General features: G+C 41.4%; 5 protein-coding genes and 1 long non-coding RNA gene across 14 annotated transcripts; 2 read left to right on the top strand and 4 right to left on the bottom strand.

Annotated features, from left to right (window-relative positions):
* Positions 1-5,614: 5,614 nt before the first annotated feature.
* LOC143013488 (uncharacterized) lies at positions 5,615-13,779 on the bottom strand. 2 transcript variants are annotated; one of them, XR_012965142.1, is made up of 3 exons: positions 13,466-13,779; positions 7,296-7,357; positions 5,615-7,192 (listed from the first exon to the last, which is right to left on the bottom strand). It is a non-coding gene; the product is annotated as an uncharacterized LOC143013488 (long non-coding RNA). The 2 variants fall into 2 exon arrangements; XR_012965143.1 differs by having other exon boundaries at positions 5,615-7,185.
* A 19,641-nt stretch (positions 13,780-33,420) lies between these two features.
* On the bottom strand, positions 33,421-72,121 carry mib2 (MIB E3 ubiquitin protein ligase 2). Of its 2 annotated transcripts, none has more exons than XM_076166857.1 (19): positions 71,975-72,121; positions 60,491-60,880; positions 59,949-60,120; positions 53,767-53,873; positions 52,319-52,513; positions 51,473-51,615; positions 51,014-51,121; positions 50,763-50,867; positions 49,913-50,075; positions 49,149-49,282; positions 48,155-48,303; positions 47,059-47,215; positions 45,435-45,589; positions 40,926-41,052; positions 40,325-40,585; positions 38,223-38,401; positions 36,697-36,890; positions 36,526-36,591; positions 33,421-36,070 (listed from the first exon to the last, which is right to left on the bottom strand). In XM_076166857.1, the coding sequence occupies exons 2-19, from the start codon at positions 60,711-60,713 to the stop codon at positions 35,829-35,831; spliced, it is 2,880 nt and encodes a 959-aa protein (XP_076022972.1). In that variant the 5' UTR covers positions 60,714-60,880; positions 71,975-72,121; the 3' UTR covers positions 33,421-35,828. The 2 variants fall into 2 exon arrangements, with proteins under 2 accessions (XP_076022972.1, XP_076022971.1); XM_076166856.1 differs by lacking the exon at positions 71,975-72,121 and adding an exon at positions 67,249-67,528.
* A 1,659-nt stretch (positions 72,122-73,780) lies between these two features.
* ubiad1 (UbiA prenyltransferase domain containing 1) lies at positions 73,781-76,941 on the bottom strand. 2 transcript variants are annotated; one of them, XM_076166859.1, is made up of 3 exons: positions 76,754-76,941; positions 75,486-76,105; positions 73,781-74,697 (listed from the first exon to the last, which is right to left on the bottom strand). In XM_076166859.1, exons 2-3 carry the CDS (start codon positions 76,048-76,050, stop codon positions 74,210-74,212), a joined length of 1,053 nt encoding a protein of 350 aa, XP_076022974.1. In that variant the 5' UTR covers positions 76,051-76,105; positions 76,754-76,941; the 3' UTR covers positions 73,781-74,209. The 2 variants fall into 2 exon arrangements, with proteins under 2 accessions (XP_076022974.1, XP_076022973.1); XM_076166858.1 differs by having other exon boundaries at positions 76,769-76,941.
* A 1,369-nt stretch (positions 76,942-78,310) lies between these two features.
* mmp23ba (matrix metallopeptidase 23ba) lies at positions 78,311-88,660 on the top strand. The gene is made up of 8 exons (XM_076166314.1): positions 78,311-78,819; positions 81,858-81,994; positions 82,825-82,964; positions 84,492-84,659; positions 84,933-85,097; positions 85,696-85,806; positions 87,052-87,178; positions 87,253-88,660. The coding sequence occupies exons 1-8, from the start codon at positions 78,682-78,684 to the stop codon at positions 87,425-87,427; spliced, it is 1,161 nt and encodes a 386-aa protein (XP_076022429.1). The 5' UTR covers positions 78,311-78,681; the 3' UTR covers positions 87,428-88,660.
* cdk11b (cyclin dependent kinase 11B) lies at positions 88,646-100,759 on the bottom strand. 6 transcript variants are annotated; one of them, XM_076166308.1, is made up of 21 exons: positions 100,711-100,741; positions 99,992-100,111; positions 99,335-99,465; positions 98,631-98,770; positions 98,344-98,471; positions 98,090-98,234; positions 97,755-97,918; positions 96,306-96,431; positions 96,085-96,183; positions 95,707-95,868; positions 95,534-95,608; positions 95,184-95,392; positions 94,734-94,824; positions 94,527-94,648; positions 94,253-94,358; positions 93,567-93,688; positions 92,956-93,063; positions 92,483-92,599; positions 91,909-92,057; positions 89,727-89,916; positions 88,646-89,260 (listed from the first exon to the last, which is right to left on the bottom strand). In XM_076166308.1, the coding sequence occupies exons 3-21, from the start codon at positions 99,449-99,451 to the stop codon at positions 89,168-89,170; spliced, it is 2,463 nt and encodes an 820-aa protein (XP_076022423.1). In that variant the 5' UTR covers positions 99,452-99,465; positions 99,992-100,111; positions 100,711-100,741; the 3' UTR covers positions 88,646-89,167. The 6 variants fall into 6 exon arrangements, with proteins under 6 accessions (XP_076022423.1, XP_076022424.1, XP_076022426.1 ...); XM_076166309.1 differs by lacking the exon at positions 100,711-100,741 and adding an exon at positions 100,593-100,702; XM_076166311.1 differs by lacking the exon at positions 100,711-100,741 and adding an exon at positions 100,593-100,700 and having other exon boundaries at positions 99,992-100,034.
* Positions 100,760-101,633: 874 nt separating this feature from the next.
* smim1 (small integral membrane protein 1) lies at positions 101,634-103,777 on the top strand. Its single transcript, XM_076166902.1, has 3 exons — positions 101,634-101,839; positions 102,239-102,390; positions 103,354-103,777. Exons 2-3 carry the CDS (start codon positions 102,296-102,298, stop codon positions 103,475-103,477), a joined length of 219 nt encoding a protein of 72 aa, XP_076023017.1. The 5' UTR covers positions 101,634-101,839; positions 102,239-102,295; the 3' UTR covers positions 103,478-103,777.
* Positions 103,778-104,253: the final 476 nt, after the last annotated feature.

Below are 104,253 nucleotides of genomic sequence, written 5' to 3'. Positions count from 1 at the left end.
AGGAGAAATTTAGATTGAGGAGTTCTACTTGGAGTGGAGTAATTTCTAACAAGAGTATCTGTACTTTCACTCAAGTACAGGATTTGGGTCCTGCATCCAGCTTTACTTTGTTGTTGTTTTTTCTCCACATGTGTATCAGAGGTCAGTGAGGACAGACTTGGGTTGGACACAATTCTTATTTCAACAGATTATATTTATCTGGAGAGTGATAAACAAAAAAGATGCATTTACTACTACAACTCTTGCATTAAATAAAAAAAATAAAAAAAATGTAGAGACTGCATGTGACTTAACTTGGTTGTGTTAATGGGGGAAACTTCAAACATTAAAAAAATTCGAGGAGTTCTAAGACAGCTAAATCAGTCTGCAGTTTGTAAAACTAAATTAAGTAGACTTAAACTGTCAGTTCACTTAAAATTTTCACATCAGCCAAGTCACTTTCCATTATGAAAATTATTCTAGAAATCATTGAAGTTTATCACCAATTCATCTAAAAGAAATTGTATCATACACAAAGATCATTATCTTGTGACTCTGACTATCATTATTCATGAAGCTGCCAAATCCAGTTGCAGGTATGCAGTTGAGCAACATAGCATTTGTCTGCTCACGTGGCAAATCCACAAACCTTCCGTCTCAGAGAGAGGAAACACCCAGATTCAGCCACAATTGGCATTTACCCATAATCTCCTTTCTTCCTCCCAACAGCCTGATAATTGACAGGGATGGTGCCTTTTAGACCAAACATTCATGCAACCATGTCATTATACACACGGTAACCAAGGATGCATCAGCAACACCAGGGTACTACGACAGCACATTCACACCATAGATAGGTAAAGCACATCTAAAGTGGATGGATCAAAACCAATAAGAAAGAACTTGCTGCAAGGAAAACGTATTGCAAGAACAATGCTGTTTCAGAAAACGCTTTTGGAATCAATTGAAGCAAAAATACATCTAGTATATCGCTGGATAAATGTGAGATGTGTTCATTGATTCATTGAGATGTGTATTGTGTGTATTGATGTGCACATTGGGAAAAATATAGGAAAGCGCTCCGTCTCTCATTATTAGAAACAAAATGGTGTTTGCCTCTGGATTCAGATTGGCGGCAACATTGATTGGGTTCTTCCTTGGGCTGTGTCCCACATTTCACAAATTGGGCCAAAAATAAACTAATCAACCAGCATGACCTTCTGAATTACCAGGAGAGAGCAAAGGGGAGGACTCAAGCACAGGCCAAATAGGAAGGAAGTTAAGGGAAAGCTGTCCTTAATTAAATCCAAATCGTTCAGAGCAAATAATCATCCATCAAACAGAATAGGGAAAGTAATCCAAATAGTACAAAAATGAACTCTGGAAGAAATGGACACAGCTTGGCAAAAATCAACTACATAGAATGAAAAACGAGCAATGACGCAGAAACATGACGGTGATGACGAACATGACGAAGACGCAGTAGCAAGGAATCACATAAAGCAGGGAGAATAAGTATACTTGTAATAATGAGGGAATTAGGAAGAGAGATCGACATGTGACAGGAGTGAGGGGAACATGAACAGGTCAACCCAATGAGCCACACGAAAGACACAATGGCAGGAAGTAAAGTGACAGGAAACATAAGAGGGGACAATTACAAAATAAAACAGGAAATGAACACAAAGAAACACAGACAGTTCTGGCTCTGGTTTGCTTTACACTGGATAATATGAACTTCTGCACCACAGCATGTGTCAGATCATTGCTTTCCGACACAGATGTGACTATATATACACAAGGGATGAAATAGTAACCGGACAAACTCTTTGTTAAACTGATATGGCTCTGTACATCAGAGACAATATCCTATTTAGGCCTCTAAGAGCCAAAATGCAGCGATAAGAGAGAAATCCTCTGAAATGGTGTGTGTGCCAAGAAATCCCTGTTATTAGAAGCAAACCCTCCATATTCCAGCCGAAAGGTGCTTTGTCTATCCCTGGTGTGGAGCTGGTGTCAGCCGCACCTTGATAAGGAGCCGCCATCTGATAGACACACTATGCAAAGAGCTGTGTGTGTGGACAAAGAGAACAGGGTTGTTTTACAGCGCTGTCGATCTCCTGCTTCACCATCTGCCAAGAGCTGGTGTGTGTGTGTGTGTGTGTGTGTGTGTGTGTGTGTGTGAGAACACATGTGTAATCAGTAAATCAGTATCCTTGTGTCTTGGCTGGTTTGTGTGTCACGTTTTATTTTTTTGGGTGATTAAAATGGAGCATTTATAGTGTTGTTGATCAGGAGCCATTAAACAATGTGGACGTGGATGTTTTCCCCTTTATTTCCTCTCTTTTCCCCCACTCACATTTCATACTTCAGTTCCGGTGCACCAGGAGGGAAGGCACTGTTTTCTGTCATATCAAAGGTGCAGAATACATACATTACACTCCTAGGAAAATGGAATAGATAGTCATTAAGTACATGCGTGTCATTGTCTGTCTGTGTCTTTCTTGGGGCGGAGACAGGATAAGGTGTGTGTCTTTGGAAACCTGCCCATTCCCATGTCATTTCAACTGCCTCTCGCACCAGGAAGTGCTCAGCAATTACAGTGATGCAGCCTGCAGCAATGGTGTCCCTACACAACCCATTATTTGGAGAGATTCTCCTTGTCAAGGTGTTATAGTGCAAAGGATGGAGTTACGTTACAATGTAAAGAAAGGCTGGTTTCAATGGGGTCTCTCTGTGTCCCACTATTCATGATTTCCTTACAGAGTTACACTGGTAAAGCAGAGGGGGCTGCTTGGGTGGGGGAGGGGGGGGGGGGGGGAGACACTGTGTTCCCAGGGTCTGTCTCTGCTCTTTCTGCCATACACGCCAGGTAAAAGTTGTTTTGTTGTTTTAGGTCAGAAATATGAAATGTCTACGTTTTAAACACAACTTTTAAATCTTTAAACAAAGTGTCACTGTCATAAGTTATTAAACCACATTACTGTTATGCTTCGAACAACATCAATCAGGCATTGTTGCTATTTTCAGTCCTGAATATACAAATGACTATATATTCAAAAGCATCCTCCATTTCTTCCTGATTAAATTCATCACCTCTGCTTATTTAATTGTGTGTCTTTGTTTCTTTGTTTGCTTGATTTTAGTTTTTTTTTCTAATTATTTACATAATTATGATTATTATTTCTTTTTTTGTGTAGATTTCCCTACAAAACCAATCCAGTGTGTGTGCGTGTTGAATAGCTTCTCCTACAAGTTAGAATGGCACTGCATTGGACACTAGAGAATGGGTTCAGTTTGAAAAAGTAGTACAGTATTAGAACTTGACTCCAGTAGTAATCTATTGCTCCCGACTCTCTAAACATGGGGACATCTTCTGCTATTTGTTCTTTACCTCATTGTTACTGTAAACTGTATGACACGTGCTGCAGCGGTTATAGGCTCGCTTATACTCTCGACTCGGGGTCTGTGTGGAGGGTGTGTTCATTTGAGCAGAAGTACTTAGAAGTATGACCAGCACAGTCACTACTCAAGAATTGACAGTACGTGTGTGAGTCAGGAAATAGTAGAAAAAGAGATATAAATGAAATCGAGCTGCTGAATGACCAGGAGGAATGAACTTGTTGAGGGTGAAGATATGTGCTATTGCTACTTTTGCATAATGGCATAATCGCTTTGCATAATCGCTTCGCTGATGTGCTGTAGAACATTCAGTTATTCAGGAAAGATTGGCCATGATAGAGATCTGGGAGGAGCACAACCAGGCAACAAGCTGTTCACACACTTTGAACTGGTGACTGCTATGTCAAACATAAACTGGGCTTAATGAAAGCAGATTAAGCTTTGTGTCAAGTGATGTAGCACCTGCAATGACCACTCAGTGTACACAGGGATCAGAGAGAGTCGAGTGATACAGATGATGATTAGTGCACACATTTAGGTTCAAAAATGATCCCTACATACACATACAGTATATGTCCCCTGTTAAAAATATATAAGTTGATATAGAGAATGTTTAAGAGTCATGTAAACTGAAATAAGTAGAAGCTAAAAAAATTGTAGTGACATTTGACTTTAAGCCTGAGGCCAAGCAGCAAACATCAAAAAAGTAGCCACCAACTAGTGCTAATTTCGGAAAACACATGACCTGCGTAGTATGAGAGGTGTGAAAGTGCTGCTGGCTCTTGAATAAAAGCTTTATGTGCACCACACTGTGATCATGTTTCATGTTTCAATATTAACTCTCTTTCTGATGAGCAACTGCAAATGGTTAGCAGCATTCACCAATGATCACTTCCAATTTTATTTTGAAGTGAGATATGTTGGTGTAGTGTGCAGGACCCCCAGACTCAGAGTTGGAATAGGAAGCATTGCAGTAGGTTGTATGAATGTGTCTGAATCAATAGAGCTTCATTCATCTGTTACTGGGAGAAAATCCTGAATAAATCATCGGCCAGTGGTTCTTAAATTGGTAGAAAAAACACATTTTCGTGCTTCTGTCTTTTGTATCATGTCTCTGTAGTGCCTCTTTCTGAGGGAAGATGGTTTGGGGAAAAACATCAATACCATATCTTACCACAAGGGGGAGTTCTACCTCAAATGTCAATCATGTCTCACAATCTCATGTGGGAGGAAACTGGGATCCAGCCGGTAGGGAGTTGGAGGAGGTAGTCTTTTTAAATTATTAAGAAAAAACATTTGTATTATTCTCATAAAAAATATATGATCTAACCTAACCTATCGTTATTTGACCTAAAATAACTTAAGGTCTGATGCACTCCTCTCTAACTCACTGGGAGGAGAGTTCCCTACTTGCATGCATGCGTGATAGCTCCTCCGCCTACGTCAGCACACCTGCAGGTAGACACAGCCATTAAGTCGGTGTTGTGCTGCTGTTCCACTCCAGTGGCAAACCACAGCTAAGTGAACCTTAGCCGCCTCCTCTTCCTCCTCCTCCTCCTCCTTATGCAGCGGTGGAGTAGGAATCTGGTCTGACTGCACCAAGCATGCACAGACCAGCGCAAGAATTTTTCAGTGGCTCTCTGCCGCTCAGGAATGTGCTTCAGTGGTGCGACATCAGCAAAGGAGGAAGTAATGCAATACAGTAACAGTAACTGTGGTTTCAGTACATCTACTTTTCTATCTTTTCTTTGAATTAAGTGTCATTGTTTACATCACAAAAATTTGGTTTGTTTGACACATTTCTTACTTTAAAATAGGTTAAGTAGCTGCCTATATATTTTTATTTAATTTTATGAAAGCTTTCCATTTTCCTTCAAAGTGGTCCATAAAATGCTGCAATAGGTTTAAAAGACACTGAAATAACAAGCTATAACTGACTGATGTAGCTTCAAAGGTCCAAATCAAGCACAATATGTTCAGAATATAGATCTGTTTTTAGATGACACACTGTAATATGTGTCACAAGATATTCGGGGAAATAAGAAGATATGGCCCAGAACAGCTCTGAGCATATCTGATTCCCTGTGGAATTGGGTCACTGTAAATAATACAGAACACAATAATACTGCCTTACAGTTTGTAATCGCACAGACTAATAGAATAGAATATAAGAATCGAATTAAAAACATTTTTTTACTTTTATTCATTTAAAACAATTGTGAATTTAGCCAAATGAAACAATTGACTGAGAATTTGGGCCATTTTGAAAAATAAGATAAAATAAAAAAGTAGGCCTGGTAACACACATCCCCTTCTGCTTTAGCTCTGAACACAGACTGAAAATGTAATGCAGAAACTAACTCAAACATTAATAAATATATAAAATGTATAAATTCAGCATGGATACGTAACCAGATAAGAATCAATGTTCAGAGGGACAACAATACACTAATACACACATGCACTGTAATACAGGAAGTACATACAAACACGCATGAGAGTAGGTTATAAATGATCTACTGCCAGCATGACTAAGCATCTTTGCCTTTTCCTCATTAGACTCTCTTAAAGGGCGACTGCACCCAAATGCAGTTCACCGAGGCAGGTGAAGCTCTATTCAGTGTCTAAAAACAGCTGTGTACTGCCTCTGACTGTAGGGCCAGAGGTGCAGTCAGAGACATGGTCCTCTGTGACTCCACAATGGCAACTCCCGTTTGTGCTTTCAACAACAAGTGCACCTCAGCATTGAAAACTGAAGCCTCTCAACCTTTTTAATGCATCCAAGGTGTTGGCGCGGGTTTAGTTGTCTTCCTTACAGGTCTAACAAAAACAGATAACCTTTGTAATATTATCTCACAAAAGGCTTTGCTCAGCTGTTTTTAAAGACTGAATTGTGCTCCTCGTGAATATGAAGTGTGAAATAGTTGGAGTTGTCCCTTCAGCCGTGTAATGGATGCCACTTGGTCTTTTGATCACAGCCCTGTGAAGTGCCACTATTGTGAATGGAGGACAAAGTTTAATGATTAAGTCTTTTGACATTTTTTCTAAGGCTTATGGCTGTATTTGTTTTTCTGTTACATGATGTTAGTCACCAATGAAACAGCTTACATAATATGTTATTAAAAAAAGCAATTCAATTTACATTTAATTTAACAGACATTCAGTACAGTTCAGAGTAAGACTGTATTGTAACACTGTGATAGGCAAGTTTCAATTTGCCAATTTGTAATCAATTTGTGCTTCTGAAGGCAAGAAACCAATAAAAAGACAGTAAATATAAATTTGTATTTACAAGATTGTTTTGTTCATCTGGTTGCTTTGCTAAAATGCTAGTTTTGAGATAATTGATAATAATAAGGGTAAATCGACAGAACATTTACATAACATTCTTATTATCGTAAAAGAATGAATTAATATGAACAACATCAGGCATAATTGTGTAAGTGTGTGGTGCTTCACAGATTGAATATGAGAGTATGAGCCTCCTCTGGCTGGGAGATCAATGAGGCCCAAGGCCTGTTATGCTAAACGGCTAAACGGTTTTTGTGTTTGCGTTCCAACTGATAAAATCAGGGCTGAGTTTAACCAGCTAACTGAACCCCCTGAGCTTAACAGCCCTCATTCGACAGCAATAGTCATGCTGGTGACTGTGTGTGGAAGTTTCTTTCTCTCTTTAAATTCAGCCATTGAGCATACAGACTGAGCGTATGGATTTCAGCCCTCTGTGTGCAGTGATAGCCTGGGTTCTCTGGGTTCTGGCAGTGAAAACAGGCCTTGTGGTTCTGGGTTCATCAAGTTAGCCTGCTGTGTACTGCAGAGAGTGGGACACAATGAGGGCTTAGCTGATGGGGGACCTCATGGGTAAATTGAGGCATTTAAAAAGGAGCTCTGTTCAGTGGTAACCTGATCCACACCTGACTGGGGCTTGGCATTCCGGTCTGGCTGAGGGAAGAGTTCACAATGACCAGAGAAACTGCTGCAGAGAGCCAACACACAAAAACCTTCATAAGGCTGAAAACCTGTTTATGAGATCAGACAGTAAATGAAGAAGAGAGACGTATCAAATTCGAACCCACTTTATTTTATCTTTCATTTACATTACACAACATCACAAAACAGTAAATGCACTTAATGTTATGTACATTGTGAGTCATGCAGATAACAAAATCACATTATTCCACCGTATTTGGAGAAAAGCCAATTCTCAGAAGGAATTCTGTTATTATGGAGGAGGAAAAGTTAGATTACAGTATTTTCTATAATATATTTCTTGTGTTACCATTCCTGTTTGGTGCGGAATTTACAGTGTCCATTCCTTCATCAGGAAATGAGTTCAGCACATTTGATCCTGCACAGCTGCTCAATGGAGAAACTCTGACACAAGACACATGGAAGAAACCCCAAGAAAATAATCAATCTTCCAGTGCAAGGATCATAGTTCCTTAGTCATGAAGGGCATTACTACTCAGCCCCTTCTGCCGCTACTATACATATGTGTATGCGCTTTCCTGTGTCAACACACTGCATGTCACACACAACAGAGTGAGAGAGGGAAGTAAGAGAGCAGAAGGTAACGCCATTCAATGGACGGCATTACCAGACAGTATTAGACACTAATAATTACATCTAACCTTGTCTGGTAAGACGCCTATCAACAGGCTAAAAGGATGACCTCTGACCTTTCACCTGTGCAAAGAGGAAGAAGAGCACTGGTAGAAACAGTACAGTGTGAGATGAAGCAGAAACAGGTTGAAATAAGATGTTTGTCCTGAGTCTGGATCAGATTGCATACAAGCGTAAACTGTACATTCACAGATATGTAGTGGCCATGCAGAGAGAGAACAAACCCATGGGTCAATAGATCAAAGAAAGAAGCAAAGTCAGCTTGGTAAACGCTTTCTGATCCAACCTTTCCACATCAGTACGCAAACATACAAAATGTGATGCCAGGACAAAGAAATTAGGCAAACTGAAAAGAAAACGGCTATATTGTGTTATTGTGGCTTGGATAATGGAACTGGGTGGGCAAATAAAGGTGTGACTCAATATTTGCGGGGTAATTCTCCCTCCTTAAACAAACACCAGCTCTCTGCCTGCTCCATGTCTACTATTTTTCTTTTGTTTCTCATGTTTCTTTGAATATTTACCCATTAAACTTTTCTCTACACACAGATTAACATATTAAAATGTTGTTGATGGTTGTGGTATAATTAAATCACCAACTTTTCAAATCAACTAACTAGATTTAGATTTAGTTTTAGTTTTTAATGTACCAAATGCTCCTTGTAGAGGTAAAAAACACAATTTAACATCCACTTTAGTAGAGTAAAAGCTGAGTGAAGTCAAACTTAGGAGGAGTCCACAGCATGTAGATGTGTTATTATCTGCAGAGTGTTCTCAGGTCAGCTCATGTGTCAGTTTCAGGATGTGCCACGCAGATAAGGCTAGTCGGACCAATCAGTGCCACCCAACACAAAGACCAATGCTGTGCAGGGGAGGGAACAAGGAAATAAGGCCCTGCAAGACCGGTGGAACCATCAACCGACTGCCATTCTTTAACTTGGGTGGGGCCGGGTTGCCATAAAAGTTTTTTTATAAAAAGACAAGGAAGTAAAGAACTTTAAAAAAAAAAAAAGCTAGAGCTGACCTTTAGAATTTATAGTGCAAACAAGCACGACCCCTTTCTAATGACTGCTAACACTGGAATCACTGTCAGAGGGACCTCAGCTCTTTTTTATTTTTGTGTAATCTAATTATTGGGGCATATTAAACACATGGATATGGGATATGGTTAAAAAAAAGACAAGAAAATAAGGAGTAGTCAGTCAAAACCAATATGAGATCACATTATACAGTCATTTATCTATTTGGATTAGTTTTAAGGCAAAATGACGTATGGTAAAAATTATACTAATGCGCTTGATTTGTAATGGCAATGGAGAACTCGGGGTCACCCAGGAAACATCGTTACCAGACAGTGTTAGAACCACAGTTGTACAATCCAGCACTGTCAGGTAAGATGGATCCTGAGAGCCATTTCTGTCGCCTCTCATCATATGATCTGAATCCAATGCCAGGGACTGAAAACATTGCACTGCTAACATTGCTTAAGTGGTTCATTTGCTTGCAGTTAGAAGATGGCCATCATCATCATTACCAGGCAGTATTAGAGAAAGAGATGATATCCAATGCTGCCTCGTAAGATGGGGATAAACACCCAAACACCCTTCCTAAAAGTCTATAATGCAGCACTTACTAAAACACGGCTGGGATAGCTTTGGGTTTAACATATCGCAGGATGTACGTCATAGCTATTAAAGTTGTAGCAGATGAATGTGACATCTATTGATGTTGCAGGTGTGGGCGTGAACTGTATGACAAACCTGTCACGCCTTTGTCAGACAGAAAGAAAAGGAGAGCTTGAATCATCAGTGAATGTCTATCTAAGCATGACGTGAGCAAGAGAACCTAAAATATTCAACAGCTCTCCATTCTATCCATCCATCTATTTAGGATTTTACTGGTTACTGATAAAGCTAGAGCAAGAACAGTTTTATGGTGGGAAACGTAACTGAAACTAAGACATTTAATGCCCAAAAATAGCAGTGTAAATAGAGGTGGGGAGGTCCATATTTGGACTCAGCCTTTCCATAGTATAATTGCTGAGCCTTTGTTCTGGTTGGGCTTTTCGGCTTACACTTCTGTCACAGAAGACTGGGCCAGAGTGGTTGTTAATGATTGCCTAAACCTGTTCCGACTGGTCTAAATCTATGGCACGGCAAGGTTGGGAGGGCTGCTTTTCACACAATGAATGGCAGTTACTAATTTCAAACACCGTTTTTCTTGCTCACATCAACTAAATCAAATAGTTAAGGAGCCGCTTCTGTGCCATCATATCCTATCAGACGGGTATTATGGGTTAATCTGTTGCGGCATGCTAGGTTAAAGCAGCGTTTCAAAATTGGTTTCAGAGGATGTTTTTTGAAATGGATGAAAGAAAAAGCCAATTTTGTGTTTTCTGTTGGAGGAGCTCCGAGTCTGTTGTCTTTGTGTTTGCTGAGTGATGAAAGGCTGATGGAATGCTGCTCAGACCGACCTGAGCCTATTCTGTGTGTGCAGAAGGTCATTGAGACAGCCCTCCTTTACTGAATAACGTGGACCATTCATAGGTACACTGAGTGAAAACATCACACCTTATACTGAATTCAAAGGAATGTATCACTTGCTATCATTCCCTGCATCTAACAATGATGGAAACTAATTACAGAGTCGTTATCATGACATATTCCCCTTTTCTTTCAACAATCATTTTCATTATAGGCCGTAGCAAATACATTCCAATGTCTTTTTCTGATATGTTTTACAATGTGACTAAATTTCTCCCCCCAAAAAACTCCCAAAATAAAAGATGAGACATTCTTGTGTCGGGTAAGAAAGAACAGGTTACCAGTCATCCTGCAAGCAAGGGCGAAAGTAGAGCACAAGAGAGAGAGGAAGGGGGGGCGGGGGAGAAAAGAGAGGGAAAAGTTCAGGGAAAGAAGGTGTAGAAGGAAAATGGAGAATGCACCTGTAACCTTACCGTCATGAAAGGTACCCCAAGGAAAGAATGTAACAAAACCAAAGTGAGAGAGTAGGTTTGGAGGGAGGGGGGGCTGAGGAAGAAAGAGAAGAAAGATCTTGAATTTCCAGCCAGCTGCCTGAGAGCGCTGCGTCCTCCTCCCGGTCACTCAGGCCCCATGAAATGAGAAAGCCAAGCAGACCTGCTCTCCCAGACTCTATTTAGTTAATCATCAGCATTATAAACCAGTGCTGCAGGCCCTCTGAGGAAGAGAAGAGGGGGAGAGAGAGAGAGAGAGAGAGATAGGGAGAGAGAGAGAGAGAGAGAGAGAGAGAGAGAGAAAAAGAAAGAAAGAGTGAAAAAAAAGATTAGCCCAGAAAATTCAAGCTGGTAGAATCAAGCTGTGACAAAGGAAATATCAGAGTCCTCAGTTTTTTCAAAATGGAACCAACCCTACCTCCAACAAACTTCTTCTCAATGTGTCCAGTATCTATCCCAATAGTTCCTCTTACGGTTATCTGCTGCCGCTTTCCTATTGTTTTACGTGGTGTGTGCAGTGGGAGTCTGCCCACGCTTTGCCTGTTGGAAGTGAGGCGTGATCAGGTAACCCTGCCCTCTATGCTGGAATGTGACTCCGCTGTGAAGTGAACAACCCGATAGGTAAACTAGCCTGGCCCTTAATCAATAGTTGCTGTCATTGTGGGAAAACAATGGCAAGGAAACCCAAAACCTTATTTAAGTGCGGACCTTATCTCAGTGCCGCCTAATTGGGCCTTTAGACGCCGGGGACTGGCTTTGGTGACCACAACACCCTTTATCATCCATACATGTACAACCTGGTTTGTAAATGTATGCTAAAGGTTGGATTATAATCACATCTTTAACCAGTCAGTAGCTCCTCCCCCTCACTCACGGCGTCCCCTCACCTTCCTGTTATGACTGAACCACTAAAATATTCATGAAAATTTGATTATCAAATGATTTGTACTTTTCCTGCCCTACAACTTTCTCCTTTTCGCCGTTGATGGAATATTCCCATGTTTTGCTTTTAGGCTGTCAAAGCTTCCTCCTTGTTAAAAGCTTTAAATCATTTGCCTTTATGTCGGGTTATTTCAAATAAATTGGAAAATTAAAGATTTCCATTTGCCATATTTCACCTTAAATGACAGATGCTGATAAGATGATATTGTTTTTAAATTAAAGCTCAAAGGAGATGCATCTTCTTCTATCACACAATCTGCATGAAAAGAAAGAATAAAACTACCTTCTTTAAACATTAGCATTAGCACTACATGTATTAAACAGGCCCATAATGCTGTGTCACTGAGCCAGGCTGTCCAATCCAAAGCAGCTATCTTAGCCTCTGACTCAACCTGCTGAAGAGAGACACACTTCCCTTTCATTTCTAATGGAAAAAGCAACCCATTCAAAACTACATCCATCCACCATTTTGTCCTACTTCTCATTTGTGCAATTGGACTTGGTTTTAAAGTCTTCTCTGTTCTTCCCGCCCTGTTGCGCTATACTAACATAGCCACTGGCGCTCATGTGACTTCCAGCTATTCAGGTTTATGAAAGAAATGAACAAATGTTTCCTATCCACCAATCACAATCCTCCACCTCGCTCCGCTTTCACTGCAGTACAGTATGCCGTCGACATTTTCCCTCCGTTTTCTCTTCACTTTTTCAGCCTTCCACGGTACTAAACTGCTGAAAAATACCTCAAAACTGGCTGAAAAAACTTTTAAATATGTAGCTTTTAGGGGAAATAATCTCCTTTGATAAACTGAACTCTGCTGTCTGTCTAAACATGCCAGCAAACGTCAGAGGCACATAAAGGGAACCAGCAGACATTTTATGTTCGGCACACATCCACTTAACAACAGCTTTATTCTACCATCTCAACCTTTAAAAGTATTATCAGGATTAACCTTATAGTGTCTAGATCACATCGTAACAAAAGACTGCTAAAACCTTTGTAATTCAACAGGTCGGATAGAAAAGCATAAATTAACATTAAATGACAACCTCTTCAGTTAAACCAGCTATGTCTATCTGATAATCAGTTTGTAAAGTCGTTTCATACCATCGAGGCCCGGACGTCTCCATGCGCCGAACCTTTTAATGCTCTAACAGACGGGATCGGCGGCTGTCTTCATATCCTTTGACAAGTCTGGCAGTTTGCCTTTACCTGCCCCAACTGGTCTATCCAGTTTAGGAATGAGCGTTGGCTTCTATTGTTTCCTCTGCTTTCTCTCTCTTTAAATGGAGCTGGAATTCGATACACATTATATTCGCTTCCCATCGAAACTACCTAGACCCTCCTATATCAGCACACAATCGCTGAGGGCTTCGTGCAATGACCTAATTTGTTTGCCACACGTTTCCCGATCAGTATATACAGTAAACTGATTTAAAGAGTCCTTTAGCTTTACCTATGCTGTCGCTGAGCAACAGGTTGTGACGAAAGCTTGAGTCTTAAAGGCAGAGAACAAAGACAAAGAGGGATCACGTTGGTGAATTTACCCAGTCTTCCCCAGGTGTGGTCATCGAGCCAGAAACCCAAGACAAGAGGCATCATTGTATGAGGGCTCAGACGCCTCGTTGGCTGGTCTTCCTCTTTCCTGCTCTTGCTGAAGGACGGTCGACCTCTGGAATTGTCGGTTGGAAAGAAAAAAAGCTGTCCTGTTCAGGTAGACGCAGCTGTAGACGAAGAGGAACAGTCATACCGGAGAACAAACCCGACCAGTTTGAGCCACATCGTCGATCTTCCTGCTGTCGGCGCCAAACTTGTTTTTTCCAGGAGCTCTTGTCGCCGGTGTTTGGCGGTTAAGCTCCTCGACAAGACAGAGGCTGAATTTGTAAAGGGCTTGGTTTACATGTAGTCTGACCCCCCCTTCCCCCACAGGTGTAATTTTCAGGTCGCAGCCAATCTCCTTAGCCCCTGGCACTTACAGGTGTGTCCCCCGCGCCGCCTTTAGCCAATGGCGAACAGGACGAAAGCTCCCCCAACCCTCTCAACTCCCACCTCGCCGGCTCACCCACACCCCCACCCTCTCCTCCTCCCATCAGCCCCCAGGTACCTTGTTGTGTGTTTTTATGATGTCAGCTCAGGCTTCTGTGGGAACGGACTCCTCTGTTCCTATTACAACACAGACAACAGCAGCAGCACCATCATCCCCAACTGCTGTCCACACCCATCCTGTCCAACCAGAGGAGAAGCAGAAAAATAAATCTGGAGGCCTAACACACTCGAACACGCGTATCTGTAAGATGTTATCACACACATAAACCTTCGCCTACTTCTCAGGTGGAAAAGCCCGCCGTAACCTGAAATACCTGCCCTTTGCCCTCTACCTCTCTCTGTGTTCACACACCTCTTTTACCCTAACAATAACCTGGCTGGGTTACAGAAAGAATGACAGGTGAACAAAGTGCAGGTGAGTAAAACTTGAGAAAGACACACCAGCAGTTTGAGGGCAGCTAGCTTGCTACAGGGAGGGGGGGATGGGGCAGTGAGCAGGGCTGGCGGAGGTCGAGGCCGAAGCCTGGGGCCGCCAGAGGCAATAGGGTCTAATCTAAAGGCTGGTCCGGCCCGGGCTATGTGCAGGGCAAGGCGGCCACTTTCGGTCTCGAGGTGTAATTGTCGGGATTAGTCTCTCAACAATGAGCACAAAGCCAGAGTCGTATCCTGTTTCAGCAGGGGCGTGGCACAGGTCGCAGCAGAACTACACTGGCAAAGAGGAAAGGAGGTGATTGTTAGAATCTGGAAGCTTTAAAACAACAATCTGTGAACTACTGACCCACAGCACTAAAATAATGATAATATTCCTGATAATAATAATTTCGAAAATTACCATAGTTAATGTTTACAGCGGAATGAATGGCCGGTGCCTGGAGGGATAACTTTCTGTTGGGAACGTACTGTGAAAAATGAGTTGTACCTGTTCTCTTCAGAAACCCCCAACAGGCTGTAAAATATGCTATTGTTAAAAAGCAGAGCGAAACACGATAGAGAGCAATATTTAAGCCCCAGGATATCATACTGTGTCTCCGTAAAGGATACAGCGCTTAAGACACATTTAATAAACATGGTTAAGTGTTCTTTATTAGCTTACCAGACCACTTGGTAAAAATTGCTTAATGGTGCAATGAATTGTATGCTTTACCATGATTTCACAAGTAACTTATTAGCTCTTGCATCTTTTACTGAGTGGCCCCTGAGTACAGCTGAGCCTCTTCAAAGTGTCCGTTTGGTCTGAATGGTTTGCTTTGTTTAGGTTTCTCATTTGCATACCAAATGAGGTTTGGAGCAAAGCACGGGGGCATGACCCAGCCCTATTTGGCTACTGATGGCTATCTGGCCAGCCAGTCACGCAAGGCAGGATGCAGGGACATCCATCAGCAGCACTGCCCCAACAGCTAAAAACACACATTGCATGCACAAGTCAATGTGTCTGCTTCCTTACACACACTGAGGCTCCACAGTGCTGCACCATCACAATTCCTACATGTATGCAGACATTATTGATGTGTTGAGATACAAACTCTTTCCAACCCAACAGTTAGGAGTTTACATAGCGCAACATAACTTTATGAGCAGCATACCGATGGGAGGCTGAGGATGCGGATGTGATAGTTGTGGATTTGTTCTGACGTCAGCTCGGCTCAAACATTTCGTGTATCTTGAACGTGGTCCAAGATCCCGAAACTGGAAATGGGTCATGGTCTACCGAGCTCCAACCAACTGAAAGTGAGCTCTGTCACCCTCAGCAAGCCAATGATGTCGTGAGCATGCTTCATCCAACACACTGGCAGTAGAGCCAGAAGGCCTAGCTTTCGGTGGAGTCTACAAGCATTGTGACTACACATTACGAGTGTGACCTGTCCACCACCCTCCTGAATACTGAAGAGTGTGTTACAGCAGGTAATACCCTTGTTTATGATGGAGTAGAGAGAACAAAAAGATAACACAGAATACACATAGGAACTATTACCAGCCTCTTCCCTGTCCCTAAACTGAGAGTTTGTGCTGTTAATCCTTCATTCAACTGATTAATCAAATGAAAGATTACCAAAACAAAGACACACACACATACACGGGCTGCGTCAGATGAAACATACGGAACCTGACACAGCCACAGCCAACATGGACTTGAAGAATTGGTATTCGTTAAAAGAACAAATGAAAGCTTTTTGTTATCAGAGTGGCTCAAAGACAAAAACCTTGACTTTACTGAAATGTGGGTCCATGTGCAGTATCTGTACCTGCAGGGATTACAAAATGTTCAGATGTACCAGACGCAGATCCAGTTAAGTCTTATATTACCAGTGTTAAACATCTAACACCTTTCTGACTGTGCATCACTCCAGTCTGGATTGATGCCACAGCTCGTCAACTGAGAAAAGGAAAATAGTGTCTAATGTTTGTTTTATCCCTGCCCGTGTGCTGCTGCAGAACATTACAGTTGAGCTCGTCATTAACCTGCATTCCGTATCCACGGCAACTCATAACGCTGGATGGGTGTATCTGCCCTCGGGCCCTCAACTGACGTTATGATGTCTTTTTTTACACGCTTAACCAACAGAGAATCACAAAACACAAAAGAGGTGACTTTGAAGACAAACTTCAGTCGTCGGAAAAACACAAAAGAGAGTCTATAAGTTCATAAAACACATAAGATATCTAGGAAGTCATTCAACATGGATATAATACTGGATGTGTGACCTCACGTGACTCAATCATTACTGCTGGTCATAAACAGTCAGTCTGGCAGTGTTTCAGTTAATTATTAAGTTTACTATCTCCAGTAAAGACTAATAACTGTTAAGTTAAAGTGTTAACTTGTTTTTATTGAATTTGGCTAGCGTGTACTACAGAAAAAGTACACTGTAAAAAATACTTTACTAGGAAAGATTTTGGTTTCACTACTATTTTTTTTTATTTTTTATGGATTTAGGATTTTGAAGATTTGTTTTTATTAATCACAAAATATTTGAGTGATTTATTTGCTGATTTTTATATATATATTATTAGTTATAATATACTTTGAAGATACCGTAAGAGGAACAATGATCACAGAATCACTCTGAGCTCCATTGTTTTGTTTTCATGCAGTCACTGCTGCTTACTGTTGTCTCACTGGGACTAAGATAAGCCCAGCTCTCTACATAATGATTTACATGTTCTCTAGAAAATAGGTTCATTATTAAAAATCGAAAAACAATACAGCAAAATTGAACATTTTACACATATAATCAGATGTAGTGAAAAGGCAACTCTTTCATTTCTTCCACATGATTACTAAAGATGTAATCAATTAATAGGTTAACTAATGACCTATAATTTCAAAGTCATATTAACGAAACCAATAAATGAATAAACATCTTCAAAACATTGCTGATTATCACTGACCTTCAATACAAAATGTATGTCAACAGTGCTCAGAATGTTTATACGGCACATGTACACTATTTTATGATGTCAGATAACATATTTGTCAGTGATGAATAATTTGTGATAATATTTCCATAGTTAGTTAGTTAGTATAAACTCATAGTCGTTAAAATAGCTGCTGTGCTGGGAGTTCTCCCCCAAATCAAAGGTCTTATTCAATCTGTAGCATCTGTCTGTTTAGTCTTTTCTGTTGTTTTATCCACCTGTCTCCTTGTCCTGTCCTTCTGCTCAGGTGACTGTGGGATAATTACAGAGATTTACATTGTCTTAGAGGAAATTGGAGGACTTAGCCCAGGTGTGATGTTTAAAGGCCCCTCATTACACTGATCAGCACTCCACCACTGATTTCTCCCTGTCTCTCGCCAATTAGCTCCCTGTCTGCTCAGCTACCGGGACACCGTAGTTCACCGGACACGTTAGCGAAGAGCGATACGGCAAAATATTTCATACATGTGTTACTTGCAAGTTTTCTAGTGTTAAAGTCTAAAGTCATATCTCTCTCCCTGGTAACGGATCATGAGGAGATGCAAGCCTAATTTTTTTTAGACTAAGCCCGGGAATCACCAAGGGAGCAGCATGCATGCAAGCAGTCTAGCAGCCACAGCCTTGCTCTGACTTGCCGCCTGCCACCAGCAGCAGGTAATTGGCCCCAAAGGATTTAGGGCGGGATGGTGTATGTGGATGGTGCGGTTGTATCCCATAATCTCCAATGGGGGCAGTTACCATAGAGAGAGGGGGGGGGTGGGGGTTTGGCATACCAATTATTACTGCATCTTATTCCACAACACACCTGTTTGGCTCGTCTGCCGGTTTGGACCAAACTGCTGCCATAATAAATCACACAAGCTAAGAGGTAATCCATACACAACTGAACAAAACCTACATATGTATACTCCTCATCTGCCTTAACAATGTGTGTAGATTCACACTCCTGTCAATCACAAAGACAATCACTCAGAATACCTTTGGACAGATCTCTGTAAGGGGACAAGAGGACCCCATTCAAGTCGGTACCATTCTCTTAGTGTACAATATACTCACCCACCTGTTGACAATATTGTGAAAAACTACTGTTTCAGGTGGATCTTCAATCCATACATACCACCAATTTGCAGACACATTCTAATTCACGTTAAATATCTGTTATCCCATCTATTGTCACTAATTGGAGGTCATAGGTCACACATTACCGCACCTGTAGTCCATTATGGGTGTGATCCGTCTCTTATCGCTCGCTAAATTCAGTATTCTCTATTCTCTAAATCAAAAAACGATTCAGGTCACGTGCAAAGCATGATGGTAATCGTTTAGTTCAGTGAGTGCAAGCAATGGGGCTGATTAGGCGTCTTCTAAAGCTTTTGTTCAAACTGAAGCTGTGTATATTGCTGGATAAGTACAATGCCTGTGAATAGAGGCATGGCTTTCTCAAACGTACATGTCCGTGCAGTCAAACAGACGCTCTCTAAAGTTTGACTGCTGTTGCCAGTCAAACACACCTGCAGAGCTGCAGGCTGGGTCAAGTTTCAGTCATTCACGGTTGGGACGTTGCAGTTTGTTTAGGAAATGAGCGTAAATTCTGACCTCCAGGTCTTCTTTCATTGTGCCCTATGTTAAATAGTGTGCCTGCCTTACTGCCTTTGGCCATATCTGGCATTGTCAGGCTTTGAAGAGAGTGTGTGTTCAGACGATGGCATTATGAGGTGCTAAGATAACGTGCCATCTCCAAACACACCTGCCTGTTTCCACCAGAGGACTTTGTATTTGGTCCCATGTAATTAGCTTGTGTGTGTAATGTGTTTACAGAGGCATTATCATGAGGGCAGTGACAATGATCTTCAGTCACAGAGGAAGAGCTGGGTATGACTCAGTTTATGTGCGTAAATTGAATTCAGAGAGGCATGAAAAAAAATCACAGAATTCCACTGACAAAAGGTGCAGTGTGAGTGCCTGTTACACAAGCCTCAGAGCTCAGAGTATTCAACCAGGAAACACAATGCTACAAACATCCACCTGCACATATACTCACTTTGGTCAATAGTCTATAGATTGGGTGAAATTCTACTGAAATTAATTATATTTTGTTACATTTCCTACATTTAGGAAGAATTATTCTATAATAATAGTCAGTGACCTTGTGGTTTCCAGTTGAAATGTGCACTCTGACCATCAAAGCTGGTTAGCGTCATTCACATCTTTTGGTTCTATCAGCCGGTAGTCATTCATTCCTATAGAGTCTCCAAATAAAGTTTTGATGGAGAGTGAACTCTAAAGTTTCAAACCGAGCATGTTCAGGCGACGCTCAGGTGACAGGGACTGCCCCATATTCCAACATCCCTCTATGAACCTAAACTGAATATTATAAGCTCATCAAGTAACAAAAGCACCTCTCCTTCATACACTGGCTTCGTGGAGTTTAGACTGGAATTTGTTGTTTTTTAGGGAAACAACACAGAGATCCCCTGAACTCCAGTCTGCTCCTCCTAATCAGACGGAATCAAACTGAATCCTAGCTCCTTTTCTTTATAAATGTGCTTTTGATGTGTGCTCTTAATTATTCTTGTTTGCACATTGTCTTTAATTTGATTTTGTTACATTTTGTTAAGGACAATGTGACCTGTTTTGGAAAAGAACTTTCAAATTTATTTTACTACTATATTGCTCTTAATGATTCTTATCTTGTTTGGTGTGTTAGGTGCAGGCATATCTCTGATCTCTCCCATGGAGTGTATCATGGGGTGTAGCGGCAGGGTAACAGCAGGTCCTGCTAATGATGCAAGATGTGTTTGTGATGAGGAGCCTATCCCCGGAGAGGCAGGGTTCAGGTGAAGATGCAGCCTGGAGGCGGCCCACTGGGACCAGTTACCAAGGCAGAAACACAGCCATCCTCCACCCAACATCCACAGCTACACCTCCTTATTACTTCCACTTCCACTGAGTTTCATGGCGAAGTTAAAGAAGATAACAAAATGACATCACACATGACTCAGGGAAATCACTATTCTGTCATTACATTATAAGGTTAACCATATTATAATAAAGTCTTCACTATTGTCAAATTGCTTTCCCATACATATTCAGAGTCCCTGTTTTTAATGTTAAAAACTGACCAAAAAGATATTCCACAATACTAATGTGCACCGACGTACTGTAGAGATCTATGTCCTATCTACAATTTCTCTCCTATATGCATTATTTCCTCTAGACTGTCTACAAATCTACAGTAACAGAATGGAGGAAAGAGAGGTTCACCATGAAGCAGATCAGGAATGAAGTTTCAAAGCAGTATCTCTTTTAATTTTGATTTTGTCAATTCAAAACCCAATATTTGAATACAAAGAAGCCCTGTAGAAAGTGATCACGCTTTACTGAAAAATAACCAAAAGAAACATTCTAAAGTGTGAAAATGTTCTTACATATATTCATAAAGTGTCATTTCCCCTGACTGTGGGGATTCATGCAGTTCATGTGGTGATCTTGCTCATCAGTCATGTTTCCTCCTCAGCGTTGTCATGCTGTTGCCCCTGTAGTTTCCATCCACGCTGTTGTTGTCATTATTGTTGAGACTCCACAACTGTGAGAGGAGCCACTTGAGATGAGCTTTCTTTGCCGAAGCATTGCAATATTTTCTACTCAGAAAGCTTAATTTGCTTTAATAAAGTTCTATCTAATCTATTATTCTAACTCAATCTTTTAGTTTTTGTTCCCAAAAACTATTGTAACAAAGCAGTTGTATGATTTGTGTCTGCAATACTTCAGCATATAAAACTCTCATAGCCTTATTGTTTTGGCTTGACTGTCGGCAGCTGTAATTTAGCAGAGAGCAACGTGAAAGGCTCCAATTAAATGAGATTCATAGCTGATAGAAATGTACAGGTCTTGGTAATAGTGACAGCCTCCGCCAAAGTACAAATCTGACCTAAGCAGGGAGGAGGCAGGGAGATACGGAGATATTCACCTTACACACCGGAAGGCCAGAGTTACTTTGAGGAAGACGCTCGCTAAAAATGCTTCACTTGACAGGAAGATAGTTTTTTTGTTTATTGGCCCATGAAATGAAACATTGATATGAAACATTTCTGACTAAGTCTGATGGTGAAACATTTTATCCAGCAAATAAAAAAATCAAGTAAAAGGGACATTTTTTAGAATCAATAGTTTCTGGTATTTTTCTTTTTTAAACTTTGTTTTCCAGAAAATTTACTCAGAATTTTCTACAGCTGTTTCGATTTTTTATAATTATTTTATAAAACTATTATTTGTAGTTATTATTGTTATTATAGCTACACCTCCACCAGGTTTTGTAGAGATCTTGATTTTCACCTCCAAAGCTGCTCTGTCATAAATCTTCAGTAGACAGCAGGGACAGTTTTGTACGTGTAGGAAATTATAGAAAATAAAATAAAATTTCAAAGAAGCAACAAAATACTTCAAAAATTATAAAATGTATGTAATTACCATAAATTATATTTAATTGTTTCAGGAAAAGGTCTAGAATAAATTAGAATTAGAGATATCTCATTGACTGGCTCATAGAGAGTTATACGCACACACACACACATAGGTATACCTTATGTGCACAACAGTAATTACTAGTGTTAAACTTGTAGTGTTTGTTTCCAACAGAACGGTTCTTCATTATCAATTATGAAAAACGCAGTTCAGGAAGCTGTCATCCAGACAGGAAGAACTCTCCTGTGTAATTACGTCACTATACACACACGCACCCACACAAAACTAAGATGTTAGAACAAACTTTATAGGGAATCATGTCACCCTTTTCACATTTAGCTTTCCATTTGTGAAATTTTACTTTTCATTGACTTTGACTTAGACCCTTAGACCCGTGTCGTCCTCTCCTACGGCACATTGAGCCTTTTGAAATGCTGTTTTTCAGAAAAGTCAAGCTGATTCTTCTTACATTGCAAGTGTGAGGGAATCCATACAGATGATAAAATGAGAAAAAAATAGATTAAGATTCATTTTTAAACTGACCATGATCACAAACACAAGTTATTCAATTTCAATGAGAGTTATAATGTCATATTTTCATTGTACTTTTCCGAGCAGGGTCAGAAGGTAAAATAGACTTTACACTGCAGTGGGTTTGAGGATAAATATGTGCAGTAGTGTTGTAGATAGTGAGCTCAGTGTTTGTATCATCAGATCCTTTGTAGTTTGACTGCATCTCCTAAACATCCACAGCAGAAAATTAATGGTTTAATCTTGAGGATTGGAGCCTGTAATCATAAAACTGCAGGTACAATACTGTGCTTATGTAAAGGGGAAGTCCACAGTGGACAAGTGCAAGCAGGTTCAAAAGAACAGCGTGGGGGTTATAGTATGAATTGTATTGCATGTGAAGGACACCATAAATAATCCTAATAAAGGGATCAGTGCAGCCTGATAAGAGGTCGTCTTCATTATATATGAATGAGCATCAGCAGATCCTACAGGCAAGCAAATGATCAGCACATTTAATTATATTGAATGAATAATGAAGAATGAGTGTCAAAGTCCACAGGCCTAAACATTACCCGGGCCTCTGACACACACACACGCACACGCACACACACACACACACACACACACACACACACACACACACACACACACACACACACACACACACACACACACACACACACACACACACACTGTGAGAGAGCTACACATTAACACATTCTACAGGCTTTTACAACTTCCAAACACACCCTTTCTGGGTTCGGGCGCCACTCTGTCAACATCTCAGTCCCCCGGCATAAATCTATAGCTTGTTCGTCTTATCCTGTCAGCCAATCAAAAAGAAGTCATGAGGGCCTCTGGGGGCAAAGGAGCCATGGAGACCAGCTGTTCCATAGTCGATGGATGAGGAAGTGTTACGGGTGCAGGTAAAGCTGGCATTTCGGCAGGGACGGTGTGCGCGCTGACCCTCTGTGATGTCAGTGTTTTACGGGCAGTGTACACACTGCCTTGTTTTTACAGCATCTAATCTCTGAGTATTCAGGAAGAAGCCTGTGTTAAAAGGGTCTGGATCAACATCCTGGTATCACCTTGGATTTAGCCTCACCACAGACTACTGTTCTTTGCTGAATCACCCCAAACGCTCCATGTTACAGCTTCAATTTAACAAACGCACTTGACTGGTCTACCAGATAAATCTGATAAACAGGACAAAATATGAGCGCTTAACAAACTTCCTGCTCCTGTTTCCCATAAAGCCTGTTTCCCACTAGACTGGAGGATACAGACACTCAATAGATGTGGGAACACCCTCAGCTTTAACCCCAGCTGACCTACCTCTTGATGAACATGACCTCTGACCTCGTAGAACACCCAATCTCTCTGTCACAGTCTCCTCCAGACAAAGCAAGCGGAGATGGTGCACCTTCAAAAGAGACACCTTCGCTCCTATCTCCTTTAGCATCTGAAATCTGGACTCTCTGGCTCAGTCGGCGCTGCAGAACGGAGCTGATTGAAACGTTTGCTGGGAGAAACCAAGAAAGAACGATGTTGGCAGCTGTGATGTGTGTTGAGAGGAATGCGCTTGTGTTATCACTCACTGAGTTATGCAAGAACAGTTTGGTGGAAACCTTTGCCTGGTACAGTGTTGGGCCCCTGACTCCTTCACACAACACACACACACACACACACACACACACACACACACACACACACACACACACACAGACACACACACACACACACACACACACACACACGCACAAAGAGGCATGCTGGTATACACACTCACACACAAACGTACAGCCAAGCAGTTTCTGCCCTGAGGATCTTCTAATTACCCTCAGTGAATGGGAGGTAGTTGGACACACAGAGATTCGACCTTGTGGGTTATCACACACACACCACCGACACTCCCGTTCTTCTTCAGAACTGCCTATTTTTAGCTTTCATCTGTGACTTTTCTCCTCAGAGAGCAGGAGGTGTATGGGAGGCCCAGAGAGCAGAGGACCCTACTCAAGTCTCTTGAGTAGAAGCTGTGCCAAACAGAAAAATGAATTGGAGGCGTGACATGTTAAAATTTTACACAGCCAGATAAACTTTTCAAATCTGTCCGTGCATAATCCAGCCGACACACACACTCTCTCCAGTCAGTTCACCATAAATGAGCACGGGACATTGCGTAGTCAAGCATATATTCTGTCTCTCTGTCTCTGAATCATCTCAATCATTGTCAGATACCTCCACATTTATTTCCTTGATGATGCAGCCTTGCAAAGGGATTTAGTGAGTTGTAATTTAACCAGTTGGTGTGCGTGCCAGACTGCACAAGAATCAAGTTCGATTGACATCAGAGTGTGAGCTGATCGCCTGGTGAGCTGTAACACTGACATAAACCAATCATCAACTTGTCCTCCTGTAATGATTTGTAGAACTGGGTCGAAGGAACAATCAAATTTCATATTAAATCTCTGACACTGCTGGAATTTTGTGGTTGGCTGATGGGTCACAAGGTCCATTTGTCATTAGTGGAAATGAATCACACCATTCATTCATGACTGATTCTCATATTGAGGTATTCCAGGATACCACAACCATAATCCTTAATTGTCTTGGAAAAGCGTTTGCTTTGATTAAGAACTTTTACACAAGTTTGTAATATAGCAGAAGAAGCAAATCATTTTTGAAATCTCAAATTGAATATCACCAACCAGAACATATTTGGTAGTGTTGCCTGTTTTCCTCTTTTTTAGTCCAGAAAGCAAGAATACTTGAATGAAATCAGCATTCAGGCAGTCCAAGAAGTATTGTTCAAGTCCGACACAGCTGCATTTTTTTCTTTGGATGGGGAAGCTTTATTCTCTGAAACATTGGGAGGGGAAGAAGGGAGCTTGGACTCCAGAAGTTGGATGCAGTTTGGTAATAAGCTTCACCCTGAGGCCGGTGAGCTGAATGGAGCGACAGTATGGGTGAGGAAGAGCGGTATCAAATGAACACATGAAAGAGGGAGGTCGCTGGATTTAAGGCTTTTTGTCTTTGGGCGTTCAAAGGAGACAGCTGTCGACTGCACAGGGCCTGGCTCTATTCATGTGGGGGGGACCGCAGACAGAGACCACACCAACATACACACACACTTCAAAGGTAGGTGTGTGCATGCGTGTGAGTGTGTGCATGCTTTTATGCATGCAAATAACTCGGCGCTTCTCCAAACACACTATTAGTACTATCATAGAGTGTTACCTTATTCACAGGAGGTCCATATCTCTCATACACTGAACCACTGAATACCTCAACCAGCCATGACTCATACTGCTGCTGTGCAATACATGCCTGGACGTTTTTGACAAACTCTAGAAGTTTCCTTCATTCCATGTCAGAATTACGTGTTACTCTCCAATCTCATGAGAAGGAGAAATGGCAGAAAAATCAAAGATAACAACAATTCAAACAGCTCCAATAAATGTAAACATCACTACTTCATCTGATTTCCATAATCACCATGATAGTGGAATACCCTGTTCGGGATCATTCCAGGTAAAGTAGTTATTTATTTTCCATCTCTTCAGTCCGGTACACACACACAGGCCATGAAGTAAAAGCAAGGCAAGTTTATTTGTATAGCACTTTTCAAACACAAGACCATTCAAAGTGCTTTACATAAAGCCTAGAAACATTACAACAGGACACAAGGTACTCAAATGCATTAAGTTAGGGCCTAAAACAAAGACAGTAAAATAGGAGTCTCTGTGTGTGAGGGGAAAGATGCAATAATTATTAAACGTGTTAGTTGTGATCTCATTTTGACTCATTCAGTCCTCCATCTTTAATGAAATGCAAATCACATGAGATCCAACTTGAATTGCTGCTAGGTTTCCTGCTTTTTGTGCAATGATAAGTTAACACATTGTGGATTTATAATGATAATAATCCATCCCTCCATTTTCTGTAGCTGCTCATCCTGTGCAGTCACGTAGCTTTCAGTGGCTAAAGTAAACACTATTCAGGTGGGTAGACTTTACAATGAAACATGTGTCATGATATAATACCTTTAGAAAAGAGAAGTAGAAGAAAGCATTTAACACTGAAAGAGTAACATGTAGCATTAATAGTTACATAAAAGCAGGTTTAAAGTATGTTAGCGTTGTTTGAATTTTTAAAAGATGAAACTGATTCACTCAACCAGTCTCCCATGTCAAGTGTTCCCTAGACTGGATGCTCCGGTAATTAAACTATATAGCAAATGCATATCCATCCATCTTGTATACCTGCTGTTTCTAGGCATCAGTGACGGTTCACAAGCAGCAGGTACCTGTCCAGCATTCATTGGGTGAGAGGCAGGAAGCATCTGGACACGTCACCAGGATGTTACTGGACCGTCACATAGAGACAGAAAGACTTGTGAACCTTCACATAGCCAAATGTATGTCCTTTTGTCCTTATGTCCTTGAACACTGGAAGGAAACTCACTGATCACATTTCAGCAAAGTGCAGAGTAACAAACAACAGAGTAACACTGTGCCAGAGTCCCAGATCATTTAAAAAAAAACATAAAATATCTAGAGTTTGGAAGGAAAAATGTTGAACAATAATTCATTTCCTGATTGGCTTTGATCATTTCCATTTTCCAGCAGCTTAGATATTGTGATTATAATTGTGAAATTGCTTTGACTTGAATTCAAATAACTCAAATGTTTCAATCAGAGCAGATGATAGAAATCCACAAATATGCGCACAACACTCTTGTCTTTTCCTGTCAATTTTTAAGAATGTGTACAGAAAATCCCAGTCTGTTGCTGAAAGTCAAATCCTGGGGTGGGGGGCATCATCACTGCAGCTCCTTCAGTTTATATTTGCATCGGAGGCAAATTGTGTCTGTCAGAGAGACGGAGAGAGAGGGAGACAGAGCGAATGAGATACAGAGAGACAGAGAGAGAGAGACAGAGAGACGGAGAGACAGAGAGACAGAGAGACAGAGAAAAAGAGACAAAGAAAGAGAGAAACAGAGAAACAGAGAAACAGAGACAGAGAGAGACAGAGAGAGACAGAGAGACAGAGAAACACAGAGACAGAGAGACAGAGAGACAGAGACAGAGACAGAGACAGAGACAGAGACAGAGATTGTGTGTGTACAGGCAGAGCTGCAGCTACACAGCAGAGGGTCCTGCATTTGTTTGAGTTACTTAATAACATGATTTCAGCTTTAACAATATAATTCAACATTCATATTTATAACATATGAATGAATGAGATACAGAGAGACAGAGAGAGAGAGAGACAGAGAGAGACAGAGAGACGGAGAGACAGAGAGACAGAGAGACAGAGAAAAAGAGACAAAGAAACAGAGAAACAGAGAAACAGAGAAACAGAGAAACAGAGAAACAGAGAAACAGAGAAACAGAGAAACAGAGAAACAGAGACAGAGAGAGACACATAGAGACATAGAGACAGAGAAACACAGAGACAGAGAGAGACAGAGAGACGGAGAGACAGAGAGACAGAGAGACAGAGAAAAAGAGACAAAGAAACAGAGAAACAGAGAAACAGAGAAACAGAGAAACAGAGACAGAGAGAGACACATAGAGACAGAGAGACAGAGAGACAGAGAGACAGAGAGACAGAGAGACAGAGAGACAGAGAGACAGAGACAGAGATTGTGTCTGTACAGGCAGAGCTGCAGCTACACAGCAGAGGGTCCTGCATTTGTTTGAGTTACTTAATAACATGATTTCAGCTTTGACATTATAATTCAACATATTCATATTTATAACATATGATCAATATCCAATATAAATATTTTATAACAAATATGGCAAGGTTCATGAAACTGCTGTCAACGTGTAGCCACAGTGATGATAAGGTTATTGTATACAGTCATTAAGGTATACATAGGTATAATAACAATTATGGATATAGATCTTGGAGGCTATTACTGATAATATATATAATAAATCATTGTTCATATGTAGGGATTTATTTTATAAAACAAATAAGGACCTCTAGGTATAAATGTTACCAGATGCAGTGATGCAGTGATGAAATGAGGATTGCGTAAAATTTCATTACATTTCAAAATCATTTTCTTTTGTAAACACTGTACAAAGACATCATTGATTGTTGGTCAACTGCTCCAAGCTGTAAGTGTGTGAGTAATGGATCTCAGTCATCTCCCTGACTTCATTTCCCTATGCAAATAACTTTGCATTGACTGAGCGGATGCAGTCCCGGCTGCAGGGGCGCAGCCTGCTCCGATGTGCTCGTGTCTCTACATGACTTGTTTAAACCAAGATGCAAAACTGGCCTTAGGAACAGACGTCGTTAAGACAACAAATTTGTTCATCGCTGTTTGTTTAAGGAACCGACAACAGCAACAGAGGCTGCTGCAGAAAGAATATCCTTTTCCTAGACTGAATGTTTGAAATAATGGCATGACAGAGAGACAGAATGTGACAGAGAGACATCCAAACACTCAAAACATTCTTTTATAAAATTCATTTTGCACAGCGGCTTTCTTTTCATTCAGATCAGTGTATTGGTTTGAGTAAATTGACAAAAATATGGAAAATTCGCTTTCTTTCAGCGTTTAGGAATAAGACATAAATCATAGATCTTCCTCTGGTTCCACCATCAAAATGAGTTCACCTTTTGGAGTCAGGCAGAGGATGTTGGATGTTTTCTGCACTCTATATCACATTATCATACGACTTGACTTCTATCCAAAACCATTTTTCTTTAGTAGATTACAGCAAAAGTGTGGTTGCTATGGTTATCTGCAGTGTATATAGTGTATATTCCTTGGGCTCTCAGGTAGAATAGTGATTAAAGTGTAGTCTGCTGTTATGGTTGATGTGTCTGATATAGGTTAACCAATCAGAAATGCCCCTCAGTTTAATTACAGTCGTCCATGTCTCCTGGTTCCCTCTGTTTACCCATCTGCTGTGTTAACTCCCTCTACATATGTGCTGTGTTCTCCTATAGGAAATGTAATGAGCACCTTCTTGACAGAGGCAGACTGGGCCAGGGGTGACAGCAGGCTGAGTACAATGAAGGCCGGGCTGAGGGGGCGTGCACAGGTCCTGGCGAGGCGGGTTATTCAAGTGTTTAACAGGCACGAGAAGGTGGGTCTGGACTGTGTGGAGGTACAGAAAGCTTTACACTCTTTACACACAGTGTTTAGAGTGAGTGTCTACATCTCACCACCATTTCTTTTGTTCAAAATAGAAAAACTTTATGACTCTACACATCACAAATCCATTACAAGTGACTGAACTTTGGAAGATTCTTGTAGGATTTAAATATATGTTTACATCCATTCTGGCACTTCAGTTGTATTCATATTAAGGCAACAGTTTAATGTTAAGTAAACACACTAAAATCACCATAAATGAATACTGGTGTACTACCTACCTTGATTATGCAACTGTATAACTTTGGCTCAAGCAAGTAATGACGTAATCAAGTAAATTTGACCTTAAGTGTGCTGAATGAAGCCAACAGTGAAAGAAATAGTATGGAAGTATTTGTGCCATTGTGTTAAAAACATCCCTGTAGGTGTTAGACAAGCTAAACCGGAGTGTGGTGCTCGTGTGCCCGCAGAGATGGAGCTGAGATTGGCTGGTGTTGCATCATGGGATGCCCATCATAGTAACCTGGTGCCTCCAGTGAGACAGAGAGAGACAGAGAGAGAGAGAGAGAGAGAGAGAGAGAGAGAACCACCCTCATTTACAGGCCGACGGTACACAAGCTTCTGTTTTAGGAGATTTTCATTTTGTGCTGTTTGCGTTGATTTCTCTGTAACATAAACTCATAGTCATAGTCAACATACTATGAAAAAGTGTCATTTCAAAATGTAATTCCAACCAAAAACACGTACCCCCAGCGCACACACTGATGTAGCTTTTTGTCAGGTAGCTTTGGTGTGGATCACACACACCATTCACACACAAACACACACACACACACACACACACACACACACACACACACACAGAGGCCCTGATGCTCCATGTGGTCATACAGTCACATTCTTTATAATTAATGATCAACAGTGATACCAGGTCAAATGCAGTCACTAATTTAATAATAATATCATCCCTATAAAAGTTTTGTTACCATGTGGTAACAAAACTGATTTTTTGAGAGAGTGTCATGCATCCATGACTCATGGAAGAAGCTCATCCCAGTGGTCATTTGGTGGGGGGGCAGGGAAACACTGCACACATCACAATGCTGACACTCACTCACACGCACGCACGCACGCACACACGCACGCACGCACACACAGACACACACACACACACACACACACACACACACACACACACACACACACACACATGCGCGCACACACGCACACACACCCCTACTGGCAGTTTAGAAGTTGCAATGTCTATGTCGGTGGGAGAAATCTGGAAAGGGTCCAGTGGGATTTGATCCAAGCTACAGTTGTTTTGACAAAAATGGATCACAAAATGGATCACAAAGGGAAATAATGTTTCCCCACATGTCTTCCTTTCAATCGCTTTTCTGTCTCCTTGTTCCCTTGCCTCATTCATCTGTTCTTATCTGCCCCTTTTCTTCATCCATTTTAGTAAATATGCTGTAAGATTAAATAGTTTTTTTGATTGCAGCAGTGCCACAGACGGTACAAAACCTCTTACAAAAATTCATCCACTTCCTCTCTCTTCCTGCTGCTTCTTCATGCTCCGTCTGAGTGCAGCAACCACATCAGCACCCATCAGACTGTTGCAGAGAGCTACTACTCATTTTTCGTTTATATGGCAGGAAAAGCAACTGACACAGTGCAAGTTGTTGATGGAACAACAGCTGTTTGGTGACAGTGTAAACAAAGCCACCTCAGCCTGAATTGCCGGTTTCACGGTTCTTCCCCCTGCAGGACTCCAAACACTAAACTTTCAAAATGTCCTGACAGCCTGTTGTATTTGCCACAAAAACCTGATGATACTGAGTCATTTCCAGAGGACAAAGCAGAGCTGAGACTGATTAGATACGATTCTGTTAGCACCATTAATAATTAATCATTACTTTAAAAAGGGAATCCTGGTCCAGAATGCCATTCAGCCACTTCTTTAAAAGATCTGAAAGGTCAGAGTGAATATAATATAAAAATGTTATTAGTGCCACTGAGATTTATTGAATCCAACTTGGTTGCCTTAACCTGGTTATTCAACACAATAAATGTATGAGCCTTAAAACATTTCAACACCTAAATAGTGTTACCTGAGGCAAAGCAGCATGGGACATTACCAGTAATGCTCCCAGCTTCATGGAAAATTCCCCTTATTGTATTACAAAGCCATACAGTTCTATTTCTCATGAAGAGAACAGGAAGTAGTAACAAATGTGCCAGTGTTTATCCATGACAGGCTGCACACAGAGAGAAGTTGTCTCTTCCCTGTCGGGGCCATTTAATGAGTTTAGACGAAGCGAACACGCATACCTTTTTTTCCCCTTTCATATAATGATCTGAATTTATTTTCATGTATCAAAAACTAAATTATGAATCTCAGGTCGTGATGAATAATTTATACTTCAAGTTTTTATCTCGATGCATCATCACAAATGCCTGCCTAATGTGGAGGGGATGGTGCTGGACACTGGTTTCACTGGGAGTCAACCTGACAGCGTTTCAGTGTGCAAGCGCGCCCCCTGTAGGACATGAGAGAGAATGAACCACTGACATGCCTCTCCTCACCTGGATCTTTTAGATAAAATATTTCAAATGCATGATCTGTGTTATTTTCACTGCAGCCATGACTGCAGGATGTGATGCACTGTGTTTGCCTTCAGTGTGTTATGGCAACTAGAATAGAAAGTCATTTGTTGGAATAAGGATTCATGGTTTTTTGTATTGTTTGGTAAGATTATAATCAGTAAAGTAACTAATCAGCCAGCATGATTCCTGGGTTGGATTATCTTTATACCACTAGATGGTGCTTTCGCCTCATGTTCAACATACGAGCTCTGAAAATACGCCCAACCAGAAAACTTAACCTTTGAGAGACTGACTGAAAAAGTAAAAAAAATATATATACAAGAAAACCAACAAACCTGTAAAATGTTATGGCGAAGGAAGCAGATTGGTCATCATAAGATTACTGGTTCAATAGATTATCCATGTGAGGTGATGTGGGGGTATTTTATTCTATTCTATTTTATTTTCCTCCACATTTGACCAATCCTAACTATTAGGAGCGGTGAGAAGCTAAAATATAGCAACCAGGGACCAACTCCAGGTCCAGCCTGGTGCAGGAGAATAATCTCCACTGGTGAGATACTGTAGTGACGTCATCAACCTCAAAACTGACAAAACATATCTATATATAAAAGTCCATGGGTCTCAGTTCTCCTCCGATTCAGGTCTCGTTTCTGGTGCATGGAGATGTGTAAGAAGCAAGGAACAAGATCAACTACATTTTAGAATGGCTTGCAGTTGTTGATAGTTCAATGAAAAATAGTTCAATGAAATAGAAAATCAAGTTTTTAAATTGTTATTTTTGCATGAATGAGCTTTGTAAATGTAAACCAAAAACACACTCCTTGCAGAGGTTGGTGGTTCTTTCCCAAGTCCCAAGTGTCTGTCTGTCCTTATGTCACTGCTGAAGCGCTGAGTCATATGCCAGAGCCATCAGAGCCATAAAACCATTGGGATTCCGCACATACACACACAGTAGCCACAGTCTAACTCTGTTACACGCAAATCAAACTCAAGCCTAGATGCTCACATTAAATGGTCATCGAACAACATATTTTCATAAACTCATACAAGAGTTCATATTAACGTCTCCACTTTGTTTTACAGTGTGACTGTTTAGACTCTGTGCTCAGAACCTGCCATCAGTCCCTGACGTCACAGGTACTACCTCTAGACTAACAGCTTATTGGGGCCACAACAACCAAGCAGCAGTACAGCCTTGCTAAGAATAATCACCGACACCTCATCAGTCTAAACATCCCTTATCAGCAGCTGGACCAAAAAGCTGATCTAAAGAAAGTGTAAAAAAAAAAAGTAAACATGACCATGAACACGACTACACTCAATGCCAAGTCCTTAGAAAATGGTTCCATATTTATTGCAAAATATTTTTGTACAGAATACAACTGAAAAATGTCAACAGAGGAGGAATGGACAATAAGGCCAACATCAGAACTCCAAGAGTTGATCTGTACAAACACCAATAGTAACATCTGCTTGTTGCTTTAATAGTGTTTTTATACATATTCTTCCCACCCACAGTGACCTCCTCAGGGGGGAAACACTAAACTTCATCCCAATATTCTGAAAACATTATTGCCTTTTCCTGAAAACCCATCAACTTGGAACATCAATGCACACTCTTAAAATCATGTAATTTCTGTAAGAAACGTATCCCTTTAATTGATAGTGTCTCACAAAATATAAATATATATACTTGTAAAAAGCTCCAAACAATATGGGGTTGATATTTTGGAAGTGACTGTAGTGTCACTTGTCATTGAGGAAGGGTATTATTATTGAGAGCACTACAGCTACAGGACAGTCAGAGGGTCCTCCAAGCTCAAATTCTATCATTACTCCATATATTATGACTAAAATATTATTTATGCTTTAAGTTTGATTTGCACAGATAATTGAACCCTCTGTGAGCTTGGTGCGATTTAGCTTAGTGCGTCTAGATGAAGTGGGGCGTGCATGCCCATGCACATCCTCATGCGATTTGGCACTGATGTAGTACTTTCCTCAAAGTAAACCTCATGGTAAACACTTCTCACTCTCTCCTCATCCCTCTTCGCTTTCTTTACCACCTTTCCACATAAAAAGGCAGAGTGAGACAGAATACATTTTTGCGACATTCACATGTACATCTTTAACATTGGCTCTCCCAAAATCTGGGACCTAACGACAACAAAATAAAACCTCCTGCCCCTGGAAGTTTATTATAGAAAATAAAAGTTAAATAAAGATTAAAAGAGATACAATTTTTTTCTCATATGCATAAGCCCTTCAAGAAAACACACTGAAACGTTACAGTAGGATGAAGACAATGTACAATCCCAAAATAAAGGGGGGCCGGGGTCGCTTCTAAAATGACTGGACTGGGATGGTTGATGAGTAATTACAAATGCACCATGACAACATTTATGCCCTTCGATTCAATATCTTACAATACATCTGTTGGATAAGTAACAGAACCATTGTATCGTTCTTCAACTCGATGAACACACGTACAAATTAAACGGATCAAATAGAAACTGGGAAGGTAAAAGGACTTAAGAAGAAAAAAAATAATCTTAAGAGGAAAACATGTTTGTTGGAGGAAACCACTGTGGGATTATTCCTTTGTTGAAACATTCATTTGACTGATAAAACTCAAATTTAGGGGATTAAAGTGGATAGAGCATTTCTGCTTGGAGTTGGGGGGGGGGGGGGTTTATGGGCGAGGGGGCTTCTTAACCTTTAATGGATATCACAAATGCCATTAATGATTTGATACCCTGAGTAGAGGACGTAGGCTTGGGGTGAATCTCAGTAGAAACAAACATTTCGCCAAGCAAACACCAAATCAAAAAAAACAAAACAGACATTACTAAGAAATACCACCTTTCACACATAAATAAAAATCTGTACTATTTGGTACATTATAAACCACAAATGTAACCGGAAAGAACCAAAACAAAAACAACAACGACTACAAATCACCCATGACAACAGTCATTTTCAGCTTTACAATATGCATATATTCATGCATATATATTGTGTATTTCCCTTGCATACAGGCGAGTGGTTGGGGACTATATAGAGAGCCTTTAGTTATACCAACTCCCTCTGCAGAGACTAACACTGATTACAAAGAGATTGATACAAATGAGAGAGCGACTAGAATTCACAGGGCAAGCCGAGGGGTTGAGGAGACAGGGACGCCGACTGTTAAGTCTGCAGCCTCGTAAACAGGAGGCGTGACAGCCGGGAGAGGACAGAGAGGGTAACAGACATCCACTTAAAGCAGCAAAAGACAGGACAGATTATAGAATGGTTGGGAGGAGAAGAAGAGATGAGGGGAATAGACCGTATTTGGACGGTTCTTGTTTGGAGACGCTTCCTCCTGGCTCACCGGTTAAGAGTATTCAAAGTAACAGCATCAGTGTTCGCCTTTTACGCCTCAGCGGCTTCCCGCCGGGCTGGCAAGAGCATCAACACTGTTCCCACATGGAACTCAGTAAGAAAATGTTCACATGATCGACAACCGCAGCGTAATAAGTGGAGCCACAGTGACTAGACTCTCGGCGATGTAACACAACATCTGGTAGCAGAGCAACACACAGGGCGAGCGCACAGTCCATCACAAGGGCAAATAAGCAGGAGGGTGCAACAGGCAGATACTGGTTGTTGGTCTTCTACGGTAACAGACGGCCCCTCCCACCACTCTGCCCCTCCGAGATCTTTTTTGTGGTCACATGATCTGCGAGGGCTGCAGCTCAGACGAATAACTGGATCCGCTCCCGGATGGTCTGCCGGCAGATGGGGCAGGTCTTGAGCGCGGCGCTGCAGTCGATGCAGGAGGCGTGTCCGCACTGGAAGACCAGCTTGATGTGGTTGTCGATGCATATGGGGCAGGTGATTCGCTCCTCCATCTGGCGGTACCGAGACTGCAGCTGCTCCAGCAGGTTGTGCTGCTCCGAGTTCTCTGTACCGGGGCTACAGTCCACCTCTGTTTGGTCTGCAGAGGGAATCAGCAACAGGAATGTCATTAATCAAAGCAATGAAACCCCTTGCAGGTCTGTGGACATGCACTTTCATCTGTTTCTGATATAAGTCAAGTTATGCAAGACGCTCAGTTTTGAGCCAGTTAAAGCTGCACTGCTGTTAGAACTGCACTTCCTATTGGTATAGAGAAGACCTCAAGTTGGAAAATGAATGAAATGAACATTTGCTTTTAGGTTCACTGGCTTAAAACGCATTACAATGACAATGGTGGCTCAGCCGTGTGTCACTAAAGACTCACAACTAGTGGTTACGCACAAAAGACTAAAATGTGTGTGGCTTTAAAATAAGAGTTTGAGTAAGGATCCCTTAAATGTGGTTATCAAAGAGTTGGTTAAAAATTGTTTTAACAGTAGAAACAATGTCTTCTCATTGATCACTGACAATGAATCACGAGAGTTGTGTTCTCACCTTGTCTGATTTTCTTTGTGATTGTGACTTGGCATTTGATGCATTTCTTCATTCGATGGGCACATTCTGTAAAAAACACAAATCCATCCAGAGTTTATTCGGACAAATTAAATGGGGGAGAAAAAAAAGCCAAGTTCTGTGAAATGAGAGTAATCGATCCTCTCCACCCACCTTCACAGGCCACGCTGTGCTGGCATGGACAAAAGAGCACGAGCAGAGCCAGCTCGGAGCAGATGAGGCATTCGCTGGGCCCCGGGGGTGTGGGGAGAACCAGGTTGGTCATGGTGTTGGGCGTAGTGTGGACTCGTCTCAGGCTGGCACTGCTGAGGCCCTGTCCGCATGTGATGGCCTGCAGACGCTGCAACCTGAGGGACAACGATCACAAGGGAGATCGTCATTTGGACGGCGGGATCTGCACGTGCAGCTTCTAAACCTTGAACAACGCTCACTATCCTGTTTTGGGATATTGGAGAAAGCGTTGCCTCACTTAAATGTTGTCATTCTAAAATATGCAGGCTGCCCATCATGTAGTTTCAAATACACAAAGTCTACTGAATACACTCAAGCTCTCAAACAAGTAGCTGAATTCCAACAGTGTGGTCACCATAACAACCAGCACGAGCTCCTGCATTCTTTATATCTTGTTCTCTTCAAGGACTGTGTCTGATTTCAGAGCTGGATCCTCTATAGCTCACATCTGGAGACCAAAGATGTGGTAACAGGCCAAAGCCAATTCATTGTTGTGACGGCTGCACCTCCAGCCACACAGCAGCCAACCTCATTGTCTTGTTTCATTAATTGATGTTGATTTCAGCATGTTCTACACTTGTATAATAAATAAATGATATCAGACCTGTGTGTAGTCTTGGTAAGGTCAGTTTGTTTCTCAGTTTGTGTTTGTTATTTGCGTCAGTTAAGTCCTTTTGTCCTCTTTTATGGGCCCTGAACTTTGGTTAAACACTTTTCATTAGTTTGTAAATCAAATTAGATATTTGGAAGAAAAGATGTCGGCCTCCTTTTGCCTACCAGCTCGTTCCCTCACTATTGTCTTGGAGATACGCAGCCTGCCTTTGCTCAAATCCAGAGGACACAAGCTGCCCTGTGTATCTCTCATATGACCTGTTGTTGTGAATCAGGTGTTTGCCTTCTGACGATCAACAGTCATTGGTAAACACATTATAGAAGTGTTACGGTAACAATGTTGTTGACGCATTACTCTCAGGGAATTACAGATGGATATATAAATACATCTCATTATATATACATTTTTAATGGAGATTCAAACGTATTACATAGTTTAGCTTTCTACTCATTTTTATACTGGGAGGCAGTAGTCGAGTGGGTAGAGCTTCCGCTTAATCATTGCATGCCGGTTCGAGTCCCTGCCGAGGTGCCCCTGAGCAAGGCACCGAACCCTCAATTGCTCCCCCCTCTGCGAAGGGTGGTAATGTAATGTAAGTCGCTTTGGATAAAAGCGTCTGCCAAATGATCGTAATGTAATGTAATGTAATGCTGTATATTGTCTTAATCGTCTGTTGAACTCTCTCGCATTTAAATCCTCGGTTGAAGCCACCAGTGCAGCATAAAAGGTGAATCATTACTTTTTAAATGATCAATTACACATTTTACAAGGTAATCAAAATTCCTCCCTAAAGTCTGAGCAGAATGAACCCTCTTTAGGATGTTCTTTTACACACCTGTGCCTCTCAGAGAAGCTCTTGATCAGCAGCACCATAGCGCTGTCTGCCACCAGGTCCAGGGGACTCTTGCCCTTGTGATTGGCGTAATTGATGTCAGCTCCTTCCTGTGCCAAAAAACAGGCGATGGCTGCGCCAACACTCAACTCGGTATTCCCAAGCAGACCTGAAGTACTCAGCTGTGTATGCAGGGGATGATGAGAGGATGGGGACAATGGAAAAAAGGGAGAGGAGGTTGGCGGTTAGAACAAACAGCATTATACTATCAAGAAAGCCCAGTAGGAAAAGAACATGCGGGGCAAACATTTACACCAGATTCATCTAACCACAAGTTAATCAGTATTGTCATAATCAAATCCAGTAACAATTGATTCTGTTTTGACTCCTTGAGCAAAACTTTGATTGACATTGCCACAAATCGACAATTGCTTACGCTGCGTAACTTAGTAACCAAAATAGATTATGTGATAGTAAATGGATTCATTCAAGCGTCTTCATCAAACTAAGACACCTCTATATGTATTTCTTAATGATTACCTCATACTGCGATTACTCAACACTTCATCTGTACTCAGCAGAACCCTATTGATTCGGTGTAATGAAGATACTGAGCAGACGTACTGAGTGTGTGAGAACAGAACGGTGAAGGACGGTGTTGATGCTCAAAGCAAACACATCTCATTGAAGTAAACTCAGCCTAATACATTAACCTAAATCTAATCAGCTCCTAACATCTCTCATCTGCTGACAGCAGCCAAAACAGCCTCGTGGCACTTCAGACTGGCCACCTTCATGGGTGTATCAGTGTGTGTGTGTGTGTATCTGTCGGACTTGGCAGGTGCCCAGACTATTGAGCAGCGCTGCAGTGTTTGCGGTCATGTCCACAGGAAAGGACATTCTTTGGCATTTCCATAACATCAGCACCAATTCTAAACGGATCAAATCTAGCAGTGGTTAAAAGTGCGCGTAAAAAAGGTGACTTTCAAAGGTCAGACAGAGTAGAGGGAGGCTGCAGGCTTCAACTCCTTGCTCTGTACCGTCTGCGTGTTTGAGGATGACTCTCTCAATGTGCTTGGATTAACGGGACTGAGTTCCTATCCTAATGTGTAACACCTTGTTGTGTTTAACCAACTAAATGTATCACAGACATCCTAACGGAACCGGGACTTCCCTCTTTGTCATATCTACAGTATATTGCTACACCAAGTGTTTGCTCATCATTTCTCAACCCTTCCGCACTTCCTCTTTAAGGGCCATAATGAGAGTAAAGGTAAAGCCCAGCGTCTTTATTTCAAAGCACATAAATGCACTCATTTAACGGCTCAACTAGAATCTAGTCCATTAAAATAGTGCGCAAGATATAAAGTATAATGCTTATTTACAAGTTGTATGGTTTTGTCTAAAAAGCTGTAACATTCTGTTTATTATACAGTATGTTATACAATCGCCGCTTTCTATTCCCTGCTGCACACCGTCCTGATTCCTTTCTCCTCATTTAACCCGTTAGTAAATGTGTCCTGGTTATCTCTACACTATAAAGTGATGTTCAATCTCCCCGCTTAACCATCTCCTAACTCCTGCTTCTTTCCCCTCATCTGATCCGCTTCTCCTAAATGATCCCAGCAGATAAAACACTTGTTACCCCTCTGACCTCATTTTTAATCTTCTCTTTTCTATTTACCTTTTTTCCTGCTTGCGTCAACATTTAGATTGTTCTGTGCCTCATCCCTCATACAATACCTATCCCCCACTGCCAGTCTTTATTTACCCTAACAGGCAGTATTAACCAGTATTAGCCTAAGCCGTTATTAATCGGTCATCTTAGCTTTGTTCTCAGTGTACTTTCCTTGTCTTTGTTTACCCTTGTCTGTTGGCCGTCCTTTCACAGCTAATTGACCCACTCTTCAGTATTGTTTCTTTGTTGTTTGCTGTTTCTGTTTTCTTTTAGTAACTTATTAGTAACTTCCGTCACTTGCAGAGTCCTCTTCCATTGTATCTGCTAAGTCATTCAGTCTCAACAAAACCTCAACTTACTCCCCTCAACTAAGTCATAACCATGACATTACCCCAGCGTCCTTCGTTCCCCCAATTTCAACCCTCACCCTGCAGTAGAGTGTCGAAGAGGAGCAACCCTCGCCGCTCTCCTCTGTGCTGCTGGTTCCCACGACGGGGCTGAGCATGACGTTGGCCAGTTGAGGGCGGCTGAGGGAAACGTGCATGGCGGTGTCTCCGTCTTCGTCCTCCATGTTGACGTCGGCGCCCTCGGCCACCACCAGCTGCACCAGGTCGCTGTGGCCCTGTGTCACTGCCAGCTGCAGCGGGGTCTGGTTGCGGTTGTTGCGGATGTTGATGTCGCAGCGTCCCTGTTTGTGTGTGTGTGTGTGTGTGTGTGTGGAGATAACATAGTTATTGCGGATGTCTGGAATCACATAACAGCAATTTATGTAATAATCTGGTAATCTTCTGCTCTAAGCAAATGCAGGAATACATTTGATAGGGTGCTCCTCTGGAAAATGTCTGATGGATCATACTTCTATTCTTGGCAGCTGTAATTAAGTAAGAGGAAACTACAGAAAACATTTAAATAAACAAGCATGTTTGAGAAAATGGCCTGCTACAGGAGATGAAGTCCAACTGTGTTTTAGCAAAAATCGAACTCCAAATCTAGGAAAGGAATCTAATAAGCTCCTGTCTTCATCTCACCTCTTTGATAAGCATCTCTGCAACGTCACAGTGATTGTTGAGGGCGGCCAAGTGCAGCGCAGAGAATCCATCGTCCTTCTTAACGTCCACCAGCTGCCGGGCTCGACCCAGAATCTTCTCTGTGGCGCTGCCGTCAGGAAATGAAACCAAACACACATTTAGTCATTTGTCCATGTTTGTAATATCCCTTCTTAGATAAAGAGCGATGATCTTGTGCTTATTGCTCTCTGAAACACTGAAACAACCTGATATCGCTACAGGTTTTCAGGGTAATAATAATATCACATTATGTTCAAAGTTCAATTCACACATTTTCTGAAAATGAAATAACAACACGCAACTTTCCAAATATTTGTATGTATAAATGCATAAATATAACAAAAATGACATGTGAAAAGCTGTTTTGTTTGTACATCTGCTGAAATACACATGATTTAAGGCCAGCATTTCATGTGATGAGACATAAGGATTCTTGAGCTCTTGCTATGTTTACTGGGTCGGATTCACTCATAATGAAAAGTAGCACCAATACACAAACACAAATCATAATAATCAAACCAACGCTGCCTTCAAAGCTCTGGAAAAACATCCTAATAACATGCCAAATAACACCAAAGGTCAGGAACACAAGCTTGCAAAACAATTACAGCTAAAGGAGCGAAACAAAACTGTGAAGGAAGAGTGCAGTGTGCTCGACAGCTCTAACACCAGACCCAGCTGTTTCAGAGCTGCTAGCAAGCTGAGGTAACCGAGGACCCTGACTGAGGTACCGCACGGCAGCTCAGCAGGCAACTGACACATACTAAACACACAGTTGACCGCCTGCTGCGTAACTAGCCGACATTCACCGGACTGGTCCTGCGTGTGAAACTCACCCACTCAGAGTAACACACCACTGCTTCAAGGACTCAATGACGGCAAATCACTATAATCCACGTATCATGCCACAACAATGTAAATGCATTTGAGCAGTGTACCATAACAGCAGGGGGGTGGAGACATTATCATAAACGCATGTATAATTGAATGGAATCCAAACCAGCAACATGACTACAGAGCTGATTTAACATCTCACACATCACCAAGGCTCAGAGCATTATTAATTAAACAAAGATTACATTTGTTGCTGGGCTACTGTATTCTATTGCTAAGGTGTGTGTGAGTGTGTGTTAGAGGGTGCTACGTTTGTTTTATAGGGTGTAACAGGACATAACATACCTTAATACTATTTGTATTACAGGTTGAAGTCTTTAACACGGACTTGTGCGTGTATCTACTTCTGTCACAGGTCATCTTCATGTAGGGGTTCAGAGAGGAGATGTGAAATAAGACTACTTTTTCTGCGAGCTTTATGATGTGTAAAATTGAAGCTGGGGGCCACGGTGAGCACACAGGATGCTGGCACGGAAGCCATGACATGACCCATCCATTCTGTGGATGTTAATCAGACTCATGTTAATGTTAACTCTGTTAGATTTCACTGTTTGGAAATATCAGAGGTGCTCATTGTGATCGATGCTGCTGTCATGATATCAGCAAGCTAACAATGTGAAGCAGTGAGATCGATGGCATGGTATATTTTCCAGCAGCTTCATAGTACTATATTAATGTTAGCTTATACACAGACAGATTTCGGCCCTCAAGAGAAAGATTCAAGAAAACAAATCTTGCTCAAGAATCAGCTGAGTCTAGGAAATCAAAAATCCAGCATTACAAATTTTAATAAATAAGCGGAACAAGCTCTTCTTGTTTTTCTTCCCCTTATCAAAAATAGAAAATCTTGTGAGAAACGTTTGTGACATCCAAAGGCCACACCACTGACTCATGAACAAAGCCCTGCTTCCTATTCCGGAGATTGCAAATATGACCACATCCTGGTGGCTGAATTTGCACATTTTACACTATTCATACCTCAACTTCTTGTTTTAGCAGGAAACATCATTAAATTTCCATTGACTTGTCACCTAAAGGATCTGTTTTAAAGCCCAAGGTTAGGCATCGTAGAAGTTCACTGGATATTTTGGGGCATTTACATCATGTTGGTTCGTATGTCATGGCTGAAGTCTCAACGACAAAATTAAATGAAAGTGCTGGAAATGTAATGTCTACTCTAGACAAAGAAATACATCCAGAATAACCCAAAGAAAGACACGAGATAATTGGAAGAGGCAGGTAATTAGAATGGAGAGAAACTGAGCAACAGATGGGATGTGTACATAGTGAAGAGAAAAAGCTGCAATGAGGAAATTGTCTTTTCTTCTTACAGTAAACAGACAAATCATCTTGCCTTTATGTATCTGTTACAGAGCTGGAAGATGGACGAAATCTGGCTGCCTGCCTCGCTTCAATTTCTTCCCAGGATGGTTGGTGAACTTGGCCTTAAGCCCTCTTTTTCCATTTCCTCACAATAAATAAATACTCCGATAAACAAAATATTCTCATCTTTCTATCATAAAATTGAGAACAAGACCACAGCTGCACTGGAATTCTAAACAGACCCCCAAACTAAACGTCAACCTAAGTAGATGCTTGTTACTTTTGATGCAGGACTGTAAAGCAATTCTTTTTTTAAAAAAACAGTAAGTTTTAAAAGAATGAATATTTGAGTTTGAAACGATCTACCTTACTTTTTACCCTCCAATTTTGTGTATATTTGTCCTATGGGATCTTTATTTAAAACAACAATGAACACACCAGTGCCCAATAAACTAAATTCAAATCAGCAGAAGGACTTGTATGAATGTAGCGAGGATTGCTGATGATATATGAATGAACTGGTGAACCGAGCTAATCCTGAACACTGTAAATCCGGTCTGTGTCTTTGGTGCAGCAGCTGATGTCAGGCTGAATGAATGCTGGGAGAGGAGCCTTAACTCAAGAACTGCACATAAGACACTTGCCAGAGCAGATCAGACATTTATTAAATAATTGTCTACTTCAGCTTCCACTTCTGTTCTTTTTCCTTTCACTCTTGCTGTTATTGCTTGCCATCCTCTCTCAATATTCTGTTGAGACTCAAACATATGGCATGCAAGCAGGGGGACGACCGTGCTATGAAGTTGGGAGGTTGGAATCTTTAAAAGGCTCAACATAACGAGATGAAAGACAGAAAGAAGGTAAATAACTGCATAAAAAGGTTCCTAGAATCCTTAACATCAGGCTGTGCTTTAGGAACTAAGAAAGAAATAAGATTGCAAAAACAGGACTCTTTGGAATACGAGTTTCCAGGACAGTATCCATCTAATGATGATACTGACCTTAAAAAGGTTCTCATTGAGACCTGAATGAAGTGGAATCATCTCAAAAAATTATGGTGATCCTGGTGTTTTCCATTTTCTTCATGTCTCTCTTTCAAATAGAAACCAGGGACCATTTTCCAAGACACGATTGTTATATTTTGGGAAGGATATGAGGATGTAAAAGGTTTATAGAATAAGGAAGCAGGAATATCGTGGTCAGAGTTAGTGTGCAGTAAAAGAAAACAGCCCTGAAAAGCCACAACACATCATGTAGGGACTTTTACAATCTTATCTAACTTATAACAGGTAGATGAGAGTTCAGTGGAGATATTTTATTGACCACAGCAAGTGATGACAAAAATGTCAATCATGAACAGCCTGCGTCTTTTTTTCCTGCATGTTGGAGGGCTACAATTTGCCAACCATTTATCTCATGACACGAGATCACTTTAATATGCACTATGGGAATGATGGGTTGATTCCCTAATGGGTTAAAAAGATGGGCACAAAAGCAGTACTCAAAGTGGTAATGTGACATTGTAACATTCCTTAACTGTGTTCTTATCTTAACACAACAAAAAAGAATCCAGACATTTCAATTGTGTGTGGGGGATGAGAGCATTTCATTGTGAGAACATTCTGTCACATCCTGCTTTACTTTTCTGCATGATCACTACTAAGGCTGAGGTTGTGATTGATTACCCCCCAGTGTCAACTGGCCTACACCTAAAGCAATCAGAACAAAGTGCAGCCTTTGTCACAAATGTCAGTGAGGCATCCTTGATGTTTGACCGCGAGTAAACAGCAATGTAGAATCTTTAACCAGCTGTTGGTGTTGACTCTGAATACATGAAGCCCTTTTTGTGGATGTTGATAAGCAGTGACTCAACCTGATCTACAGCCAAGTCCCGAATGATTTTCAGAGAGTCAAAGACGAAATAGATCACTACTTGTTCCTATCATTCTGAACAGTATCATTTAGCGCAGTATAAAAGCGACATCATTGGTGTAAATGTTGGTTAGATGATAGACATTAGTTCCACGACTTAGGACCTCAATAGTTCATTTAATTTCTGATATATGTGATGATGATTTAAATGCTGTCTAATCAAGATGTTACAGATTCACATTTGTTAATTTATTTTCTTGTATTTTCTTTTTTCATGTATTTTCTCATGTCTTGCTCAATGGTTACTGCCCGTCTCCACAGTGCACCGGGTTGAACCTGTCACAGTTGGTAGCACGTAACCCAAGTGTGCTCTCTACTCACAGTTTGTTTCCTTTGAGGGCGGCGTGATGCAATAAGTTGAAGCCACGGTTGTTCTGCTGGGTGAAGTCAATGTTGGGAACCACAACCAGGATCTCAATGATATTACGGAAATCTTTGGCAATGGCATCATGGAGAGGTGTGTCACCATACGAGTCCTGATTGGGATAAAAATCAAAGATTAGCAAAATTGCTGGAGTTGTAAGGTTTTTTCTTGAGGGGTGATGAACAAAAAGTAGAATACCATTAGCAATTTTAATGATTATAACTGTGTGACCTTATAAAGAGCAGGTAATGGGGGAAATTAAATAAGTCAGTGCCATCAATAATCTTGAATGTCTCCAAAACAAACAGTATATATATCATGTTAGATTTACTGTATATAGATATGTATACTATTTACTAAAATTACTGAGAAACCTAGATTACTAAGATCTTTCGGGGGTAACTGCAGTAGTCTGTTGGATGCCATCTGGTTTGTGGCTATGATCAGCATACGTGTATTTATATGTACAATCCCAGTCCAGTCCCTAGTGTAAATCAAAACTTAGTTCTTCATTGATGTGCATGGTTACTCTAAAATAAGAAAAAGGACGCTCAATCAAATCACTTGCACATGTATGAAAACAAACTCTAGGCTATTCCGTTTCAGCTGAGTACCCACACTGGTCAAGCAGAACAAAAAGGATGTAAGTGAATTCAAGGCTGCGTTGCAGGCATGTTCAACAGTCTGGAAAATACCCCCAAAAGAGCTACTAACGTGTCTTAATAAGGCCAAGGGCCAGGCAGGGTCACAAAATATATAAAGAAATAGCTATATTTGTGTTTGCGTGACTTGCATTACTGCCTAACAGGACAGTGCGTGAATTGCTTATGGCCTCACAGATGGTCACTTATTTGCTTCCCAGATGCCCAGTCAGTGGATGCCACTCATTGACCACCTAATTAGTAATTAACAGAGCCTCTGGTCAATGAGCGAGCCAGAGAGGGACATGAATGGAAATTGTAGGACATACACAACCTCGTAGGTTGTGTCTGAGCGCATGTACACGTAACACTATATTGGTGCGCTTCATTTTTAGATGTAACCTGATGCAGTACAGATACTAGAATAGATTTATCAAATGTTAAATAGTTTTGTCCAGTGTCTTGACATCTCTTTAAAAAAGTAAAAAGAAAACTGGGATTCAGATCAAACATTCCCTGGTGAACGATCAAGTGTTTCCTAGGCAATAAGCTTTAATAAATAAACCTATCATTACATTACATTACATTACGATCATTTGGCAGACGCTTTTATCCAAAGCGACTTACATTACATTACCACCCTTCGCAGAGGGGGGAGCAATTGAGGGTTCGGTGCCTTGCTCAGGGGCACCTCGGCAGGGGCTCGAACCGGCGACCCTCCGGTTCCAAAGCGGAAGCACTACCCACTGAGCCACTGCCTCCCACAAACATGAACACTTGACAATTACCGCTGTCAAGTGACACAAAATGTATAAACAAGCATTAAGAATCTTAAAATGAATGTTTTTCAAGCAACAATGCGCTGTCCAATCGTATCTTTTAATATAAGGCTAAGCCCCATGTGTCAGTTTTTAAGTCATAACATGCCAGACACCCTCACCTGGAGATTGACGTCAGCCGAATGTTCAGACAGCACCCGCACGACATCAGTGAAGCCCTTGTTGACGGCGATGTGAAGCGCCGTACACATGGAGTTGTTCAGAAGATTAACGTTGGCCCCTTTGCTCAACAACAGCCGAGTAATCTCTGCCTGATTACTAATAGAAAACATCACAAAAAAGGAAAAGCCACCCACACAGATTAAGCATCCTCCTCACCGTCCTTCATTTTCTGTTGTTTGTTTAAAATGAGGTGAATTTTAAAGGTTATCTGCTGTGGTGTATGACACCGCTGACAAAAATGACTGGGAACTGCAAAAAGCCTGAGGGATACACGTTGACTTGCACATAAACATACTTTATTGTCTGATCCCTACAACCTTGTTTGCATAATGTACTGTACCATTGCAGCAAGCCACTAACACGTGCTCATACAGTCAGAGGTGATGTCATAATAGCAGGCAACACTTCCTCATTTTTGTGAAAGAGAGGTTCTACTTTATTGTCACTAATGGGGCTTTTCTGAGAGCATGCAGAGCAGAATTAATTAATTAATTGAATTACAGTTCAATTAATTACAGAATTACAGAATTACAGTTCTGCCCTCAGAAAAGTCCCATTCAACTTATCTGCTACAAAAGAAAAGTGTGTATCTGCTGTTGTAATGACCCTCAGTCGTAAGGTTGTGTTCTTGTCTATGTGTATATGTCTTCACATTGTTTGATGATTGATTTCCTTGGTGGCTGACTTAAGAAGCGGGTAAGGACATTCTTTTTCTTTTCACATTATATTACATCCCGATTTCACTAGATCAGGTCGTAACATCTATAAAGGAGGAGGCAGAGATATAACTATTACGTTTAACATTAATTTCTTTTCATAGCTATATTTGTGACAGTGATGGTTTACTCATCATCAATAAGTGAAATGTACACATCACTTAGTAAATCCAAATCCAATTATCTGAGCTAATACATACTGTACATTAGCTACAATACAGCAGGGCAACAAATCCTGTCTAGTACATTTTAATTTGATTTGAAGTTCCAACACTCAAGTACTATGTGCATATTTGTGAGTATGTGTGTGTGTTCTCACCCAAAGGCGGTGTAGTGTAATGCTGTGTCTCCATCTTCATCCTTGACCTCAATCGAGCTATTGGCCTGCAGCAGGGCTTTCACCACCTCCATGTGACCTTGATGAGCGGCAACCTGCAGCCCAGTCTTGCCCTGGTTCTTGATATCCACCTGCCAATAATGCATACATGATTCAAGATTCATTAGGGATGGGTGGAGGCCTTAACCCTAAACTCTGACTGGCTAGCACTGATCTAAGCGAGCATAGCAACCACTCCTGTCTGGTTCTTGTTCATGCACAAAATCATACAGGTTTTCTTTTTTGGTAACAGGAACTATGATGTTTTACCAGCTTTAAGTAGTCTCCACTCAGTAAACATGTTGATGTAACTATCACAAAGGGTTAAACGAGAGGTTCATTCATTGACAAGCCAGCCATCAAATGACTTCAGAGTCTTTGGAAAAAAACTCCCTGCATTCTCCAGTCAGAATAATAAAAGCCTTGATGCAAATACCTGTACTCTAAACCCTAACATTGGAAGGTCATCCATAATCCAAGACAAGAGCTCATTCTTATGGCCTCCTTGGCTGAGGATAAATTGATGCCAATCACAAACAATGATATAATGTCTATATTATGATTAATGAACTTCTTTAGAACAAGGATGATCCTGGATGTCAGGGCTAATGAGTTTTCCTCCTGATCAAGTTGGAACAGTCATAAATATTTCATGACTCTGTAAGTGGGAGTTGGCCAAGCTTTCAAATCTAGATGGAGAGAGACAACCACCACTGGAAAAGTGGAAAAGTCATTAGATGTGTGACCTTAATTTAAACAATGTAAGGATGCAACGTCCAGTTTAACCACAGTGTAATATAGTGTGTTCCCTGCTTTAAGGGGCTCAGTGAGTCATCCTGCCCCTTGAAATCCCCACCCCCCAGGCTTGGTTTTCTAGTGGATAGAGCTCTTGGAACACACAGTGGACTGCAGCAAAGGGAAGGAGTGCCGCACTAACCTTGTCAGGATACTTCTGCACCAACTCCCGCACTTTGTTGGCACTGCCGTGCGCTGCCTCAATGACCAGCCGGCTGGGATTGTCCTGCTCTGTGGACTGAGACAGCAGTTTCTCTAAGACTGAGATGACAGTACCTGCACAAAGAGACACAGAGCGGGAGATAGAAAAAGGGAGATAAAAGAGGAGAAGAGAGAGGAACAGTTGTGAAAGGGAGAAAGAGAGAAACAAATGTCAGTTTAGCTCAGTCACTTGGATGAAAGTAATACATTTAGAAAGTTTGCAAAGCCTTCCAGAGGGACAAAACAGTAGCATGAAGAACCACTGCTTAATAGGTTTGTGAAAGCTGTGCTGGGAAACAAAACAGAATGAGTCAAAATGTCTCCATGCAGCGCAATTTTACCACACACGTAGAAAGACATACAGACACATGCGCAAAGTCAACACTTTGCTTTCCCCATCTATTGAGGCGTATACAACATATGAACTGAATAGATTGAGAGACTGTTGAGAACTTCAGCACGATGACAACTTGCTGACAGCAGGCAGGATAATGGCACTATGGAAAAGAACATTTCAAGAAGCTGAAACCCAGTCCACACGTTGCTGAAAGGAGCAGAAAGGGGAATGGCCATTCCAGACAGTAAGTATGCACATGCATGGTAGAGGTAGGAATGATGGGAAGAATAGACAGAATGGAGGGTAAAAGTAGAGCTGGCTGTGGCGAGGGTTGGAGATGAGCCCCCTTGTCCCGGTAGAGGCCTTACTTCCAGATTCGTTGGGGTTCTCGGCTGTCATGAGGTTGGCATCGACCTCTGCAGGCTGGGCCGAAAGGCAAGCCGGATTGAACGTCCAAGTCTGGCCTCCAAATGCCACTCGTAGGTCACCATCTGCATACACTTTCAACACCTTTCCAACCTGCCCAAGGACCTAGAGAGGAAAAATATTAAATACGTGGTATTGATAGTTACGAGGATAATGACAAAGGACCTGCAAAACACCTTTTCTTCTACCTAGCAACAATAGGCAAAAGTCGATTCTAGGATTGGGCACTATGAAATGATATTGATATTAACGCACAGCAGTTAGGCTACCGGGTACATTGCCTTGTATCATTTGTTTATTTGGAAAGTGAATGTATTAACCGGAATAAAGGAATATAAAAACAGATGCTGCCATTAGGTCATTCCAAGGAGGAGGGATGAAACTTTGGTTTACTACATGGATGATGCTAATTGCTACAAGAAACAACATCTAGAGTCCCTATGGAGCTAGTGAGAACGAGTCTCTTGTAAAGACAAACAAAACCTTTTAGTCTTAGGTATTTAGGGACTGTTATTGTGGCCAAATTATGTGGCCACATTTGTCAAAACAGCTCGAAATTTGATTACTACCTGCAGTACACTCAAATTACCTGCTGCTCAATCTTAATTCAGTGGGAAGCCTGCCAAATTAAGGCACTCGATTTGCAAGTGACACACTTACAGACAAACGGAAAGTAACGTGAAGCAGCCAACGGGTGCCATGGATTAGGATACCACTAATTCCAAACTGCACAGTTACAATAGAGACATTATTATCAGGCTACCATCAAAACATCAGGCTAAATGATCATACAGGAGCCATGCTGTCTGTCCACTCTCCATGGCCAGCTTGTAGTCTCTTGACGCTCTCCATGTCCTCCAATACTCGTACTAGTTCACCTACTCCAAAAGTGTTGACCTGGGGGAAAAGATAAAATGGTTACAACTGTGTTACTTCTAACTGGAAAGCAATACAAATCAGATACACAACCAGATATCTGAGTTTGTGGACTCATGTAAGAGCCGATTAATTTTTATGGCACAAAGTTAATGGTAGCTCAGTACCTTGGTGAGGGCCCCAGGATGGAAAGTCCAGCGGATGTTGTTGCTATACTGGACTCTGACATCTCCTCGGTCAGTAATTCGGTGAACAGTCCCGATCCTGCAAATGTACTTCAAACAAAAACAACTTTTTTCAGCCAGCGTCACCCTCTCCACGGCTGTGACACTAATGTTCCCATTTGCAGCTGTGACTTGATAGTATCATGCTCTGTTTCCTTTTGCTGTGTTCCATGTCCATCTGAGCCAGTTACATAAATATACTGGATGCAACGTTCAAGAGGGACGCGTATACTAAGTGCAAAACCACATTTGTCCAATGTAAGACTAGTACATGATACCAGGCCAATACAAAAGAATGAACAGACCCTTAAACTTAGCAGGTAGTGAATGAGTAAACCTGTTTGTTTCTTACATGGTTAGTAATTCATGTTTTTGGAGAAAAAGTGGAGTTTAATAAAATACCTCTGCCATTTTGGGGTTCCAACCTCCATGGCCCTCCTGCATCTGTCGCAATATGTCCACCTCCAGAAGACATTTGACCTTGTCACCCTGCTGGAAGGAGTGACCATCAGCACTCTCCTGCCGCTGCAGCTCTGCGTGTTCTCCTGGATGGACAGGTATCAGCATCAACATACAAGACCTGTATGTTGACTTTTTACACTTTGTTTTAAGACAATACGATAATAATTGTGGGTTATAGCTGTGAATTTACATGCAGTGCCTGGTGATGTCATGCACAAATGATTTTTACCGACATTATATGAACACAGTATTCCCCTTTGAAGGGTGGACAAGTGTACAAAGTAAACATGCTAAATGCTGTTACAAAGTTACAAAGTAACAACATTTAGATTTGACTCCCACTGACAGCTGTACTTTATGTAGCATCTTCAAAGGGAAATGTTCAGAATTCAAAGTTCTTATCTTTAAGGCCCCACTTAAGTGCCTGGTCTGTTCTGACTGGCTGCAACAAGGCAGATGCGGGATAAACACTTTCTGACTTACTTTATTACATTATTAAAATTAGCGAAATATCCAGAAATGCCACCTTTGAGAATACACCTCAAATATCTGTGAAGATACTTTAAAACATACTGTATATAATACAGCTAAACAAGGTTGGCAAGTGGAGGGCTGATATCCAGCATATCAATGTGGAATGACCTAACCTGCCAAAGCCAATAGCTGCCTGATCCTGTATTGCAATTTCTTTCTCCTACATTTAGTTTGATTAGTGATTGATCAGTTAAATCTGTCAAAGTTATGTCAAAAATGTGTGTTGGGAGAGAAATATTTTCCTGATCTTACCAAGCTTTGGTAGATGGTCTTTGTAATAGAAGCCTCCTTGGCCATCAGACACGTATTTGAGGTCTACCTTGCCTTTGTGGCCCATCCGGTAGACATTGGTGGTGCCATTGGACCAGGTGACACTGGCCACGCTGCGACCAGACTCTGTGTCCCAGCCACGAATGTCCACTACCTTCCCAACCTTACCCTCCCCGCCTACACACACAAATATGCAAGAGACAATAATGCATCAGTGCTTGGGAGAAGGGGCAGAAACACGGCTAAGGAAAAATCACTTCAGGGGAGAAATTGGGTGATATAAGTATGTGTCAAGACCTGTAACTGAATACAAAATGGGTGAACAACAATCAATACATGTCATCATCCACAGTCAGGTTTGACAAGCACATCATATACAAATATGAGAAAAATCAGTCAAAAGTCAGTGGAGTAAAGAGTCGAGTGAGATGAGAGGCAGAGGTGAGTGAGATTTCCCTGTAGGGACACAAGTCGAATTCCATTTTGCACAAGTATAGACCCATGAAAGATACGACTCCAAATAGAGAATGAACAACAAAAACAGAATGTTCAAAATAAGAATCACAAAACACATTACACAAAACACATTATAAGCCACCTCATTACTGTGCATATTCCAAGATGGTTTCCCATCCACACATTAACTTTATGACCTAAGAAAACCTTTGTCAGGCCAATTAACTCATCAAGTTGCCCCAGCGCCCCACCACACCAGATAAAGCAGTGACCCGAAAGAGTGTGTGGTGGGCTGGGGGTTGGTGAGCATGTGCAGAACAGCCTGAATGCTTACCACATACACCATTTACCGCCTGATGAGCGATTTACTCAAACCTCAGGGCGATGATTTCAACAACACCAAAGGGACATTTTGACTCATTGACTCCATCCCAGAAAGTAATAATAAATAGATTAGATTAGATAGGGCTTTAGTCCACTAAGGTGGATGACTGGGCAAAATGAGTATACTATAATAATATTCAATACTCTGCAGCAATTAAAACCGAAGATTAAAATAAACTTAAAAACTGACATTTTATCTTCAATAAAAACATTTGGCAAGTCATTCTCAACTTCCTAAACCTTTGCTTCATATTTGTGTTAATCATTGCACCTCTTGTAAATCCTGCTAATTTATATACAGGAAACGGCAATAAAAAATAAATGTTACTGAACAAGGAACATTAACAGACACACAGATACGGGAACATCTGTGGAACACACTCCAATGAGTCACTGGCAATAAGTGCACACAGACACACATTAACATGACATTTCAGGGGTTAATGAGATGTGAGGTTAGAATGCTATTAAGGGCGGTGAATGGTAAAAGACTTTGAAGAGGTACAGCTGAAGAGGGTAGGGGGTTTGCTGAGTTGGCAATGACAGGTTAGAGGTATAAACAGTCACTAGTCCCTCCCCCAGCAACTCACCATCTTGGTTACCCCAGTCCCAGTCAGGTCCCCGAACCACTTTAACACCCTGGAAGATCCCTTTGAGAATGATCCGTGGGAGGTTTTGCCGAGGTGACAAACTCACTCTGTGATAGAAGAACACACAGTATTATGATCCTTCTTACCTCAGATGAAGACCCAAGTATGACCAAGTTGTTATGTTATATGTAAACCAGATGGATGGTTTCCTCTGGGAAAGAACAATCATGCCCCATCAATACCTGGAGACACTACTATATATTGATTTATAAGTACATACATTCATTATACATCAACTAAATGATACACTGGAAAAGATGCAACAAGTAACTAAGACCTTAAACTCTGTTACAGATACAAGCACCAATGGCCACTGCAAACACTGAAGAAAGGTTAAAACATAACGGATAACATAATAATAGAAGGTCTGGGTACTATGAACAAAACCTAATAGCCAATATGTTATACCCTTGTTTGATTAACAAAAAAAAAAAGTTTGATGCAAAGATATATTAGAAATCTTATGGTTATGAAAGCAACAACCAACAAACCGTATAAGCATGTCCACCTTTATTAAAATATTGCTAAAACTCTAATGTCAAACACACTAAATAACGCATCCTGAGACAGACGATAACATTCTTAATATAACATACCTTATGGTAAAGATTTTATCAGATCTCGGTGCAAAGGAGCTGCCTATTCCCATATTTTCCTGATGTAGTCAAACTATGGCTTCCATTTGGAATGGATGGCTTTTCTTTTTGATAGATTCAAAATGATGCAAAATCCAGAGTGATCAAAGGAGAAAGATCTCTTTGCAGGCTGTGGTTCCTTGGGAAGCTTCAGTAAAGCTATTCAGGTCCAAGGTCTCTCCTGTGGGGTTTCGCAGAGCTCCCCAATCATGTTCTGAAGCTCTTACCCCTATCATCAGGATCAAGGTTTTTTAGCGCCCTACATCAGGAACTGGATGTCCTCGTGCCAGCTAACAGTAAATCTCACTGTGCTCTGTCTGAGCTTGAGGTTCTTTTCTCAGATCAAGTGTGACTCAGAAAACAGGGCTTTGAGTCTAATCCCTGGACAGCAAGCAATCAGAAAGCAGGTCACTACAGGGCAAAGCAAGGAGCAATTCTGTGCGTGTATTCCTATAGAGCCAAACACATATGCCCTATGCTATGCCTGAGTGTGTCTACAGCACACTATTTATAGGCCTCTATGGGAGACACATGTACATACCCACACAGTTTTCAGGGTGGTTTCAATGCATTTCTTGCAGTGCAGGAATTCAGTAAACAAAATGTTTGATCTGTGAGCCAAACCAGAACATTGCTGGATACAGTAACAGGCTTCCTGAACTGGTAGATTTAGGGGTCATAGCAAGAATGCCGAAAACTGTGCCAATTTCCTGAGAACACGTACATTTCAATCAGGAACTGAACTACTAGAGAACCACTTGTGACAATTGCTGACCCTTAACCCAAAACTATTTTCCATAGCAGCTAGAGTAGAGACGGAACACTTCATGAAGAAACGTGACTACGAGAGTATTTCACAGGCCCAAATCCAGTTATTCTGAGTGAGAAGCTTTTCCATGAGCTCAACCTTTCCAATCCTGTCAGACCAAATGTCACCCCTGCCCCCAGACAAGGATAGAGGAAAGATGCTCAGACCTACTGACATGATTGCTGTGGGAAAGCTGTGTGGTTTCCAAAACAAGACCCAAAATAGAACTACTATTTGTTTATAGCAATTAAATGCACTAAAACATTATCATTTATTTATTGTTGTTTATTTGCTGATTTAACGCACAAACCTTTGCAAGGTGTAATTGCACAAAGGTCAGGAATTGCACAACTCAAAGACTTAATAAACCTTCACTGACTGATTTCCTAAAATGAGCATTACTGGGAAATAAATGTTTAAAAAATATCTCAATATATCGTCTTGTCAAAATCAAGATCATAATTAATTTCCATGACATTTCCTAAACGTTTGCTATACTTTATTATTTCCCAAAACAATTTGACAAATGCTGTACCCACAAGAAACAAAATATAGTTTTCCACAATAGAATGCAGTCAGAGAAGGGACTTTAAACTACACGTTCATGAACAGATTGTAGTGTACAATAGCGTACAACCACAGAATAAGCTCCAGATATGTTTCAGTCAATGACAATGGAAATTCCAATTCGTCCACCATAACCAAGTTAAAGTGACAATTCCACAAAACTCAGACTAGGAGACAACGGACTAAGCACTAAGGTTCAAGTCAGCTTATGATGTGCAGCCTGATGTGCAAAGGCAGGATTATGCTTCGAGTTGACCCAGAATGTTCCTTGGAAGCGCATGTGCGTTGTTTTTGTGTTGAAGAGCCGATTAGCAAAGCACGTAACAAGCATCCACCCTGTAAACATATGGTAAACACATATGTCAGCATGTAGTTAGCGACACGTCTCTGTGTGCCACTTAACACAGGCAGGGTGAATACATGTAAGCCAGGGGAATCATCAGCCATCACACAGACGTCTCCCACAACTTTGCCATAGCGCAACAATTACAATGTAATGCTAAATAACAATATGATTAGAACATGCCTTTCAATAAGTGTTAAATGGTTTGGATTGGACCCACGACGGTCAATCAGGATATACAATACATCACTACCTTATCTAATATGTATACAGGGAATTACAACTAAACATTGCCCATCCGGCTCAAGTCTGTACTAGTTAAGTCCCAGCTCACTGTAGCAGTTTAGCATTTTCATGACTTTCTGTTTTCCCTCCAGGTCACTCATCAACATTCTGCTGTTATAAATACATTGGTTATGGATCTACCTCGTGCAATTGGTAGTTATGAAAGGAGCCCTATGTGCATCGCTAAACCTCCCTACATGCAGACTTAGAATAGTTTTCAGGCCAATGATTTCTCCCAGTAGTCCTACCAGATAAATAAAACTGTCAGTGAAATACAGTATGGGTCAGTGTGATGTGGGAATAAAGGAGTTCTGTGTGTTTAGATGACTGTACAGTACTTCTCTTATTTAGTAAATTTGCTGAGAAAAGATGTGCAGGCCATGTGATGTTCCCCCCCTGTACAGCTTGTCCAAGTGATTAGCAGTGGCAAATTGGATAATTCTGGGATGTGTTTGATAAAAACGATGATGACAGAAGACAATAAATGACTGTTATAAGAGGGAAGTTTCAGCTGTACAGTGTATAGTAAACTGTTCCCTGGACAATTGTATTGATCAAAGTCAATCATTTTACTTTATTTACTGTATCTGCCAATATTCAATTTTGTTTCTCATAGGGATACATTTGTTGTTACGGAGCTATGACACCAAATACAAAGGAATAGTGTGAACTAAATTTTAGAAATGTGCATCATGAGCCAAGAACGGTAATTCTTTTCTAAAACGAAGAAAATCAAATTGTTATGAGCATACTGCAGTCTGGATTTCTCACTGATCAAAAAAATTCCAACTTGGGCACAAAAGACTAACCAATTATTAAGGGTTTGCAGCAACAACTCGGTCATCAAAAACCTGTTGTTACAAGAAATGCCACCTTAGATGACACTTTTGAGAGATTGCATGAATGCAAATTTGAACAGATTGTGGAAGAAATTAAAAGGAGAACTGGGATATTGAGTGGATTAGACAGGGCAAAGCTGTTGTCAGACTTAAATGCTTGACAACAAGATGTCACTACAAACAATAAGCTGCACCACTCCCGCTCTATCTCAATCACTGACAACACTGCTGCCAGAAAGTCTGGAGCCTGGAACTCACCAGGCTTTACATTATAGCAGACTGACCGACTTCAGCTAATTCACAGTCAAAATACCATTCATGCTTCAAATATCTCCCTTAAAGTGACGCCCCCTTAACTCATAGATGGCATCACTCAATCCACTCACTGGGAACCATTTTGTGAGTATTTACATATACACATGAACCTTTGCTGCCATCAAACAATCTTAAATATGACACTGTGTGATGGCAGCATATATTGTTGGAACCGTTACAAACCTTTTTTTCCAACTAAATTTCTTAATTACTGAATGTCTGGAAACTACTTGCAGTATAGAATTTGGTCTTTAACTCTATTAAGTAGCACAGTTGTCTAGGGTTACAAAGAACCTCTTGATGATGTTACAGATTAAATGGATGCTAATAGCTTAACTGTATGCGTAAACAAAGAAAGATACTATCTTAAACAATGATCAAACAAATCACAGCATCAGAAATCTTCATTACTTCTTCCAGCATGAAAAGTGTTCACTCAGTAGTAAATATGTGTTGTATGCTGGTTATTTGTGCATGTGTACAGATGGAGTGCAGTGACCTATCAAAGTAAAGGGTCAAAGTAAGTGTTTGTTACACAAAAGAACACACACACAATTTTAATGAAGGACATTGCTGAGCCAAACAACATTTTGTGATTCAGTGACAGATCAATACAAGGTGAAGAGAAACTGAGGTGGGTGACGAAATGAGATTCCAGCCTGTCAGAACACTGAATGATCACTGCACTTCTTTTCTTTTGCCAATTTCACATAAAGACCTGATACACAATTGGTGTACAGCACTACTAACCAACAAGATTCCACATGGTCTACAATCAAATTATGGATTAGGACTTTCATATATAAGGGCAAAGAACTCAAACAGCAGAGTGAAAACAAAATGGCAGACAGCAAGCAGAGATAGTGTCCTTTAACAAAACGTCTGGGAGAGAAGACAGACGAGTATTATTGGAAGTATTTTGCCAAAGTTAAGTAAAGTGTTCATGAGGAAATTGTGACATGCTAATTAATGCTAAATAATTGGAGCACTCATTAGAAAGTAGCCAGAGTAAGACAAATCTAAGTTCTAGAAGAATTCTGTGTCACACATACCACTCTGTTAAATTAGAACAGACCATACAGCTGACATTCAAACAATGCCTGAAGCACTTTGGAACATTACTGTGAATTGATGCAGAAGAGTGGAATCTGTGCTCACTTTACTAAATCTGGATACAGAGCAGGGCCAAGTGTGATTTGTCTGAGCCGACACACACCTTGCGCTGCATCTTGTTCTGGGGGAACGTGGTGCTGTTTGACATGCAGTTGGTTCACAATCAGACAAAACTGATTATGAATAAATGTTGCATAGACATCTTGGTTTGGTGACAGTGACATGTTCCTAGTTGTAAACATGACTCGACACTTTACCAAGGAGAAGTATGCCATCAGAATGCTGAATATGACAGCATTTACGGACAATATCCCAGAATTTGAAGTTGCTGACATCTTGAGGCCATGGAACCGCAGACTAACCATACACTTACCATCAACATACTTAGGCTAAACTTGTTATGTCACAACCTTTTCACTGCATAAGCCTGCCTTGCTATGGCTACTTAGGATACATATTAAACATGCATCTGGCCCTCAATAGAACTGGAGATCTGAATCTGGATCAGTAGATGAATATTTATTAATAGTTTGGATTATATTCACATATTGGAGCTGGAACCGAGTGCGAATAATGAACACATTTTCTGAACAAACATTTGTATGACCCTGGAGTCACGGAGTGTGTGTGAACATAGTATGTAAAAACTTTAAAAACTGTTCTCTATAACTGCTTCAAATCAGTCTAATGTTTTGACAGTTTGCCATTGGTCATCAGCATAGATTAATTTGTTTAAGGACACCAAAGCTGACTTCAACACAAAACCCTCACATAAATTTAAATTTAAGTCTTTGTAAACTAAACTTAACCTGTTAATGGTAATGCCCCTGAAATGAAAAGGATTTCATTAAATGCTTATGGGACTGAGCCACCATTGAAAATAAAACTTCTGACTTCTTAAATGAAACCAATTCTTTCAGTCTTTTCAAATTATGAATAACTTTTACTGAATTACTGAATGAATCTTTTGAATTGCTTATTTCTATTACTTTCATGTTGTAGCAATATTGAATCAAACTAACAGCCATGGTTTTTATTTGGTTTTCATGTGGAAAAGTGAAGGACAAATGGAAGAAACAACACTGACAGGGTCTTACCTCTTATGAGAAGAATAAATTCAAAGAGAGCAAGCTAGCCAAAGCCAGACAGGATAACGGATGACAACACATTTAAAAATGAAATGAGGATGAAATGGGAGGTGGTAGTGAGGTACTCACGGCTGGGAATGGGCTGTCTCATAACGCTCGAAAGCATGGCTCAGGTCATGCTTGTTGTTCATGTAACACTGAGTGCACAGGTCATAGTCGAAGCACACCTTGCACTTCCATCGCATTCCCATGATGCCGTGCTTCTTACAGCTGTCACAGATGATGTTGGAGTGACGCACCCCTGCAGGCAGAAGGAAGACGTTGAATGTCAAGACAAACAAAATAGAGTGGGGTCACAAATTCTGGCTACATTTCTGAGGCAGAAAAACTTTTGCTTTAAATGGAAGAAACTTCTCATGAATCCTGATGTAAATGCATGCCATTCAAGTCCAAAATAGAACTGGTTGGCTGATGATGAGAGATGGTTGCTTATGAGAAAACCTCGGGGAGGAAGTCTGATCCACAACCGTGACAAACAAGCACAAATATGCCAGATTTATTTGTTAAAAATAAAGTTAATCATAACCAATGCCTAAAAAATGACATATTAGATGTGGACATCACTGTGTTTACTTGAAAAATATTTGTATCAACCTAGCGTGAGTACTTACCAATTTGAGCATTGTCATAGAGCAGGAGGTCGTAGGCGCCCTGGTAGCCTGTGCGATAGTTGGTTCGTGTGCCACTGTCCCACTGAACCACGACAGTCTTGTCTGGTGTGGTGGTGCTACCCTGTCGCCCGATCTCCACCACAGTGCCCACATGGCCTTCCCCATCATCCTGGTTTCCCCATTTCCAGTCCAGGCCACGCACCACGCGCATGCCCACCTCCATGCTGCCTCTGCTCGGGCTTGTTCTGGGGGCTGAGCGTGACGGCCGCGGCCTGGCGGAGCTGTTGCTGCAGCTACTGCTGCGCCTCCGCGGCTTCAGATTGCCTCGAGCCGATGATAGTGTGGGCAGGGATGGCACCAGAGGCGTTTCCAGAAACAGATCAGAGGGTACTGGAGGTAAAGCAGAAAGAGAAATAAGATTAAAAGTTGAACAAAAGCTGGGGGGAAAGGAGTTGGGGTAGGAACCAAACTACAGCAGGTGACACAAAGAAATGATAAGCACAAATGAAATGAGTTAAATTGTCATAAACGACCACCTTTTTTAACTCATCGGTTCTCTGCATAGGATACAGTAGATTCAATTACAAAATGTTAAATTATTTAATGTTAATTCATTTCTTTTTGTAACAATATCACACTTACATTCCAATGGGTGGAAATGATTTATTCCTGATTATATAAAGATTATGATGAAGATTATTCACAGTAGTACAGTTAAGTAGCTAATGCTTCAACAACAAAGACGAGGTGATGTGTGTTCTTTATTCTTATTCTTTGTGTATGTTCTATCCCACATCTCTGCTTGGATCTTGAATTCATGTCAAAGCTTTACACGAGCTTAAGAAGATTTAGTGTCTAGCCAAAGCTGTTAATCAAGGGAATCACACAACCTGTGCTTTGTCTGATGTGTCAGTCAGTGGCTGCTGTGGGATGCATTAAGCAACATACCTCATGTCTCATTAATCAATGTTTTCTCTTTGGCAGCGCGTCATTTAGTGCATCATTTACTGCAAGCCTCGCTGTGTGTCAAGGCACACTGCTGGAGAGAGCAGCTGGACACCGACGCTTTACCCTGCTGTGCTAATCAAGCCCTGATCACACGTGTACATATACAAATTGTACACACACACACACACACACACACACACACACACACACACACACACACACACACACACACACACACACACACACACACACACACACACACACACACACACAGAGGCACACACACACACACACATACACAATTCCATTTTGAAACCTAACAATAAACTTGAATTGGTTCCTTCAGTGAATTACTTGTAAACATGTACAAGTTGTAAACATGTAAGGAGGGCATCTTATCTCCTATTTTCAAAAAACAATGAGACTATTTACCAGGTGTCCAGGAATTTAAATTGGGAATTAATGTCCTTAAATAGGAAAAGAAAAATACTTACAAATGGCACTTCAATGGCTCTGTTATAACTGATCTAGTGCTGCTGACATAACCTTATGTGTACGAAACATCACTTAGGAAGGTATTATATGTGTAGTAGTGACTTACCCCTGGGGTTCTTGATAGAAACCTACTACTCTCCTCACATCCTTCACAGAGCTGTGGTACCATTTAATAATGGCAAAACTATACCAACATGTCTGTATAACCTTTCCAAGTGCGGTCCACGTATCAGATATCCATTACAGAGCTGCCTGGACCTCACTGTGATTCTTCCTTTCATGCTGCTGGTCATTACAACCGAGAACAAATACAGGAAACAGCACCAATACTGAAACTGGAGTACATACGACATAAAAAGGAACTACTGCAGGAGAGCTTGATCGTAACTGGCCAACCAATCACATCCATCAATTACAAGTTCTAGTATACATTCTGTTACAGAGGCTCATCTCCACTCTGACCCACGATGGCTTGAGTTTGATACGGCGTTCTGTCTTACTGCACTTTCATTTCTGTGTCTAAACCTACAAACAAAACAAATAGATGTCTGAGGTTAAAGAACAGGTCAAACATATGCCACATGGGAAAGACAAACAATTATAGATCTGTGCTGCAAAGTGTCGTTAATACTCCGTCACAAAAGAGGAACACATGCCTTGTTTGTACTTTCCTGCAAATGAAAGCCTCACACCTACAGGTCCTGTTGTGTATATACCCTTAAACAGATAACACTACTTCTCTGTCATAAAATACTAAAATACTAAATAAAACTGTAAACTAAAGGAGACAGAAAAGAGGAAATGCTGAGAACCGAACCAAACCCAACAGTTAAGGACAACTGACTGTCTGACAGCAGCTTATAAAGCTTTTCAGTCAACCAGTCCAGATGAAGCTCATCTCCCTCATGACCCAACTGAAGCAGACAGTTCCTGCCCTGAAGAAACCGCAGGAAAAACAAGGAGCCAGACGGGGTCACGGAACCCCTCAAATGCTGTAGTATAGTCAGGAAATGGAGCTTTCCAGAAATTCACATTGGATTTATTAGTGGCCAAAGTGTAAGCATGTCAGAAGCGTCATTTGTAATATATCATATTAACAGCATTTGTCCATTCGATTCAATCATTGCTGTGCATCTGACTAATAAAACCAGACAGCTATCTCAGGAGTGTACCGCCTGAACTGCTTTGACATAAAGGCTGACAAATTTCAGAACAGGGCTTCCTTTAAAATAACAGAGCCCACACACACGTCTGTAATGTGACTGAGATTACAGTTGCGCACATAAAATAAAAACTACGATGTCGTTTGGGTATTAAAAGGCGATGACTTTAGAAGCATGAAAACAAATGGGATTGAGTGGATTAAATGGGAGGAAGGAGACCGTTTATACTCCATTTACTGCCAAATATGTCAATTTAGCCTCTTTATGCACTGGATTAATATGTCAGCCTGTCAGTGTGCAAACCAAGCAACACTCACTGGCTTTCCCACAAATCCCAGCCACTTTATGTAGGCATTATGTGTTAATAAGAAACGCAAAGCTATGTCTGGGTAGTACAAAACATCTGACCAATACAATCATAATGAGTCTGCCTTTGTTTAATGTTTGACGAGCCAACCTAATGTCACGTGAACACTATCGAGTGGGTTGGTGTATGGGGGACACATTGCACAATGATTGCAACAATTTGATTTTTATCAGATAAGGTCCTGATAATAATCGATAAATTGTGACAGCGTTTCCTCCCCTAGATCCCTAGAATCAAGCATCGGTTCCCATCACCCATTAGCTGTTTGTTACCATTCTTGAGGTAATAAAAGCTGCTGGCACATACTGGGTTAGGGAGTCACGTCAGACTCAGAGAAATAAATAGCCTACAACCCACAGTAAAAATGTCCACCTGCCTACACAAACCCACCTTTACCAGCAACCCCCTTCCCCCAAGCCGCCCCCGCACACTGCATATGTTCCAGAGAGAATGCAGGCCAAGCACACAGATATCTTATCATTATTGAATCAGCTAGGACTGGTTCTGACAAGTAGAAACACAGCGCAGGGCGTCCAGGGGTTGTCTGTACCTACACAACAGGCTTAATCTTTTATCACTGTGGGCTGCCAGGAATTCGTCCCCACACATTATGTGACAATAGCTGGAGCCAAAGGTGTGTCTTAAAAAGCAGTGAGTGATAAAAGCTGAGCATGATACATTTATTTAATTAAGATGTTGATCCACCAATGGGCAAAATAACCTAATGCAGTTAACATTTATCAGTAATAGCTAGAGCTCAAAATGTGTAAACGTCAAGATAGCAGGTGAAACAAATGGAAAATCTAAATTGATTACAACGTAGCAGCTCAAACGCCTCTAGTAGACCATTAACCAGGAACCGATCCTAAACCCCAAATACCAATGTATATATGTACCATATAATATAATCATGAACACCAGTGGCCTGCTGGGGGTCATTTTGTAGGGCTCCGGCAGTGCTCCAGCTGTTCCATATACCAGTCCTGCTGCTGGGTCGACGCCCTTCTATGACCCTGGCCAGCTCTCCTTGTGTAACGGCCGATCTTGTATCTCTGGAATACCTGTGCAACCTGATTGGGCTGCTGCTGCTACCAGTAGTGGGGAGGAAACTAGCAGAACACCAAACTAGAGAAGAGTCAGTCAGGAAGGATAAGGAGAGAGCAACTGTCTGTGGACACCACATGCTCTCTTTATGGGGGTTGTCTTGCTTTTGTCTCTCCATTGCAACTGTTGTCACTGTCATTCACACCAAAGAAAGAAAAGACGTATGCTTGTAGGATATAATGCACATTTGTGTATTAAGAATGTTTGAGTGATAGATGTTCCAGATTTCTGTTTTGATATTTGGTGGTAAGACAACCCCTTGGTTTACATTAGTGTGTACCTTTAAAAATGATTCTTAACTGCACTAGTGGCCAATGAAACTTAAATGGGGGTGATATGCTGTTACTGCCAAGGCTTTAATCTGCAACTTAATACAGCAGAAAGGAGAACTACAATAGCAAGTGGCCAGAATACATTTTTTGGCCTTCTTGGCAGAGTCATACTTATACAGTGGTCAGCAGAGACAAAGTCTGAGGACAGGCTGAGCCCAAAGGCCTTAAAATGTTCATCATGTCGAGAAATTCAGACATTTTCTCAGAGTTCCCTTACTGAAACATCCCGTCACATTTTACTTTTGGAAGGAGGCAGTTCCACACTGAGAACACTAACAAACTAACTCAGATATAATAATCCGGGGTTAGACAGCGAGCGGAAAGAGATTACAGTTTCCTTTCCAGGAATCTAATTTAAGAGTCTCATCAGAAGAATTAGTACTGAGAAAGCCATTAGGAGCAGTATGGCTCTGGTGCAGCGGCGTTTAGCTGTTTGGGCCCAGTGTGCGTTCATTCGACTCCTGTCTGTAAGGAGGCTGAATGTAGCCGTGACTACACCACCTGTGTGGCAGACATGCCCCCTGCCCAATCTGTGTCTCAGGGCTGAGACAGGCAAGATTACAGCTCTGTGCCGCCTACAACAGATGGGCTGGCTTCCGTCATACACACTGCTGAGGGCCAATATGCAACGGGAACGTCAGCCTCCTTCACACAAACAAGTAGACAGCCGCTTGGCCTCAACACCATACACAAACAACTACACACACACACACACATATTCACTTAAATACAGATAGTACGCCTTCATTAAAAAGGAATCATCTAAGTGACATATGGAATATATGCATCATGCTGTTGAAACTTTGTCTAATCTAAAATCTTTTTAACGCAGATTGCTGTCACGCCAATTACAACTATGTAAAATTTGCAATGTATTTATCTAATTGTGTTTTATCTGTCTTTATGTTCTCTATGCTTCATGTGAGAATACTTTTATCACTTTATTTCAACTGCTCCTTATTTCTTCTTTGCATTCTGGGTCAACCATTAACACTGAACTGAACAAGAGAGGCCGCTCATTTGGAGCTCATATGTCCCCCAAGGCTCAGCAAGCCTGGACACATTGACTGGGAAAGAAACAAATATAATTGTATTAAATATTAATAAACATTTTTTTTGCCACTCTTAGAGATTGAGAGCAACAGAGTGAGTGCATTTTGTTACTGTCCATCAATTCTGTTTAGATTCTATTCTATTAACGTCCAACCGTATTGTAGTGCCAAACATACAAATGAAACGTAAGGTAAAAACTAGCATCTTTAGTAAGTATCTTGATGCATGATGTCATTGCTGAGTGTGGATGATTTTGCCACGTTTTACAGCATGGGCATACTGAATACGCAACAACAAAATCAGGTGAGGGAAGAAGATGCTTATGTCTATCATAAGCTGAAGGATCACATGCTTGAGTACGTCCTCGACTTACTGCAGCTTACAAGTTTGATAATAACAGTAGACTGGTTCAACAAATCAGTATGTGCATTTGCACTTTAAAAGTTATTTTGAGATTGTGAGCAAGTCCAATTGTTTTCTTCAAACGTAGTGTATGTACCTCATTATGATTGAAATCGGCACTTGCCTCATACTGTGATTAGGCAACACAGCGTCGAAATTCGGAGAACACGTGCCACTCACTTTACCTTTGTCCCCATTTCAATTCCAGCTAACCAGGTGTTACATAAGCCCAGGAAACGGACCAAAGATGGACAAATAAAGATGGTTTCCTCAAGCAAATATGATGTTTCGCAAACCAGCTTCATACACTGATACTAATCACCCAATACTTTGACCAGGAAAATTGGTTATGACTTTATTACTGGTAGACACAGATACTGTAGGGGCTACTGTGTTAGATAGTAAGACCTTACTTGAGCTTCATGGCGTTTAGACAATACTTATATTTCATAGGATAAAGCTGCAGGGTTAAACGCACAATACTGTACAAGCTAGTAAGCTACACACAAGCCCTATAATGCTCAGCCGTTTCCACAGTCAAACGTCAGACACCGGTTAAGGCCTGCTGAAACCGGTTCACGTCAGAAACAGCTGGTGAACAGAGGAGTTTTAGCAAAATCAATATAGACCTTGAGTAAAGAACACATTTAGAACCTTTACACCAGAGTAGGAGATAAGAAAAAAATAAGAGCCAACATGGCCTGGGTTCCTTTTCTTAAGTGTCACCCAAACTTCATATTCAATTTCTAAGTTTACACTTAGCAGAATATCACACAAACATCTTGATGACAGCACAAAGTCTACCAATCATACTATTTTGGGTGACATCAGTGTCATCAGGCCAGTATGTTGCCTCGATTGAAATGATCTCTTTGTATGAATTGTCGTACTCACGCCCCATGATCTTCAGTCCACTTTTGAACATGTTTAGCAGTTGGATTACAGTGTGCCGTGGCACCACGGTACCTTTCACTGCTGCTATCCCAACTGAGCCAGCCGGACCATCTGAGATCCTGAGCCCTATGGAGCAGTCATCTCTCTTAACGGGGGAGTGAACTCTTTGCAGCCAACTCTCAATGTTTGGTTTTCCATGAACTTTGCCCTCTGTTTTGGAACAGACTGAATTGTCCTCTACTGGTAGCTTTTTTTTGTCTAACATGTGCTGATCAAGGACAGCAAAAACCAGAGAGAGACTAAAAAATGCCTTAAAAGGGAAATATCACATTTCAATACAATAAATGATAATCAAGTCATATAATATGTCATGTTGGAAAGCTTTGATCATTCTTACTGTTCTTGCTCTTTTTTTAAAAATGAGGAGGAAAAAGCTGCTCTGTTAATAAAGATCCTTACATTCGGCGTCTGACGGATCAGATTCATGGTATGTTGTCAACAATCAATCTACTCTAAATGAATCCTACGCCTACAATCTGCCCCTATAAAAATTGACAGCAGCACAGCAGACCCTCTTGATATGAAGTGTTCACTGCCTAATCATTAATGTTGTGTTGTACCAGCTCAAACACCTCTGAACTGAGTGGTAAATATGCTGTGTCGAGGCCAAACCCAACCCCCCCCCCAGAAATACTTTACCGTCACCACGCTTAGAGTATTCTAGCACAAATTCTCATTGGACAGAAGACAGAAGAAACGGGTTTGCCAGTTTGCTCGTCATCAGTCTGTTACACAATGATGACAGCAGCCAGGCCTAGCTTTTACTACAGACTGCTATGACATGTTGCACAGTTGTAGTAGCGTGGCCATGTTTACGTATCCGATGTCTGCTGTCGATGTAGTGTATGTATGATCATTTCACCGGTTTGAAAAGTGAGTGTGGCAATCAGAAAATGTATTTTACTGTCTGATGAAAGAAGCATCAGTATACGTCCTGTAACAAACACTACACTACATGTTATTTCTGAGAGACAAATTCCTTTATTTATAATGAACGCAAACTAATGACAATGTAGTATTGGCTAAAAATCCTATTACCCTCAGCTATCAAACAGGATCAATGCATAGATTTCCCTGTCTTTCAAAAATGACATATACTAGCATTACCCAGACATCTAAAGCAATGTACACAGCACAGTGCCTACATTTAAATCAGGCAGGATCCTTAAACAGCCTCATTTTGTATAGAAAATTATTTTAGCTCATTTACCTGTTGGAGTAGCAGTGTGCAGCTAGGTGAATGTAGAACCACCAAGAAAAAAAAGGAAAGAGGCTCCTACTCCAGTAACATTTCAGATGGTGAAGGAGATCAAGCTAACAGCGGTATCTCCAGCTTCCAGCACGACAAAAAGGACTGAAGCCTAAGGGGTGAAGGATGCAGCCCTGATCTGATGCGCTCCTTGAATGAACCAGCAAGGAGGTGGAGAAATAGGGGGAGGAGGAGAAGGAGGATGGCAGTCAGGCCGGTACACCGGAGATGCGCCGCTCAGTAGCAAACAGTGTTACAGCAACAGCATCCTGCTGCACAGACAAGCTAGAGCGGATCAGAGATGGTGGAAGAGGAGAAAGCCCTGCTGCTGGAGGGTACGGCCAGCCTTTAGTCCTTTGTACGTTGTGTCAGCAAGGATTACCACCACGTAGGAGGAGAGGGAGGAGGATGACCGGGGAGAGAGGCTACTCGATGAGCGCTGCATTCAGGTCGACATTCCCTTCCTCTGGTACAACAACAGGCCGATGAGCTACGCTCCGCACTGGATTTCTAAGATGCTATTTTCCATCACCATGGGATGGTAAACGTCTGTGACATCGCTGAAGCTGACACGCTGTGTTTACTGATCAGTATGTACAAACACATGCGCATCAAGCTCTGCATACAATTCTATAGCCCTCTCTTTCATAGCCAGCAGGGGAACCATTGGCTCTACTGCCAATGAACAGACAGGCAGAGGACAGAGGGAAGGGGGTGGGGCACGATGTTTAGGGGGAGGGTCTCTGAATTTTCGGGGGAGGGAGGGGTCCCTCGGGGAAGAGAAAGGGGTGGGGATGAGGGGGTTTTTGATGAATGGGCACCTGCCATGATTCCCATTTCAATTCCAAAACCGTTTGTGCAGCCACTGCTGGTGAGCTGGCAAATCCAAACCACAATCCCCTGCAGGCTCAATCACAAAACAGGGACGGGGTGGATTGTGTGTGCGCCTTTTCCACAGTCTTGAACATTACTTTTTAATGTGGCCACAGCTGTGGGAGACGACAACAATATGGCTCCCAGAGAGCCAAAACAACATTCTGCTAATGCTGGCATGCAAAAAATTAATGTAGAGCTGACATTGCCAGGTTACAAATGACCAGTGAGAGCACAGGGCTTAGGTGGGAGTCCAGTCAGACTTATCGTGAAGGCTACTGCTCCACCCTTTCACCTCGTCAAAGACGCCACTGCACTCCATGTAAAGAAGCATTCATTCACACATCTCCTCTTCCAAAGGTCCAAGACACACATACATGCACACAGACAGGACATGTTCAGTACAGCAACTTGAAGCAAAGACTAAAAATGCTCTCTTTTCATCTACCTGATTCTGGTCTGAATTACTTGAGCAAGATATATTTGCTTAACACCCCATGATGATTAGTTTGAGTGAAGGTCTTTTATTTGACATGAGTTTATCTTGCACTGTACATAGTATCAGTTAAAATAATACCTCTGAGAAAGACATCCCAAAAATCCAATTCTGGACCTTCTGCATTTAGTTATTTTTAGTTATGCTTACTGGATGCTTTTCTATTACACATTGCTATTATTGTTGGAGGACTCAATAAGGTTTCTTCAGTCTCCAATAAAAACATGTGGCCAAGAGGTGCATTTACCATTTACAATCTTTGAAAACTTTAATTGCCTCGTTTGAGAAAGGTTAGTGGTCTGTATTCTCAGTCCTGCTGGGAAAGAGAAAGTGGACAACCAGAAGATTCCCCTAATAAACTTCTGTGGAACATATTCACAATGGAGCAGCTCACTGGAAGCGTATCAATGTCACCACCATTGATATAAGAGTACTGATTACATGTTGTGAAATTCATCAATATCAATATCAAATGCTTGCTTGAGGACATTCCAGCGTAGACTGATTGTAAGGCAATAATAGATACTCCAGTCTCTTTTGGAAAGTCTTAACAAGAGGAACATATCACATCTAAGGCAGAGATGATGATATCATTTCAGAATGGCACCAGTTTGACAGCCACAAAAGTAAACAAAAAATACCATGTCATGAAGTTTCAACTGTTAATTCCATCTTTAATCAGTGTTCTTCAGTAATATCAACACTTTATACCTGATAAGTGCTGTGGAAACGCTGTTGACGTTCTTTTAATCCAAAACCAAGGCTCAAGGTTCCCATACGCCAAACGCTACTTTGTTTACCTGCAACTATGTACAACACTGAGGGAACTGATGGGAAACATGCAAAATAAGAATTGCAAAAAAAATGCTAAACATTTTCTCCAGGGCCAAAGGACTAGAAAGCAAACACAAACCAAATAAGGGGTGAAAATGATCACCATGACTACAGAGCCTAGATTTGTTCAATCTGCATTTTGATTACTAACAGAGAAATATACATCCTGATGCAGCGTTTTCAGATCAAGTAATTATTCAAATACTTGCCAATGTCTAACAAAGCCCTTGTCATGTCCAGCTTTTCAAGACTGGTGATTGTGATTTAGATTGTGGAGCCAAGAGCAAGAATGGACAAGACAAAGAAAGAGCAGATCACTGAAACTTTACTCCCAATAGGTGTGGCTGAGACAGTCTTTCCCCTGATTTGTGCCTATACACCGTGTGACAGCTGCATCTGTGAATTTGGACAAATATCACACAGTGCTTCATACACACACACACACACACACACACACACACACACACACACACACGACCTCACTGGCACATACACAGCTTCTTCATACAGTGGGAAAATGTCTATACTAAACTAAGCAAACAAGTCTTTCTTCATATGTGGGGGGATATGGGTTCACTTGGCTCTCAATAGTTCTCAGACTGATTGTGCCTGTTTCATGTTGTGTGACAACCACTGAAACAATAAACCTCGAAGTGATAGAATATTATTGGCATATAAACAACTCCAACCACGACACCAGAAAATCCCCCCGTGGGGCCGAAACGTCATTCTAAGGTAGCAAATACATCATTACTCTGATTCTTACGACGGAAACGTGCTCAATACCTTTCACAAGCCCAAACACTAACCCCGGCATACACACGTAGCACCAGCGAGGTATTGTATTTACAGATTCATTAATGTAGTTTGCTTTTTGTAGGTCACAAACATGACCTATTTTGAGTTAGGAATATAGGAATATCGTTAGCTAAAAAGACAGACAGACGTTATATTTTTAGTTGTATTAAGCGTTGCTTAGCGGACCACATTAGAGGCCAATATATCAAGACAAAACCGTTGATGAGACACATTCAGGTAGCTTTTTTCACAAAGTAAAATAGTGGACATAATTTTGAGCTGTTGTATGAAGACAAGATAGGAGGAATCTTGCGTAAAGCCTGTCCGGCGTTAACGTTAGCTAGCTAACTCATGGTTGTTGGCCATCCTTCATTGCTATGAATTAAAACTAGTTCTTTCAAAGTGTAGCTACTTACCAGATCTCTGCCTGAAGTCACTTCTTTGTACAATAATATATCTCCATGTCGCTGCCAAGTTCCAATGTTGACATGGCTTGTTTTGGAACCAAAAAGTATTTAGTATGCTGGTGGATTTTGCAGTCCACGGCCATGACAACACGCCCGTGCATTGCGTCACAACTTGTGTTGCCTTCAAAAGCTCTTCGTGCAGGTACGAAATACAGCATAAGGTATGTGCGTCTATACTTGGTCTGTAGGGATCAGGCATTATGGCAACATATGCTGCTCAAACTTACTAAATAGCAAGAAAACATTGTTACAAAGGTGGCTGTAGAATGACCTTATTTTATTGTAATGATATATTTACAGCTCTTTATTGTTTTGTTTGCTTGTTACACCCTATCATATGATGTAGGTTTAGAATATGAAGTATAATAATGTGAGTCGATTCAATTTATTCATTCATAATGAACATATAAAGGAAATCCACAGTTTCTTGCTTGTGCTTGTTTGACTTAAAAATAAAATCTCGCAAACCTGAGGCGGCAGAGGAGCAGGGAGAAATTTTTACCATCATTGATGTTTAGTTACGTTGATGTTGATGTTGTTAAGGTGCAAGCCAAAATGCTATGAATACTATTATATGTAAAGATAAACAGAATGTGTACTAAAATAACAAAGCTAAAGAAAACCATTCGAGATACATATGGTACATTTGGATCAGCTCTTGGCACGGATTCGATTTCCACTCTCTAAATGTCGAAGCGCTGTGATGTAGTTGGGATTTCAGATAAAAACCTAAATTCCACCTAATGTCATACATTTTCGTGGGTACTTGTGAAATTCCGACATTTCTGGGAGCACATAAAGGCAGCATGGCGGGAGGAGTCCCAGGAGCTCGACGATCCAGCTCTAGATTTACAATAGAAATACTTCAAAGCGTATCAGAGATATTTATGACAAATACTACCTTTACCTTCCTGTTGAGCTGATATTCCTGACCCCTGCACACAGAACTTTCAACAGCAGACACGAAAGCAAAAAGGTAACCGTACCTCTGGTTTGAACTCTTTTACAATACTGCCACCTGCCGATGTAAATACCTCTGAATTGTAAAGGAGTGTGTCGAAACAAACACACATATAGGTCACTGCTCCTCATTGGTGATTCCTTTCTGAAATATGTTTTGGATTACTGGGTTCACCATGTTGAGGTATAGCAGGGGAACATTCATCAAAGTGTTTATTGCCCCACAGACCTTATCTACCAAAAGTGATTAGTATTAGTAGTATTGTTGACTACGATATGATAACTTGCTCTTTGTGTGAATCCAGTAAAGCTTACAGGAAAATGTAATTTCTAAGAAACAATTAATAGTTTACATCTTAGTTTTCCAGTATATATTTAACATCCATACTTTTAAGTTCCAAGTGTTTATTACAAATCCTGATTTGTGCTCTTAGTGATTTATGCATGGATGATTGTACTGGAGGCTCTTTTCAGATTACATCCAGATATCCATGTTTGTTCAATCAAAAACACTTCTCAGTGTGTTGAGAAAGCATGTAAAACCAGTAATAAACATCAAAAATTTCCAAATTGCATCCCATACTATATCTATGGTTCCTATTGCACATGTCAGCTGTTCCATAGTTTGTTCCTTTTTCCTTATACTTTAAGGTTTTAGAGGGATTTTTTTGTTTCCCTAGAGAGCTTTGTGATATTAAACAACACAAATAAACCTGATTATTCATTATCCTTTACATCATTTAGTAATAGTAGTTAAATTCCCCCATCTTTGCTGTAAAATAATGACATGGTACATGAGCTTCGTTGAGTTTATTACAATCCAATGAAATACTTTTTGGCTCTCCTCTCAAAAATGGTCAATGAAAAAAAAAAGAATGTACCTTAAAAACAGTTAAATGCTGAAAATTAGTTGGGTGATATGGTGTGTTTCGGTGTTGTGTTGTGTCTTGGGGTCCTAAGAATATGGCAAGTGCAGTTTATGGTCTTATTAAACTGTTTCCAACATCACAAGATGACAACACTCGTACTTGTACCAACAAATAACTGCTTTCTTAATACTGAAAAAAAGATCATGTTTTAAGAGTCGCAGAGGAGAAATTTAACCGATAACTTCCCTTCGACATATAAATTAGACAATAAATTAAAGCCAGTGAAACAAGTACAAAGACATATATAAACTAGCCTGTATTAAAACAACAGAAATATCGGGAAAAAACTAACCAATCACAGTAATGGCAAGTTTCCTGGAGGAGCCAGGATAATCCCAAAGACATAGAAAAGCCCCATGAGCAGGTTGAGCTTGGCGGTTTTATGGGGGATCTTGGCGTAGCATCGACTGCGGAACTGCTTCTCCAGGGAGAAAGCCATGGGCAGGGTGAGCAGAGGCAGGGCCATGCTGATGGTGTAGCGCGTGGCCAAGATGCAGAAGAGCACGTACGGGACGAAGAGCAGGAGGTTGTAGAGGACGTAGGACAGCGTGGGCCCGATGAGGATGGCCAGTGTGACAATGCCTGCCTGCTTGTCAGAGTCCATGTCTCTGGTGTTGTTGCTGTGGAGGATGGCCTCCGTGTTGAGGGCCAGAGGGACGGCGTACACCAGGGGCAGCACCGACAGGTAGCCCACCTGCACAGCATGGGCAAACATGACCGCCAGAGGGCCGAAGGTGATGAGGATCACCACATCTCCCAGGGCCACGTACTTGAGACCAATACCTGAAGGAGGAGCAGACAGCAGGAATATCTCATCTTTTATTATCCATCAATATCTCCATTCTAATCAAACACTACTGCCAATGATTTGATTGACGGGTTCATAATCTGCATAGTACTGAGCTTCATAGACACTGATGAGCCACACTGCATGAGGGGTAAGATGTCATCATTAGAGGCAGCACAGGCTTCAGGGTTCTGACTCAAGACTCTTACTGTCATGTTCAATCACACACACAAACAATGAAGCAGTTCAAATGTTTGATCAATGAAACCAGTCTGCAATTTGAAATTTGGTGTTATAAAAAAAATATATATATTATAATAGTACTATAATAGTACTATACTATAATAGTAGTATAGTATATATATATATATATATATATATACTGTATATATACTATAATAGTAAGAATGTCAATTTGCTGGTTCCAGCCTAATAGACTTGACCATTTGATGCTTCATGGCATTATAAATGGAGATATGAACATTGCCACTGACAGCATGTGATAGGCTGACATTTTACACAGTACACAACCAGGAAAATGATGTGAAGAATCATTATAGAGGTAGTATAGATAGACAGGCTCCACCTCCTTCATAGCAGTGTTGAACTAAACCAACCAGCTACTGTCTGAGGTCAGGTTACTATCCCTAACATCATTTTCAAATTGTAACTTGACACCAAAATGCAACGTGGCTTTTACAGTAAGACGTGTGCGTGTGTGTGCTCTTTTAGAGGTTTAGAGACTGATAAACGTTAGAGACTGTGAAGCTATTGTTTTACTCACCTCCTGTATATAAGAAAGAGCTGGAGAGCCCCCCAAAGTAAATCAGAGCCAGGTGCTCCAGTCTAAGTGTAGACAGGAAGTACAGCAGAGTGGCACACAAGCACCCCAAAGAATACAACAAGGCCCCGAACATGACCACATCCTGCGGGGCCAAGATCTCATCCACAAGAGTCCTGTCGTCACTCTTCTTGTGATCGATCCCTTTGGAGAAATCATAGTAGGTGTTTACGAGGTTGCCGGCCCCGTGAACAACGAGGACGGCCACCGCACACACCAGCAGGATCACAAAGTCAACAGAGCCGTCTAGTTTATACGCCAAGGCGCTGCCAAGAGCCACGGGTGTGAGCGAGGCGCTGAAGCTCCACGGCCTCAGTGCCAGCACGTAGGCAGCACACTTCTGCCTGACATCTGAGGCAATACGGGCCATCCCAGACACGTGGTTAACGCCCGAATTGTGATTTTGCACAAGGTTATTCAAACCAGTCTGCCATTGTTGGCCATTGTGCCCATTGGAGCCAGCCAGAACATACGTTTCTGCCCTGCTCGCTTTCTGCTCCTTTGCCATTCCTCTGCTACGGGTAAAGAGTCGCAGCAACACTCCCAAAGAATGTCTGGTGTACCTGCAGCAGCCAAAACAAACAAAATGACAAGAAAGACAAATATATATTATTTCACTTAGGTTCAGTAAAGACCAGCACAAATATGAAGTGCATACATCCTGCTTGATTGTAAGAGTGCCACCTCAAATAGGCTGACTGTGTCCTAAACTTGGATTTAACAACTGTTTCAAATTTTTGAATACAATTAGAAACGACGATGCAACAATATTTCAATTCTGTGTGATATAAATGCAACACTATTCTATCAATACTTCACTTTCGATGTAAGACGTGCTAGTTAGGCCTAACGTAACAGAATCGAGACCTATACTGAAATTTGCACATCCGTCAACATAGTGGAATAAGACGTAAAGATCGCTGTATAGTGGCTCCAATTTAGCCTGTTCTGTAGATACAGTACTTTAAATTTCAAAGTAGGACAATTCATAACTAACAGTAGCTTTTCCGGCGTGTGTCATATCGTGAAACGTAACAAATTATCCAAAATGTTACTTCGGAAGAACAAAATAGCACTGCGGGTCAGATAAATGTAGCGCCGCCGGCTAACTGCTGAGATTATGGGATTAAAGCTAACCGTCGAGCTAACGAGCTAACGTCTAATGTACAGGCACATATTTCCTTTGTTGAATGTGTGCCAGCTCTTCATACCTGTTACGTCTTTACCTTCCGACACAAACTCTGCTTCCCGCCATTTAAGACCATGTTTGTGTTAGCGGTGAGCCGGCTCAGGTTGGAGGCAGGTAGCGGTCTTACGTGTCAACTTCAACCAAAGTACTTCAGTTCAGTGGTTGGCGACTGTGAACTCTGCTGCACCTGACCGCCATCATTTCCTCATCCGCGAGTGCAACCACATATAAACTGAAGAAAACGAGGCTCGTATGAAAGGTTCCGCCCAGTATTTTACCACGATCGTTGTATTATATTGGTTCGATCCATTTATATAATGAATATATAATTATAATAATATTTTTGTTGATTTATTTAATTTCGCCCATAACAAAGAGAGAATAAAAGACGAACTTATAACCCAGTAATTACCAAATTGGATACAATTAATTTGAAAGAGAAAACACGACTTAAACATACCAATTTACCAAATAATACATACACATTAATAACAGTTGTGGTAGAGGTTAACTGAAAATGCAGATTTAATTACAAACACAATCGGTTATATTAAGCAATTCAAATACTTTTTTTAATATTGTTCTTTTACAATTTGAGTGGATTTTCAAAAAGTATATCAGTTTATGCTTAAAATGACGTTGCATCTCTCTGCAATATAATTGTGACAGCTGATAACTCCTTTGCTTTGTATGCAGAACTGACTGTGACAGGACATTTTGACTTTGAACTGTTTGGCCTGTGTGCACTGCTATCATAGCCAAATATTTATCTTCTGTTGGTCACAAATGTGAAATTTTATCTTTGAGAATACATCAAATGTAGTCTGCACTATGCTGTCTGACCCTCTGTGCCCTCAGTGTGGAATGATGATGGTGTTTGGTGCTCCTTTTATCGCCTTCACCGCGGAGGTTGTGTTTATGCTTCAGTTTCTGTGTGCAGGATAATTCAACAGGTTACATTTGTATGAAATCCTGTAGAGGGGCGGCACTTAGATCAAGGAACAGCTAATAAGATATTAGGGCGGATCAATAGTTAAAAGTTATTACATTTATGGCATTATTTTTAGGTCGCAAACATATGTGTTAACACTGGGTGGTAGCAGAGACAAAGATACAGCCATGGTTAAGACTGCAGAATCCTCTTACTGTCACTTACTCTCAGGGTCAATTGTTATTCAAACGTTTTAATAAATAGTTTACTATAATTTGTCCCAATTTAAACTCGAGAAAACCCCACAAGACTGAAAACTGTAAAGGAAGACCCACAATGTGATTTCCTTAAATGTGTTAGATTAACTTAAAAGAAACAAACTCAGGTGTGTGTTTCCCTTGATAGTCTATCTATAGGTGACAACTGGTTTGGTTAGAGATACAAATCTGTATCTGCTATCAGATGAATTCACAAAGTTGAAGATATTAACCATAGATAGATATGGGTAAGTATTACAAAATCAAGCAATAATGTAATAAAAGTCAAATGTACACAGAAATGCATGCAAATTAGAGAGAAATGTTCGGCCATGGCGGAGGCACTTTGAGCACTTGAGCACAGGTTTCACTGCTTTATTATCGTATCCAGTGCAGTGAGCTCTGTGGTTTCAGCAGCATTACATCAAACTCTGGAAATCCTGTTGAGAATGAACGTGTCCCGCTGTAACAGAACCCTGTGGCTGCACCTCAAGGTTTGATGGACGGGGTGCGTTTGGTTTTCATTAAAGCGTCTCGCCGCTGACCCCCTGCCCCGTCTGCAGTAACCTGAAACCAGCCTGCAGTCTGCGCCGATCACCGGTCTGCAGCCACACAGCGGGACAGACCGAGAGACAGACCGAGACACAGACCGAGCCGCGCAATGGAAGACGAGCGGCGTTCACGGGCATAGATGAGAAATCGGTGTAGTGCTCGTTTTGGGATTCTTCGCTTGTTTCTTCGTGGAGCTGTGACACCGCGGCCATGGCGAGCTGTCAGACCGAGAGAGGCGTGCAGAGAGGCGACTGGAGTTCAGCTCCTCTGCGGACTGCAGCGCTGCTCAGCCTGCTTGTGTTCGCAGAGATGCAGCGGAGCGCAGCGTTTCCCCGCCGGAGGTCAGAGGTATGATGTCCCCGCCGGAGCTACACTGACCATAACGTCATTTGTAAAACTGTATTCCCTCTTTAAAAAAATGTTTTTAATTCTGTTTTCTTTATGGACCTAGATTGTGTTTATCTTTGTTAAAACAAAATCTTTATTTCGGCATTTGTGAAATTCGTATTCCGGTGAAATGTAAACTTTAGTGAGAAGTTTTGAATGTTCCATGAATTAACAGGCTGTGGGACAGTAGGACGGTATGTCAGGCAGCTGAGCACTGAGGAAAGACAGAACAGAAGGTGAAGTGTGAACCATATACAGTGTGTCCTCATAGATTATAGACTATGCTGTAGAACATTAGCAGCTAGATCAGTGCACATTTGTCATTCAGATAAACATTAATTAATTGTCATAAATATTTGAATGTCTCAAGTCTTGTCTCCTGTAAAGACTCTGTGCAGAGCCTCAGTGTTCTTCAGGGTTATCACACAGAAATTAAGTTCTGGCTGCTAATGTGGATCTTCTTTCAAAGCAGTTTAAATCATCTCTGTGGCCTCTGGAGAGGTTTGATTCATTAGACATCCGCAGATGAAATCACTAGATTTATAGCTGATGCATTAAAATCTAATAAAGGTTGGCAGAGACAAGTAAAGATGAAGAACCTCACAGGGACAGAGCATGGGTCCATCCAATACTGTCACATTTGACGTGAGTTGGATAGATGTTGCTCAACATGCCTCAGTCACTGCCCACTACCCGCTGTGACACTGAGCTGGAGGGATGGTTGTGTGTCACTTTGGCGCACACACACACACACACACATTTTCTGTGTGTCATTCCAAAAGAGTGGTGGTGTAGTGAGGGTGACCTACTTGGACAATATAGGATACAGTAGCAGTAGAACAGAACAGAACTTGATGAGTTAGTGCCGTGGTTCTCAAACTGTAGTGGCACGTGCATAAGTGGTGGGCATGTCAGTGGCTGGTGAGATGGACCTCACATGTATACTTGCACATACTTGTACATCTCATTCATTGGAGACATACATAGAGGCTGTATTTTTTCTACCTATTTGATAATTCATTGAATTTGTGCAATAGCAACTCAATATGTTGAGTTATACGTTGGGTCCAATGAAAGAACAGCACTCAATGGACTGTTCCTCTGAGCTTTAAACTTGATTCATTACATTTACATTACGGTCATTTAGCAGACGCTTTTATCCAAAGCGACTTACAATAAGTGCGTTCAACAAAGGTAGATAAAAGAACTTCAGGTCACAAGAAATCGTAAGCGTATTTCCTTCCTAAACCAACAGCTAAGAGCATAACTAGAGCTAGAGTAGAAGTGCAATAAGTTAGGTACTATGATGAATGAGAAAAAAAGGACAAATTAGAAATGAAAGATTAGAAAACAAGAGCATCAGAAGAGCTAGGACAGAGTAGGTGATGTCCTAAGAGGGAGGATCCGGGTAGTGTTTCTTGATTCTTCATTAAATCTTGTCATGTTAATAATTGCTTTGCCAACGATATAAATGTATATTGTCTTTATGTTAACGTCTGTGGTTTGCAGTCATACACTACACATCAGGTAACAATATAAGGCGCTGTGTCATTCAGTTTGACAGTCTTTGAGTCTTTCTGAAGGAGCCAGATGAGAATCATAGTCCCTGTCTTCAAAGTGAGAGGAAGCCAGCGCTAAACTCCTCCAGACTCCCATCAGGGTCCTCTGGGACTTTGCCTTCAGATGTTCTGCCCTCACAGTCAGAGCACACCGATCGCTGGCTCAGGGGCTTGGTTTCATCTGCTTGTTTCGGACTTCACAGTTTATCTCTATTTGTGCCAAAGTGTGAGATAAGATTTGCTGTGAATGACTCATAAAACACTGTGCTGGCCTCAGTACATTAAACACTCAATAAATCTACAAACACAAAAATCCAGAGTGCCAGCCAAGGTCAATCACACAGTGTAGTGCTGAACAGTGACCCTTGCTCACTGCCATCAGCTTTATATCACTGCAAGTGCTGTCACCAGTCTGCCAGACTGCCAGACTGTCTGCTTCTATTTCACTATTTAGCAAAGGAAGTGAAGGAAGTACTGCACCTATTTGTCTTGACTGGTAGCAGCAGTAACAGGAACCAGAGGACAGAGTGCAGAATGGAAGTGAGGGAGTGGCTTTGATGCTTTCCTTCACGCTTTATCTCAAAGAAGTAAATGCTGGAGCGGGTTTTCCTCTTCTAAAGCCTCGAATTCCGTAAAGGGCCATGTTACGCGTTAAAAAAAGGACATTAATAGAGAAAATTTCAACTTCAAAATATCAAAATGAAAAATTCAGCCACAATAACAGAATTCTGCTAGTTTTGATACGCTGTAGAAATGTCCAGATTTCTCTTGCGTACCACCAGGGGGCACTTCATGTACCACAAGTGTTGCAGATACTACAGTTTGAAAACCATTGTGTTAGTATATAGAATGAACAAGTGCATCAAATAATGTTATAAATATGCCAAGTGGTCCAGCAAAAACAATTTCTGCATGTTGTGTTAAAGCACTAACTAAACAGTTAGCAGCAAGTACAGGAAGTCTGCACTCACAAAATGGCCTTCTTGAGTCTGAACCACAGTCCAACTCAAGTGTTGGAAAGTGGATTTATCATTTCAAAACATTTCCATAAAAAGTTATAGAGGTCATCAAGTGCTGTGATCACAGCCAAAGGCAAAGCAAAGCTCCAGTTAAACAGACGCAGCGTGTTTATGAAAGCACAGCGAACAGAATCCAGGTGTTAGTATCTGGAGTCATCAGGCACGTGGGACATCAGACATGCACTCTCTGTGAAAATGATCATACTTAATGTTTGGAAAGCGCTGCTGGCCACATCCTTTCTGCATGAGATGGAATGCCCTCAGTAACTCACATGTGAATCCCTCTAATCACAGCCGTTGAATCACATAGTAACTGTGAAATTACAAGGCAGTTAAATGTGTACTCTTCCCTGTTTACTGCCAAATCTGACTTCATGATTACACTGAACTGTGGCTAATGAAAGGTTTTTATTTGTCCAAGGAAGAAGTTCACACCACCGTGTTGCTCATCGGGATCCACAAAGACGCTCGGTCACAAGTGCTTCACCTCTCCAGGAACAAGCGCTACACTCTCACCCCCGAGCAGCTCAAATGGGACAAGTTCAAGCTCACATACAAGTACACATTTTAGAGTTTTTTTATTCAAAATACAATCAATTTGTATCCTGAAGCAAAGGAAAAAGAACATTCAGTGGTTGGAGTTGAATGGAAAGAAACAAATCAAATCCTGCTGGGGCCACAGATCAGTGACCCTGACATGTAGAGAGTCGGTGGTTGTAATTTTGTTAGACCAATGCCAAAGCCAACAGATGTGATTTATAGAAGTTGTTTTTATCTCAGTTTGCAAAATTATTAGAAACACCACAATGCAACACTTCAAACGGAAGATTTTCTCATTATTTCCTCATCAACTGTTTGAGTTGAAGTCTGACAAACAGCAGCTTCATCTCGTCATCAATTGTTTGACATAAAAACACTTCAAGACCTGTTTCGGGTTTCATAGGTCCTCCCATCCTTTTCAGCGCTGTCCTATGATTCACTTGAGAGTTTTAGGTGAGATGGAGCTAAAGCAGTTTGCTCTCTGTATGTTGAATGAGCCAGTTTTCATTTTGGGTTGGACAAATTGTTGGCGAAAAGCTTGAATTCACTGCAACACTTACAGGCCACCATCCGTGAAGATGATGAGTTAAGTTACATCTTCATCTCCATTGTAAAAATGCTGGATCAGACAGATTGATCCCAGACTCTTTCAAAGGCCAGTGTTGGTATCTGTCTAGCCCGAGCTGAGATAAAACAGAATTCCTGGTCTCAATAATAGAGCTGCTCTAACAGTGCTTGTGGGAATTCTGTTGTGCCTGATCAGTAGCCATTCTATTTTGGCAGCCTCCCGTGCTGTAGAGGAATGTGTGTGGAGTATTAACTACAGAATGGTCCTGTTTTCTGAGCAGGGTGCTCTCCTTCCCTACAAACTTGATAAATGCCAGTGACACGCGTCGAGGCATCGCCAAGGCGTTTGCCATGTGGAGTGACGTCTCCCCGTTCAGCTTCAGAGAAGTGCCAGCTGACCAAGAGGCAGACATTCAGATAGGTGGGTACACATCTGGACACATCTGTTCCCAGCAGATGTTCCTTAGCTCAGTGTTTCAGCCTCGTGCTGTGGTTACTGTTTTTCTCTCTGTGCTGTCATCACCAAAATGTCTCATCAAATACTTACCAAGCTTATCATCATAATTCAGAAAGCAAAAGTACAGTGACAAGAACTTGTCACCGAAACTCTTGTGTTTCTGCATTATTTATTTATTTATCTCTTTCAGCTGTAGCAAACTTTTCCCTCTTTCCTTTTAACGACTTAGGCCTGGAAAGACAAATTCTACTTTTACACTGTTCACTCTGGCATCAAATACAATAAATCCTTTTTTTCTGGAGACCTGAAGTCATAAATCTGGAGCATTCACAGTGTAGATTGGTCAGTACATCTTGATTTTGTCAGCTGAGTACTGAAAAATGCATTTGCATAATTCCAAACTTAATAAAGAAACCTGAAATGTGTCGCCACTAAAGGTTACCTTTCAGTGTTTAGTGCAAATCTTTGTGCAAATCTGATCTCTATTGGTGAAGTTCTAGTCCTTTCTATTAGCCTTGTCCATTGTAGAGCCGACCTCCGGCACAATGTACTGCTCTTCTGCTCTACTCGTGCAGGATGTGAGGCTCTATTTGTGGGTAAGGGGTTCTGCTACTCTGCTTAACAGCTCCCTCCACCAGGGAGCAGTGGCTTTCATGCACTGGGGGAAGGTCTTCCGCTGGGTAAGGACCGTACCTACCCCCTATTTTACCTTGCCAGTGCTGAAGTGCCAATAACAGGACAGTCTGTGTTGTGATCTTTATTTTGGGGGAACCTGTAAGTCCCCTTAATTTGAATTCATTTGAACCTCAATGACAGTAAGTTGTCCAGTCTGAGGTGGCAGAGCAGCTCCAAACCATTATGCTCCCTCCACCGTGCCTCACCACTGTAGAACCTTGTAGAACATCAAGAGGGTCTTCCAGAAAGCTGAGACAAGGAGCATATTGTTTCCTCTGTGGTGTCCAATGAACATCATTTTTGCATGCTGTGTGCTTTCGGTGGTCTTTGCATTATGCTCACTTTTAGGGAGAGACACAACAGCACACAATCTTCTCCAACTGTTGTCAGTTTATCTTCATGTGGATTGATGGCCACCCAGGTTTGCAGCCTCACAGAGTTCCTCTTAGATGATTCACAAGAGCTGATAGGAGCAGCCTGTCCAAGCTTGTCATCCTGGAATATCTGACTACAAAGAACTTCCTGAGAAGTTTAAAATCCTAGACTGAAAATGTTTTTAAGTTGGTTTCAGTTTGAGCAGAAATCCATGAAATTCTGAAGGTTAAGTAACTTTTTCTTGTCACTGTAATTCTTAACACACTTCCATACTTGGTGGCTCATAATGAAGCAGCCAAAATTGTGACTTGGGGGTGCAAACTTCAGGGCGTTACATAGAGTCTCAGTGACAGAGAGAGAGAGAAATGTTTGGCATTCTCCAGGGTGAAAGCTGGGTTTCCCTCCTCAGCTCTGAGGTGTGTGTTTCTCTCTGTTTGGCAGGCTTCTACCCCATCAACCACACAGATTGTCTGCAGTCCCAGTTGCACCATTGCTTTGACGGCATCACAGGAGAATTGGCTCACGCGTTCTTCCCAGCAACAGGCGAGATCCACTTTGACGATGATGAGTACTGGATTCTGGGAAACATGCGCTTCAGCTGGAAGAAAGGCATGAATATTAGTTTTTTTTTGTTGCAATTGTGAAAGCTCAGCAGTTATTTGATGGATGCAGTAGAAGCTGAATTCAGGCTTCTTCAGTTCTGGGCAGAATTGAAGAAGATTATCAGATGAGAGGTGAAACGTCTTAAAGTCTTTACTCGGAAGTCCAGTTGAGAAGAAGAACTTTGCTTGGATACTGGGGCCTGGAGGACTTATAGAGTCTTCACACACATGTGGTGTACAGCAACTGAAAGACAAATTAATACGCCAATTTTTGTTGCAGGGGTTTGGCTGACGGACCTTGTCCACGTAGCAGCTCATGAGATTGGCCATGTCCTTGGGCTTATGCATTCCTTGGAACCTAAAGCTATCATGCACCTGAACGCAACATTGACAGGGCGCAAGCTGATCACACAGGACGAGGTGTGGGGTTTGCACCGACTCTACGGTACGTTCAAAGTCCCAATGCAGCACAATGTCAAAGAGATATAGAGCCCTCCGCATTCATTCCATGTGTACCTCCTCAGCTACTCCATGCTTTTTTAGGCTTTTAGCACAGTGTTCCAAAAAAGGGTCAGAGGAAAACGAAAGAAAGAAATCCAGATCCAATACTAATGAAATGTCTTTCACCTGTGGATATGACTCTGTCATCCAGGTCTTAATATATTCGGTAGTAGTGAAACAGATGTGAACAGTAATGAACAGTTTGGCGTCAGTTCCAAGCGTCTCTGACCCAAGAGGTGAAAGGATGAAGCCTCTTGGATGAGAAACTCTTCAAGACTAAGGAGAAGGCCAGTTGCCTTTGATTTTCTGTTCCGCTTGTGAAGAAACACCAGCATGAACCTGTGATCCATTCTGAATCCCAGCATCAACCCAACGTGGCATTAGTGCATACTGTATATACGACTCATGGTTCGACATTAGCGTGTTATGGTGAGTCATGTTTATTGGAACCAGGCGCAGATCAGTGCTCCAAACTCTCCTGCTGCTGACTGGGAGCTGGTCTCAGATCCTCCTCCTTCACTGCATCTCCCCCTCTCTTCCAGGATGTTTGGACCAGTTATTCATCTGTCCGGCCTGGGCTCGGAAAGGCTACTGTGACAGCAAGCGCAAGCTGATGCAGAAGCACTGCCCCTCCAGCTGTGATTTTTGTTACGGTAAGATGCAACAGCAGCAAGAGGGAAAAAAAGACCAAAAAAACTCTCTCTCTCCCTCTCTCTCTCTCTCTCTCACTCACTTGAGCAGTCCAAGGAGCTTTTTGCCAACAGAGCAACAGGAGCCAACAGGTCCAGCCATGCAGAGCTGCCATTGGGGTTTGCAAGCATCTGATTTTAGGGGAGATTATGGTTGCTGCTGGAGGAGACTTTGTTTAATTCTGGAGAACATCAGCTTTCCCAGGGAGGCAATTTATCATTTAGGACAGTGGAAGTACCTGTCTGCTGATTGCTGCTGGCTTTCTAAGTATTCAAATAATATCTGTTGTCCTCTTTCCATCTGATGTGAGATGCATTAGTGCTGCAGTATCGAGTTGCGCAATAGGAAACAGCTCCTCCTCACTATCACAACACATAGATTGTTGTGTCTTTCTGAGATTCCGTCAGCAACAAGGGACAGTGGCGAGGCAGGAGGATACGATCCCTGGCTTGCAGTATTCTGTTCCTTGTTGTTGATTGGGAGACATTGTACGGCTGTGGAAAATTCCAGAGTGACTCCAAACCGCTGGAATTTCAGACTGTGGCTTGAGGGTTAGAGACACACAAGGTCAATTTGGATTTTTGTGGCATTAACAAGAGTGACTGCCTTTTTTGAGCAGACTTTCAGCTGATCACAAGGCAGCCAGTGGTTTTTGTCAGAGAACAGATGGGAAAGATTAAACTGATAAGACGAGCACAGTGCCAGCAGGTCAGGGATTATAGACACCACAGGAAGTGTCTGGCACGATACCGTTTGTATGATATAATTTGTTTGGAAAGTTTAAGGAAGTTCGCCAAATTGATTTGTGTGATCTCCAGATTATGAAATAGAGATTATAATCCGATCGTAGAAATGATTTATTACCGTCTTTTTCAGGCACTTCCACCAAGTCAATTTCTACAATGGAAATGCACCGATCTTAAGGTGCATTTACTCCATGATAAGCAATCAATTGGTGTCATTTGGCATCCAAATAAAGTTTCAAACCTTTAGTGCCGCATGCACTACTAAAGTAGTACTTGAGTAGGGAAGGCTCAAATGTAGAGATAGAATTTCACAACCTGCAAAGTGTTACAATTACGAAAAGACAATTTTCAGCTTGTTGGGCCCATGATTGGCTCTCTAGTTGTGGTTCATTTCATTTAAGGACCATTAGCTGAACATGTGAAGTGTTATTGACTATTGAGGTATTTCCTTTAATCTCCCAGAATTCCCTTTCCCAACTGTGGCTCCCACCCCAGCCCCCCCAAGGACCAAAAACAAGCTGGTCGTGGAGGGCAAGAAGCTGACTTTCCGCTGTGGGAAGAAAATAGCATCGAAACAAGGCAAAGTGTCGTAAGTATCGCTGCGTTCTGCTTCCATTGTGACATCTAACAAAACGCCATCTAACGCACCGCTGTTTGTTTCAGCTGGTACAAGGACGGGGAGCTGCTGGAGTACTCCCACCCAAACTACATCTCCCTGAAAGACAACTACATCACCATAGTGGCCAACGCTATAAATGAAGGCACATACACCTGCATCGTTAGGAAAAAGAACAAAGTACTCACCAACTACTCCTGGAGGGTACGTGTGCGCTTCTGAAGGCCACACCAGAACCCCCCCTGTACACTGAACAGGACATATACACACACGGTCACAAGGAGACCTCATTCACTAGGGCACATATTTCTGTATTTTTACTTTTTTTGCCTTTAACCTTGCCACAAAGCTGTTCATCCTTTATTATTTGTCATTACGTACGTGTATTTTCATGAGGTGCAGAATTAAATGTAGTATTTTCAGGTAGAATTTTGGTGGAAATACTGACTGATACTGAAAAGACATTGCAGTTTGTGTTTGGAGGTGAAACATTAGCTGGTCAATCTACCCACCTACTCTGCAGTCATAAAAAACTAAATAAAATTCCTATAACCCCCTCCATTAACTGTGAAGGCTGAGCTGAGCACCAGCACTGCGTTAGTGGAAATGGCAGGTATGTGGAGTCCAGGATCCCTAGGGTTCCTGGAGGTTTCCCCTTTGGACAAATGAGGGATAGTTATAGATTTGATTCAGCAGATATTTTCTTAGAGAATTACAGCAAGTCTTTAAAATAGGTTTGTAAGATGTATCCTTCTTAAGAGATAAAAGTTTAAGCAATGAGAAAAATTAGTCAGTGCTTCTGTTGCAGGTTTTTTAGGAAGTCAGTGAAATTAAAAACATAAAGCGCATATGGAACACCTCAGATGTCTCGCTCACTTAACTATCCTCACAGTAAGGCCAACTCTGCTTCCCGACACAGAGCAGTCCGTTCTACTAAAAGCTCTCTTTTCAAGCTTATTCAACACATCAGGTGTAATAATCCACAGAAGGGCTCTGCTGGGGCCTGGGGGAATAGATAAAATTGATTAATGAAGGTTTCCATTAGTGCTGGCCCTGGAAGCCTCCAGACACCGATGCTTCTGCGCCAGTTCCAGTGAAAGCAGCAAGCAGTCTGTCAGGAATGGAAATGTACCGATTATTTTTCTTCGGCTCCAAATCAAAGAATTTATTGGTTTAATTCTGAAGTTGAGGATCCATTTAACAACAAAGGCAGAGAGAAATTTGGGCCTCTTTTCCCTGAAAGAACAAAGTACTGAGACAAAGTGTGCAGTGCAAAGGATGACATCACTTTTGGATAGCTACTGCCGAATCCGGTTCAAGGCTGGATTTTTTTTTTAAGGCACGACGACTTGCCTTGATTTTCTCTCCTCTGGCAGTGTGTGGTTGTGTTTGCATAACTTGGACAGAGTTTATAAATGTGGGGGAAAATGGCAGACAAAATAAAGTTTCAAACTTTATTTCTAGCAAAAACATCGTCCTCCTGTCAGCAAGTCAGCTGACAGTCTAAGTAAATACTCTTACATTATGCTGGATGGAAACGAAGCCAAAGCTACATCATTATACAGTAGCTCCAGCAGTCAGGAAATACCATCGAGTTAAAAAATCTGCTCCTCTATTGTGGCATAAAAAAAAGGGAAAGGAAATTGAACAAAAAAAAACATGACAGGCGGCTTAGCGATGAGCTCATCTTTAGAGGCTAAAACTGCCACAGTTGAAACGGCTTTAAAACAGTGACATGGAGCCGAGTTACAAAGGCGGAAGATTTGAGGGAGATTGTGTGATTCAACATGGTCGAGCCACCGGTCTCGCTGTGCGACAGTCCTGACAATTTGGTTTGTGATTTCAACCAGTGACACCCACAGGAAAGTTCAAACTAAAAGGTCCAGTCCCATCTCCCAGAATTCATTGTTTCCTCTCTCCTCTCTCAGCCTGGTGTCTTTCACTTTGCTCAAATTTTGGGCTTTAAAACTTGAGGCTGAACCCTGGGCCAACTGCAGACGCTCCCTGGTTGCTGGTTGTCAGGTGGAAGCCGGTGTCCTTTAGGTCATCTTCCCCCTGGACAGACAACAGACACAATGTTAAGTGATTTAACGGTCAATTTATAACATATTTATTGTACAACTCAACACACTGGGTGCCTGACCGGGTAACACAGGTATGCATGAAAATGTTTATTAATAATATTTTCATCTTGGGTTCGGGTGGGGATTTTAACATCCCGAGTTTTCACGCTGACAAGAATAAAACTGACATCATTAACGCACACGTGTGACTTTTTGAACGAAAAGGAAACGGTCTCATCTAACAACTGTACATGAGCCTGAGCTGTAGACCGGCATCGGCCTGAAAGAAAACAACTCCTGGGTGGAGAAGTGCACTGTAGAAAACGTTAGGAGCTAAAGTGTGCTCATCATGGAAAACACAAGGAGGAAGAGCCTGTAGGTCTGTAATCTATTTAACACAGCGTTCAGAAAGCCTGGTAGCTGTGTGTAATGGAGAGAATGGAAGCTAATGTCCTTACCAGGTGACTGTAGCCCAGGCCTCCCTCGGGGGGACGAGGGCTGGTGCCTCTCTTCACCCTCTGCTGCTCGCTCTTTGCTGGCCAGGTGGGGAACATGGACGGGTCGATGGGCAGCGGCGACTCGCGGAAGTACTCGTGCTTTAGAGCTTCGTCTGATAGGATCCTCTTAGCGGGACAGTAGGTGAGGAACCTGAAAATAGCAAAGATAGACTTAGACCAGAAACAGAGGGAAAATGGAACCGTGACAAAGTAGCGCAGGTTTTGTGCTTTAGTTTCAAACTAATACTTTCAAATGGGACAGAGGCACATCAGTTACAGAAAATACAAACTTGTGTATGATGTTATTTTTGTTCCATCCCTTGAATAGAACTCTGTAGGCAGTGGATAAGCCCAGTGAGCTCTACTTTCATTTGACACAATATAAATATTTTCAGAAGTGACTGGAAATCTGCAACCTCATGACAGATATCCAGTTTATAAATGCATCCCAGTGACGGTCTCAGGTCAGCTGCACAGCCTGGCGTGAAGGAGGTCTGAGGGTTTGTGTGATGAATTCTAATTGTACATGACAGGATCAACCTCCAGTGTGATAATTGGCTCTCCAACAATGTCTGATTGGAATTGTACGTGTGAGCAGAGGCGGTGTGGTAAATGAACAGCAACAGCCTGGATAGATTTCTCCAAACAAAGTAATCCATTTCAGATGGCTAGATCACAAACAACTTTGTAAGCATTGTTGACACACCGGGGCATAATCTGAATTTAAAAGGCTCAATCTGCACACTGAACACTTGTAACAACAACAGTGACGACCTCGTGCACGTTTGAGCTCACTGCTCCACTCAGTCTTGGACCCTCGGGACCCCAGAGTCCTGCTGGTTTTCATTAGAGCCATACGGACAAATTTGAACTGTGACACCTGATTAATGCACTTATAATGATTTGGTACGATAGGAAAGTAGCTGCGGTTTGAGTGTTGAGGCCCCGGGGTGAAAACTGCTCTATGTGGTTTCACAAGCTTTTCCACACCGATTTGTTGAAGGAAACCTTTCAAAAAAACATTGATGGATAAGTGTACATGATTTGGATGCGAGTAAAAATGGTCTTAAGGTACTGATACATCAGTAGGGCTCATAATCCAGCATCTGTATAACCCTAGTATTGAAATTCATACTGTTGAAAGTAGTAAGTATCAGAGGAAGTCCATTGCCTGCCATAGCCACAGGTTGCAGACTGGAAGCAGACTTCTAAACACTCCCCTACACACGGTGGTGTGATATTCCAAACAGCTCTGTGACATCTACCTGCCAAACCACACTGCTACACTTCTACTACTTGCTGCTTTGCTTTGGAACTTCTTAGACTGTATTTCTCCAAGTATTGACCTCCCGGGTCCGAGTCGCTCCAAGAATAAAAGGCCTCATGAGTCGTCTGACAGCTGGAAGGTTTCACAGAGCTGGAAGGGGGCCAAACTTCCACTGAACCATAATCTCTCAGGCAGCACAGTGGACATGTTGTTACCATCCTCCACAGCTGGGAGGTAACTCAGCTGCGTGTTTTTGTCATTTACAGGTGTATGCATAGGCTCTGTGGGTGGGTTTGAGATCTGAAAAGGAAAAGTGAGCGGCCGCTGAGACGCTGCACTCCTCAAAGCCTCTGAACAATTCTTAGTTCGGGAATGCGCAAAAAAAAAATTACGCCAATTATGTCGGTGTGAAAAAGACTTTCCGCATTAAATGCATGTTTTCTGAAACATTTCCCTGTAGTTTGGAGAATCACCATGGTGAGTATGTCCATGAAACGGAACACAGGGATAAAATAGGCCATCGCCGAGGCACCGTGATGAATTACCATGTTGATACCGTTGTCATGTTTTAAGTAAGCCTGCCAGAAATACACAAAGTGAATAAAAAGGCCTGGAAAGCATAAAAGAATGTGAAAGGGCTGCAGTGTAATTAATCCAAGTGAGGCTATTTCCACTGCAAAAGTCACGCTATTCATTGTTGATATTTGTAGCTTATATTCACATATTAGAACAGATACATGATGGCAAATAATAGTATATCCTCTCTCAAAGCACGAACACATATGGAATAACAAAGTGAGGCTCTCTGTATTTGAGCAGTAAATATATGAGACAGTGTGTGTGGTATAGTGTTGCATCTTAAGACAAGAATCCTACTTGTTCATGAGGTCAAAGCCTTGGTCCGAGAGCAACACTCCAAAGCGTTTCCGCAGGTTGTTGTAGGGATACTCTGTGAAAGTCATCTTCTTCACAGCGGGCAGCTCGTTGTATCCGGGCCAGATCTTCTCACTGGGTGATCCCAAATCCTTCCCAACCAGCAGACATACAAGAGTTGTTAAAGTGGGTGGGGTGGATATGAAGGATAAACCAACCATAGCCAAGAAAACAGACTTAGGTGAAGAGTATTTCAATACTTTAATGATGCCTGAACTGCCTATGGTGCCACAGTGACCTGGGATGCCTGCATGACATCAGTCCACCTGGCTGTCATGCTCTAATGCTTAGGATCCACTCATTGTAAGTCAGGCAACAGTGCTGAGCTTCTCAATTTCAAAAAAGCTTCATCTGCTGGGACATCTACCAACTTCTCCACCATGTGGCCATTTGCAGAACCGCATTCTGGCCCACCCCACACACTCACTCTAAAAAGGTACATGTTGTAAACAGGGGGGCTTCATTCATTATAGTGAGACATTTCCTCATTTTATGGGGGGCAAGTGAGGTCACTTACCTTGAAAATCTTGTTAATTTGGTCAATTTCAGATTTTCCAGGGAAGAGAGGTTTCTGGGTACGGAGCTCGCCAAATATGCAGCCCACTGACCACATGTCCACAGCTGTGGAGTACTCCTGCGGAGAGAAGAACAAACATAGTGGCTGTCCACAGAAATAAAGTAGACAGTCTGCCTGGCACATTTGATGCTTTGAATCTGTCTAGTGCAGTGCCAGACTGCTGGCCCGCTGCCATCTCTCTGTTGAGCTCATGTACTGTAGAACACAAACTCTCTGTTGCATTGGTGTTTAACTCAAAGGACAAGTGCTTCACAGATGCCAGCTCTCGCAAGTGTATCTTCCTACAATCCCTGACAATATTAAGAAATCAACTTGACATCATTAGATTTGACTATGGAGGAGGTAGCTTGTCTGGTTCCTGTGATGTGCGGGAGCTACATGCTGTCAGAATGTTCATAGAGTTGGATTCCTACCTTGGCTCCGAGCAGCAGCTCTGGTGATCGGTACCACAGGGTCACCACTACAGGAGTGTAAGGCTTCAGGGGAGAACCATATTCCCGTGCCAAACCAAAGTCTCCAATCTGCAAGACAAAAGTTCACATAAAGGTCTAATGATCAATCATCACTGTAATAATTATTTTAACAGGTTCTCTGATGGGCATAATTCCCCAATCCATCCATTCTCCAGGCAATTTTAGAGTGTCCGATTAACTTAAAGCGGCATGTCTTTGGAGGCGTCTGGAGGAAACCCACGCTAACGAGGCTCGGCCCACTATCATTCAGGCATAGAAGGAAAGCAGTACTATGTAACTTCTCATAGCTTCATATTAATGTTCAGGGTTTTCCCTACTACACTACAAATTAGGTGCCGACGGTGGAACAAGCAGGAAAAGAATACTTTTGAGAACAAGAAGAAAAAGAGAAAGCAACATTAATGTCACAAATGACAAATACACAATGTTAGGGGGAGCCAACTATTACGCTGCTCCTTTAAATTATTCCTTATTCAGCTTTGGACCATGAGAGCTCTTCGAGGCCCTGTGGATTCTTGGATATCACTTGAAAAGTCAAAGTCTTAGCATACCTTGAGAATACCCTTGTGGCTCAGCAGCAGATTGGATGTCTTCAGGTCCCGATGGAGAATCCAGTTATCATGGAGATGGCGGACACCTCTCAGCAGCTGAATCATCAGAGTCTTTACTTCACCTGATGGGAGACACACATATTGGTCAAAAGTTCACATTTGTTCAATTTGTCAGTGAAAAGCATGGTGTGCAGAGGAAAAAGGGGGATCATAAGCCTGTGAGAGAGAGCATTGGGTGATTTGTAGTAGTTATGTGATGTCATGTGTGGCTGTTGAGGAGGCTTATGACTTGAGGATAAAGACTCCTCCCATTCAGGAGGAGCGTGAGAAAGTAACAATTTGAAATGAAGTAGTTACAGGGGCTGGATGAATGCACACAGATAAGAAGAAAATCTGGAAATATAATCTCTTCTGTTTTAAATTTAGTACTAGGAGGAGACATCATCATAATAAACACATTCTATGCTTTGAATGCAGTAGGGTGGGAAAAAGGTGTGGAAAATGTGCAGAGGTTTAAGAAAAGGGATTTGATCTGAAATTAAGGACATAACATCTAGTGCCACTGTGTCTCCAAAAAGACTGAAATTGTTCTTAAACTCACAGAGCCAAACTACCACAGTGAAAAAGCAAGCAAAAGCTATTATACACAAAGAAATTGACCAAAGCGCAACATGATTCTACATTACCTGGGAGAAAGGGCTGCTTCATGGTCTCCATCAGACTCTTCAGGTCATGTTCTACATAGTTCATCACAATGTAGATTTTGTCCATATTGCTTCCAACAACTATTTCCTAATGTCAGTGAGGAAACAAAAATAAGAGTGAGCTCTATCAAGACAACATTACAAGATGCTATAATTTCAAAGTTTTAACAATGTTCTTTTGTAGACAGATTATCTCGCATGCTTTAATGGATTGTACTTAAACAGGCCGAACGATGTCTCTGTCGCGTTCTCTCACCCTGACTGTGACAATGTTTGGGTGCTGAGCTTTCAGGATTGTGTTGATTTCTCTTAAAGAGGTAATAGGGAAGCCCTCCTTCTCTTTCTCCATCTTAAGTCTTTTCAAGGCTACAATTTCATCTGCAAAGATAATATGTTATGATCATTATTATGTAACAAATGAACTTTTTGAATGAAGAATGTACCAATATGAACGATGTCATACCTGTCTTTTTGTCCTTGGCTCTGTACACCACACCGTACGTGCCCTCCTCTATTCGGTTCAGACATTGGAATTCTTCAACACTGCGACAACCCTGAAATAATCAAACATAATAGTTAAATGGATATAACAAGAGAGCTCTTTATGTCAGTAACTTGCATTACATAAACCAGGGGTGGGGAACCTCCAGGGATCATTCATGATCATTCATGTAAATTTGATGGCATTATCATTGCATTTTCCGGATACCAATTGCATTGAATGATACACATATAATATCATAAGATTTTATTATTGCGAAATTTCGCTTTAAGGGAAATTTTTTATTTGAAACACAGCCCATTATTCCATGGAAAGACTTCAATAACACATCACATTCGTGGAATTTCAATTCACATAGAACTCAACATTTCACCAATATTGATATATGGTTGTAGATGTTGTGCCACTTACCTGTAAAGCAGGCAGATATTTGGGCAGCTCCTTCTTTAGCTCCACGGGTGATATTGGGGGGGAATCTGGGATGTAGTTCTCCTCTGGGGTGGGGGAGCGAGAATGAGTCAGAGATTGAGGAGTGGGGTCACCGTCCCCTGCCTCCTCGTCCTCTTCCTCCATGTCCTCCCCGCTCTCCGCTGAGTCGTGGTCAAAACGGGACTCTGGGACTAGAGGACACAGGGTGATGATGATGATTCCATGTTTACTGCAGCTTTTGATAAGTTTCTGATCATATTTCCATTTTAGATCTCAACAGTTATATGGCCCCTAGGCAGACAATCCAATTGCTGCATCACTGCAATGCCCACCTGTGGGAATGTGGTTTCCATTTTCCCTCTCCTCTTCATACTCTCCCTCTGTCTGCTCCTCCTCACTTACATCCTCTGAAAGGAAGTCAGCATGTTAGCGCTGCAAAACTGTTTGACTTGATCATAAAGAGTGGCATCAGCCATCGCAGAAGAGATGTTTTAAATAACTGTACCTGCACTGTGCTCAGACCGCCCTGAGCCCGAAACAGACCCCTCCTCCTCCTCCTCCTCCTCCTCATCTTTGTCACTTTGACTGCCAGACTCTTCATCATCATCATTCTCTTCTTCCTCCCCATCTTCCTCTTCTTCCTCTGATCCTGATCCTGATCCTGACGCTAGAAGAGATGAAAGATAGATGAGGAAAAAACGTTAACAAAGAAATTTAATCTGAAGCAAATAATACTGAGTGAAGAGGGATTCTACACATTTTACACTTCAAAGACACCAAATGATGCCGAAGATATTAGTTTGGGGAATAAAGCCAGTCTAGTCTGGCGTTTGCATTTGTATTGGTTTGTTGCTGGCAGTGCCGGTTATAAAGCATCAAATACCCATTGAGGATTCTGCTGAGCTGGTCTTCCTCTCACTGTCGCTGATGTCCTGAAGGTCTGCAAGCAGGTCCTTCTCATCTGACCTCTCCTCCTTGGATGCTATGCAGAGTGACAGGATACAGATTTAGATGCAACTGAATATCGATGGTGAAAAACATGAATGCTACAGCTTAGAGCAAACAATCGTAATGGTGGTGTGGTGTGGTGTATTGGAAACGCACTTGCACTCTTTCTCGAATCACTGTTGTCGGATCTGTCCCGGGATCCCCGGTTTGGACTGCGGCTGCGGTGACTTTGTTTGGGCTTGTCGTCATACTCATCGGGTAGTGCGCGATGGTGAGAGGGTACTGTTGACGGGGAAGTCCGTTAGCATCACCGTGTAGACAAAGCTTAGTTGTCTTACAATCAAAAAATTCAAATCTCAACACATTCAACATGGACATAAATTACGAGGAACGGATTCACAAGTACACAGATGTAGATAAAAGAACCATACAGCACAAATTGAAGACGGGTTGGAGTTGGGGTGTTGTGCAGCAAACTAACACAAAAGACTTAGTAAGTAGTAAACATTTGGCCCAAAGAGTTTTTAAGGGAAAATGGCTTTGTAAGGGTTTTAGAGCCAGTGAATGTTCCTCCATTGAATTTGATTCATTTTGACAATGAGCTTCAGAAGCTGTTGTGCTTGGTAAGAATCGGTAAGGATGGTCTAAAAATAATGTTGTAATAGGGATAAGAAAGTATCCGTTAACGGAATGTACAGTGTTCTTAATCTACATAACCAAAATGTTTATATTTTACATTTAAAAGAATGACTTTCAACCTTATTTCCATGTCCAGTATTAACAACTACACTTGACATTTGTCCTTTGAGCTGCGGTGGGCTGGTTTATGTCCACCAGTCACTGACGCATTTGGATATCAGTGACTTGAGATTAAACTGTTACTATTAGACTGTGATATCTTCTCTCCCCTCTGTTGAGCTGAGGGTTGAGCAAGCTATCCTGTCCAACAGCCATAAAAGTATAAAAGTGCAGAGGACATCTTGATATGAGCTTGTGTCCAACACTGAGGAACTACAACAAAGTACGACTCAGCAATTTGGGCAAAAAGTGCTTGCGCTACCTTCTTTGTGCATACTTGACAAAACGACACGCTGTGCTCTGAATCCATTTCCATAAACCATCCCAATATCCAAGATACATTTGAAACTGTATCTTTTTTTAAATCTGTTTCGGCGTCCCTTCCACACTAAAACAGCATATTCAGCTCCTGTAAACTGAGCTTTTCAAAACGCTGTCCAGAGTGGAGAAGTGGGAAGATTCCAAAGCTATTCCAAATACACTGACAGACAGCCGCATGATGCATACACACAGAGGCAGAGGAGTGTGCCAGAATCTTGTTCTCTTTCCTGTCTAGTTTGATCGCTTGTTTGGCGATAAATTCAGTGTTATGCAACACAAAATGGTCACAGCTGCTGTGCCTCAGCTGAGCTAGTTTGGACAAGGGCCGTTAAAATGAAGAAACAAATATAAACTGTTTTATTTATCAGCTGCAGCATGTGTGTTGTCTTCCTACGTCACGTTTTAACAATTCACCAAAAATGGTAAGCCTGTTTCCAAATCTCTACTGGATGCATTCATCTTTATTACTGTAGTTAAGGTTCCAACCTTCTCTCCGAGCATCTCGGTCTTTGCGTCGCTCCTCAGCCCTCCTCTCCCGGTCCTTCATGTCCCTTTGCTCTTTCTGCTGCTGGTCACGCAGCTTTCGATCGCGCTCACGCTGGCGCTCCAGCTGCTCGAGCCGGTCCCTGTTGTCCAAAAACAGCAGAATCCTATCAGGGAGTGGTTAAAATTAAAATTGTCCAGCATTTTGGATATTGAGATTGTGCAATGAAAACATTGTTTTATCATAAGTTATGACATGAAATGAAAATACATCTGTTAGCGTAAAAAGCCTTGTCAAAGCCACGTGTATAGTTTAAACCGTAAGGGCTGATGCTCACCTCTCTCTACGTGAATGCGCTCGGGCCAGTTCCCTCCTCTTCTGCCTTTCCCAGTCCCGTCGGGCTTTGTCTTCTTCCCACTGGCGTTTCCTGCGATCACTCTCTCGCTCTTTTTCTTTCTCTTTAGGTCGAACATTTTTGCCTGCTGTAGATGCACACATAAATTAACATGAGTAACTGGGGATAAACAAATACTATAATATTTAACTATTTAACTAACATTTGTGTTTATCTTTCTGCCAACAATACAGCACCTTCTTCAGCAGACGGACTACGGTGACGTCTTTTATCTTTTCTCTTTTCCTCTTTTCTGTGGTGAGCTTTGTCTTTTCTTGCCATTTGCTGAGGGGGCTTGATTGCGAGGGATTCATCTTCTTCTCCCCTGTACAAATTTTAAGAAAATGTTTTGAAACTGTCTAAACCAGTCAGTTTGAAATGTCATATAAACACCTTAATGTGACTGAGATCTGTACAAAACAAAGTATGCTTAACTCCAGTTAGGAAGTTTGAATTGAGGTTCTGTAGGTATTGATGGTCGCACCTGTCCTCTATAGAGTCTTCCCGAGTGTATGGGGAATTACGAATTGTTATTTCCATCCTTTGATCCCGTAGTTCTCCTTCCTCCGGAGTGTCACGTTTAGCTTCTCGATCATCCGCCTGTAGAACAGGAGCCTGTGTGAACTGAGGGAAACAAAATGGTTAACACTAGAGAACTATGTGCAAAATGTCAGATGATTGAATCTCATCTTTTACAGCCATTAGGAGGAAGGGCATGTCAAATGCACCGACCCTCTTGCAAGAATAAATTTAGCATGATGATTCAACAAAGGTTAACACAGATTGTGGTAAGCCACTTCTTATTTTTTTAACAGTAATTAAAAAGACCAACTTAATACAAGTTGTCTATATAACAGTTTGATATAGAATTCAGATGGTACAAATACTGCAAGTTTCCAGGTCCAAAATTAAAAATACAGAACTTTCCGAAGATTTCCGTTTTGATGTAAAAATCCACCAAGATATTTAATCAATAAGCAGAATAGGAACTACTCCCATTGGATGGATTTCTGGCTTGTCAGAAATGTTGGTTTGTTGACTGTCAGTGTGAGCAGATCAACAACCTAGACTCCCCATAATACAGAAAAGCTACAGGCGTGTCTGTGCCAGTGCACACTTTTTGCTGTGTCACTCGTGATAATTTGTGGCAAAACATTCATTAAGAGTAATATAATAAAAATCATTTACATTTTTCTGCCGCTTGGGCTCTGTTCTCTCTTCTAATTCTCTTCTGCGTTTCTTCTCTAGTAGAATTTCATCAAGAGTTTTCACTTTCCAGGTCTCTTTTTCGTCCCCCATCAGCATCCACTCTCCACTGCCTGGAAGGAAGGAAGACGGACAGACAGACAGAGGGGCAGAGTGACAGACAGACAGAGAGTGTTAAGAGTGAATAATGTAGCAGGTTGGTTTAATATTCTGTTGGGACTTAAGCAGTGTTCTTTGTCATTATGGCTATTTCCTTCTACCCAGTTGATGCTTATGTATCTTGTATTATATTATAACTCTAAAACAACTAACACAATAACAAAAAGGCTGTGACTTATGCACCGTCAGGACTGACTTCACATTAGTTTTCAAATGTTGTTGTGTTGGTTCAGGTTAGGTGGTTAATTTGACACTGTACAAATTTAACCCGAGTTTAACCCAAATTGCAGATTTTAGAGTCGGGCTGAATTTCAGAGCGGATGTCTTGTAACGTGCAGTGTCAGGGGGTTCTGGATGTACAATTAAACCATCCCAGTTTGGAATTTGCAGTACCATGCCAGTTCTGAAGCCTCAGCCTTGAACAAAATACTACCATAACAGAGAAGGCCTGATCCCTTAAAGTATTGTTTTATTACTCACATCCTCATCGGAGTTGTCCAAACAAGACTATTTATAGATGTTACTGATGGAACAGAAGTGCAGTTAGATCAATTTGAAAATCGAAAATATGGACGTCTTCTTGCTCATTATCAGTGGACTCTAAACAAAAAACAACAAAAACGAAATCTTTCAGAATTGATAAGTCTCTTTTAAAAATCAGCTGCGGCACGAAGCGTTTATTCAAAAGTATAGATTCTCAACAGGCCACATGGAGAAATGTATCAAAAAAGGTGTTAACGATGTAAACATAATGAAAGAGAAGTAGGGTTCTACAAATTCAAGAGTTCGGCCTAATGCTAAGCTAAATGGCTAGTGAGGCGCATAATGGACCTTTATACTGTTGTTACACTTGTTTTATTCGACATGTGTAGGCTTAACTCTAAATTAGAGAACAATATGAACTAACAGTTGACGCTATCTTACAGGTGAGCATAACAGAAGCAGAGTTCTTGGAAACTCGCTGGTGTTGTGGGGGGAAACACGCTAGCACATGATCTAGCTGGTAATATTAGCTGCTTAAAGGAAGCGCGAGACAATGGTGAAAACAACTCCTGTGGCGACGCGTTAGTATCAGGCTGACCGAAGCAGCTGCTAGGACGACAAACGGACGAAATGGTAGCCGCTTCCGTAGCTTCGTATGAACCCAACGATAGCAAGAATGAAAGTAGTCGCTCAGCAGGCAAAATAGTTACACAAACCTGAAATATGCGCAGCGGTATGATGGCACACCGGAAGTCTCAACGCGACAGTTACTTCCTGTGTCAAAATTTTACTTCCGGCAAAATAAACGTACCAACAAATAACCAACATTATGAAAATATAATATATATATATAGGTAAATAGGTAATAAATAAAAGAACAGTGTGGATATACACACACCATGAAAATGCCGAAATGTGCAGCACATAAGTCTTAAGTCGACGTGCAGACGTAAATTAAGTGTTTTGTCATAGTTTGAGCTTTGCCCGTTAGGGGGCAGCATCATTCTTGTTGATTAACTATCACATTCCAGCCAGACCCTTGGGCACTGGCGTCAATTATGATTATGATTGAACATGTACTATTCTTCTAAAATCCCTCATGCAATGTGATGGATGTTACTACCTCAGAGGTAAAGAGCACCTTTGACACCTGAGCAGCCAGTTTATCATTCAGAAACTACACAGACTTGGTTGCTTTTTAATAACATTTTGAAGTCAATAAATCAACATCACATTAACTTTGAGAATGTTAACTAAACATTAACAAATGAGACCATAGTGTAAAACATCTACATTTGACATTGTGTTGTGAAACGGATTTAACAGAGTTAATCATCAAACCTTCAGCACCCAGAGCCTTGGATACATTTTCAGAAACAATGCTTTGCATATGGAAGTTTCCAAGAATGGGTGTTGTCCTAGGAAATTACGTTTTTTGCATAGCCTACATGTTGGCCCTGTGCAGGAGAATAGGACATAGAGACTGTTATCCCTCCAAAGACTTTATTGTTTTTAATCAAACAATGATGTTGGCAGGGGAGGAAGTATCATGAAATTTGGGAGACAATTAATTTATGTTGCATTCCACTATCTGCACAGGAACTGTTGAAACCGGAGACAAACTAAGCACACAGAGTCTGAATTGCCCTTTATCTGGCAGAGAAAGAGTCATTGGCGGAGGCAATAAAAACCTGGAAATGAACCAATGGATTTACGACATACCGACCTTAGTGAACAAATGAACTCTGGCCAAGGTCTCATAACAACCAAGAGGCATGGCTGAGTTCTCATCTTAAAAGAGCCAGTAAGCAGCCTTCTGGGGAAGTTACTTCCAAACTCATAGGGGTGAGTACAGCTTGAATTAATTTCAATGATGATTTCAACTGAATTCATCTTCGGAAGATATTAAATATGACTATTTGCAATTAATTGTCTGATTTAGGTGACTAAACTATGGATTGAAATGTTTACACCATATAATATCATAATGTAGGTGTAAAATACGTGGTAGAACTTATAAGTCAGGTGCATTGTGATGTATTAGTTAGTTGCTGTATCAATGAACATTTAAAAACGTTTCTTGCTGTTAACACAATAAAAGAATATTCATAATATTATACAATAGAAGAATATTATTCTTACTATTATTCTACATTCTACAAACAACATTTAATGGTCTACAGACTCCAGTGTTATGGACTTTATACAACACAGTGACAAAGCAGTAACAAACAATCTGTTCAGGTTGTCGAGCGACTCAAAGAAGCAGATAAAGCTCTGAGGAGAGGAAGAACCTACCACATGGACGCTAACAATGAAGGCAGTGTGCAGTATAATCGCTGGAATGACGAAAACATCAACATGGATGTAGAGGCATCACAGTCTGCTATGATGAGGTAAAAGATTAGCTACAGATGGAAAAATCAAATCTACGTCAAGTTACTAGTTTATTTCCTTTGTTATCTCAACAATCTCATGCAATATATACAAAGAATGTTGTGTCTACTTCAATTGACTGAATATTAAAAACACCCCTCAATTTAATTCAGCCTACAAACTACAGTGGTGGAGTAGATACACACAAAGTCAACTAAACTTGTGCGCTAACCCTAACTATTCTCAACTCTTTGAACAGTTAAAAATGGATTTCAAAATAAGACACTTTGGAGAAAAGAGTGGTTACTATATGACAGTGATAGTTTATTGCAAGACTTCGTGCTTTAGATTGTACATATTGTACCAAATAGATTATAAATGTTAATGAAGGACGAATGTATTGTAATGTAATGTAATTGGTATGACCATGCAGCAGGACATCTCAAAACTCACTTGAATAAAAAGTTGATTAAACAAGGAGAAATAACTATGAATCTTTTTCACACCCTTTATCATTGCAAGGTGGGATTTGTTGCATATGTTTCCCAATTTCTTGAAAACTACAGACACAAATCTTGATTTTAAAAATGCTGCATTTGTGTACTAGAATAGAATATCAACAAGGGAAAAAATAGCAGAGATGCAGATATTGATGTGGACCCGGTGATGGAAAATACAGTGTATGCTTGTACAGGAGTCACATTTATGGTGTCTGTACTGGTAAAGTACTGTATGTTAACAAATAAGTCCCGAAGCATGCAGGTACAACCAATGTAAAGCTAAGGTTATGCTGATTAAACATTGCATACAACAGTTGTGAATCCAGCAGAAGAGAAAGTCTGCAATGAACGTGAATACATGTAATCACATCCTGTGTCAAGGTGATGATGGTACATGTCTGGCTTTAAGTTGCCACCAGAGAACCTTTGGGCCTTGAAGGAGGTATGCACTCTCAGACTCTGACTCTGTCCTTGCATTCACAGGACCTACAACAAATTTTGTACTGGCAGACTTGGGATCGTATTAAAAGCAGGAGGAGCTTTGACTGCACTGGTGGTCATTTACATCATAGGATACACGACAGGATACTACGTCCACAGTTGCTGACCATGGGTTCCAGCCAGGAGAGAGAAGATCTTCCCTGTGGACACTCTGGATCAATCACAAAGTCATTGCATTCCAATTTGAATTTGTGACAAATTTCGGGAACAATGTTTTCTGACAATTTGAAACCAGATATCATTTCAGAAGGTTGGCAATTTCAGCCTTAAATTACTGATCAACTTTAAAACTATGAATTTCAGACTTGTACAGAACATTACAAATGCAGTTCCTGGAGTACACACCATTTACCATTCTACCAAAATGGCTGTCCTGTTTAATCTCTGTTGTCATATTAAACCTGCATCAATTCCACAACTGTGATTAGATTCATTTCAGAAAATACAGTATACTATAAAAAAACATTGCATGCACTTATTTCAAAACAAGTTTAAGAGGACCTAATTTGTGTGTGTGCATATATAATGTATAAGAGAAAACACTGTATTAGGCACAGTAACGTTACATTTTGTCATTCAACAATTCTACTTTCTTTCCAAGTGTGCCTCTGCCTTGTAATGGTTAATCTAGTCAAAATCAGTCTCCGTTGTAGATAATCTTTATGGTATCCACATCCTGCTCCTCTGCAGGCTTTGAGCTACTAAGCTCATCATTTCCCATTGAGAGGAGACTGGAGTTGACTTTCAGAATCCACTCTGTGATCTTTTCATCTGTGTAGTATTCCTCATCATCACCAGTCAGGCCCTCTGCACCAGCTCGGTCTTCAGAGTCCAGAGATTCTGTTTCAATAGCCGAGTCATCAGAGCAGAAATGTCTTTGTT

This window comes from Genypterus blacodes, unplaced genomic scaffold (assembly GCF_046128005.1).
Source record: "Genypterus blacodes isolate CSIRO-AG114 ecotype Tasmania unplaced genomic scaffold, CSIRO-AGI_Gbla_v1 ptg000156l_1, whole genome shotgun sequence".
NCBI classification, from domain to species: Eukaryota; Metazoa; Chordata; class Actinopteri; order Ophidiiformes; family Ophidiidae; genus Genypterus; species Genypterus blacodes.
Note: the sequence above shows the minus strand (reverse complement) of the source record. Positions and strands in the feature narration are given on the sequence as shown.

Bases quoted from the DNA above. Each gene is read 5' to 3' on its own strand.
- mib2 (XM_076166856.1), bottom strand. From the start codon at position 67,513: ATGTTAGACAAAAAAAAGCTACCAGTAGAGGACAATTCAGTCTGTTCC. The intron at 48,304-49,148 runs GTTAGTGCGGCA...CATTATTGGCAG, and splicing joins TGCAGAAGTATCCTGACAAG to GTGGATATCAAGAACCAGGG. The intron at 45,590-47,058 runs GTGAGGGTGTCT...TATCCCAATCAG, and splicing joins CGGCTGACGTCAATCTCCAG to GACTCGTATGGTGACACACC.
- ubiad1 (XM_076166858.1), bottom strand. From the start codon at position 76,797: ATGGCGGGAAGCAGAGTTTGTGTCGGAAG. The intron at 76,106-76,768 runs GTAAAGACGTAA...TGGCTGCTGCAG, and splicing joins AGCAGAGTTTGTGTCGGAAG to GTACACCAGACATTCTTTGG. The intron at 74,698-75,485 runs GTGAGTAAAACA...CTCCTCCTTCAG, and splicing joins CTCTTTCTTATATACAGGAG to GTATTGGTCTCAAGTACGTG.
- mmp23ba (XM_076166314.1), top strand. From the start codon at position 78,682: ATGGCGAGCTGTCAGACCGAGAGAGGCGTGCAGAGAGGCGACTGGAGT. The intron at 82,965-84,491 runs GTGGGTACACAT...TCTGTTTGGCAG, and splicing joins AGAGGCAGACATTCAGATAG to GCTTCTACCCCATCAACCAC. The intron at 84,660-84,932 runs GCATGAATATTA...TTTTTGTTGCAG, and splicing joins GCGCTTCAGCTGGAAGAAAG to GGGTTTGGCTGACGGACCTT.
- cdk11b (XM_076166310.1), bottom strand. From the start codon at position 99,451: ATGCTGATGGGGGACGAAAAAGAGACCTGGAAAGTGAAAACTCTTGAT. The intron at 96,432-97,754 runs GTTGGAACCTTA...CCCCGTCAACAG, and splicing joins CCGAGATGCTCGGAGAGAAG to TACCCTCTCACCATCGCGCA. The intron at 95,393-95,533 runs GTGGGCATTGCA...TGTGTCCTCTAG, and splicing joins TGGAAACCACATTCCCACAG to TCCCAGAGTCCCGTTTTGAC.
- smim1 (XM_076166902.1), top strand. From the start codon at position 102,296: ATGGACGCTAACAATGAAGGCAGTGTGCAGTATAATCGCTGGAATGAC. The intron at 102,391-103,353 runs GTAAAAGATTAG...TTGCATTCACAG, and splicing joins TCACAGTCTGCTATGATGAG to GACCTACAACAAATTTTGTA.